Source organism: Larus michahellis, chromosome 12 (genome assembly GCF_964199755.1).
Source record: "Larus michahellis chromosome 12, bLarMic1.1, whole genome shotgun sequence".
In the NCBI taxonomy this organism is placed as follows: Eukaryota; Metazoa; Chordata; class Aves; order Charadriiformes; family Laridae; genus Larus; species Larus michahellis.
In genome coordinates this window covers 16,771,581-16,896,619 of record NC_133907.1, presented here as the reverse complement: position 1 = coordinate 16,896,619, position 125,039 = coordinate 16,771,581, and the positions used below count along the sequence as shown (strand labels likewise).

General features: G+C 51.7%; 4 protein-coding genes across 16 annotated transcripts; 1 reads left to right on the top strand and 3 right to left on the bottom strand.

Annotated features, from left to right (window-relative positions):
* The first annotated feature begins 5,362 nt into the window (after positions 1–5,362).
* Positions 5,363–28,713, top strand: TP53INP2 (tumor protein p53 inducible nuclear protein 2). 2 transcript variants are annotated; one of them, XM_074604783.1, is made up of 4 exons: positions 5,363–5,509; positions 14,731–15,072; positions 18,706–18,835; positions 20,243–28,713. In XM_074604783.1, the coding sequence occupies exons 2-4, from the start codon at positions 14,949–14,951 to the stop codon at positions 20,493–20,495; spliced, it is 507 nt and encodes a 168-aa protein (XP_074460884.1). In that variant the 5' UTR covers positions 5,363–5,509; positions 14,731–14,948; the 3' UTR covers positions 20,496–28,713. The 2 variants fall into 2 exon arrangements, with proteins under 2 accessions (XP_074460884.1, XP_074460883.1); XM_074604782.1 differs by having other exon boundaries at positions 18,526–18,835.
* A 3,506-nt stretch (positions 28,714–32,219) lies between these two features.
* On the bottom strand, positions 32,220–83,135 carry NCOA6 (nuclear receptor coactivator 6). Of its 9 annotated transcripts, none has more exons than XM_074605784.1 (16): positions 83,008–83,135; positions 75,708–75,810; positions 69,433–69,584; positions 69,055–69,329; positions 65,896–66,051; positions 65,191–65,313; positions 63,568–63,699; positions 61,006–61,821; positions 58,054–58,200; positions 56,005–57,124; positions 46,594–46,715; positions 42,692–45,697; positions 40,873–40,941; positions 38,877–38,913; positions 36,079–36,251; positions 32,220–32,821 (listed from the first exon to the last, which is right to left on the bottom strand). In XM_074605784.1, exons 3-16 carry the CDS (start codon positions 69,510–69,512, stop codon positions 32,775–32,777), a joined length of 6,303 nt encoding a protein of 2,100 aa, XP_074461885.1. In that variant the 5' UTR covers positions 69,513–69,584; positions 75,708–75,810; positions 83,008–83,135; the 3' UTR covers positions 32,220–32,774. The 9 variants fall into 9 exon arrangements, with proteins under 9 accessions (XP_074461885.1, XP_074461877.1, XP_074461879.1 ...); XM_074605776.1 differs by having other exon boundaries at positions 32,220–35,016; positions 36,079–36,227; XM_074605778.1 differs by having other exon boundaries at positions 32,220–35,469; positions 36,079–36,227; positions 83,008–83,134.
* A 2,272-nt stretch (positions 83,136–85,407) lies between these two features.
* GGT7 (gamma-glutamyltransferase 7) lies at positions 85,408–112,388 on the bottom strand. Of its 3 annotated transcripts, none has more exons than XM_074605127.1 (15): positions 112,109–112,388; positions 109,111–109,337; positions 107,551–107,702; positions 106,452–106,566; positions 105,833–105,900; positions 105,087–105,160; positions 104,443–104,636; positions 102,033–102,120; positions 101,158–101,285; positions 98,961–99,049; positions 96,736–96,888; positions 96,108–96,225; positions 95,246–95,383; positions 94,209–94,308; positions 85,408–86,580 (listed from the first exon to the last, which is right to left on the bottom strand). In XM_074605127.1, the coding sequence occupies exons 1-15, from the start codon at positions 112,293–112,295 to the stop codon at positions 86,384–86,386; spliced, it is 2,028 nt and encodes a 675-aa protein (XP_074461228.1). In that variant the 5' UTR covers positions 112,296–112,388; the 3' UTR covers positions 85,408–86,383. The 3 variants fall into 3 exon arrangements, with proteins under 3 accessions (XP_074461228.1, XP_074461229.1, XP_074461230.1); XM_074605128.1 differs by lacking the exon at positions 85,408–86,580 and adding an exon at positions 89,803–92,269 and having other exon boundaries at positions 112,109–112,386; XM_074605129.1 differs by lacking the exon at positions 85,408–86,580 and adding an exon at positions 93,084–93,253 and having other exon boundaries at positions 112,109–112,387.
* A 4,425-nt stretch (positions 112,389–116,813) lies between these two features.
* RAB5IF (RAB5 interacting factor) lies at positions 116,814–124,568 on the bottom strand. 2 transcript variants are annotated; one of them, XM_074605131.1, is made up of 4 exons: positions 124,324–124,568; positions 121,321–121,424; positions 119,238–119,367; positions 116,814–118,585 (listed from the first exon to the last, which is right to left on the bottom strand). In XM_074605131.1, the coding sequence occupies exons 1-4, from the start codon at positions 124,450–124,452 to the stop codon at positions 118,544–118,546; spliced, it is 405 nt and encodes a 134-aa protein (XP_074461232.1). In that variant the 5' UTR covers positions 124,453–124,568; the 3' UTR covers positions 116,814–118,543. The 2 variants fall into 2 exon arrangements, with proteins under 2 accessions (XP_074461232.1, XP_074461231.1); XM_074605130.1 differs by lacking the exon at positions 116,814–118,585 and having other exon boundaries at positions 119,044–119,367; positions 124,324–124,559.
* Positions 124,569–125,039: the final 471 nt, after the last annotated feature.

Sequence of the window (125,039 nt, the reverse complement as noted above, 5' to 3'; positions counted from 1 at the left end):
TCCACCGGGCTCTGGCCAGAGGTGCTGAGGCTGCCGGGGAGGTGGCAGTGGCAGGGGCTGCCGGGGAGCTGCTGTGCCCGGTCCCTCGCCAGCCCCTCACTCCGCTGCCCAGTGGCCCTGGCTGCCCGCACCCAGGCTGGCAAGGTTACTCCACGCTGAGACACACACCCCTAAAATCGCCCTGGGTCAAATTACTGGGCTCATCTCACCAGCTGCTTATTTCCTTCTGTCCCAAAGCCAAGCGAGGAGGTTGTAGAAAACAAGGAGGTGTCAGTCAGAGGGCACACTGAGTCAGAGAGCTCCTGGGCTCGGGTCACGCGGGGCTGCTCGCGGCAATGGGCTCTCTGCGGCGTCCCCAGCTGGGAGGGACACCCCACCCCGGCCGGGTGCTGCCGCGGAAGGTGGCCAGCTTCTCCCCTGGTGACTCCCCCAAAGTTATCTGCGTCCCTGGGCAGCCTTCCCAACGGGACACCGCTGCCCCTGGCCAAAAGCCAGTTTGCAACCCTGGTTTCAAAAGATGTTTTGGTGTCTCCTGGCAGAAAGCTGCTGATGACCCAAATTCTAAACATAGAAACAAGTCCATTTTTTTTGGTAACAAATGCAAAACATCCGTACCGTGTTCATTGTGGGGAAACAGGTCTTTTTGTCAGAGAAGTGTAAATATAACACCCAGATGTCTTTCAAGTGAGGTCACCTCCTGGCTGTGGTCATTCTCAGAGTGCTCTCATGGTTATTTGCTCTAGGTAAACTCCTCCATGCTCCCTTGCTGCTGGAAAGCCGTGCTCAGAGCCTCCGGCAAATCCCAGGCCTGGGGCTGCAGCTCTTCATGTGATGGACCATCCCCACCTCAGGTGACGGGCAGTTCCTCCAGGACGAAAGGCCGGCGTGAAGCCTGCCTGCTGCCCGCTCCTTGGCCAGAGCAGCTGGGGAAAGCTGGCGAGCCACGGCACCCTGTCTCCCCTGCACCCTTGGGTGCCACGCGGGCTGTGGCACCTCTATTGGTGGCGCAAAGAGGTTTCTTGGGGCTGGAGGGCTGTGGTTGTCCTGTAGGTGTGATCGGCACGCGTCCCCTCCACGCTGCGCTCAGGCTGGCATTTCTTGTCCAGCCCCAGCAGCTCCTGCCCACTGCAGAGCACATCACCACCCTCATCCCACGGGTGTACGAGGTGTCCCCAGGGGACGATCTGTCCCCAGCCTTAAAACAATCTCGGGTTCCCTAGTGCCCAGCCCCTCACAGAGCCTGAGGAGCCCCACAGCTCTTCTCCAGCGTGGGCTGTGTGGTGGAAGGAGGTGTCCGTGCCCACCGGGGGCTGGGAGCTGATGCTGGCAGTGGAGCAAGGGCAGGACGAAGCTGCAAAGCCCCGTGTTGGGAGCAGTGGGGTCCCGGCCATCAGGCAGCAAGTGACCAACAGTTGTAACAACTCCACTTTAACCAGCACCTGAGCCACACCACATCCACACAGTCCTGGCTCCTGCAGGGACTGAGCTGAACCCGTCACCTGTGGTGTGTCTGGCCAAGCGCGGTTGGGTTTCCCTGCCAGCGTCCCTTCAATGGCAGCGGAAAGGAGAAGGGAAGAGGGAGGGGACACTGATGGGGAGCCCCGTGGACCTGGGCCGGAGCCCACCTGGGCTGCGGGTCTTGGGAATCTCAGGGGGAGCGGGGCCATGGGAGAGACCATGTTGGGCCCATTACTGATGGATCTTCCTCTGGCCACTAAACCCCATCAAGATTCCACTGAGATTTCTTAGGGACTGTTAGTTTTGCCCGGTTTAGAGAATTTTGAGAAGAGCCGACACCCACGGGCACACCTCCTGTCCCCAGTGCCACCACTTCAGGAGCCAGAGCTGCTCACAAGGAGAGCAATGAGGACTTTTTTAATGATGTAAAACAGCGTGTGCTGCCTTTTCTTGATCTAGGGCACAGAAAACCAGCTTCAGGCAGGAGCTCCCAGGCAAACAGGCAGCGTGGAGGTAGCAGCCTGAGGAGCTGAAGCATGACAGACACCCGGACACTGGAGACATGCGTTATTTGTGGCACCTCCCAGTCCGCTTTGCTGGGACTGGGTGGGCGTCAGGGTTTCTGGGCACATCCCAGGCCCCTGGAGTTGGCACCCTGAGGGCTCGCGGTGGAATGGGGGTGTGTGGGACAGGGTGTCCTTCTGGGGAAGGAGAAAGAGTAGCTTCTGCTCCTTCCATTTTCCAGTTCTCTATTGTTTTGCGCAGAGCGTGTGTTTAGGGACTGTCTCTGTACATCGCACAGGTACTTCTTCATTAACTGCTCTTCCCAGCCCCAGCTGACGAGCACACAACTCACGAAATGGCAGCAAGCCACACGGCTCAAATGGATTGTGGCCTGCAGGCACCTGGGAGCTTCGAGGACTCCAGCCTGCTGTTGACCCATACCCCCAGGACATACAGGGCCACGGTTGTGAAATGCTTCTCCCTGGTGCTCAGCAGTTGCCCGTGTGACCCTGGCATCACCGGGCATAATGACTGGGCCAGTGCTCCCCAGGCTTGGGGAAAAACTCATGCCAGGGATGGCGGGACCAACATCTGCTCAGGATGCAGCAAGGTGGCCCCAGGGACCCGCAGGGAAACCAGAGCAGACAGCTGGGGCCGGAGGGACGCCTCCAGACGCCCTTGCTCAGTCCATCCCAAACGCTGGCGACGTGTTCTTGGAGGGCTTTGCAAAGGCCCAGTCATACTATTGTTTCCCGGTCTCTAATTTTTTTAGAAGTTTTGGGTAGCTGGACCCAGTATCTTTTTTTTTTTTTTTTTTTTTTTTAATAAGGGGCTGGTAAATAATGAACGCCCTGGCTGATTTGCGTGCCATTTGTTGGGTGAAATGAAGCACGTGGGTTGCATGCCGGCCCTGCACCTTGCCAGGAGCTATCAGCGCTGCTTCCCAAGGCCTCTTGTGTGAAGCAGAAGCCGATGTGATCACCACCCTCTTCCCAACAGTCATCCAAACACACGGAGTGCTGCCGGTTACGCCTCTGAGCAGCAGAGCCCAAGGCACCTGCCGGTGTCGACTGGCGCTGCGACATACCGAGGCTCCAGCTGACTCTCCGTTTCCTGCGGGCAGGTGATGTGCAGTCAGCTGCCTGCTCTCCCTCTCCGGGCGCAGCCATCCCGGGCCTTGCAGGTCAGGTCACTGCAGCGTGACTTTCCTCAGTCACCTGGCGGCCAGCACCCTGCGGGAGCCAAAGCCAGGTCACCCCCTTTGCTAGGGTGGGCGTCCCTGCATCCCACCCTGGGATGCCACAGAGAAGTCGCTCTGGTTTTTTTCCCCCTTATTCAGCGTCAACAGACACTGCTGTCACTGGGGACCCGAGGAGAGGGCACTCCAACACCCTGCTAGCCCTGCAGCACAGCCAGAAGGCAGAATGACATGGACCCCGGCTCAGGGTGGCAGCGTGGTCACCACAGGCTCATCGGCACACGAGGGCTAGGTGACCGCAGCTTCCTGACCGCTGTTCCCTGCACCAGTGAGATTAAAGTCTCCATTTCCCTCTGCCGCGCAGGCACGGCTGTCAACCAGCGCCTGAGCCCAGCCACCAGGGCACCCAGGGCCAGGCCCGGCAGGTACCGGCAACCTCCGGTGACTGCTCCAGGCTGCTGCGCAGCTCGCTCCTCTGCTCTACCGCGTTTGCAGCAGCGATAAACCCCCCCCCAGCAACAAACCACTGTGGCTAAGAACCGCCCGGGAGGGGGGCTGCCTCCCTTGTTTCGCAGCAAAAGAGCAGGGTCAGGGTGCAGCAGAGACGGAAGCATTGTCATCCCGTTAAAGCAACCCTTCCCGGGACGTGCCAGTGGGATTTGGGACAGTTTACTCTGGGATAATTTTAACCCTCGCAAGATTTGTTCTGGTGCATTTGTTTAAATCCACTCGTGTACAGCGGCGGGATTAAAGGTTAATTTCTGCAGTCCTGCTGCAGCCAACAGCAGCCACGGTGTAATCAGTCCGTGCAAAACGAGCGCTAATGAAAGCAGCAAACTGACACCCACTGGCAGCATCTCTGGTCTTCAAGCAGGGACCAGACTGGGGGGGTCAAGCTTGAGTTACGCCATAATTTCCAGGTGTCTCCTGCAGGTGCTTCCACCGCTACGCCCAGCGGCACTGAGCACCTCCAGCTCTTTGTGGCATTAATGGAAACTGCCGTTGCCAGCTGGAAACGCCCTCCGCAGGGCATCCCAAATAAGTGGATTTTCTGCTTTGAAGTGTTTCAAGCTTCACGGACTTCTGCTCCCCTCCCGGCAGAGTGGGGCGAGAGCTCTGCCAGGTGGCAGCTCTCCTCCTGAGATGGTTTACACCCTTCTGTAAAGGTCCTTCAATTACAGAAGACTAAATGTTATTTAATTTGTGACTGCGAGTTGAATAAGGCTCAATTAAATTCTGCCTCTTGTGAATTTTGGGAATTCTCACCTGTGGTGCCAGATGAGTCCTAACTGTACCATGCATGACTCAGCCCCCGAAACTGCTCTATTAATGACTGTTTTAATAAATGTTCTATCTTTATACGGACAATTTCCTGCCGTGTGATGAGCTTGGCAGGTTGTCAAACCAAACCTTGGTCCCGTGGTCAGCCCGTGCTGAGGGCGAAGGCGAGCGCGGTGCTGCCGAGCATCGCGGGGGCTTGCAGCCCCCGCGGGACGTTCCGGGTTTCGGCCCCCCAGCTACCTGCCGTCCCCCGAGCCCCCCCCCCTCGGTGTGGGGGCTGGCTGGCTGGGGGCAAGCGGCTTTCACTTGCCCCCAACGCCCTCCTTTGCGTCCCACCAAAGTTGCTCTTGTCAGGAGGCCTCGGCAGCGCGGCAGGGCGAAGGAAACGGGTGTCGGGCGAAGGAAACGGGTGTCGGGCGAGGGGGGGGGCGGGGGCCGCCCCAAGCCCCGGCCCTCCCTCCCCGCCGCGGCCGGTCCGGCGCATCGCCTGGTCCCGCACCGCGGCCGCGCCGGGCCGTCGGCGGCTCCGGTTCAATCGCTTTTTCACGCATTTCCTCCCCCCCCCCGGCTGCTTTCGCCGCGGTCCGGCCCCGCAGCTCTCCTGTTCCCCCGGGGGCTTTCCCAGCCCCTCGATCCCATGTGCCCGGTCCCGCGGGGACCCTGCGGAAACCCCCGGGGACACGGGAGGGGCCCGGCCTGACCCCGCGGGACCGGCCCCCGGTTCACACCCCAGCGGGACCCCCCCGGTCCGGAGCCCCCCCACACACACCGGTGCCCAGCTCCCCCCGGGGAACCGCGCTCCCCATCCCGGACCCCCCGCCCTGACCCCGCCCCCCTCCCACCGACCCCGCCCTCCCGCCGCCGCCTCCCATTGGCCGCTTGCCCCGCCGGCGGGCGGGCCGCTTTGTGACGTCACGATCAGCTGTCGGAAGGTCCCGATTTGTGCGGGGGAGCGGCGGGCGCTCGCCACAACCGCGCCAGCCCCGCCGGTACCGGGCACTACCTCAGCGCCTCCCCGCCGCTCCCTCCCGCCGCTCCCCGCCGCCGTGCCGCGCCGCTACGGGCGAGGTGAGTCTCCCCCCGGTCAGGGTCTGGGGGGGGGGTGGCTGCGGGGGGGGAGGGCTGGGCGGGCTCTCACCGACCCGGTGTCCCACGGCGGGGGGGGGGGTGAGGGGGGGCCGGGCGGCGCGGGGGCCCAGAAGGCCCCCCCCGCGCTTGTTGTTTGTTTCTTCATCACCGGATTAAGATTTGAGGTTGGTCTCCGCTGCTATTGGCTCCGATGTAATGACGTATGCTTCATTTGCGTATGACATTGAGACGTCATAAAGCTGTCGTCGTCGTCCCCCCCCCGTCGCCACCGGTCTCCCCCCGCCCTTCCTCCCTGCGGTGTCCTGCCGTGACCCCGCCGAGCGCAGCCTCTCCTCCCGCCTGCCGTACCCCGTCCCGAGGTGGGGGGGGACACACACAGGGTCCGTGAGGGGGGGGAACGATCGTGGGCGTCCCGCCCGTGTCCCCCGGCGGCTCGTCGGGCGGTCTCGCCCCGCCGCTCTCCGCCGCGGCCGTTCCCCAGGCAAGTCGCGAAGGCGGGCGCGTCTCCCAGGGTTTGCCAGGGGCCGTTTCGGGTGAAAAAAACCGTGGCTTTTTGAAAGGGCAACGCAAAACGTGTAATGCAGAAATATTTCCTATTTGACTGACTGCTTTCCAGTCGGTGCTTTTGAATCCCTCCGTCTTTAGCTCTCCGTTTACTTTGTGAATTCCGGCAGTTTTAATGAGATTTGGGCGTGTGCTTGGATATTTTCGTTGAGTTTAACTGTGATGCCCGCAAGGAGCCCCGGGCCCGTGCATAGCAGGTGAAGGATGCTGGCAGTGGCAGCCTGAGGTCCAAGCTGTGGCATCCCGCTGGGCCACCGGTGCGACACCACTTGTGTCCTGGGATGCTGAGCTCACGAGTCTGTCAGCATCCCGGGATGCTGAGCTCACGAGTCTGTCAGCATCCCGGGATGCTGAGCCCATGAGTATGTCGGGTACCACATGTAGCGGCTACTTTTGTTATTACTGCTCTAAGTGCACCTGCTTTGGGACAGCTCAAAAATGTCCCAAGTCCTAGAAGGTCGGCTTCCGTATGGGTTACATGCCTCTGCCTCGGGACCTCAGCAGCTTGGCTGAGCCTGGGAGGCGCCGGGCACTAAACCTGCTCCCATCTGAGGGAGGGGGTCATCAGCTGGAAAACTTGGACTCTGTGGAGTGTAACTAGAAACGTGTTAAGAAGGCGTTATTGCTTTTGTAATTTTTTTTATACACGTATCTATACGTTTATGTCTCTTGTGTGCCGGGGAGCAACGGCCCTGCTGAGAGAGCCTGGGCAAAGGCACTGGCACCCTGGGGTCCCAAACTGCTGGCTTAAAGTGCCTCCCTTGGGACCAGCAACACCCACTGCTGACGGCGGCACCAGCGAGGGCTGAGCTGGGCAGGTGCCGAGGGCTGTCACCAATTTGGCCAAGGCTTTGCTGGGGTAGGAAACCATCCCTAAAACAGGTGTTGGGCTCCGGCACAGGACTGTGCTGTACCTTCTTTCCCACTGGGCTTAGTCTACAAAGTGCCAAGAACAATTTTTTTTTTTTCTTTGCTCTAAAATAAATCTTTCCTCTCCTTTTATATCCCCTCTTCCCCCCCCCCCCCAAAAAAAAAAAAAAAAAGGAAAGCCAAAAGCTTTCTGCGGTAGCTCACTGTCACAATTAGGGACCCGTTGCATCAAACTGGTGCTTAACTGGCTCAACACAAAAGGAAAAACATAATGGAAGTTTTTCCCCTGGAGAATAAACTGATATCACCTACTCATAGCAAGACTGGAAAAACCTGAGATGTGAACTCTTATCTAAGAGCTTTTAAGCGCTAATTGCACGGCGAGCTGTGCGCAGGCAAGTCTCGCCCCGGCACACACGTGGCCCCGGGCGGGCTCGGGAGGAGCTGGTGGGGAGCTCGGGGCTCCTGTGATATTAAAGTCCAACCTGCCGGTTAGCGTTCAGCCTCCTGCGATTTACGGAGGGTGGAACGTTGGGGCCGCTCCCCCTCAATGCGAGGTGAAACATCCCCCCTAGGGATGTTTCACCTCGTGCATCCCAGAGACGAAACTTCTAAAATTTCATAGGACAGCTCATGGCAAACCTAAAAATTTCCTGGTTGCTCAGATCCTGCCGGCCACTGAGAGATTTTTCCAGGGCTCTGTGCGACGACAGCAAATAGCAGAAGGTCGGGTTTGTCCTTGGGGCAAGGACCTTCCTGCAGCAGTTACACAAGGGAGCTGGCGCGGATGGGGACACCAGCTCCAGGAAAACCACCCCCGTTTCTGCAACCCCAAGTCCCCCTCCTTCAGGTGGGATCTGGAGGAGCGTGCGGGGACTCCAGTCCACGCTGAGCTCCTGGGCTGGCAGAGGAGAGCCCTTCCAGGGCGCTGGCGCGGTCTGCCATTAATAATGAGGGTCTCGTGATAAAGAGGTTTTGGGGGGATTTTTCTAACTATTCTCTGCCTTCTCCCCGCTTCGCTTCCCTGCCCTGCAGGGGAAGAGGCTCTGGCTGTGAATCAGCCTCACGTTTGCCAGAGTCCGTCTGTCCGTGCCGGCAGCAGCCTCGGGGGCCAGCCCTGCCAGCGCTCCCCCCGGGGAACTCCGTGAACGAGGCTGCTGGCGACGCAAAAGGAGCAGCAGGAGCTGTAGCGCGGTTGTTGAGGGACCAAATGCGTTAATCCAGCCCTGCCAAACTGTCCCGGGCAAGCCCCTGCCAGCTCTGGTCCCTTCCTCGATGGGGACAGATAGAGGACAGTGCAGGGATGCTTCACTTGCCATTCTGGGGTGATGAGCAGCCCCCCTTCCCTCTCCCCCCTCCACCCCCAGCTGCCGGACCCCCTTCTCCTTCACTTTGTGTTTCTGTGCCCGGTTTAGGATTTTGGTACATACAGCACGGCGACAGAAGCCTGTGAAACGCTTGTCTAATTTAGGTAAAATGAGTTGAAAATAACATTTCCCAAGTGGGTTGGAGGAAGGCACCTGATTTATACCTCCAACGCCTGCCGTGATGACTGCGCGGGGTATTCTTAGCCCTGCCGAGGAAGGACCGCTTCTGCTGCTTGTCAGTAGCATCCCTCCCGCCGCCAAGTATTTATGGAAAGTTTCAGGGAGCCTGTTGCCATTTCCAAGCGGAGTTGCTGTTGTTCTTGCAGCCTGTGACTTTTGGGAGCTGCCAGCCCCGCGAAGCTGCGGCTCCTGCCCGGGCGAGCTCCTGGCACATCCTGGGCCTTTGCTGCCGATCCCTTTGCCTATTCTTAGCTCCTGGGGTTATTTGCAGTGATGGTGACTCAGAAAACTAATTATTGTGCCGAGGTTTCTGAAGGGGGGAAAAAAAAACCCAACTTGATGCATTACAGTTTCCTTACTCCTACTTTAACTTTTAATGTTTAATACCCTCTGGCTAGTTTTAAAAGGCTGTTGGAATTTCTGTAAGGATTCTGATAAACCTTATTCATTAAGAAATTCAGCTGTCCCCAAGTGAGTGTCACCTGCGTGCTGTCCCCTCGTGCTGGCAGCGGCCTGGGATGGGGTTGACATGCCAAGTAAGGGGGCTTGTGGGAGCCTGGCAAGGTGACGGCTGTCCTGCGGTGGTGAGCCCGGCTCTGGCAGGGGACAGGGGATGGGTGTGTGGTTCCTGGGGCCGCTCAGCCTCAAGGACGTGGTGCATGGGCAGTCCTCTCGTGCCCCAGCGCTGGCCATACCTCCTCCATAGATGTTGGACGTCTGTCACACACGAGTGCGCTGGCGGAAGAAAGCACCGGAGCTCTGACCAGCTCTGGTCGCTGGAGGGGCAAAGAAGCCACCTCCTGGTCCAAACTGCTTCTGTGGGCACTGTCTCTGCCTGGTGACAAGGCACTACTTGGGCAGCAATGACTTAAATCCCCTGACAGGGACACATTCAGGTCCCTCCTGTGCCACAGTTCCCACGAGGCTGACGACCCCAATTCCCCCGGTGTAAATGGGGCAAACGTTTGCCGCAGGGAAAGCGGAGGCTTTCCAAAAACCTTTGGAGCTTGATCTGCCGATAGCTGTGGGCCATCCCAGCTAGAGAAGGGCTTGGTGGAAACTGCAGGGACTGAGGTGACATGTGGCCATCTTGCCATCTGGGTGCTGTTGGTAGCAGCCAGCCAAGGAGCCTTTTGCCTCGCAAAAGGGCTGAGAAAGTCACCCCCAACCTTCCATGAAGGTAATACTGGGAAGCTGATGTTCTCAGTGGCTTGCAGGGAGGGTCTGGAGTGACTCAGAGATGATGCACTGACCACATTGACCAGGAGCTGCTCCCTTCTAGGGTGGAACAGGCTCACAGAATGCTTTGGGTTAGAAGGGACCTTCAAAGATCACCCTGTCCAACCCCCCTGCTGTGGGCAGGGACATCTTCCACTAGACCAGGTTGCTCCAAGCCCCGTCCAACCTGGCCTTGAACCCCTCCAGGGATGGTGCAGCCACAGCTTCTCTGGGCAACCTGGGCCAGGGGCTCACCACCCTCATCGTAAAACTTTCCGTATGTCCAATCTAACCCTACCTTCTTTCAGTTTAAAACCATTGCCCCTTGTCCTGTCACTACAGGTCTTGGTAAAAAGTCTCTCTCTGTCTTTCTTATGAGCCTCCTTTATATAGTGAAATGATGCTACAAGGTCTCCCCGGAGCCTTCTCTTCTCCAGGCTGAACCCCCCCAACTCTCTCAGCCTGTCCTCACAGCAGAGGGGCTCCAGCCCTCAGAGCATCTCCGTGGCCTCCTCTGGCCCCGCTCCAACAGCTCCGTCTCCTTCTGCAGGCAGCACTGCAGGGGGGTCTCCCCAGAGCGGAGCCGAGGGGCAGAATCCCCTCCCTCGCCCTGCTGCCCATGCTGCTGGGGATGCAGCCCAGGGTGTGGGGGGGGCTTTCTGGGCCATGAGCGCACATTGCCAGCTCGCATCCAATTTGCCACCCACCAGTATCCCCGAGTCCTTCTCCGCAGGGCTGCTCTCCACCACCCATCCCCCCGTCTGTGCTGGTACCGGGGGTTGCCCTGACCCCAGGTGCAGGACCCTGCGCTTGGCCTGGTTGAACTTTGAGGTTCACACGGTCCCGCTTCTCCAGCCTGACAAGGTCCCTCTGGATGGCGTCCCGTCCCTCTGGCCTGTCACCGCACCACTCAGCTCGGTGTCACCCGCAAACTTGCTGAAGGTGCATCTTGGAGATAAGGAGCCTGATCCCACCTCTTTAGCCCAGCGTTGCTGGGGATTTCAGAGCAGACAGGATAAAGTGAGGGTGAGGGTTAAAGCTCGTTTTGGTCCTTGCTTGCCAGGGTCTAGCTCCTGCCTCCGCCCCGTGGGGTTGATCCTGAAGGCTCTGCCAGCTGTGCTCCCCTGCAGCTCCCCGAGTGCTACCGCGGACGGCCCTGGCAGGGCTGCTCCGACTCTCAGGAAGCCTTCGCTCTCTTCCCTGGAGGCTTGTCTGATCACCCTGTCTGTCCCTCTGCCCAGCTCCTGCTCCGGCCGGCACAGGCAGCCAAGGCAGAGTCTGGCCAAGCACCCCCCGGCAGCCGTCCTGCGAGGATCCCGGCCCAGCACCTGGGCTTTGCTGTCTCCGTCCACGCTGCCACCACCCCACGGTGATAGCCGGTGGCTTATTTAAATGCTCTGGGGAAGGATCCTTTAAAATTATCCATCTCAACTTTTGCTTTTGGGGGAGCTTTGAACTCTTTCCTGCTGCGCCCGGAGTTATCACAGCTGCCTGCGAGCCCCCGTCCACCTTGCCCGAGCCCTCCCGGTGCGCCGTGGGTTTGCTGTAGGAGCAGGATGGCCCCTGACAACCTGTTATCCCAGGATAACGGCAGGGAGGGTGGTAATCCCAGGGCCTTTAATGATAGAGATAAGGAAAATGAAGTTAAATTTGAGGGAGGGGGCAACTGAAACGAATAGTATCTGCTGTGTCTTGTGTCTTCAGGAAAGAAAAGTTATCTTTGGGTTAGGGCGGGCACCTGTGGAGTCCGGACGCTTCAGCGCCTGACTTTCCCATCAGCACCCGCTGATTTTTTTGGGGACTAGTCTCTAAGTGGGTGCCGGGGGAATGAGCGCTGCTCCCAGGGGAACGGAGGGGGTGATCGGCTTTGCTGCTGTCCCCTGATAGCTGCTGTGAAGTTTTAACATAATAAAAACACGAGGTTTTCTGCTCTGTTTTGACTGCCTAATTTATTATTTGGCTTTGACCTCGCTCGAGGATGAACTCCTTGCAGGGGGCTCGCGGGGCCGAGCCTGCAGAGCGGAGGGGAGCAGTGCGGCGCCATCCAGGCGAGAAGCTTCAGCAGGGCTGTGTGTGCCGAGCCAGCCCGCGGGCCAGCAGCAAGCTCGTTCTGGGCTGCCTTTGCTGAGGCAACAGGGAAATTCTCTGCCTGCGTCAGACCTTGGCCTGCGGTAGCTGCTTGGGTGCATCTCTGGGTGACCTCCCCCTTGCAGCCGTACCGGCGCCACCGGCCTCCTCCTGTCCCCAGCTCTCTGCTGTTGTGTGGCATGTACGTCCGTGGGCTCGGGGCACAGCACAGGGGACCCTACTGTCCCAATCCCCCTTCAGCCCTGGTGTGTCACTCTGGGGAGCTGCACGGTCACGCTGGAGTCAGCTTTGGCTCAACACTTCTGCTGGCCTGGGAATGCCGCAGCTTGAAAAGCTCGGGAACCCGCTCCTGGCCTTGCACTGGGCCGGGGCACGGTGGCCTCAGGGGACCGGAGCCGCCCGTGTCTGCCACGGGCTGCTGGGTGCGACCTGCCCCTCTCCTCCTGCCTGGGGAAGAGCAAACAGCGGGATGCCCTGAGGCATCACCCCAGGTAGCTGGGAGCAACAGGGTTTCTGCTACAATTAGACATTTAATAAATTTATTTTAAAAAGATATAATGTTAGAAGGTATTTACTGAAGAGGCAAGTGCTCCAGGCAGATGCCAGACTTCAGGTGGCAGGCAGGGAGAACCGGTGTGTAATGGAGCCGTGGCTCTGCACCGCGGCCTTCAGGGCTGTCCTGGGTGCCCTGTGCCAGCCTGGCCCCAAGGATGGGCGCTCACGTCGGTCCCGTGGGAAGGAAATCCCCGCTGCACTCGGCACAGAGCACGCGGGAGAGCCCAATGGGCCAGTTTCTATTCATTGCCCAGCTGGATATCAGCCCCTCTTCATGTTGTTTCCCCAACGTATTCTTACGCGTTAATACTCCCAGGGAAGAGGGGTGTCTGGATCGTTTAATCATGAGCATGCTGGAGGATAACGTGGCTTTGCTATGGCCGTGGTGGTGATGGGGGGGCTGGGGGGTGAGAGCTGCTTTAGCTGAGCCTGCCGCTCTCGCTGCATTTGGAGGAAACGACTCTGTCATGTCACTGTGCCCCAAAACCCTCCGCTCGGTGCTTCCAGGGGAAGCCAGGAAGCCTCTTAGGGCGCGGAAGGGGGAATCCTCGCCGACCTCGGATTCACCGTGGCGAGAGGCTCTGTGAGTCTCAGCCAAGTCTGTTTTGAACGTGTTGTCCCAGCCGGGACCCAGCTTGTTTAGCTGCAGCCTCTCCCCGCCCCGGATGGATCTGGTGCAGGGTGCGAGTGGAAGGGACGAACCGCAGCGGTGGAGGGCTGCCACCCCACAGGCAGCGAGAAGCCCACGGTGCTGGGCTCCCAAAGACGCGGGTCTGCAGCTGGGCACGGTTGGAGCCGCGTGTGGGGGCACCTCTGGGGCAACTGAAGTCACCTGGGGCTTGAGACCTGCTCAAGGGGACAGATAGTGTCACGCTGCTGCCCGGCCGTGCCAGGGAGGGAGAGCTGGGAGTTGCAGGGCTGGTTCATGCTCTGGAACTCCCTTCTGCGTCCGGGGGTGGCAGAGATCAGGGTGAGCCCCCAAAGCTCAGGGGATCCCACCCATGGGGAAAGGCTCCCCTTGATTTTTCATTTTCTGCCTTGCGGAGCAGATGTCGTACCTCACAAGGCACTTAAAAGAAGGCAAAAGGCAGGGAGATCCCACAACGGATAAATACAAGCGTTCCTGAGCCCCAGAATCACAGCAAGCACCCCAGGCCAGGCGCCTTTCCCAGCAGTGCTGAGGCTGGAGAGGCTGTTTTGTTGGTGGGGGGCATTTGGACCAGAATTGGAGCTGTGGGAGAACTGCCACAGATGCATTGTGCCTCCCTGTATCCTTCCCATTCCACGTTGTCCGGAGTAGATGGGGCTTCACCAGGATCCAGGACCATTTGCAGGCTCTACGCCGCCTTGGTGGACAGAGCCATGAACCGGGGGTTTGCCCTCTAAATGCACCCACGGCAACATGCCAAGCAAGGCAGCACGCAGCTGTCCCCTCTCCCCGCGTCTGGCTCTTGATGGCATTTTAATGCCCTTTAATATCTCTGGAACAAAAAGCATTTTCTCGGCACAAATAACACTCTGCACCTTGTGGCTGCCGTCTGTCTGCGCCTCTCCAAGAGCTTTGCGGTCATTAATAAAATTAGTCAGTCCGAACCTCCCCCCCGAGCTGGGGGGAATCTGTTTCCCCGGGGGTGAAACAAGTGATGAGTGTAGATGAGACTCGCCCCGGGGCTGGGCTAACGCCGTCCTCGCCCTGCCCCGCTGCGAGGGGTCGGCGCGCTCACTGCCGCTCGCTCCCGCACGCTGACACCTGGGGGCTGAGACACGGCCCATAGCCAAGCGCTTTATCCCGGGGCTCCTGGGAGGGTCCTTGTGAAGGAGCAGTGATGACACGTGTGACAGTGGCATCTTTGGGCTTCCTGGAGGAGCTGGAGGAGGGGAGAGCAGCCACGCTGGCATGGCTGATAGCGGATGGGTGGTGGGTTTTAGGGTCGTGCCGTCGGTCCTCAGATGGTCCAGCAGCATCACACCCTTTGCCCTGCAAAAGCTCAGTGCCACCAGCCGTGCTCAGTGCCCGTTCAGTGCCGGGGGAGGCAGGTCCCAGCCTGACCGCGTTTGGCTCTGCCCCTGCCATCTCCGGCGGATGGGTCCCCTGGGACACACCGCCCGTCAGGAAGGGGACAGGCTTGGTGCTGGTTGGGGGCTGCAGGGCACAGACACCCAGCCCTTCTCCGTTGCTTTCAGAGGTGGTACATGATGCCCTTGGAGATGCCAGCAGCTGGGACAGCCCATGGCACAAATCAGTGCCGGAGCCACCTTTTCACTGTCCCCTTCAGCCCGTCTGAGCCCCCCGGGATGCAGGAGGGCCCCACTGCCCACCAGTCCAAATGCGTTATTCCTTTTCTTTCCCTTTTACAGGCCTTTGCACTGAAGCCAAGTGAAGAACCTCAGAATTGCACTACACCCCATTTAACGCAGCTACAATTTCACTAGCAGCAAAGCGTCTCTGCCACCACTGAGACCTTTGAGGGCTGTTTTTTTCCCCTCCCTGCCCGTCGTTCCCGTCTCCTTGCCTGGAAGCCGGTGCTCAGCAGTAGCTCTAACTCACTGCCCATCCCAGTGGACCGCTCCCCACCATGTTTCAGCGTCTCACCAGCCTCTTCTTCAGCGACAACAACCCGCTGGAAGGCCTGGAAGAGCCCAAACCCTTTGTCGAGGAGGAGGAGGAGGAGGATGGCTGGCTCGTAATTGATCTTGCAGGTGAGAAAAGCCAGGGGACTCTTTTCCCACAGCCTCTGCTACAACCTTGTCTCTCTGGAGCTGGGCAAAACCCCTTGAGATGACAGCAGATGAGGTTCCACCACGTGTGATCAGCTCTGCCCTTCATCCCTCCTTCCCTGGTCCCCCCCTGCCCTGCCCATGGTGCCCAGTGCTGTGGTCACTGCAGCAGCCCCTGACCTGCTCCCCCGTTTTCCCTTCCCCTTCCTCTCCCAATGGTTGTTCCCGACTTTCCACCAGCGTGGGAGCCACAGCAGCATCTTCCCCAGCTGGGGCTGCTCCCGCCTGGGAGCCTCCAGGTGCCTCTGTGCCTGGAGGGACCCTGGCACAGCCACCAGCCCGGGGAGGTCACCCGGGGTTTCAGTGTGATCCTGCCCGCCGGGGGCTCGGTGGGCTGGGGGATGCCAACCCCCACAGGCTCCGTGTGCCTGCGAGCGGGCAGTGCCGTGGCCTCGGCTAAGCTGTGCCCAGAGCAGTGCTTTGCCGGGAGGGACCGGGCTCAGCTGCTCCCCTGGTGAGAGCAAACCAGGAGCCTGTTCTCCTGGGGGAAACTCCAGTCCTCGGGTGCTGGTGGGGAGCCAGGGTTTTCTCCACGCCAGGCCTGTCCCAGCTGGGGTCGTGCCGCTGGCGATCTGGCCTCGTTTGGGTCGATCCGGCTGTGTTTGGGTCATTTGAGTCCATCAGGGGAGCAAATCTCAACTCCAAAGGGTTTACCTTCCCAAATCATTCCCAGTGCCCATGCCGACAGCACTCAGACAAGGGATGTTTGGCACAAGGTCCTTGTTCCCAGGGATGGCGACAACCATCCGGAGCCCCGTTGGACACCAACCAGGCGGCTCAAATTCCTTGTGTGCCGAGAGCTTCTCCAGCTCCATTAGGAGCTTGGCGTTTCTGTTGTAGGGTCGATGACTCAACCAATTGCAATGATAATTTTATGACCTTTTGCTTGCAAGTTGAGCAGCGAGCTTAGACAAACAAGCCTGCCTGCGCAAGGAGCTCCTCCAGGGCCACGCTCTGCTTTTGCAGCCTCTGGTTAATTGTGGTGCCCCAGCCCAGGGGACCACAAATGTATCCTGCAGGTGTAGGAGGAGGGTTTCGTTCTCCCTCTTGCAGGCATCTGTTCTCCGAGCAGGTGCTCTCTGCGCTGAGCAGAGCTCATTTTCATGGTGTGAGTTGTTTGTTAGGGCTTTTTTCCCCCCTTGCAGCGAGCTGGAGAGGGGACTGGAGCATGGACAAGCCTGGGATGGGGGACAGGGACAGCCCTGTGCCCGGAGGGAGCACTATGGAGGGCTGGTGGGGGCGGATTGGTGCTGTGGGCACGGGCAGCCGTGGAGGATTCCCTGGGCTCTCTGGTGACTGTCCCGCGGTGGGGGGGGTCACAGCAGTGACACGGGATGAGGCTGGTTGCAAGGAGGACCCTGGAGCAATGGCCATGCAGCTGCCACATGTCTGGGCCAGCTGGCAACAGCTGCAGCGTGCCCAAAGCATGCCAGAAGGGGCCAGGAGTTTCCCCAGACGGAGGAACGCTGTGCTGTGCCCTCATCCCCTGGGACCGAGACTGCAGCCGGCTCAGCGGGGACCCAGGGATGACTTTGGTACAAAAGGCTCCCATTTTTTTTTTTTTTTTTCCCCAATCAAGCTGCCAGGCTGTTGGCGCAGAGCCAGCTTTCGGCAGCGTGCCTGCCCGGGACCTGCCACCCCACTGCTAATTCCCACCGGCCCTGCCTCTGCCTTTTCCCGGAGCATTCCCCGGCTGGTGAGGGACTGATTTATTTCAGCCCTATTTCGGAGGCTGGAGTTATGCAAAGCACTTTAGAAACTAAACCCTCTGGCTCCAGCCCCCATCCTTCACCTTTGAGCCACGGCAGCCAGCAAGCGTCTCCCAGCCTGGCTCCCTCCCAGGAGCGGGGCAGCCTAACGAGCCTCCAAATTCGTTCCCTCTCAGCCAGGTCTTTGACCCACGTGTTGCAAAACGCACCCGAATCCACCAGATCTCCCGGAAGCGTTTCAGACGCCTCTCTCGCCCCATCACCTGGCCTGGTGCTTAGTGATATGGCTGCAAGTCACCCAGGGATTTGGGGATCCTGAAATATTCCTTGTGACATTAAACCCCACCTTGGCAAAGGATGGGGACAGGTAGCCATGGACAGCTAGGGCAGGGTTCAGCCACGCTGGGTCCTCTGCTCCGGGTGCCCACAGCCCCCCCTGTGCGGGAGCGCTGCGGGACTGGGAATGCTCCAGCCAGGCTCAATGGCTGTCTCCAGCCTGGAATGTCAACAACTATTAATAGCTTGATATCCACTGACCTGAAGAAAGACATTCTCATGTTCACAAGGCTAATTGTGGCCTGCCCTAAGCCTCGGGCTGGGGCATCATCATCCGTGGCAGGAGCTGGGGACATGCCGGGTGGCGAATGCCAGCCCCGTGCTTCCTGCGCTGTGTTTCTCCGCCGCGAGAACACGCTCACCTCCTGATTTCTCCTGCACCCTCACCCAGCCTCGGGGTCACACGTATCCATATGGATACTGCACTGCATCCCCACCCCATGAGACCAGTTCCCTTGAATCCCCCCGGGTGAGGCCGGGAACCGGTCTGGGGATCCCGATGAGCCCAACATCGGGTGCAGGCCCCCTTCCCATAACACAACCGGTGATTCCGAGCGCAGGCAGCCCAGAAAAGCAGCAGCCCAGAAAAGCAGCAGCCCAAGTGCTTTTGCCAGGCAGCGGTGAGGAAGGGAAGGCGAGGAAGGCTGGGGTGCCTGAGGCGGGTGGGGGGCAGCTCCTGGATCAACCACCCAAAATTTGGCCTCTAATGGACTGAAGCTGAAGGTGCGGTGAAAACCTTGGCTGAAGAATTTAGTCCCCTGATTTCTTCCAGAAAAAAGGTGTGAATTGTTATTTTCCTCTGTGTGTGTGTGTGTGTGTTTGTGCTTGGTCTCAATGTTTGCGAAGCGCTGTGTGGTGTTTGCGAGTGCGGGTGGGCTGATGTTCCTCCGGCATGGCACGGCTCAGGTACCGTAGGAACAGGCAAAAGCAGTATTTCTTGCCGGCTGGATTTCTTCCTTCATTTTGAGAAGGTGGGGGGAAAAAAAAAGAAAAAAAAATTGCTGTGGTAAAACCTTGCTGGTTTCCCCCACTTTTTTTGGTTAAACTGCCCAACCAGAACCATTTCCGTCACTTGCCGGCTTTGCAAAGCCGGACCCGGCAGCCGCCCCGGTGTGGAGGGTGCTGGTGTGGGGTGTTGGGGCACTGCTGGCGTCCCCCTCCCCACGAGGTCCCGTCGACGCCGGGCTCGTCTCTAGCGGTGGTGATGGCGGTGGGGTGTCTCTTGCACTAACGATGCCCCTTTCTCTCCCCCCTCCCCTCCCCACTGTACATGGTATGTGTGTGTGTCCCCGCTGCGCCCCGCATGGCTCTGCACCCCCGCCACCCCCAGGCAGCCGTGCCCGCCCCGGCGCAGCCCGGCGAGTGGGTGCTGGCGGTACCGGGCGCTCGGTGCGATCTCGCCCGACACCCCCCGGTCCGCCACCGCCGCCGGCCGCTTCCCCGGCTCCGGCCGGTCCCTGCTTGATGGACGAGAGTTGGTTTGTCACCCCTCCCCCCTGTTTTACTGCAGAGGGGCCCGGCCCCGATGGCGTGGGGAGCAGCCCCATGGAGGACCTGCTCATCGAGCACCCCAGCATGTCCGTCTACGTCACCAGCACCCTCGAGGTGGATGGGGAGGGCCCCGAGGACGATGCTGCCGGGTGAGTGTGGCTTGAAGGTGCTCTCTGGAGGCTGCCAGCCCCAGCACCCGCTGCGGGACCAGGGTGGATGGTTAGTCCCAGTGTCCCTGATCACCTTATACTCCTGGGAGTGTTTTGCCCGCTCTGCCCGGAGATGGAGTGGGGCTGTGGGAGATCTCAGCGTCCCCACATCCCACCTCAGGGAGCACCCTGCACGCCTGGCAGGTTGCTTCGGCCGGTGCTGTGCAAGGTTGGCAGCCTCTGTGTCCCGAAATAGACTGCTAAGGGGATCTCAATGCCATGTTGAGATGGCCATGGGTGCGTCACTGCGAGCTTGCTGCTGGGCGGCGGTGGGAGACAGCTGCGTCCTTCTGCCCTGTCCCAAGCGGAGTCTCTTGGCGATACCGCCTGTCACTCCACTGCCCATCCAGGGGGGTTTGCCAGGCTGGGCTTAAACACAGGGTTTTCCAGAGGTATGGCACAAGCAAAGCAAATCCAACGGGACAAGGTGGCCTTTGGGCACAGTGGTCCCCACAGGACCCCTGGCTCCCCCAGGCAGGAGGGTGCTGTAGCCCCCCCGATCCCCCTCCTGGCCCAGCACTGGGGTGCCCGCAGCCACAGGGGAGCGGGACACCACCAGCCATGGATGCAGGCATTTCTCCCTGCCCCAAGGTCCAGCTTAGCAGGGGGGACTGAAGTTAAACAGAAATAACCCAAATCTCCCCACTGCCCTCTCCTCCCCCAAGGAGACGTGGGCTGGAACCCCCCTGCCATCATTCCCGGGGCCACAGCCTTGCTGCAACCCCTGGGGAGCTCTGCCCTCTCCCCATGGCTGTCCTTGCAGCCCGGCGGCAGCAGGAAAACCCTGATCATGCCCACGCTCAGCCCTCCTGCTGCTGGCCAACCCCCAGGTCCCATTGTGTCCCTGCTGTCCCCCAGTCCCAGCCCTCCAGCATCTCCACTGGGAGCTCCTGCCCCAGTCAGGGAAGGAGGAATAATTTGAGGTGAACCTCCAGCTGGGCTAGGGAACACCATTCCTCCAGGGCTTCTCTTTGTAAAGTCTCCCTGAGGGCCACGGCCTGATCTCAAGAGCTTCAGAGGAACCTCAACTCTGGAGGGTGCAGAAAGGGGGCCAAAGGGAGCTGGGAATGGGCCGGGACACCAAATGGGTCACAAGCGGGGATGGAAATGGGGCTGGGCTTGGCTTCCCTCTGCTGGGCTCAAGGGGCTTAGTCACTGTGGGGGACCGTGGGGACACCCCGTTCCGGGTGGTGCCTGGATTTCTCCCAGGTGTGCTACAGCCCGCCTGTGCTGGGTCCATCCTTGGGCGCCGTGTGACGGGGAGGGAGTTGGAGACCCCGGTCCCCTTCTCGCTGGGGTGGGGGAGGGCCGGGTGTCGGCAGCCGCTGACGGCCCCTTTCTCCGCAGGGATGTGCCGGAGCCCCGGCTGGAGCGGCACGTGCCGCACCACAGCAGGTCCCTCTCGGTGAAGGCCGCCATTTTGGAGAAGGTCGGGCAGGCGCGGCGGGTGCAGCGGGCCAAGCAGCTGGCGGAGAAGCACCAGCTCAGCCAGAAGGCGCTGCAGCGGCAGAACCGGGCCCGCCAGCGCCCGCTGCGCCGGGCCAAGCAGTACGCCGGGACCTTCGTCCACCAGCCCTGCCAGCGCCACTGCAACTACTGACCTCGCCGGGACGCCCGCGCCACCTCCCCCGGCGCAGGGAGACCTCACACCCCCCCCGCCCCGGTTTCATCCACACACCCCCACACACCTGCGCCCCTGGCCCCCCACTCCTCGTCTTCCTTCCCCCCACAACTTCACCCGTCCCTTTGTCCCCGACGCCGGCCAGGCCAGCAACCCCTGGAGCGACCGGCATGGAGGGCCATGCCGCCCCCCCCCCCCCCCAACCCTTGCAGCCATGCCAGCCTTCACGCGGGAAATCGGTATTCCCGGTGAAATCACTCGTTTCCAAAATCCACGGCGAAGCCTGTTTGTCCTGACGAGCCTGTGACGTCAGTGCCTTTCTTCATGACTCCACGTATAGCCAGGCTGGGATGTCACAAGCGGAGACACCGAGCGGAAGTGAAAAGAGCTACGACGTGACAAGATTTGGGATTTTTAGGAAAAATCTCATCGATGACACTAAATAATGCTTCCTCCCCCCAAAACCAGCAAATAACCTCCTTGATTTCTTAATGATGTTTTTACCGTGCTAAGACAAAAACCCCACTGCCCGTCCCATAAAGGGCTTGTCGTGGGGAAGAGCTGGTGGAAATCTTCGTGGCAGGGTCAGCCGGGCAGCTCGTGGTGCCTCATGGTGTTTTTTTTTTTAAGACAACCTTAAAAGCAATCTCAGGAAACAAAGCACCATCCCAGCACCTCACCGGAGCCCTCGACGGCTGCGCCGGGAGGGGGTGGCCAGTGAAGGTGGCCAGAAGATGGCCAGCGGGAGCAGCACCATGACTGGTGGTCCCACCGAGCTGCTGGCTGCCTCGTCCGAGCGAGACCCCCTCCTCCTGGAGCCACTCATCTGCCCAAGCCGCACCTATGTACGTACATCTATACGTATATGTGTGTATATATTTATGTATATATTCGGAAGAGGCACCGTTTAAGCCAAGGAGCATCGGCTGCCCCGGTGTTAATCCCTGGGAGGGGAGCGGAGACAGGGACTCTGAGCAGCTTCCCCGAGGTGGCAAAAGCACGTCGGAGCTGGTGGTGAAGGGATGCCGAAGAGGAGGCTGGAGGGAAGAGGCTGAAGTAAGGGACCTGGGAGCAGTTGCAAAGGGACAGGATGGGGCAGGCCCGGTCGGTGGGGCCGGGCAAGGGGATCGCTGCAGTGAAGCTGTAATGGAAACGCCTTTTTCCTCACGAAAAAATTGCATCCTTTCCCACGAAGGGCCAAATTCTGTCATGGGCAACGCTGATTTTTTTATTGCAAATCCCTCCCCTCCCCATGTCAGACTCATTCTGCCTTTCAAAGGACACGGTCCAGGCTTTTCGCCGGCTCCGGCACCAGCTGAGGTGGTGCCGAACCCAGCAGAAATTTGCTGTTCCCCCCCCTCCCCGCCCAGCTCCCTCCCGTTAGAGACTGATTCTGCACTCTGTGCCCTTGGGGAAGATGTGGCCATCGTGTCCTGCTCGCGGCCAGCTCATAGCCCGGATTCCCACCCTCCGAGACAAGAAATACCCCAGCCCCCCCCCCCAAATCGATGATTTCACAGGAGTTTCTTCCATTCACCGTGTTATATCCCTTAATATCACTTTGGGAGCTGATATTTATTAATTTTTTGAATGAGATTAGACACAAACCAAACCCTCTTACAAGCACTAGCCCCCAGCTCTGTGCCCTGGGAGCCTGGACCGTGGGGGAGGTGGCTGCTGATGCTCACCTGCTGCGTTTATCTTCCGCTCCGATGACACGGTGTTCCCAAAAGCACAGAAAGAATGAAAAAAAAACCCAAACCAATTTCTAATAGCTCTTTTCAGCCTTTCCCTTTCAATTCTTCCAGGCCAGTTTCTTGTTTCGAGTCCTCCTGAGACCCAGCACCCTCATCACACGAGTGACGTGGTGCCTCCTGCCCCCCGGCTGTGGCAGCCGGTGCCCGCTGGGGCGGCAGAGATGCTGGGCCGTATTCTGCGCCCGCCGCACCGGTTTGGTCCGCTGCTTTTTCAGCCTTTCTGGTGAGCGCGGTGGCACCGGAGCTGGTTTTTCACAGCCGGTGGTTTATCAGCAAAGAGTTACCCCCCCATCCCTCGGCATCGCCCGCCACTCCCTGGGCCTTGCCACAACCACCATCCCTCGCCGCCAAACCTAAGACCATGCTGGAGATCGCCCTGCTTCATCTTGGGTGTCTTCTCGGCGAAGAGACTGATGACTCCGTGACTTGAGGGGACTGTTTACATCCTTTGGCTTCCCGGACTTCACATTAAATGCCTTTTTTTGCCCCGCCCCCCCTAAAGTGATGCCTGGTATGAACCGGGAGCGTGGCGTTTGTAGGGATGGTGGCACTGGTGCTTGTGACGACAAGCAGGCGCTGAGCCTGAGCTCTCGGGTGTCCAATGGGTGTCCGAGGAGGTGCTGCTCTTTCCCGTGTGTCACTGGGTGATCTGCTCTGTGGCCACCGGGCGACGGCGTTAGAGGAAGCATTTTCTCTGGACCCTGAATATACATCGAGAAGTGGACAAGCCAAGCAACGTCCTGCCTCCCAGCCTGTTCTCCATTGCAAATTCTCCTCCTGCACATCCGAGATGCTGACAGTCCTTCCGGAGCACTCCCGAAAGCAGAGGCTGGCTGCGACACCGTCACCCCCTCTGCAGCTCCCAGGGGAAGATGGGCCGGGGTCAGCGAGTTTGGCTGGGAATGGCATCACCGGGGCCGATCCTGCCACGTCTCTCCTACCAGGCCTTCCCGTGCCCACCAGTCTGCTTGCAAACGGTACCCCAGTAGGAGAAACCCCTCATCGAAATCCTCCTCATCCGTCGTGACCCAGAAACCCTTGGCTGAGCTCCCGGGGGCTCGGCGCAGCCATGGCTGCCGACGGCCGGCGCCCAGCACCCAGTTCAAACGGCCAATGTTGTTATTCCGTCCTGGTTTTCGGAAGCGAACGCAAACTGTTTTCTTTTCCTTTCTTCTTTCTGTGCCAGTCTGATACATCTTTCGTCACGCTGTGCCCAGCCAGCACAGGACAGGATGCAGAACGGTTATCACACTTTATATCAAGAGTATGTTTATAAAGGATTAATAAATTATTAATAATGTTTTCATGAAGAGGTTAATCCAGAGTCCTAGCATCCCGCAGGTCAACGGAGCGCGCTTACCACAGCATATATGGGCTCCCGCGACCCCCCCACCCCGTTGTTTGCACACTCGCTCGTGTATTAATGTCTAGTAATCACCTATTAACCCCCCGCAAAGCGACGGTCGATCCACCAGTGTGACCAGCTCTTCTTACGCTGCGGCAAAGGTGTGTTCAAACTGCGCTTTGCAGAAGCCCTGCGATGCGCCTCTCCTGCCCAACGGCGAGCACAAGACCTGGCCCGATACCAAATCTCCTGCCCGGTGTTGCCAGAGCAAGAAAACCCCTTTACACCGAGGTTATGAATCTCCTCGAATCTTAAAACAAACGAAAGGTGCTTAAAAACTGAGAACTTTTCCTGTCTGTGCACATGTGTGCACGTGTAGATATTTCACAACACGGCATGGGTGTCCGGTAGGTTGTTTCGGGGTGCGGGTTTTAGTTTTTTAGGGGGTTGTTGATTTTTTTTTTATCCCCCCCCCCCCCCCCCCCAGTATTTTCAATCTGTGGCTAGCTGTGCGATGCTCCCGACGGGAAGGCGAAGCAAACACGGCGCTGGCTGGCAGGGAGGCCCTTGGGCTGGTGTCCTGCTTGGAAGGCTGGGAGGAGCCTTGCTTGCTTTTCTTTACTCGCGTAGGGGGAAACTACCGCATGGACTCAGGGACAAACACACACGCTGGGGTCTTTAAAAATGTGGGTTTGTTTTTTTTTTCCGGGCTTCTCTGTTGGGATGTGGGGTTTGTTTCTGTCTGTGAGGCTTTCGGTTGCGCCGTCCTGAAGGATGCTGTGGGGATGTGGCCGAAGCCTTTGGCAGCACATGTCCGTGAGAGGCCGCGGGGTTTGATGCTCCCACGTAGCGACCACACGGAAAAGGAGCTGGGGCCACTTGTGGTGAGACCGTCCCTGAGCGGTGGCCCGCTCTCTGTTTGCCCGTGTCCCGAAAATTCACCTTACAGCTGCTAGAACGTGGCTGGTCCCTCCTCGGGCTTGTTCGGGAACAAGCAGGTACGGATTTTAAGCAACGAGCCTCCCCAAGGATTTGGGAAGCGAAGCGGAGCTGGGCTTTCTGCGTCAGCCGCAACTGGCCTGGCTCCCACTGCGGCCCTGGGATGGGGGAAGCCATCGGAGCAATCACGTGGAGAAACGCTGCTGCGGGTGACAGGCAGGTTTGCGGGAGGAAATGTTTGCATTTCTTGCAATGAAAGCATTAAAAAAAAAAAAAAAAATGCCAGCTTCGCCTGGGCAGCGCGGCAGTGCTGCCGACGTGGCTGTGGGGGCTCGGATGGCCCAGCAGCAGCTCCCCAGCCCCACGCTGGCACCGCAGCAAGGACCGGGCATGGCCGGGCAGGCGTGGGGACGTGGGGACGCTGCAGCACTGCCGGGAGCTGGTGGAGGCAGCAGACCCCTGTGGTGGAAAAAAATCCTCTCCACCCCTCAAAGTCCCCATGGGGTAGGGCGTCTTCTCTGAGCAAGGCACGAGAGATCTGCATCTCAGTCACCTTCTTTCGGTACAGGGCAGGGCAGCCCGGCTCCGCAGCAGTGCCATGGATGAACCCCCCACCCCGAAGCGAGTGGCGAGGCTTCCCCCCAGCCATCGGGACAAGACCAGGAGAGGCCGCCCTCCTGGAGAAGTGCCCCCTCTCGAGATGGAAACCAGATCACGCCAGGACACGGCTAAACCCGCGTATCCCCGTGCGAGCCATCTCCTGGGGCAGCTCCCCACGTGGCTCCGCTTGCCGCGAAGGCAGGCCAGCAGCCACGGCATGGGCAGGACACCTCGCCGGCAGCCACGTCGACCGCAACAAAGTCCTTTCACCGAATTTTGGCTCTCACCTGCACTGCAAAGCTGGGGGGAGCTGCCAGGGAAGGTGGGGCAACAGGCCTTGTCACCCGATGCTCTGAAACATGCGCTCACAAATGCGCTTTCCAAAAAAACTCTGCTGTAAAAGCTCGATCTGGAAGGGAAGAGATTCTTCCCACGGGAGTCAGCGTTTCTTTTTCATCACGGATAACACAAACACATGGCTCATCCCGAAGATTGCCGCTGTGGGAATCTTCGCTCTTTGTTTAGGTGTTTTTCTAATCAATAGGTAATTTTACATTTACATCTTACATTCAGCCCTGCTGGGGAGGAAAAAAAAAAAACCCATTGGATGTCTTGTCGTACCAGCCAGAACAAAAAAAAAGAAAAAGATAAAAAAAATGCTCCAGTGAAGTTCTAGACTTGAATCCCAGCTTTGCAAGTGCTTCTGTGGGGCAAAAAATACCAGTTCCAGTGCGCCGCATAAAGCGGAAATTAAATTTCAGGTGAATTTATTGAAAAACAAGCGCGTCCCCAAAGATGCAACCAGAGAATAATTAGAAACCAGCCAGTACAAAGCGGTAGGACACCTCCAGTCAAGAAAAAGGGTTCTCAGCATCTGCCTGTTGCTGCCTGGCTGAAGGCAGTGCCGAGCCTCCCCCGAGGCTTCCCCGAGTTGTCTGGGTTTAAAACAAGAGGCCACCCGCGTCCAGCTGGTGCCGCGGTGACTCTCTGGTCACCGGAGAGTGTCAACAGCCGCCATTTCCCCCGGTGGCACGGATGTACCTCCAGTCTGCCGTGCCTCCTTTGCTCTCTGCGCTCAGAAATAGCTGCTGGCGGCGAGGGGGATGCGCCAGTACCCCGGCACCCCCCCAGTCCTCAGGGTTTCCCCCCCCACCAAGTCCTTCTCCACCACAGGACTGTGTCTGGTGACCTCCTCAGCACAGCGGCTTGCAGGGGGCAGAGCCCGAGGACAGCCACCCACCACGCTCGCAGCCTCTCCAGCCCACCGCCGTAGAATCAATCATAGAATCATAGAATCTTCATGGTTGGAAAGGACCTTTGAGATCATCGAGTCACACCAGCCGGGGACACTGAAGTGGGGGTATCAAGTGGGGGCCTCGGGGTTTCTCTTCTTCAAGGCGGAGCTTTCCATCTCTGCCCTTTTCTCCCAGCTCTGCTCAGGACAATGGGAAAGTCATGGATAATTTCCCTGCACCTTCAAGGGCTCAGTCCTCGTCCCATTGACGCGACAAGAGCGGCTGTCACGCGTCACATGAATGTGGCCGCAGAAGCTGGATGAAGCGGTGGGAGAGGCTCTGCGTGGTTGGGCAAGTCCCTCTTTGGGCAAGGGGCGTCCTCAGAGCCATCAGAGATGCTGCCTTCTCCCCAGCTCGACTCCAGGACGCTGGTGGTGGTGGAAGCACACGTCAGCCGCGGGCCCTGGACCACCAGCCGCAGCTTGGGCAGGAGGTGTCCCCACGGCCACCCGCGTCGTGCCGTTCATCGATGCACTGTCAAACAGCCTTTCTTTTGGCTTCTCGTTAACCAGACCCACAACTCTTTCCTTCGAAGGGTGAAGACGACAAAGATGAGCGGCTCCGTTTAGCAACAAAGATGGCTCTTACGTGCAGTCCTTTTTTAAATTCTTTTTCACAGAGGGGTGACACCCAGGTGTGTGTGTGTGTGTCCCCTTACACTCACTCTGAGCTAACACCTCCTGGGCTGGGTGGGGGGCGGGGGGGGTTTGCTTTTCTAGCCCCATACCCAGAGCAGGAGAGATGCTACCACGTGAAAACACTGCCAGGAAGCTTCGGCTCTCTTACAGCTAACCACGAAAATCCCGCTGCCTTCCGCTCCTATTTTATCACCGGGGGGGTGGGGGAGATTTTATTCCTTGCAAATGGAGGGGGGAAACCACCACAGTAAATTGTAAGCGTAGCTTAAAAACGGGTTGCACCGGAGAGCCCAACGTCACCTCGCGTATCCCCGTCAGGGACGCCGGGGGCAGCTGTTGCCCAAGTCTCGCTGAAATCTGCTCCTCGGGGTGGTACCGACACAATTGGCTTCGGGAAATCTAGGGGTGAGGAACCAGCACAAGGCGTTAACAGTGAAATAGGAAGATTTTTCTCGTGTATCTGAAATATATCCGTACAGAGCCACTGAGCACTGCAATATTTTATTCGTATGTATCGACCTTAGGTATTCTGCTTGTAAAGCTCATCCACGCGCGTTATCCATCTCCACGTCGGACTGACTGTACTTGTGCCTTTCACCCTTTTTCATGGTTGGTCACCTTTTTTTTTAACACAACTGCAGAACTTGAATAAATCAGTGAACTACAGTTAAAAGTCCTATGCAAGAGGTGACTGGGGAGTCAGTTTTCGAGATTTCTGTGTTTCTATGGCGTTTTAAAAGTAGACACTGGGATTTTCAGAGAAGCCTAACAGAATTAATGCCCTAAAAAGCATTTAGGTTTGGGGTTTTTTTTGTTGTTTTTTTTTTAAAGCTAAAAAGCATTTAGCATTTCGGCTGCTAAATCTCTTAGGCAGCTTTGAAAAGCTCAGCCCAAACCCCAGTTCCTCACCGGTTTGTGCGTGGAGAGCGAGCAGGAGCGGCAAGAACGAGCACCAGCCCTTCGCCAGGACGGACGGCGCGTTCGAGAGCCGGTGTTTTCCTTTCAAGAGAAAGGAGAAGAAAGTGCTATTCGGTCGGGAAAAGGTTGCCTTAAGCCTTCCCTAAAACGTGTCGGAGAACGTTGACGGTCCCCGGCCGCCAGCCCTGCGCCCCCGGCCCGGGGCGTTGCGGAGGACCCACGCCGGGGAGCAGACGCCCAGGCAGCGGGTCTCGGCCAGCCGCGCGCTGCCGGATGCCTTACAACAGTGGGACGAACTTCCACACCGGGATGTTGAGAAGGAAAAAATAAAATAAAATAAAAAAAAAAAAAGCCCCACGTTTTTCTACATCACCTATGCTGTAGGACTGCAACCTCGTCCGAAACTCGAAGCTAACAAAATAACGTCCTTTTTGTGTGTTACGTGTTAAATCGGTGTAAGCAAGGTTAGTAGAGAAAGGGTGTCTACTTGTCGTAGGACATTGTTTAACCATTTGCCGTGTGTCAACAGACTGAAGGACACGACTGCCTGGAATACGTTACGTAGCGTGCCTGTGCGTCTGTAACCTGGGTTTGGTTTTTAGGTTGTAATGCTGTCTTTTGACTGAAAAAAAAAAAAAAAATCTAATATAAAGAAAACCCACAAGAAATAATAAAAAAAAAATAAATATATATATTTAAACTCTATTTTGTGTGTATTCCTCTAAGGCCTGAAAGCAAGCCTGTTTGCAAAAGGGTTGGGGTTTTAAAATAAGCTTTTAAAAGTCAACGCCGTGACTATGAGAGACAAGTCGATAGAAAAAAGTCCCCTCTGCAGCGAAGGACGCACAGGGCAGGGGATGGTACGGGCCGAGTCGCTGGAGGGAATTTTTTTTTCCCCTTCCCCATTAACAACCACGAAAGCTCAGTAGATGATTGCAAGGGCTAAAGCAGATGCTGAGTGCCCAGGGAAAGCCGTCCCGCGTCAGCCCCATCTCTACAGCATCAGCTGTTCCTCCGAGCACAGGCACAACAGCAGCCTGCTCCCTTCTGACCACCCACCTTACACCTGAGAGGCAAAGAGGCGCCTCCGAGGTGATTAAGAGCTTGGAGCATCCAACCGATGAGGAAAGGCCGAGAGCTGGGACCGCTCCGCCTGGAGGAGGGAAGGCTCCATGGGGTCCCACCCGTGTGAGCAGATACCTGATGGGGGAGGACAGAAGAAGGAACCGGACCCTTCTCAGCCCAGGGGCAGGATGAGAGGCACAAATTGAAGTCAAAAAGGAGAGAAATTCCACTTAAACGTAAGAAAATGCTTTTTTACTGTGAGGGTGGTCGATGACAGGCGCAGGTTGCCCAGTGAGGTTGAGGAGTCTCCGTCCTTGGAGACGGCCAAAATGAGAGGGGACGTGGCCGTGAGCAACCTGCTCTGGGCAGGGGTGGGACGGGGCTTTCCCAGGCCACCAGCCCCATGGCTGCGCTGGCGCCACCAGCAGAGCAAAGCCAAGGGGTGCTCCGGGTGTTACACCTGCCACCCCCCAGCTGCTGGGAGAAGCACTTCAAGGAGCCGTCAGGTTAGATATCGGGCGTGAAAAAATAGGTAAGAGCGAGCTCTGATAAAGCTTCTCATGGGAAAACCAAGTCGGCAGCGGGAGGTAAAGCACAGGGTCACTTGGGCCGGGATGGACCTCAGTTCTTCAGCCCAACCTTCTGCTCGCAACAGAGTAAATACCGAATTCAGACCACGTTGTACAGGGCTTTGTCCAGCCAGCTCTTGAAAAATCTCTAGAGAGAGATCCAGCCACTTCTCTGAGCCCTGCTCCAGGCCCTCCCAGCTGTCCCCGGTGAGAATTCTTTGTTCTGTCCAGCCAGAACCTCCCCTCTTTCCATTTATTCTAGAGGTGTCCCCTCCTCCCAGCACCCACCTCCTGGCTCCACCTTCTTCTCCAGCACCTGACAGGGTGATGAAGCCCATCACCCTCAATCTCTCCTTTTTGACCAGGTGTTCCCAGCCCCCGGCCATCTTGGTGGCCCTCTATTTTGTCCCCGTCTACGTTTATCAACAGCTTTGTCGTGTGAGTGGGTGGCACTGGGAACAAGGTGGTAACGCTCCAGGTATGGTCTAAGCAGGGTCAAGCAGAGGGGAAGGATCACTTCCCTCACCCACTGGCTCCGCCTGTGCCGTGCCCCAGCCCTCCTTGAGGGCTTGGAGCATCTCCCTGATGAGGAAAGGCTGAGAGAGCTGAGACTCTTTAGCCTGGAGAAGAGAAGGCCGAGGGGAGACCTTATTAATGTTGACAAGTATCTAAAGGGTGGGTTGAAGGAGGACGGAGCCAGACTCTTCAGTGGTTCCCAGTAACAGGACGAGGGGTAACGGGCACAAGCTGCAACATGGGAAGTTCCGAACAAATATGAGAAAAAACTTTACGGTGAGGGTGACAGAGCCCCGGAACAGGCTGCCCAGGGAGGTCGTGGAGTCCCTTCTCTGGAGACTTTCAAGCCCCGCCTGGATGCAGCTCTGAGTGATGTGCTCTGGGCAATCCTGCTTTGGCAGGGGAGTTGGACTGGGTGATCTCTAGAGGTCCCTTCCAACTCGGAAAAATTCCGTCATTCCTTGCTGCACTCAGCCGGGCTTTGCTTGCCGTCCCCAAGGGCTCCGAGAGCGCAGAGCTGCTCCCCAGCTGGTCAATGCCAAGTGCATCAGTGGGCACCAGTACAAGGTCCTTGGCTCCTTCCCAGGCTCCCTCCCAGGCGTGGGCTCTTGCATCTGTCCTTTCCCGAGGTCCATGTCCCTCTAAACAGTGACCCTGTCCACCAGCTCATCTGCTTCCCCCAAAGTGGTGTCTTCCGCAAACCCGAGTGCATCCCCTCTCTTCCCCTAGTTTTTTGGTACATGGTCATTACCTGTGGAGACGACCTTGCCGTTTTGTGGACTTTCCCAGCTCCTCGTTTCCCAAAACATCCCAACGGACCTGACCGGCAATAGCAGAGGTGAGGCCAAGCAGAGCGCACGCCAGGTCACCTGCACTCGCCCCTCGCGCTGCGGGCAGAGTCGGTGGACATCAAAGAGCAAGACCCCGACGGGGCCTTTCCACCCCACCAAAGGCTTCGGCCGGCGCAGGGCAACCCTGCCTTGTCCTCGGCACGACTGACGTGGGGAACAAAACCCCATTTTGTGAACTGGCCAACTAAAACCGAGGGTGAAGAACCGCGACGTGGAGGATGGAAGTAGTAAAAATGGGCCATTTCAGAAACGGCTTCCTCGGGACTGTGCGCAGGCGTGTGAGTGCATACAGAAATACATGCATATATAAATGTGTACGCGTGGACCTATAATCCTAAAAGAGGAGACACTTTTTGCGGAAATCAGCTTCACGCTACACCCCCCCCCAGCCCCGTAAAGTATGAGAAGTGCCAGCCCCTTGAGGGTGCGGGGGCTGCGGAGCAGAGGGGCTCCTGGGGCTTTTGGGGCTCCTGGGGGTTGGGAAGAGGCATCATTCCCCGACCAGCATCCCACTCCTCCCGTGCAAAAGACACAGAACGTCCAAACTCTGACGGTGAGGACCGGAGACGTCAGCCTTGCTCAGTGTCTATTACCGCGTGCACAAAGAGGTAACTCCTGCCATTAGAAGAGGTGACAGCTTATATCGAATCACAGCTTGTATTTAATCGGTCTTTTCATATACGTCAGTAGATTTTTCAAATTCCGTAAGAGAAGAAAAAAGGCAGAAGTATCTCTTTGTGCACCAAGCAACGAGCCATCAGAAAAGCCTGGCTTCTCCGCGTCTCACCGCGCGCGCTCCCCGCAACACTGACCCACTTTCCGCGGCAGCGCACCCAGAGCAGCCACCACCCCCGGCAGCATCCTTGTCCTGGGAAACCCGCCGCAGGCTACCGCGGTTCAGAAAGTCCTCAAACCGTTTAACACGGCATTTTTCTCAGCCGCCTTTTCCTGCTGAGAAGCTTTACGCGCGGGGAGTGCCGTCTTCTGGCTCTCCCCACTCCGTCTTCAGCCCGCGGATCCCCAGGGCGGCCTCGGCCGTTTGTTTCTTGCTTTGCAAGAACAGCTGCATCAGTTAATTCGTTTGTGGTTAAACAAATTCCTTTCTAAAGCTCCATATAAGGAGCTTGCGGGCCTAGAGCTCTAAATAATCCCTTCGATCTTCCTGTTTGGAACGATGCTGCCGTTGCTGCTAATAATTATACAACCCAAATTATAGGACAATAACATTTATTTAGAGCATGAGGGATTCCACATTATACAAACCCTTAAATTTATTTTTTCGTTTCACTGGTCCATTTCTACAACAAATACATCAGGTCTACTATATAATAAAATTATTTACATTTCCAAAGGAGATCGGGTTTGTTTATAAACCCTCTTACTGCTATTCACATACAGTACTTAAACAACAGCACAATACATTATTTCAATACCTAAAAATGACAACCCTGTATTCTAATTCGTTTATGAAAAGTGGAAACAAATAAATTTACAATTGTCTTCCCCTCCCCTTCCATTTCATACAAACACGTTAACCTAATGTGCTAACCCTGGACTTCACTTTGTAAACCCAGGGGGTTTTAGAAGAACCCAGTTTTTTATATCTATTTATCTGTTTTTTAGAAAAAAATCATTTGTTGGGAACAGTATAATATTAAAATGACTTACTGTACAGAATTTTATTTAAAAAAAGAAAAATCACAGCTCAAAATTCCTATCGGTAAATTCACACTCATTTACAAGTTTCATGTTTCCATGCAGTAATTTACTTGGATTTTCTTCTTTTTGACTGCATTGCACTGGCACTCGTCTCTGAAATCAAGAGAAGAAAAAAAGCATGGATACGAAGTCGGTAAGCCATTCCCCAGAGGTGCACAGATCGCCCTTTTATTTTTCTAAAATCACCGGGGGTGGAACCCTGTGCCGAGCAGGATCTCGGCGGAACGGGGCACGAGCCGTCACACCGAGGGACCCTCTGCCCCGACGGCCGCCGCCAGCAGCGACACGCACGGAGCTCCCCCGCGCTCCTGCACCGACACCACCTCCGAGCCTCGCCACTCTGACGTGTCCGAAGTCCTAATATCACCGCCTTAAAAAAGGAAGAGTCGTGTATTTTCGACTCGTTCTTTAACCTGAGTTCCCCACGTGCCACGACTCGCTCGGCCGCACCGCAGAAGGAATTCTCCACAAATCGGCAGCGCCGCGCCGGGCACGGGCTGCGAGAAAACCAGCCCCGAGCGGCGGGGAGATGGTTATAGAAAACCTTCAGAAGATATTTTGGAGCCCACCACGCAAGTTAAGAATCTAGTTGTTTGAGTCCTTGGGAAAGTCAGGGCATTAGAAACCAAGTCTCCTCCGCGGACGCTGTGATTCACCGAGCGACAGCTTACGCAGAAAGGTACAAAACGTTACCGAGCGCCGCAGCAGAACAAGCGGGAGCGCGCGCAGAAGCCCACAGGGAAAGGAGATGACGTTTTCAGTGCACTTACCAAGGCACTACGTTTCCATTTCACAACGACAACAACAACAAAAAAAAAAGAGTAAGGACCAAGGGCGTTTGCATCTTTAGATTTTTTTTAAAATATGGTTTTAAATGTTGGCAATGTATCTTTGGCTCTTTACAATATTTTCCAAAAGCTGCTAGAGCTGTGTGTATGTTCAGAGTCAAAAGGGAAAAAAACTCCAAGACGTCTAAAACTAGAAAAGCAAGGGTACAACCCCACGGCTCTTCAGTGTTGTATTCAAATAAAAAATGCAACGTTTCAAAATTTAACAAACTCGAAGCTACAGTAAACACTGAAACAGCCCTTGCTGGAAAGGCACTCCAAAAAGTGAAAATACCGATAAAGTACCAGTTTTTGGAAGTGACACATCTCAGCAGGCGCGACTGCCCGTCACGGCAGCTCCCTCCGAGCAGCCCCGGAGGCTTTTAAGGAGCTCGGTCAGCGGAAGCGTTCGCTGTGGCCGTCCCTGCTGCGGCTGCGGTCTCCGGGCTTGGGAGAACGAATGGGGCAGCCGTCAGCGCCCGTCCCCATCCCCGGTCCCTTGCGAGCATCACCAGCGTCACCAGCACCTCCCTCGCCTGCCCCTGCCCCAAACCTGCGCCCCGGAGCACGCCCTGGACGGGTGGGCGAGGGCTGGCGTTCAGCGTGTCTCTTCTCTCCCAGCTCTCCCTCTGCCGCCTCCTTCCCAATGCTTAGGAAGGGAATTCCTACACGACCTGGTCAAAGCCCTCTTCTCCTCTCCCTGCAGTATTTAAGTTTTTCCTGCGCGACGTTTTCACAGCGACCTTAACCAGCCTCCGTCTCCAAAGGTGCCGGCCTCCCAGCCCCGCACTCTCTTTAACGTGAATTAGCGAGTTTCGCAGGCCACGGATAATGTCACCGTCGGTGTCCCGGAGGAGGCCAGGAGCATAGCAAACAAATGAGCTTTCTTGAGCTAGGATTCACTAATAAAAATGTAGGACAGAGTAGGCACAAGTGGCAAACCTCGTTACCCTCCTTCAGCTACCTCACGAATCCTCCGGCCTGTCCCCTTCCACCACAGGGCCTTGGTTTGCCCTTTTTCTCTACGCCTTGGAAGCAGCCGCTCGCATGGCGGCAAGCAACCAAAGCCGGGGGATCCACGGCAAGCGGGACCTACGTTTTCAAGCAAAACCCTTAGACGCTGCAGCAGTTTCAGACACATGTTTTAAAAACAATTATTTTACTTACAGAGGTAAAGCAATAATACAGGCAGTACAAAACCCCTAAGCGAGCTCTGGCGTTATTTAAATTTGATGTACTTTCATGTTCCCACGTTTTCAGAATTTGACGTGCCACTGGTTGTCATCTTTAGGTTTATCCGTTACGGTATGTGGGGCAGGTCACGCCTTTCAGATCCCCTCAAACTCAGGGAAAGTATCACCAAATCGGTTTTACATTGGCTTCACATTTTTCAGACTTTTCTTCACAATCACGAAAGAAAACTTATCGTTACAACACAGACTGAGATTCTTCTGCACAATCCTGCCACAAGAAGTAAATTTAATTAAATTCAGCAGCCACAGAAGTGCAGAACGCATAGGTCCCTCCGTGTAATCTTTCAGAGTCATCGCACCATTACGTATAGCTGGAAGTCTTTGAAACTCTTAAAATGCAAATATTCTTACCATCAAATTTTAGTATCTTCAGTACGGAAAAACGGTTGCTGAATTCAGCTTGACTTCCTTTTGTAATAAATTTATATTAATACCTCTGTGTTCTGTCTGTTATCTTTAAAATACTGGTCGAATGTTGCCTCTTGACGGTCTCTCTCTACCCTCTCGCACAACTTTCATCCATCAGAATTGTTCTGACCCTGAACCGCAAGGAGCTGACAGAATTAGCTTCGGGAATGCAGAACGGCACCGTGGACCGTGCACTGCGGCAATGACCGCGCGCGTCACGCGAACGCTGCACGTTTTTGTTAGAGATTGTAACCTGCGCGGAAATAAGGCACGTCAGCAACCGCTACTGCCGTGGGTTAATATCTGTAATTTTAGGATTTCCCGTGTTGTTGGGAGAGCCGCCGAGGCCCCGTGCGCGAGCACACGGCACCCCCGGGTGCCGCAGGCGGCGTTCTGAGCCTGCCTCAACCACAGCACTCGGCTCCGCAAGAGCTGACCGTGCACTTGGGAAGACTTAAGTGTTTGTCTGGTGTCTTTCAGGCTTCAAGGGGAAAAAAAAAAAAAAAAAAAAAAAAAAAGTCACTTTTTGACTTGAGTACGGTCCTTTTAATGGCACCACGTTTCTGCCAAGAGAATTCAAGTTCAACTAGGCAAGCTGGCTGGACACTACGTTGGTGAGTGCTGCAGAAAACAAGTTCCACAAATTTAACAAAATGGAAATTCATACAAGATTTACTGCCGGTGCAGACGTTGGTAAATACTTCAACACCAACCTGTGACTAAATCACTGAAACTGGAGTTAACGGCACACAACGTTTACCAGCTGTAAAGCACTGTTACGAGCCGGTTACCGAAAGGGTTATTATTTGGGGAAGAAGTTACTCCCTGCCCTCTCCAGAGAAAGGACGGCCGTGCGTTTTACCTTTTGCAGTGCTGGATGCAGAGGCTGGTCTGGAGGACCTCTTGCGCTGGCCATTCTCTACAGTTTCCTGTGAAGCGGCAGAATCCTCTGTTCTTGAATTTCTTCTATTTGGAGTTTTAGACTTTTCACAATTCTCTTTTGTCTCATTACTAATAAAGTGGGACAAAATATTTCTGATGAAGTGTAAGAAGAATTACGTTTTTCTATGCAACTCAGACAAGCTGGAGGATGGACCGACACAGGTACCAGTTCCGGACTATTAGCACTGAAGATATGAAATGCTAGAGATACCAGAAGGTTTATCAGATGAAGAATGACCTGAGTAAGCCAGAGTATAGTCCGTTTCTATTAAAAATTATCAGAGGATACAGAATTGAGAAGTCCTCAAAGAGAATATTTTCAACATTAGAAGACCAAGAAATTAGATGCATTATAAATTGTCTGCTCTGTTTTCCACAGGCGCCACCATTACTGAAGTCTAGGAAAAGCAAACAAGTTACATTAGAGACTGCTACGATACGGGAATACAGAGTTGAAATTGCAGATGAACACAAGGAGGGATTACGAGCTCTTCAGGGAGCATGCCAGCTTCTGTTTCCACTAAAAAGGCTCGCTCCATCGATCCAAGTGATCTCTTTACATAGTAAAAAGCTTAAGGTTTATTTAAAACTTTCTTCAAGCTTTAAAGGTTAAAGTTAAAATGTTTTTTCTATAACAAAAAGCTTTTCCTGCTACAAAAAAATAATTTTAGGTAGCGTGGAAATCCGCATTTCTTGTCACTGAGACAATAAATGGAGTGCTACATTTTGTAATTAAAATCCTCTTTTATTTTATCACTCTGAACCCTGTAAACTCATCCCGAGGTTTGGGTGTTTTCTCCTTCTTAACGCCAGACAATTTCCAATGACTAAGTTTCTGAAGATTAAGCTAAACTCGTCTCCTGCAAATTCAAAGGTAAGTCACCGAACAAATTATTCTGCTGATAACGGAAAAGGAGAAAGAAAACTCATTTCATGCCCTTTGGGTGATACTTAGAAGATTTTAGGAAAGGCTGCCTTAATCAGAGAACTGACCGAAAACACACAGAGCAGACCTGTGCGTTACGGAGGTTCCGCTACAGTGTCAGTGTTTCAGAGAATCCTGCTTTGAGAGGAAAAACTACTACAAACACTGGTTGTGGTATGTAACAGCTACCTGAAATAAAACACAGTTTGTCAACGAAAGGAGAGACAAACACTCCCAAGCAAGGAAACACGCAGCAGAGGAGAGTATGGAAGCACACGGATTGTCTCAGATGCAAAATGACTGCTGAAATCTGTGTCCCCGTAAGTCAGTATTAGGGGCAACCTATAAACCCAATCCCCCAAACAGGTCACAAACTGGCCTCCCGCTAAGAAACCTGGGCGGCTGAAACGACAGCCACCTACTTCAGAGGGCACCTGGAGGCGAGCAAACAGGCAGCATCAGCCGAAGGGCAGTTATTACAGATGATTTTTACAGATTCTAGTGACTAATCCATAGTTTGGATTGTCTCATAGGAACCAACACATCACCCCCTCTCCTTTTCTAGGAGGAAATCAAGTTGGCCCAAGTGAAAACATTTCTAGTGCTTTGTAGGTTGCAAGGTTCCTCTAAGGTTTGTACCATACAGTGTTTAACTCCGGGAGCTCAAAGCTGACCGCTGTGAGTATCAGCCATCACTAGACTCACAGTTTGCCCGAAACCTTCCCTTCTTTTCCGGTCTTGCTCAGAAAAGCATCAGTCTGGAAAAATCCAACCAGAAATGCACTTGCGGTAATTTGATGTGCTGAATGAGTCCGGAGAACGGTCACGCAAGGACACTTCACGCAGAGAATCTGCTCATCTGCCAAGTGTCGCACCTTCAGCTTTTCGGAAAAATTCTACCCTAGAACCAACTTGTCGTGAAATGTCAGTTTGTCTTTGATACAACGAGAAAGATCCCAATCCAAGGGAAGGTAAATATAGTTAATTATTCAATTCAGAGTCATTCCTGCTCTGAGAAGGCGTATGGCGTTACCTCCCTTACAAAAGAAGACGCTGTCTTTTTTCCTGATGAACCAACCGAGCGAGTCGCGCCTCTTGCCCTGGCTTAGGGGATCGCTCCACTGACGAGGGAGCATCAAAAGCCTGGCCAGCCGTGCCACCACCGTCACTCAAAAACCTGACGAAGGTCTGTCATTACAGCTGCCTAGACTAAGCGTAAGAGCCTGGTGGGTTTAGACTCTAACAGAAATAGATCTTGGAAATCACGTTTGATCTTTTAATTACTGAATGTCTTAATGGGGACAAGATGGAGTATCTACTTGGCATTCCTACCAGGTTTCAGCAAGGTGTCAACAAGCAAACACAGAGGAAATCGGGATAAAACAGTCATGAAGGCAGAAGAAGAACAAACTTTAGAAAGACCTACTTTCAGAAAACAAAAACTCACGTGACAGCTAAGCTTGGCATGGCTTTGGGGGTTTTAGTTTTGATTTGTTTTCAGAAAATAACGAACAGTGGAACCATCAAGACCCTTCCAGGATGTGAAACACTCAGGCCTGAAGGGATAAGAGGAAACTTTCCCAAAGCATGAAGACAGACACAGGAAAAAGTTACCGTACATTCTGCATTTCATCAGTGTTTTGAAACATTCAACTATCCCAATTTCTTAGCAGGACAGAAAGGGTATGGTCAAGAAAATGAAAAGCAGTAGCAGAAGTTGTGCAATTGAAGCAAAGAGAAAGGGACTTCCTCCCATGAAAGCTTTATCTATTCTACACAAACTATCTCCTTACCTTTGACCAGCAACTACTGGAGCATTTGTTTCAAGTTCTACAAGAGAAAAAGATAATTTTTAAGTCTGCTGTAGAAGTACGTACCCGCTGACAAGGCATGACTATCTCACATTTTTCTCATTATGCATTAGGTCCGAGGAATAAATTTCTCTCATCTATTGTTACTCTCAAAGCAAAGCACGCTGACTGTCAAAGCACCGCATCAGCCAAGTGCTCCTCCTCGTTACAGCCTGCACCAGCTACAACAGAGAAAAGTTAAAAGGAACCCTGCAGAAGAAAACCATGGAGAAGCTTCCTGACTGTAGCCCTTGTCCTCTCCCTTTTAAAACTTCCATTTTGGACAGTTTATTCCTTCTAAAACATCTAGGGTTTGTTAGTTTTAAACCTTAAAAACATGAATCTGGGTATGCATGGAAAATTTTGCCTTAACCCAACCGCCTCTCACAGCAATACCTTCTAATGCAAAGGAAGACAATTTTCTGAAGCCCAAATATACTTCTACTGAATTGGGAAAATGTCTCTCGGGAGATGATGTGAAGGGAAGTCTGAGCTGCCGCCTTTGTCTCCCTCTCTCCTGGTGATTTTATACATAGAGATCGGCTTTCCTTTTGAGTCTTCACTGCAATGAACAGCTCTCCTTTTCACCATGGAAGATTTCTAACCTTTTTACTGTCCATCTTTTCATTCTCCCCATATCCGCCAGATCCTTTGTTGAGAGGGAGTCGCTACACCTAAACCCGGCACCTCTGGTGAAAAACTGCCACTGGGTTAGGGATTGCCATCGCCGTGCCACGTCTGAACTCCTCGTCACCTCGCCTCTCGCCCCCTCTCATAGCGTACCCCCTTGCGCCACTAAACACCCTACCAGCTTGGGGGCAGTGGTGCACAAAACCGTGGCTTTAAGATCAATTCAGTAACGCAAAGTTTGCCAGCGTGTGCACATGGAATAAAGGTCTAAAAAAAAGTATGAAAACAAGTAATATCTATCCCCCTTATGGTAAATACCCCTTACAGTTTGTGTTGTTGGAACACCAGACTCTTCAGCGTAAGCGTGCATAGCACCGTCTGGGAAAAAGGGACATCTTGGTAATAAAACAGCTTAAGCAACACAAGGAAAGAGTTGCTTTTCTTCCTACCCAAAATCTGAACAGGGGGAATATCGAGTAGTAAAAATCAATAACGTCGGTGCTTTTTCCTCCCAGCAGGAAGTCCCTAGTGCAGCCACATCAGCCCTGGGGCAATGACTCAGATGTAGAGCGACCGGGGGCACGAACATCTCTGCTTAAGTGGAAGTTTAAAGAAAGCAATTCCGTGCAATTTTCACGTTCTGAAAGCTCTACTTCTAATCATAATTAGAGATGGCAAATTGACGGAGAGCGACACTTCCCATGTGCAAGTCCACGACAATCCATTTGCCCTACTCATTTTGGGAATGACTTTTTGGGAACACCACAGAACCGGCGGTGAAACGCCATGATAATAGATGGCAACAACAAAAAGTCATCTGCCGGGGCTCCATCCCTGAAACACTGCCGAGGGTTCATTAAAAGCTGGACAGAAAAAAAAAGGATTACAACTCTCAAAATCACATTCCCAGCATGGCTTTTGAAAATATTTTCAGAAGTGTCCCTGTATAAAAGAAAAACTCCTGTTTGCCCTTAACGAAACTTCAAAACTCAAACACAACGTGTCATTACAAATCCCATCCTTCCAGCTTACGAGCGAGTATCTAAAAACTGCCTTAGTGATTTTTTAATTTGTTTTACTTGATGCCATACTCAATCGCCAATAAGTCTTTGGAGACTTCTAAAGCACAACGTATCTAACAAAGGAAAGCAATCCCAAAAGCACAAATAATAAAAAAGAGAAACAATCCCCAAGCTATCAATCAGGCATATTAGTGACCATTAAATATGCATTAAAATAAATGCCTTTTCAGTTACAAGCATAAAGAGTTTAGTTCACCTATATTCTGCTTTTCCAAAGTGAGATTTACCTGTTCTTTGAACAGTACTTTCTGATGTTGCAACTGAACTTTTTTTCTGTGTTAAATGTTGAGAGGAGGCTAGAATAAAAGTAGAGGGAAAAAGCATTATTTTCAAAGGGAGTCACAAGGATCTTCCGTCGTGCGATCGGGCTGCTTTTACAAAATGCTGTATCTTCCATTTCACCGTATTTTTTAATTTACAGATGCAATTTTTTTAACCCACCCTCTACCCTCCCCCCACCACACACACCTCCCCAGTTTAAAAAAAAAAAATTGGCAAAACTATCCCAAGCAAGTTTTCTCACACTAGAGTAAGTGGTGAAACCACCGTATCATAAAACACGTTTGCAAAGGTAAGTTTTTCTCCAGACTGAGAAATTGAAGAAAGTCCTAGAAATTAAAGAGTTTAGTCTCTCTCAGGTCAATGCTCATTTCAAGAGAAGTTCTGGGGAAAACCAGCATCTCTGTTAATAAATCAATGCTCTCACTCTTTCAATTAAATCGCAAGAGTGCAAAATATGCTCCACAGGCTCCCTTGAAGTCCTTCGGCAACATGCTCACGTGACTTCACATTTCTTAGGTTGCCAAGTTAAAAAATGAGATGGAAAAACAATTCTTGTTGGGCCAATGCTTTCTGGTCTTCTCTTACACGTGACAATGAACTTAGGAAAAACACGAAGGAAAAAAGTTAAACATCCCTGTTTAAATACAGAATATTCACTTCCATTGTCCTCCTAACAAACCAGCATTCCTTCTGTGAAGCTCAAAGGAAGCACTTGCATTCTCTAATGGCACGCAGCTCCGACATACACCCAACAGTCACAGGGAAAGTCACTTTCAAGCCGAAGTTCTCGGTTCCACTGACTTCTGTGGATTTTTTTCTTCCACGATTTCTTCTTCTGAGTCTAAATTCACGACGTAAAGCCCAACGGATACTCAGACAGCTTCCTTCAAGAGCGAGGGGTTTTTTCCCCATCGTTTTCAATAGATTAAAAATGGCATCAAGAAATAGCAGGAATGTCATAATAAAGTCTGTCAGATCACCAAATCACAGAACGGTTTGGGTTGGGAGGGCCCAAATGATCATCTTGTTCCCTGCCATGGGCAGGGACACCTCCCACTAGACCAGATGCTCAAATTAAAATAGTAAAGGGAGAAGACGGTTCACCTGTGAAGGTATTTTATGTTTTTCAATTGGGTGTAGTTCACTTATAAACACTTTTTCAGGTATTTCTCTGAAATGAGCATTTTAATTTTAGCATTTTAATTTTTCCCTAGACGTTAAGTGGGTTTGTGTTTTGATTATTTTTTTTTTTTCTTCTGGAGGTCATTCAGCTATTTCCCTACAGGGTTAAGCTTATTCCAAGAGGGAACTAGTACGATTAGGATTAACTCAAAAGATCATAAATTAAGTCAATAAATTGAAATAAGTTGTAAACATAAAAAGTCTCCGGCAAGACTGAGGCAGACTACCAGTATATTTACCAGTACAAAAGGCACTTTAATTATTACTTTTGTCATTACTGACACATCCACTTTTTCTCCCCGCTTCTAACAGTTACGCGAAGTCACTCCTCTATTATTGCATCAGACGCTTGTGACAAATGCCCCACTTACGCAGTAAATGTAAGCTGAAATAAAACGCCTGAAACGTGAATCTTAGTGAAATACAAGCCTGTGTGCCCACTTGGATATTAGAAACCAAAAAGCAGCTGTCAGCCTCGGCTACAGCGTCTAAATTTTATTATGCTCACGGAAAAAAGCCCCTTCGGAAGTTTACAAAAGCGATCTCATTCCTTGCCCTTAGGCCGGGTGGCACTGGACTTACCGGCACTTTGTAGCAGTTCCTGATGTGCTCCTGCCTTTTCCTCGGCCACGCCGACCCCGCTCGGCTCGGCGGGCAAACCCCCGAGGCTGCTGCCGTTAGTGCTGGGGGCGGCGGGAGCGGGCTCCGGGGCGGCGGGAGCGGGCGCCGCCGCCGGCACCGTGCTGGCAGGAGGAGTGCCCGCCGTCACACCTGGGGACACGGAGGCAGGAGCCACAGCCGCAGCGCTGACGCTCGAACTGCCAGGCCCAGAAGTGCTCTGTTTTGTAAGACTGGGTGCTGGGGGCGTCACAGTTTTATTCTCTAGTTCTGCTGGTGATTGCTCTGTTCCCAAGCTGTTTGGGACCGACGTTTCTACTCCCTGACCTTCCGCTTCTCCGTCCAAAGCATACTGCTCTTCCCCTTTCTCAAGGGAGCCAGTGACTTTCTTGCACGCTTTCGTCAGCAAGAGTTGGCCAATCTTGTCTACTTTTCCCTTTCCCTTACTCGATGAAACAGGACTGCGTCTGTTCCCAGATCCTGGACTACTCGTAAGAAGAGGCGAAACAACAGGTCCAGACTGCGTGGCTGTAACAGAGCCCTGGTCACTTGTCCCGGCGCTTTGAGAAGTCTCCTCCGGGCTGAAGTCTTTGACTTGCTGAGCAGGGACATGCGAAGGAACACTGGAAGAAGTTGTAGCGGGAGAAGGCAGTTGAACAGGAGGTGCCAAGGGATTAAGAACCAGTGGCCTGCTGGTGGGAATACTAGAAACAGGACTGCCGGATGATGTGCTGGGAGGAGCGGGCCCAGAGGAGAACTTTATATTCTGCGGTATATGCAAAGGACCAACGACCGCGACCGACTGAGGCATCAGACTAGAGTTAGAAGTCATCGGGGCTGCTGGAATCGTACTTGGTTGAGAGCCCTTCATAACCTGAATTATTGACGATGAGTTTATAAAAACGGGTGTAATAAACTGCGGCCGGGCACTAGACTGAGCTGCTGACTGTCCCTCGGAAACCATAACTTTGTTCCCTACGTTGGGCATTGTGACAACAGTCGACACTAATGCAGGTTGCAAGTGAGAAGGCAACGGTGCTGATGTATTAGCAGAGGATGTAATAGGATTTGAAGTTACAAAAACTGTTATCTGGTTGGGGGGTAAAGGACCTGAAATAGAAGAAGAGCTGACAGGCCTTTGCATTACTGGAGGAACACTCTGTGCAACGCTTGAGTTTATTTCTCCCGGTTCCTGGTGCCCTGGATTTGAACAAGGCTCATTATTTTGAGGCAAGCTAAGTGAATTAGATGGCTCTTTGCTCGAGGATGAATCCTGCAGTGGAGGAATGACAGCTATCTTCTTTAGCTCCTCACCAGTGGTGACTATTGGTGCCATTTCAAGACCAGTCAGCCCAGGGGGCTTAATGGTTACGTTAGGAGCTCCAGAATTATCAAGAAGTTGACTTAAAGAAGTTGGTGCCTCCCTCATAGCCGGAGATACCATGGTTTTACTTTCCTCCAAGACCGGGAGCTTACTGGTGTCTACGGGCGGCCCATCTTTTTTCGACTGTTCTTCTGGAACCAACATCTTCATTTCTGGAGCAGTAGGGATACCTTTTAGGTCAATGCTGGGCTGGTCTTTGTTAGCTTGGACACCTTGTGCACTTGGACACTCATTATCTTGAGGCAGACTAAGGCTCTCTTTATTGTCTTCAGGAATGCCAGTCACAGCAGGTACAGAAATTGCAGGATTCTGATTACTTAGCATGTTATTATTTTGAAAACTTGTAGTCACAGGTGTTGGCAAAGAAGAGGGACCAGCCATCATATTTCTTTGTAATTCCATGTTCTGCAAGAGAGACGGATTCTGCTGAGTTGTCAATGATAATTTAGCTGCTTTTGAATTCTGTCTGCCAGGGCTTGGTGTAGTTTTCCTACTGGATCCAGGACTGGACCTTCGACTATTGCTTGGACTTGCTCTCTTTGTTCCTCCAGTGTTGGTTTGCTTTCCTGAATTAATGACCATGCCTTCCAATTTGTGTGACTGGGGAGCAGCAAAACTAGACTGACTGTTAATTGTGAGATTTGATGGGGCCTGTCCGATGGCCTTCAAAGTAGTTGGATTAAGACCCTGCTGATCAAATCCTCTATTGAGATTAGGCCTGGGAGGTAAAGGAATATTAATCTGGGGAGGGAACAAACCAGCTATAGAAGCATTGAGTCTCTCTGGAGACAAGCTAATTTCTGATGGTTCTGTGCTAGGTGGACGGTTATTCGGCGTCTGAGGATAGTACGGCCTTGGGCTTGCTCTGTTTGGGGTTTTAGGCCTTGAAGTTTGTGACGGGGTGGCAACATTTGGAAAATGGTGTGTAAGAGTGCTAGGCAGAGAATTGGACTGCTGCTGGGGACTTGCACCTTGGGCAGTTGGAAGTGGGGATGGTCCAGGTTTGGGTCCCGTCATCATTAATTGGTTCTGTGAAACTACTAAATGAGACGTCAAATTATTCTGAGCTCCTGATGCTGGGGGGCCTTCAGCTCCACCTCCTTCTGGAAGGGAGGATACTGATGAAACGTCTCCAAGGGGTGAGCTGGAAGGATTCTGTACGTTATCTGGATAAACCATTTTTCTTGCATTATTTCCCAGAGGAGGATTGCCTGGCAAGGAAATTCTTTGTTTATCAGGAGACGGAGGCACTGATCCAGGACCTTGGAGGTTAACCATTACCGACATGTTACCGCTCTGCTGCATTGGCATTCGTTGAGCATCTGGATTCAGAGGCCCTCTAGGTGGGTGAACTCCCTGTGGAACAGGAAGCCTGACTGATTTGGGATCCTGCTGCATCATAAGCATCATCATCATCTGCTGCTGCTGCTGCTGCTGCGGTGTTTGTGGCGGTGCCTGGGCTTGCTGTGGTGGTGGCTGTGGCGGCTGCTGCTGCTGCTGCTGCGGCTGCGGCTGCTGCGCATGAGGCATGAGTTGAGGTGGCATCTGCTGAAGTGGTCTTTGTTCCACTGGCTGAGATGGATAGCCTGAGACGACAAAGATGATACGTTCATGACAACCAGAGATCAGAGAAAGCAGAACTTCTGTAACGAACAGGATCAGAGAGTAGAGCCAGGAGCCTGTTTATCTTATACAAGAGCCCCATTAATGAAACAGGCTTTACAAATAAGGACAGAGATTTTACTTAATGCTTAAAAATATTTTCACTTCATGTATGAATGACTTGCGTGACATTTAACTGGAGATCGCTTAGCGTATTGTATCAGCTACTAGCTATCGCTCCAGATTCATGCCACCCGAAAAGTCTCTGCAACTGTCCATGGGCTTGCTTTCACCTATAAATGCAGAGTTGGACTTTCACTAATTAATACTCCTTAAAAAAAACTTAAGAGTTTGACAGGCCCTGTGGTACACGGACTAGTGTATCTCCTACAGATCTGACATTTTTTAGTGTACAAAGTAGAATCTGGCCAAAACGGTGCTAAGAACCACCCGTGTGGCTTAGAACGCAAATTCCTTGGCAGACACTGGATTTAATCCTCCCTATGTGCAAAGGATAATTCCAACTGCAACCCCTATTTCTTAATTCTGAAAAATCAGCTATTGGTTAATGCTAAATTTTTAAAGCGTCAGTCTGTGCTGCAGCTAGAAATACAGAATTTTTTATCAATTACGTTACGGGTGAATAACTACGGTAATCAATATGATACCTGCAGGATGATACATGAGAACGGGGCCCCCTCTTCATTTCGAGCTACTTCAAAGAAAACACGTAAACAATGGTACCGATTAGCTACGAGGAGGGAAAAAAGCTTTGGGCTTGAATGCGTGAAAAGACAAATAAAACAGAACTGTCACAAAGATCAGTAATAGCTCTTCTATAGCTACTACATTCAGATAATGCACAGAAAAATCCTACTACCTGGCGGCCGACTTGCAAAATCTGACAGTTTAGGGCCTGAATTATCTAAATTCATTCCTTGTTCTCCAGACATCGACGACTGATCACTCTCCTCCAGGCCAGCTGGACGTGCTTCTGAAGAACTGCAAGAAAAATAAGTGCAATTAACATCCGGCCCTCACGTCAGTGGTTGGCTACTGCTTCCATAATGAAGTACTCTCAAGCAATTAATTCCTAGCACTTTTCATAGACCTGCAAGTAACTCACTAAAATGCGCCAACGTCTCTAGTATAACACGATAAACTTGAACGCAGAGCCCCGCTCCACTGCCAGTCGCTCCTGTGCCTTAAATACTACCAAAAAGGAAACAAGTTGCATCGTGCTCTATTGATCTTAAACATTTCTTTCCTTTGTTTCTACCTTGAATCTGAGTTTTATAACTACGAGTATGCCAACGGATATTCCAAATGAGATACTTATATATGTTTAAATTAAATAGGCTTCTCTCCAATACTGCTGTGACATCTGCAGAGATAAGTATCATGGGTAGATGCAGAGAAATGAATTTTAACAGTAGCACCGTTTCTTCCAGTATTGTACCCAGAAGTGACTAGCTCAGGGTATCAGAGGCCAAAAATGCATGGACGGTATCAGACATTCTAAGTCACCCACCAGAGCACTGACCGTTGTGGGATGCTGAGGCTCTGTAACTGCTCATAGAATCACAGAGTGGTTGGAGTTGGAAGGGAACTTAAAGGCCATCTTGTTCCACCCCCCCGCCCTGGGCAGGGACACCTCCCACCAGACCAGGTGGCTCCAAGCCCCGTCCAGCCTGGCCTTGAACCCCTCCAGGGATGGGGCAGCCACAGCTTCTCTGGGCAACCTGGGCCAGGGACTCACCGCCCTCACAGCAAAGAGTTTCTTCCTGATATCTCATCTAAATCTCCCTCTTTCGGTTTAAAACCGTTCCCCCTCGTCCTATGGCTCCGCTCCCTGATCCAGAGTCCCTCCCCATCTCTCCTGGAGCCCCTTTAGGGACTGGAAGGGGCTCTAAGGTATCCCTGGAGCCTTCTCTTCTCCAGGCTGAACCCCCCCAACTCTCTCAGCCTGTCCTCAGCAGAGGGGCTCCAGCCCTCTGATCACTTCCGTGGCCTCCTCTGGCCCTGCTCCAACAGGTCCATGTCCTTCTGATGTTGGTGGTCCCATCCCCCCCAGCCCTGCTGGCCATGCTGCTGGGGATGCAGCCCAGGCTCCGGGGGGACTTTCCAGGCTATGAGCAAACATTGCCAGGTCATGTTGAGCTTCTCATCAACCAACACCCTCAAGTCCTTCTCCAGGGGTACTTGATGCTCCTCGAGACTCACTGGGACAATTTAAAGTTGTTCACATTCAATGCCCAATACTTCCGCTGAATCAAAACAGCTTTTGCAGACTTAGAAAAAACCAAGTTTCTACAGGTATCGATACATATGGTCAGAGGAGGGAAGATAAAGAGGGATGAAGGGTAAAAGACCTTAACTGCTTATCGGCTTCATGAATATATGAGGGCTGTAGGGAGATCTATGTAATAAAAGCTCTGAGTTAAAATCAAAGACATCAAAATAAGCCCACTGCCAACAAAGAGAGGCAGAAGCATGCAGGAATGCCAAGGACAATAGAAATTTTCAGCAAAATAAGAATATGAAGTACATAAAGGCCGAGAGATCTATTTTAGTGCTACTTGAGAGTAACAGTTTCTGGCACCTGCACAGCTGACATGGAGAGACCCAGCCCTGTCCTAATGTCTTATTTCCTACCTAACCAATGTTCAAAAAGCAGCGTGTGACTGGAAAGTCCCCGAACTTTCACTGGTCAAAACTGGGGAGAACATAAACCAAGACAGAAGAAAGGTAAGGAACGGGGCACACAGAGAACCCTTTCAAGCACGGCCGCTGAGCGGGCAAGTATTGCCAAGGGAAATATCTGGAGTTAAACCTTTTGTCTAATCCAGCAGACCACCAATTTTTGTGACGCAGTTGTTACAGGCTTACACGCCTCCATCAATACATTTGATGAAAATTGTCAAAATGCACACACACGCCCCAGAGGCATTATATTAGCAGCCACAAATGAACAAAAATTCTGGCAACAAAATCACCCAGAGGAGCTGCAGCCTTTGATGCAGGTGCCAGCACCGCGAACTGCCGAAAATGGTGAATATAATCTTAAACTAGTAATTTTGCCACTTATGTTTCCTTTATAACGGTGGGAGATTAAAAACGCCACAGTCAAAGATTAGACGAAAAGCTGACGCGGAGCATCACTGCACAACCGTGTTTAACCCAGAAAACAATCGCGGTGCAAAATGGATTCTCAGAAAACATCTGCCAGGCGGGTCTCGTGGGGCAGGCTCTGCAAGCCCTGCAAAGCAGACACACGTGGCGTTTGCCAGCAAAGGAGAGCAGTTATTGCAGGAAGGACTGCCGCCGTAATTGCTGGCAAATTTAAATACAACTTGCGTTTTGAATGTAGCTGACACTGGGCATATTTAACAACCACCAGCCATCCAAAAAGCCCCAAGTTCTGAATGCAAATAACAAGCAAGATGAGAAGTTTGTGTGAGACGGACAAATATTCCGTATTTGTTCTTCTTTCCTATTGCTCTGGATGTAAAACAAAACCAACTGCACATCAGGTACAGGACTGCCACAAGCGAGCCTGCTATGAGGACTGTCACAAGGGAACCCTTTGCTCCGCCGGTTGCATCCTCAAGCACAACCTCCAGATACAAAATCCCTCGTCAGAGCGGAGAGAGAACTCCAGGAGTCATTAAAAAAAAAAAACAAACAAAACTTGGAAAAACAAACCCAGAAAGGGCTGCAGATGCTGAAATAAGGCGGGCAAAAATAAAATTACAGTACCCACGTCAGCAGAACCAGCCCTGCCAACACGGTACAATGCTCTGCGACAACTTTTGCTTTTACAGAAAGACGTTCACCCTCTGATGCTCGATGACTCTCATTCCCTGTGTGTCCGGGGGGAGCGTGTCACCTCCAGCCCGATGGTTACCAGCTCTCCGAGTCTGGGTGAGAAAAACCTCCCTGCCCCGCAGCGCTGATCACCGTCCGCGCACCACACCTCACACTGGCTCCTGCCCCTCTCAACGCCAGCGGTGACGGTACCCAGCGGGTTATTTCTGTTCTCCCAGTGCCCACGATGTTCATGGGCTGAGGGGAACGTTAAACAATTGTTTGTGTGTGTATTTAACAGAATTAACGAACACGCTTTCTCACATTTCATCTAGCATTTTTTCCTCAGTTTACATCCCATTACCTGTCTTCGGGTTCAGAAAACAGACACGATCACTTTTAAACAACCTACTTTTCCGAAACGTCTCGGTTGTCATTCCGATGCTGAGCTGCTCAATGAGGCAAACCCTTCAAACTCAGCTGAACAGACTCTTTCAATAGTTCACTTCTCCTATTTACATTCCAATATGGCTCAGTCTACAAACCGTACTACTAATGGTACTTTTGCTACTATATTATTATACCTCAGAAATGATTTCTAAGAAAAAAAAAAAAACCAGAATAATTTTTAGTGTGTTTATCAAATCAGCTGCATTTCCAAACAAGGTTTGTTGCTCCAAATGGTAAAATTTCTGAGGAAGAATACTGGAGAAAAAGCCGACATGAAAAGCATCTTATTTGCTTCTGATGCAAAAGCAAGTGGTCCAAAGCAGATTTAAAAGAATCAGCAATTCCAAGACAACGCTGAGCTTGCCTAACAATGCCAGGGAAGCCAAGAGGGAATGAGGCAGGAAGGTACCAGGGCCAGCTTTCATTGCAGTCGCCCTCCTTTTGCTGGAGAATAACCCCAAAAACATTTAGAAGAACAGCTCCCTTCTTAACGCTCCTGCAAGGATAAAGAGATCAATAAACAGCCCGTTAAGAAACAAAATGCTAATCCATATCGGGTGACAAAACGGCATTCTGCAGGTGGCAATGGCAAGAGAAGATTCACCGAAAACTTCAGTGACAGAGTAAGTGCAAAGTGGTATTTCCATTAAATACCCTGAAATCTTATCAGAAGCCCTATTTAAGAGCTAGGAATTGAGCTGTCATAGCTCGATAGAAAAGCCGTAAACCAGCTGTCTTTTACTGTGAAAACTTTTCAACAAGCACATTGTCTTGTGGGGCTTTGTAAGCTCAGAGGAGAGCTTTAGATGTCCATTTATCCATACTCCCAGGCCATGCTGAAGCTGGGTCATCATCAGTAAGACCACTGAAAACAAAATCCTAACAAGGCTTTTGTTTAACGATTAACGCATTTTCTTTTCAGAAGAGAGTGCCAACTCGTCTGCTCCCTCTGAATCCTTTGCCACGGCAAGACAGCTCACTGGAGCGGCGATTACCATATTTTATTGGAATATATTTAGAGTTAAAGCGTTTTATTTTTTACACGCTGCACCAGATCTTTCCTACCTAGAAACACAAGGCCGTTTCTGTCTTTGATACGGGCCAAAAAAAAAACCCCAAAAAACTTTCCACCAACTGACTAACAGTGACGCCAGGTTTGCGTATTCGACTCCGATGGAGATGAACCAGCAGTGCCCAGCGGCGCCACCCAGGCTGCTGTCGGGCAGTGGCTCTGCGGCAGGGATGCCCCATCCTTGGAGGGGTTCAAGGCCAGGTTGGACGGGGCTTGGAGCAACCTGGGCTGGTGGGAGGTGTCCCTGCCCAGGGCGGGGGGGTGGAACCGGATGGTCTTTAAGGTCCCTTCCAACCCAAACCGTTCCACGATTCTAGGAACATGAATGCTTTTGATACAAAGCAAAATAAGACATTGTTATCGTTTGAAAGACATCTGGATAGCTTTGAATGTCAAGTGAAAACCAAACAGGAAAATATCTGCTCGCTCTTTATCTGAGACTCTCTGCAGGATCTAATGTTTCAAAAGCAGGAAAACGCACATTCTACCGTTACACTACTGCTATTCTTTACAACTTTACAACAACACGACACTACCGCGTGCAATATGCTGTCACAAGCCACTGCTGCCAAATTACTTGCACTTAAAATTTCCGGAATTGCAAAATGAAGACACCAACGTGCCCTCATATCCCTCCTTTCCACGTAGCCAAAGACAATTAAAGCTAGAAAGCCCCACACGCCGTCACCTACGGCCCCTCCTGCAGCAGCACCGCAGCGGGATGGGATGGATGGTGGCTGCTGGGGACTGTCCACCTGAGCCCTCTTCTACACATCTCAGACCCTGACGAGGTGTAACAAGTTGGGCACTGCAAGAGGCGAGCTGGGACCTCAGTAGCGGTTTCCAAGCGTCACGGTTCCAGCTGGGATGGAGTTAACTTTCTTGCTAGCAGCTGGTGTAGTGCCATGTTTTGGATTTGGGATGGGCATAGGGCGATAACGCACCGATGTTTTTGGTTGTCGCTGAGCTCTCAAGGCCATTCTGCTCCTCACCCCACCCCGACAGCGATGGGCTGAGGGGGCACAAGACGTTGGGAGGGGACACGGCTGGGACAGCTGACCCCAACCGCCCAAAGGGATGTTCCACGCCATGTGGCGTCACACTCAGTATATAAAGCTGGGGGAAGAAGACGGAAGGGGGGGATGTTTGGAGTGATGGCGTTTGTCTTCCCAAGTCACCGTTACGTGCGATGGAGCCCTGCTGTCCTGGGGATGGCTGAACACCCGCCTGCCCGTGGGAAGCGGTGAATGGATTCCTTGGTTTGCTTTGCTTGCGTGAACGGCTTTTGCTCCACCTATTAAACTGCCTTCATCTCAACCTGTGAATTTTTCCTCACTTTTACTCTTCCGATTCTCTCCCCCATCAGAACTCGGGGGAGCGAGCAAGCAGCTGCGTGCTTCTAGTTGCTGCCTGCGGTCAAACCACAACAGTCTTTTTTGGCGCCCACCATGGGGCTCGATAGGTTGAGATAACGACAGATTTGATTGGAATGTGCTAGATGGAATTTATAGCTGTTATTGCTGTTTAGCTATTAATTGGCAGACCCCTGTACCTGCCACGGCGCTTGTTTGCCTTACTATATATTAGAGTATTGTGCTCATTAGTGGTTGCTTCTTGCTTTCGCTGCTTGCTGTACTGCCGACTGCTTATCGTCCTACTCCGCTGGGCTTGGGAACGTTCTGATAACAGCAATGGCGATGTGCCTGGGCCGGCGGATGGCCAGGGCCGCTGCTGTCTGTGCTGCCGACAGGCTAGAACAGGGTCGAAGTAACTCTGCAGACACTAAGGCCAGTGAAGGAGGAGGGCGAGAAGGTGCTTTAGGCGCCAGAGCAGAGATTCCCGTGGCGAAGACCATGGTGAGGCAGGCTGTCCCCCTGCAGCCCACAGAGGTTAATGCCGGAGCAGGCGATGCTTGAAGGAAGGGACCCACCCCGGAGCAGCTCCTGAAGAGCTGCGGCCCGTGGGAGGGAGCCCCCGCTGGAGCAGGGCAAGGGTGTGAGGAGTCCTTCCCTGGAAGAAGAAGGAGCAGCCAGAAATGTCTGAGGAACTGACTGCAGCTCCCACTCCCCATCCCCCTGCGCCACTCGGGGGGAGGGGGGTGGGCAGGGGGGAGCAGTAGAGAAATCGGGAGTCAAGATAAACCCAGAACTTGAGTTGCACGTTATGGGAATTACTCCAGCAGGAACCCCTTGTTGCCAGCCACGCTAGGAGCAAGGGGAGGACTTCACTGCAACATTTAATCCTTTAACCTGGTCCAAAGGGACCAGGGGTGGAGACTGTACTGGATATATCTTTATATTGTTGTAACCCATGATTTGAATTGCGTGTTATAGGAATTGCTACAGCAGGAACCACCTGAACCAAGGGAGGACAAGCCTTGCAAGAAGCAGTGCCAGTGCAGCAGTGACCCGACCTCAGCCGCCTTTGGTGCCCAGCGACTCCACGCAACACACCATCCCTCCTGGCCCGGGTGGCTGCGGGGCAGATGGAGCCCAAGGTCGTGGCCTGGATGAACTTAATGGACATTTCGTGGACATTTACGGACACTTGGCAGACATTGCACAGGGGTGGTCCATGGACTAAGGGAACAATATCTGTGTATTATATCAAAGAGTGGGAAGGAGGGTGGTGGTGAATGAGGTTGTAATAAATAGTGTGGGACCCGAGCATGACATAAATGGTATGGAGTAAGGGGTGGAGTAAGTCATGGTTCCAGCTGGGATGGAGTTAACTTTCTTGCTAGCAGCTGGTGTAGTGCCATGTTTTGGATTTGGGATGGGCATAGGGCGATAGCGCACCGATGTTTTTGGTTGCTGCTGAGCTCTCAAGGCCATTCTGCTCCTCACTCCACCCCGACAGCGATGGGCTGGGGTGGGGGGGCACAAGATGTTGGGAGGGGACACGGCTGGGACAGCTGACCCCAACCGCCCAAAGGGATGTTCCACGCCATGTGGCGTCACGCTCAGTATATAAAGCTGGGGGAAGAAGACGGAAGGGGGGGATGTTTGGAGTGATGGCGTTTGTCTTCCCAAGTCACCGTTACGTGCGATGGAGCCCTGCTGTCCTGGGGATGGCTGAACACCCGCCTGCCCGTGGGAAGCGGTGAATGGATTCCTTGGTTTGCTTTGCTTGCGTGAACGGCTTTTGCTCCACCTATTAAACTGCCTTCATCTCAACCTGTGAGTTTTTCCTCACTTTTACTCTTCTGATTCTCTCTCCCATCGCAACTCAGGGGAGCAAGCGAGTGGCTGCGTGCTTCTAGTTGCCACATGGGGTTAAACCACGACACCAAGTTGCCCCAAAGTTGGAGTCCACCCACACGTTGGCCACTGGGTTCTAGGTGAGTTACTTGAACCAGGTTTTCACAGCTGGCCACGGACTGTGTACTCCTTCAGACTTAATCTGAAATCACACGGCCTGTTTTGCAGCAGTGTTGAGCTGACAGGCCGTACCATGACCATATATAATTATATTGCAGGTATTTGAAAGACTTTTTTCAAGGCCCGTTAAGTTAGCATGCTTTGCTTTACCTTTGCTATGCAGCATTTCTGCACCTGTAAAAGGCAAGTAACAGCTTCAGCGTTTTATTTTAGTACTAGTTAAGCCAATTAAGGATTGTCACAAAAGATCACTTGCTATAGATGATGCGAGTCGTTTCAGTCCAGAACTAAAATGTCCATGACAAAATTAATTCCGTCTTCACGAAGGAATCTTGACATTGTGCAGAAAATGCAGGCTGGGGCTACACACTGAATAACCAAAGGGAAAAAAAATAAAATACTGAATAGCCACTTAGTACTCGAATGCCATCCACTCTTTGCACCGAATTGGACATCTGCTCTGGAAAAGGGAGCGTAAACTTCACGTTAAAGATTTATCATGATTATTTAAAGGAGTGGGACTGGTGGAACCAGAGCCACACCAATAACCTAATGTGCCATTTCTACCTTGTTGTTTGTTTAAGAATTTAACTTTGAAATTTGGATATTCCTGTGTTATAATTTTCTGCGCAAAGTTTTTCCCGTTTTTTTTTTTCTAAAGCAAACTGAAAACAATCCCCAGAAGTTCCATCAGGTGGATTCCTGTCAATGCCCCTGTGGCTCATCTGCAGCATCAGAATAATTACACACAGCATATCCGCCTTTACCATTTTAGCTGAATAACGGTATAGCAGCAGTGGTCTGCCACCCTGTGCTGGTATTAGTAGACTGTCAACAGCAAAAGGTTACAGCACAGCTGGCCAGTGAAGAATATGCTGGCCAAAGAGGAACGAAGAGATTCAGCAACCTCGTATTTCCACTGAACATGTACATTCATTATCTCTCAATATTATGCATTTGCCTCTTCCCTCTCAAAAGCTGGGTTGCTTTTTTTCCTTCCTAATCTCTCCCAGCCCAGGAAGGCCAGCACTTCTTGGGCTTCTTATCCTCATACCCAGAAGATACCAGATTCCTCCCTGGAATCTGCTGGAAAGAAGTCCAGCTCAATTCCAGGCAGAAACACATCAGGATATACCTACAATTCAGGAAACAACCCCCAAAAAAATCTCTACTGCACATGTTATACAGAGGCTTATAATTCTTCTGAAAGTAATTCCCAACCTTTGTGGCTGTCAGACTGCTTAAAAAAGGGAGCCTCCTCTTCCAAGGGCTGTGGCACCATGTGCCCACTGACATATTGAAACACCTACACTTCCTTTACCCAGTAAATGTAAGGAACGCTGGCGCTATAATTAGGTTTATAACAGAGCTGGGACGTTTGCATGTTTTTTCTTTTTAAATCTTGAACGAACGGTGCGGCGGCAGACTTACCAGTGGGTTATCGTTTAACTCTTGAGAGAAATTGCTAGAATATGAAACAATACGGGTCCTTTCTCACCCCATACTTGCTGAAAAAATATTGACAAGTCGCCTGCGGAGCTTCCCCACGCCCCTTATAAAAACAACGTAATATTAAACCTACGTTGTTTGTTCTAGCTGTTGATTATTTTTCTTCTTCCTTGGAGGCTTCTTCTTCTTCGGCTTGTTGGCATTCTGATTATTTTGTTTGTTGTTCACACCAAAGTGTCCTGCTGATATATCGCTTTGTAGAAGGTTAACCAAGAGCGGACTTGTGAGCGTAACATCTTTGTTGACAGGGAAAACAGGATTCTGCCCACAGGAAATCTGATTCCCATTTGGCGTTCCGCTAAACCCCGTATTGAAAGGCAGCCCATGGCCAGAGAAATGACTCCCTGAAGCATTGTTGTTTCCTTGCATTGCTTGCATATGAGAAGGCACCATGTTTGGCTGCTGCACAGGAACGTCGGGTAACATCTGTGTCAAGTTGACGTCATTATTTGCTGTAGTAGTAGTATCCCCAAGTTGCTGAGATATGTGAGGACCAGGTCCAGTGGGTCTTAAAACTTGCCCTTGCATTCCCATAACCTGAGAAGGGTTACCATTCACAGGGCCCTGCTGTGCCATCATCTGCCCAGTGAACTGCACCATGTTTCCTTGCATGTTTGGGGTTGGTCCTCTCATCAGCTGAGCTGGCCCCGTCATAACATTGGACTGGTTTTGAGTACTAAAAGGCTGTTTATTTCCTTGCATCTGAGTGGTCATCATCTGTTCCATCATTGAGTTTTGCTGTAACAAGACCTGGCCCTGAGGTCCCATCATCTGATTGTGTGTAGACATCATCTGTTGTCCCTGCTGGGGAATCATCTGTTTGGGTGGGGTCATCCTTTGGGGAGAAGGACCCAGATTTTGGTTTTGTGGTGTCACCATCATTTGGCCTTGCGGCATGAGCTGAGTTCGAGAAAGTATCATCTGGTTTTGAGGGTTCAGCGATCCCTGAGCCTGAATGTTTACCATCTGTCCTTGAGAGGATACAATTTGCTGATGCATTCCCATAAGCTGAGACTGTGGTCCTTGCTGAGGCTGTCCCTGCATGTTGCCCATGTTTACTTGCGGCACCCCACTAGCACCAGCCTGCTGGTTGTTCAGATTTCCATGAAGTCCCATTAGATTGGTCTGCATCATATTTGGTGGGCCGTGGGGCGCTTGCATCTGATTTTGGGGAGGTCCGGATCCTTGGCCACCTTAAAAAAAAATTAAAATTGCCAGTAAGAAACTGATTGGGGCGCTATAACAGTTTTCACAACTTTTGATGTTGAGTAAGTACTCCAAAATTGCTCTCCTCCCATTTCCAATGAACTGGAATATCTGACATACTTGCAGTCCTGTGATGCAACGTCTGATGCTACAGATACCGGTTCGTTGCCAAAACAGAACCTCATACTTCTCAAAATAAACACTTAGGCTGGTACTTCCCATGTATATCACTGCAGAAGGTGTAACAGAAATTTCATTTCAGTCGTTATCTGGAAGTAAGTTTGAAAATTTTCCATCACATGCCCTAACTCAACAAAATAACCACAAATAAGCTTCAAACCTTGAGGTTATTTTATAATGGATTATAAAATAAATACATGGGGAATGCTGATGAAATGGCGTTAGCAAGGTATCCATAATTCAGACAAAAGATTAATAATGGAATTGTTAAACGGAGACATTTGTGAACTAAAGATTTAATTTCTACAGGACTGACTGTAGGTAGACTTCCAAAGCTTTCAAAGGAACTAATAAATAAGTTTGCGTATTTTGTTCCACTTCTAAGATAATAATGCCTTTTTTTTTTATTCTGGGCAGAAAGTTCCTTTTGTGTTGCATCTTTATTGCCCCTAGCCTCCAAATTTCAATGCTACTGCCATTCAGTTTCTTAACAGATACTTCTGGATGCCATATCACAGTCCTAATCAATAACAGTGGCGGTGTTTGAAAAACATGAGCAGCCTCTTGCTTTTCTTTTCCTCATTTACCAATACACACAGAACACCCCCGCAGCCCGATTAATGACAGCAGTTTGATGTTTTGGTATCTGTGTTACCCAAGTAAAGGCATAATTTTCTACAAAAAAAAAGAAAAAAAACCCACAAAAAACCTGAGGAACACCGCATTCCAGACAGACCTGTGTGCTGCACGTTCTGGCTAGTTTGCAGCTGCGGCGCTCCGCTGTTCCCCGCTGTTCCCGGAGCGGTTGAAGGCACCTGCCCTTGCATGAAGTTCTGGTTAGTCTGGCCTGCAGGGAACCCCGGGGGCAGGCGCTTGGGCATCCCTGAACACAAGAATTTGATTAGTACTAAGTACGGCGAACAGGAAGAAAGAGAAGAGAAAAATCTCTAGTTAGAGTACGATAGGATAGTACCTTTGAGTCTGTACTGTCACATTACAGGTTTAGGCAGAAAGTGGTTTTTGCCAATAAACAAAACCCACTGAAGACATTTATAGTTCGTACCTGTGCAGTAATTCTGCCTAACAAGGTTCTGGATTCAGTTCAACTATAATTTAGCTACAAAACTTACCCCACAGAGAAGGCGGAAAGTCCACGTTTGACTTTTTAGAAACCAGAAATAAAAGTAACATAGTTTGCTGTTTCCTTATCTACTGCGTCTCAACTCTAACCAAACCCTTAACTTACTCCACGTGCACAAGCACAAATATCTTGCATTTTCGTTACAGTGATGTGCTCCTCTCATCAGCTGGCACCATAACACACCAGGTACCTGGTCCGTTGCACTGCTGCTGTGTGTACACACACTCAAAATTTTAACTTCTCGGCCCAGAGCGGGCTGAGCAACCTCCCGAGACAGCACGTCCGGAGCCCCCAGCAGCTGCTCATCGAGGTAACCCTGCTATTCCCGCTGCCCCTACCTGGCACAACGCCCACGCTGTGACACATCAAAACATCGCCCTGGGACAGAGAGCAAAACTCCCCTCTACCTACCAACATCATCAGCAGCATAAACGGATTTAACAGAACCCACTTCTTTTCAACTCACCACCAAACGGTGCCGCAGACCTAGAGGCGACCTGTCCTCCCTTATTTTTCTGACCCGCGATACACAGCCAGAATTTGACCTTAGCTCTTTCTACAGTTACAGCTTTCTTGCGCGCTTAATTGTACCGCTGGTGTCAATCGGGCCTTAGGTTTGCAGTGAGTATTTCAAGATCATCAAGTTTACAGGTCAAGACATTTCTGCAAATACGGAACATATACTTCTTGAAACATCACATCACCAGGCTATCGTTTAGTGCTGCTAAACTTTTAGGGAAATTTTGCACGTAGGAACGCTTGAACTGAGAGAAAAGAAGCGTTAACTTAACCTATCCCAAATTTAATAAAAATTCTGATTTGCTAAATTAACTAGATGAAATGGAAAGCATTTGAATGTATTCATCTACACCAAACCTTTAAATCCCAGACGGCTTAAAATTTGAAAAATCTGTAATTACAACTTAGGTAACATAATGCAAAATGGCTTAAGAATTGAAAGATCCATAATTACAACTTAATTAACATATAAACTGCAGCAAGGAACGATCACACAGAGAAGCCAGGCAAAAGTCTCAGCAAGTAGCAGCAACACAGCTTTGCTGAAACCACCGGAATCCTGTCTTTTTAAAATCAGCTGAGGACACAGCTCACAACAGGATTACTGACTTTAGCAATAAAGTCTACAGTGAGTACAAATAACGTATTTTGAGAGTTTCTTTGGGGTGTCATTTTTAACTCAAAAAGGTAGGGTTTTGCCTGTAGCAGGTTCACGCAGTAAGGAAGGAGAATACAGAGGCTAAACTGCCCAGAGGTCATGGCTCGGCTACCTAGAGGAAATGATTCCTGATGGCGACATATGGCTGGTGAGGCAAAACTGTAGGGAAACGTGACTATAATAAATAATAAATAACTGCTTCCAGATGGAGCCAAGATAAGATATACCGAGTATAGGGCACTGGCAGATCCTAAGAACACTCTGGAAAGAGAAGACCCTTGAAACCGAGACAATTCGTCTGAATCAAATTCATCTGAATTCACATGAGACCCAATGGTACAACCAGTGAAAACAAGAAGCTTGTCCACATCAGCAGACCAGGAAACAGGTATTCCTGTTCTAGAATATATATGTGTGTGCGTAGGTGGATAAAGAATATGGTTCATATTTTAGAAGTACAGAAAGAAAATACTTTAAAGGCTTAAGCAAGAGCTTGTGTATGGGTATCTGAGAGCAGCCATTCAAGAGAAAGACGAACAAATGAGCGAGCAGAGAGAAGTGCTACAAGTCTGGCACAGAACTACAAAGGGTTCAAGGGGAAAAAAAAAAAAAAACAACAGGGACACAACAGAGATCTTGGGACTGACAAATGAAATTCCTTCACTAGTAGGAGTAGTAAGTAAAAGATGCGAGGGCGGAGGTCCGAGGAGAAAACTAAAGACAACGCAGCCAAAGGGGAAGTTAAAACATCCCTTGACCTCTTAATTATAGAATAGGGAGTACAACAGCATGGCAATAATAGCTCTTTCCTCTTTTATATGGGAAGAAACTGGTGACAAGTAAAGACAGGGTCAAGAAGAGACATCCACAACTTAGAAAAAGACGTAAAATAATGCCTCAGTTCTGTAGCAGAAAATGTAAACAGTAACAGAGGAAGCTGAAGAGAAAAAGAGAACGTTCATTTGTTCTTATTACACTCTCTCCCTCCTTCTCAAAAAATAATCCCCCTCCCACCAAAAAAAAGAACACCACCAAAACAAAACAAAAACCCCACACCACCTCTGAATATCCCAAACTTGCTTAAAGGCAACAGAAGTGCCAAGACTGGCAGTCACAACCAGCAACAGCACACAGCGGTTTCTCCTTGCGGCGGCCCAGAGCCTACCCCTCGGTCATGGCTGTGACGCTGCAGGACAGAGACAGGTAGTAGAAATGAGGTGACGCTGCTGCTAATTCACCCGTACCCACTTTATATCCAATCTATGCCTTTGTTCTGTCTTTTAAAGGATCTTTTCAAAACTGACAGCAACATTAATTCTAGCTATTTTATGTTTCTTTTTAAAATAAAAGAAGGTCTCAGTTCTTCTTACCTCCTAAGCCAGGATGTAAACCTTGCGGACCTTGGTTTTGCTGCTGCATCACCATGAAGTTGGGGGGTACATTCCCCTGTTGCACCATAGGATTACGACTAGGAGAACTGACAGGCTGCTGAAATCCCTGGGGAAGCGTGCTACTCTGGGGAGGCCTTGGTCCCATCTGCTGCTGCGTCTGGTTAACTGTTGGAGATGATGCAGGAGAGCCCTGCTGGAAGGAGGAGGGAGAGGAAGCAGGAGACTTGTTGGTCAGGTGGGGTTGTTGTAGTGGCGTAGGAACCCGTGAGGGCCCTCCCTGAAGGCTTTTCATTTGAGGAGCAGTAAACTGGCCAGGATTGCTCATTTGGGGAAAGTTTGAGTGAGCCTGGGAAGCTTGCTGGCTTCCAAAAGGATATGGAGGTGGAGGATGAGTAGGAGTTTGTACTGTTGCTAGAGATGGTCTTGCTTGAAGTTGCTGCTGCATTTGTCCAGGCAGCGGGGCCTTTTTCCAACCCTGGTTAACTGTCAATGTACCCAATGCTCCCTGGGTTGGAGGAGGCTGAAGTGCTCCAGAAGGAAGCTGGTTCCAGCCAGGGGGAACTGGAACCTGTGCTGGTGAAGTAAATGAAGGTCGAATACCCTGCTGTGGCTGCTGATGTGGCTGGGGAGGACGCGTCTGCAACTGCGTCTGCTGCTGTAGCTGCTGGAAGTTGGCTGAGTTCATCTGCCTGTTTACTGGAACTGACTGCATTGAATGGAGCTGGGGAGCTAAAGATCCAGATGGATGATTTTGCTGCTGGATATTTAGCCCAGATAAGAGTGGGTCCATTGCATCTATTAAAATAGCAAAAAAAAAAAGTAAAAAAAAAAAAAAAAAATAACCTACTGTAGATAAAACCCACCCCAAAACACGAAAGGGTAAATTGCTTGTTTGCATTTGCTTACTCTGCACAAAAATTCACGCTCCAGTGTTCCAATTTCTCCAACAGACAGAACAGACAACGCTCTAAAAATTTTCAAAATGTTTGGGAATCCTGAGAAGCCAGATCTTACAAATTTATAACCTCTACAATAAAGCACAATCGCCCCACAGCACTTTTTACTACAGACTAATGCAAGCTTTCTACACACTCAGAATCACAGAACCACAGAATATCATGAGTTGGAAGGGACCCGAAAGGATCATCGAGCCCAGCTCCCTGCTCCTCACAGGACTACCTGAAACCAAACCCTACGACTGAGAGCATCGTCCAGACGCTCCCTGAGCTCTGACAGGATCGGTGCTGCGACCCCTTCCCTGGGGAGCCTGTTCCAGGGACTGACCACCCCCTCAGTGAAGAACCTTTTCCTCATGTCCAGCCTGGACTTCCCCTGACGCAGCTTCATTCCATTCCCTCGTGCCCCGTCGCTGGTCACCAGAGAGAGGAGATCGGCGCCTCCCCTCCGCTCTCCCCCTCGAGGAAGGCGCAGGCTGCCATGGGGACACCCCTCAGCCTGCTCTTCTCCAGGCCGAGCGTGCCAAGCGACCTCAGCGGCTCCTCCTAAGTCTTGCCCTCGAGACCTTTCACCGTCTCGGTCACCCTCCTCTGGACACACTCCAATAGTTCCATGTCCTTCTTCTATTGAGGTGCCCCAAACTGTGCTCCGAGCTGGCGGTGGGGCCGCTCCAGTGCGGTGCAGAGCGGGACAGTCGCCTCCCTCGCCCGGCTGGCGATGCCGTGCTTGGTGCCCCAGGGGCACAGCTGGGTCTTTGGGCTGCCCGGGCACACTGCTGACTCCTGCTCAGCTTCCATCAACCCAAACCCCCAGAGCTCTTTCCGCGGGGCTGCTCTCCAGCCTCTCCTCCTCCAGTTTGTAGGTAAAACCCACTTGTTGGGACTATTACCCCCATCAGTTAAAAAGAGTGACATAACAAGGAACTAAGGTAGTATCATAAACCAGTATTCCCAGAATATTTAAAACATTTATGAAAAATGCTTGTCTGTAAGAATAAATACTGCAGAGATCTAGTGAAGTTGGCAAGTACCGCCACCATTTTATGGAGGGACAAGTAATAATCCCCTCTCTTTTTCTGTAGTCCCAAAATCCAATTAACTTGTACCGGTACAAGAAGAATAAAGTGAAGAATAAAGCCAAAACATTCTCACCCCCTAGATCCCCAATCCTTAAACTTCCAGCCGGCCTACCCCTCCTGAAAAGCGCTTGTGCTCAGTCTGCTGCATTTGCTTCCTACCGGAGACATCTGCCTCGTTCAACCCGTCCTTTTCTCTCCCTTAGCTAAACGCGAAGCTCAGTCACAACAGCTCTACTGCAAAATTACCCGCTGCTGCTGCTGCTCAACGCATTACAAAATACCAAACAAGCTGGCGACTTATTAGGCACCCAAATTATTTTCGAAAGTTTTACCAGATTAATGGGGGCAGAGAGGCTTCCACAGACAGCGTAACTCCCAGAAAGAGCAAGGGAAGCACTCCAGGACAATCCCGGAGTACTCTTATTGAGTACAGGCTCAAGCCTGTGTGCTGAAGAATAAAAATTCAAGAACATTTTCAGGTCAGTACTGTGACTAAATTTTACCACCTGGCTGTGAGGAAGGCCGAGGTGTTCTTGGCTGCAGCTCAGCACTAGCAGCGCTTGCCACCATAGAGGAGGGGGGCACATTTCCACTCTGGGACATCATGACAGCTGCAGCATTGCTCATTCTTATTAAACCTTAAAAAATAAAAATAAAAATCATCAAGTCTCGCAGTTTTCACATAGAGAAGAATTTTAGATTTATTTATTTTTTACAAGAAAATTCTATTTGTTAATAAAACGTTTTGGTTTTTTTTTAGACTTTAAGAATTGTTTGTTTGAAATAACCTGAGGACACATGTCTCTGTCTGAAAGCTTAGATTCCCTGGTATAAAACAAACCAATCAGTTAAGGTCATGCTGAAGCGCCTCCTTTAGCACCAAACCTTTAGAAAGGCTACCGAAGGAAACACCACTATGCATCATCTGAGCCTGACTTGCCACCAAAGTCACTAAGTGACAAGACTGTTTCACAGTTATACAGGTACTAAGGTTTTCTGCAATATCGGATACTGGAAAGTAACTAAGGTGTTGCAAGAGAGAAAAATGTCAATGTTTCGCTTCTACAGGCTGCTATTTTTATAAAATGGCTTACACTGTTGACCTGTTGGTTATATTGTTGTCGTATTTATACCGTTTACCTTAATATTGTTGACCTGCAGGCAGAAAATGAAGCTGATGACGGTCACAGTGAAGATTAGAGCAGCTGAATTCCAATTAAACCTTTCTTTAAACGTTTTACGTTCCTTCTTAAGCACAACAATTTTACTACCGTTCCATCAGGTTTCTACAGGGGTGAAATGCTCTTCCCGTCCCTTATCAACGGCCACACACGCATCTCACTTTGACAAAAAATGCTCCCAGTTTTTTAATTGCTTTAAATCCTGAGATACTAATTAGTTTATTTTGCCTCATGATTCAGCTATTAAAATGATTTACATAGCAGCTTACTTTTAACTCTTCTTAAAAATGTGGCTTGTGTAGTTAAAAATTACTTATCGTGCCTATACAATGCTCTAAAGCCTAGAGCTTAATAAAATTACACCTCTCCACAAAAATTAATTCTCTATGATTAGATCTCAACAGTTTATCGGAAAATAAAGAGAGAGACTAACAATGTCAGTGTCCTGTCCTTCCCTTAATTATAATGGATTTAATCGAAAATAATTTATTATTATACACTGAATAAAGGCTTATGCTCCCTTTTCATAAAGGTAGCCAAACAGAAAACTGTGATAATTTGTGCACGTTTCAAAGTGAATTCACTAGACGCATCTGCTTTAACAGTCTTTATGCAAAAAAAAAAAAAAACAAAACCAAACCCAAACAACCAACCCTAAACCACCAAAACAAAAACCCAAACCACCAAACCCTCAAAAAAACCCCAAACAAACCAATCCGCCGCGCCCAAATTACTCCGATGTTTGTGGGACAAAATGCAGCCAATTATTTAGTTTACATAATGCGGAACAGGGTTTGACAGTACAGAAACAAAAAACACACATTAATTAAAACGGCAAGTATAATTCTACAAACAATAGTTGCTATGATCGGTGAAGTTTTAGGATTAGCTTAGTAGCAAGATTTCAAAGCGTATAAAGCTAAACAAATAAAAACCAAAGGAATTTACCTTGTCCCCCTTGCATGGGAAACCCCGTTTCCATCCGCACTGCGCTGCTGGCTCCCAGGGGCCCGTTGATTCGGACATCCTGGCTTCTGTTTTGAGCTAACGCCAAATTGATAGCACCTTCCCCTAAAAGTAACGCACAATTTGGGGTGAACTGAATGATATACGGCAAAGCAGAATAGAGACATTTTCCAAAAGACATTTAAAAGACGTCAAGGAAGGAAGAAGAAAATTTACCTATAACGAGCACTTCAGAAGGAGAGTTATGCATCGTATTACCCTTATCTTCTGGGTTTCAATTTTAAGAGGAAGAAACACCACAACAAGCATTAAATGCCCTTGGTTTCACCCTGAGTGAGCTCTTGGACAATTGTCCAGAACGGATATTTTAATTGTGAAATCCACTGAAAACTTGTTTTTAAGAAAGCCCCATACGAAACACTTGGGGAAAAGAAAATCAGTGCTAACTAACACTCAAAAAACACTTTTCAGGAAGTTTCCTGACGCTCGAGAGGCTTTTCCGCTATCATTTTTATTATTAAACCTATTCTTGGAAGAATAAAAATCTTGAGCTACCTTTTCCCTGGTGTCGTTCTCCAAGTTACTAAATAGGAAGTTTTGCAACGTTAACGAAGTACACAAAATCGCTTGTTGAGCGTCCTTCAGTTTTAGCTTGATACCTTTGGAAGCAGATTAGGTGTGAAATACCTTCGATTTGAACTGAGAGAATTCCCAGGTCACGAAGCTGTTGGTTATTATTCTGAGCCAGAATTCGCAGCCGCTCCGCAGCTTCCCGAGGTATATTGAAGGTAACGCGGACACTGTTCCAAGGCTCTATCTTCTGCAGTTTCAACTTGTTGGATTCTTAAAAAGAAAAAATGGTCAGAGTCAGTGCAAAGGCGGTTTTCAGACCCCTACGATGAAATAACTTGGTAAAAAAGCACAGCTGAAAAAACTTAAACAATTATTTGTCTTTGAAAATTATCAGTGGTCAGTCTCAGGTCCAGGAGATTTCTCCAGCGCAGGCGTACGGTGACCGACACTGTCAAACCACTTCAGGTACTTTCCAAAAACTAGTAATACGGACACAACCCAACTGACAACCACCACAATAGCCAGCACAATCACTTGATAGAATCACTCAAAAATTGATATATCCTGTGGATAAACTACTTTGGAAAGATAAAAAAATATCTAATAAAGCAGATTTAGTAAATCTGTTAGCGAACGCGATGGATGTGTGAAAAAACTGACAAGAATGAAACCCTCATTATTGAAATATTTGCTCTACAAACGCTTGTGAAACCATCTTTTTTTTTTTCTTTTTTTGTTTTTTTTTTTTTTTTTTTTCTTAGAAGGCCAGTGCCAACAGAGCCCTAGCAGTATTTCATTAATTTCTACCATATTATTTAGTTTTTCTGAATAGGTATGTTCAATCTACTGCAAAAAAACGTTACTTGAAGTCATGCAAAACATTTAGTTGCATGTTTTCTGAAAACCTCTTCTACATATGAGTGTGTCTACACAGATCAGCTGTTTTAAAAGTAACAGGTGGGAATTAGCAAAAACGTAGGTCAGTCAGGTTGGACATATTTATCTGAAGTGATACCCAACTAAATCATCGCTACAAAATGTATTTAAGGATAATTAAAAATACATTCCTAATACAGGTTTATGAGCTTCCAGTTTCCAGCTTTCCGTGAAGGAAGTCCCTTCAAAAACAGTAAACTTCGGTCCAAATTTTAATCAGTCCGTTCTTCCACTGTTAACATCAGATTTACTAAAAGTTTGCTAACTTTTTGACTCTGAAGAAGGCGTCATTTAAGAATTCCAATAGCTAATTTCTATTTAGGAATCTCTTGTCCTTAACTAATTCACCAAGTCCCTTCTGCTGCTACAGTAATGGTGTTATTAAATTCATCCTCTTTCTACCTATAAACACGTTTTTGGCTGGAAACATGACGGGAGTAGTTTTAAAACCTCCTTTTCTGGAGGTTTGAGCAGTCTCGTATGTACTGATATTATTGTTCCAAAATTTTACATATAAAAATTGCATTATCAGTTTCAATATTTCTAGAGATGAGTATCTGAGTTTCTTGTTTTTCAAACACTGCATCTGCTAAGCCTAAACCAATGTTATTCAATGTTATTCTGAATATCCTATTTTGCTCTGAATCAGCTGAAATCACTTGTCACGTTTTCAAATTAATTTGACATTGATTTTAAAAACTTGCTTTCTGCTTTCTCAGCTGAGATCTGAAGCACGTTCATTAATCCTGCCATTAATATTTATAACAAACCCAGCGTGCGGATGCCTCCGTGTAACAAAGGCAACTCCGTTCAGCTACAGATTGAATTTGCTTCCATTCCAAAATTACGCAGTTCACCTCCAGTATCAACACACATCCTTTTACACCAGGAACTATCTGTTAGTTTTACGTTCAACCATTTACAAGATACAGCTCAAAACTGCGGTATTTCTTCATAGTATTTTCATCTTATCCCAGCATTTTATCCCCCTGAGGGATAACAGCAAGGACCCCGACAACTGACACCAGACCCAACTGATGACAACTGGGCAAAATGGAAAGAACAGAACAAAGCGACACGGAAATTCAGTTTGGTTATTCAGAAGTCACGGGTTATTCTCCTGAAAAGGTATTTTACATAGCAACGCAATGAACGTTTTAAAACCTAATCTAGAAAATTAGTTTCCTTTAAACACGAAGACAGGAGAAGAAAGGTGGATTCTTCGTTGTAGAGCGTGACTTCAGAGGACCACGCAACAGAAAAGCAGCATGCCGGCATGGCGACCTACAGTTACCAGCGAAAGCTTGCTTCACAAACCGCAGACAGGAGGAGGGAGAAAGACGTGGCTTTTAGACTGCAGTTATATGACGCCATCCCAAGTGCTGTGGCCCAGTCTCCAAGGCTCTTCTGGTTACGTGTTCCTGCCACCGCAGTTAAGGCAACCCTCCTGGCTTTAATCTGTTTCTATAGCAAGCTCCACTAAGAAGAAATTAACGGCAAGAAATTAAGCCGTTAAATCTGACTGTTCAAGTAATACCAGATGAGGGGCATTGCTGGGGAAACTGGCGGTGGGGAGGGAGCACATCACTGATCCACACAGGCTGACCCGCGCCACCACACCGCTGCACCCCTACCAAGGGAGGGCTGGCTATCGAGATTGTACTTGTACAAGCAAGACGACGTAACCCAGCAGCTCTAAGTAATCATCGTAAGACCCTTTGCAAAGATGCTCAGACAACGGTCTTTTTCCAGACCTAGATGTGCTGGTAGAAGATATTATTGTCCCAAAAGCCTATTGTCACACGCTAGCTACACAGCTGTCCCCAGAGCTCGGCAGGCATACAGGGGTACGTGAGAGCACTCCAGGTCCCCCAGCAGAAAATAAACCAAAAATCAGGTAGGGTAGGTCAACGCAGCAGCAAAGGGGCAGTAACATCTTGAACTCGCAGTTACTTGAGAGTGAACCTATTCTCAGATGAACTGCAGTGGTTTAAATTGGATGGGTTTGGTGGCAAAAAGCGTCTCCTGGTTTCATTTTCATTTAACAGAGCAATGTGTAACGGAGGGAAATGAAAGAGGAAAAAAAAACCAGCAAGTAAAACAAGGGAACTGAATACGAACGAACGAACTCACTAATGACATCAGTTTTAACCAATGAAACAACTGCAGAAATTCATATTCTGTGTTTCCAAGAAGAAAAACTCCCAAATTCACTAAGAATAACCCCCCAAAATCTTATTACAAACTAAGTAACTCGAAAACAATATAATATAAGCACCTTGATTATGTAAACAAATATTTTAAGGACAGTTGAAAAATGACAAGAAGGTACATTACCCATGTGTAAAAGGCCAGGCACATTCTCCAGTATGATATCAAGTTTCTGCTCAAAGTCTCTGTCACCTATATTTCCTTTAAAAGCTACAAAGATCGTGGAATCCTCAGGAGCAGCCTCCTGTTTCAGTTCATCTTCCTCCAGTCCTGAATCAAAATCCACCTCTGAGTCTTCCATAGCTGAGGAGTACGCGGAGGCATATGTATCTTTTAAGTTAGATAGGTCATCCAAAACCATTGTTTCCAACAATGGGAGCCTGTCAGACGTTAAGATGATGCTTGGAAGGGAAAACAAGAATTATACTAAGTATAATAATAAGTGTGTAAAGACATCAGCAACTGCTTTCAATGGCACGTAAGATCATTGACAGAAAAACTTACCGGGTGACACAATGCCAGGGTCTGTGAGACAAACTGTGCGACTTTGAAAACTGTGGCCATCGCAGTACCAAGCTGTTCATCCACTAGAACAAACAGAAGCGGTTTCCGGACAGAATGCTGCTGCATGTGGCTTGAGAAGTATTCCAGTTGACCTAAACAACAGTCAGGGAGAAAGGAAGGTAGAGGGGGGAAAAAATAAGAAAATCAGTTACACTCATCTCCCTATCATGCAGAGGATAAGCAAGCACCCAGTACCAGTTCTGTAGGGAAGTTATACGGCTCACAGCAATACTTCAATTAGAGAAAGACAGGAACAAACACCAAATTTAGTTTTAGGGGCTGCAGATGCAATAGGCACTCCGTTGTCCAGCAAAGCAGTAGGAAAGCCATAGCATTTTTTCCAGGAGAAATTTAGCGTTTGACAAATATTTTACTCACGTGCAGGGAAATCTCAGGCATACTATGTCGTCTTTCTAAAAGTTTGTAAAGATTTAGGTGTTTTCAGCTGCTTATGCACATTACAACCTGAAATTTGTTCCCCTGTGCTAGCCTGCAATGCCCCCCGTGCCCCTGTTGAGCTTGGATAAGAATGAATTCAAGTAAATCAAGTCACACACCTGATGTTTTTCACTTTACAAAACGTCTAGACTTTGCACTAAATTTTATTCGACATCATGATAGTAATCTAAGCTGTTACCTGTACAGGTGTACAACCTGCGATGGAAGTTAACCCGACAACTATGGGAAACAATACCAATGTTGAGTTAAGACAGACATTTTTCCACTCCATCACCAGCCGTTCCAAGGGCTCTGGCACTGACTCCTCCAGGCAAGAGACCTCTAGTCTCACACTCAACACTTTGCAAGTATTGCCAAAAGATTAAAACCGTCTACACCAGCAGCCCAAGCTGATGCCAAAACCGAAAAAGGGACCTGTTCCTGACCACCGCTGTCAAAACCAGACCAATTCAACAGCCAGGACCGTCACGACCTCCTAACTCCAAAGCTGGCGATACTCAGCGGAGCCCACCAGAAAGCGTTAGGACATACCCTCGAAGAGCATCCAGACGGGGGGGGTTGGCAGAGGTTCAAGTTCCCAACACAAATTAAAACACTGAGATTAAAGGTGAGCCACAGAGATGGGCCAGAAAACAGCCTTTTTTTAATAAAAAAGATAACTACGTTAGACAAGCTTAGATTCAGCTCTACGTTGTTTGCACGCTCACATACATGAAGGAAGAACGCCAAACACCAGTATATGTTAGGGGCGGACGTGCTGGGAAGCAGCTCTGAGGAGAAGGACCTGGGGGTCCTGGTAGACAGCAAATTATCCATGAGCCAGCAGTGTGCCCTTGTCGCCAAGAAGGCCAATGGCATCCTGGGCTGCATAGGAAAGACTGTGGCCAGTAGGTCGAGGGAGGTCATTCTCCCCCTCTACTCTGCACTGGTGAGGCCACTACTGGAGTACTGTGTCCAGTTTTGGGCTCCCCAGTTCAAGAGGGACAGGGAACTACTGGAGCGAGTCCAGCAAGGGCAACCAAGATGATTATGGGACTGGAGCACCTCCCTTACGAGGAAAGGCTGAGAGAGCTGGGACTCTTTAGCCTGGAGAAGAGAAGGTTGAGGGGGGACCTGATTAATGTTTACAAGTATCTAAAGGGTGGGTTTAAGGCGGACGGAGCCAGGCTCTTTTCAATGGTTCCCAGCGACAGGACAAGGGGCAATGGGCACAAGCTAGAACATAGGAAGTTCCGTTCAAATACACGGAAAAACTTCTTTACAGTGAGGGTGACAGAGCACTGGAACAGGCTGCCCAGGGAGGTTGTGGAGTCCCCTTCTCTGGAGATTTTCAAGACCCGCCTGGATGCAGCCCTGAGGGATGTGCTTTAGGCAATCCTGCTCTAGCAGGGGAGTTGGACTGGATGATCTCTAGAGGTCCCTTCCAACTCTGAAGATTCCGTGATACCACTCCTGAAGGGACACTATTACAAATGAAAAAAACCAAGAACCCAAAATACCCACAGTTTTGGTCAGGTCTCTACACACGCGCTTACTGTGATTTTACAACACAGGATTTCTTTTCTCCCTTGCAACCCCACACCACACTAGGCAGGGCAAATGGCATTAACGAATAATCACCTATTTTACACATAGTTACTCTCTTCACACTGCAGAACCAGGCCTTCATTCTCAAACACGACTCAAATCTCGGATTCAAACAAACCTAATTTTGTCTCACAAGCTCTTCTGCAGTCCTGCAACAGGAAGTAAGCAAAAATGTTTCCCGGTCACCGATCTATTTCCATAGCGCTTTCATAAGTCACTTATTATTACCACAGAAATTTTAAAGATGGGGAATAAAGGCAAAAATTTAATAAACTCATTACCAGATGAACGTGGAGACAATTAAATCTTTCTTTTCCCCCAGAGCCGCTCAGCTCTGTATCCAAATTGGGGGTTTGAGCACCTGACTAAGTCAAACTATTCAGTTGCAAGTCAGAACATGAAAATGATAACTAATAACCATTGTGAAAAGCTGTTTTAATTTGATTTTCACACACAAGTTCTTGGAGAGGGAAGTTCCTTACCAGAGCTGGCTTTACACCAGCCAGGAGAGAATTCCTGCTGCTGCTGCATTCCTACATCAGTCATTACACATACACTGACTTCAGGGAGAAAGGAGCTGGGAGTCCTACACAAATTATCTTTTTAACGACCAAGTAGAGTCATTCTAGGCACCGAATGAGGCAAGCAGCCTGCGAAATATCAGCACTATATTTCGAAGAAAACGACATAGAAAATTATTTATCTGAAAATCTTCAGTAAGTTTTTCGGGGAGAGAGATCTCAGCTCAATATGTCGGCTCTTCTGTGTTGAAAAAGCACAATTGCTCGGAGGGGATGTGGTGTTCCACCTGCAGCAGGAAACACGAGTACTTCTGACAAACCCTGGCACCAAAGAAACAGAAGTTTCTCTGTAAGAACACAAACATTTCAAATCTTTTTTTGAATGGAAGTGTCTGAAGCATCCATCTTCTCTGTGAATGAGCAGAAAACCCCCAGACTGCTTACACCAGGGTTTTAAAGGCTTCATAAAAATGCTGCGGCTTAGACCAGACTCCACCAACCTCACCTCAAAGTGTCAAAATCTGACAGGATTTGTTGAAATTATGACTATTCATGAACATTATTAAAATACAGTTTGCTAAATCATGAAGGACCACAGGCTTTGTTTCATTTGAAAATCACAGGACTGCGGGGAAAGCTTGAATTAAGGAAAAAAAACCAAAACCAAAAACAAACCAGGATTGAGCTTTAAATTTTTCTCTCTGGCTAAGAACATGTAGCTACGGCTCCCTTTGCAATTTTATTTTTTTTTTTCCACATTATGCTCCTCAGGGATCTCTGCTACATCCATCTTCCCCCTCTCCCCCTCAAACACACGCAGCTTAGTCTGCTCCTGTATTCAAGTATCATTTATCTCAAGTATGACAGGAGGAAGTAATGATCTGCGAAATCTTCCTCTTCAGGCAGAGCACAGCACGCCGCCCATCTCCAACCAAATGAATCCCAGCTGCATCCCTCGTCCTAACAAATTCTGTAATCTCCTGGTTATAGGGTTGACTTCCATAAATCACGGGCCAGCAAGTCACCATAATTAGCGTGTACCTTCGCTCAACACTCTTCCACGTAAACACAAAAAGCCTTCAGCATAAGCACAGACAGGTAAAACTCTGCTCATTCAACAATTCCTGTAAAGTAGATGAGCTCCCAGCGGGCTATAGAGTAACTCTGATGAGCAAGAACCACCCCTGAATTGATCTGCATAACCACAGCACGTTTCAGGAACTTCAGCATTCGTGCTCTCATGGCAACACAAAAAGGTCTCCGAATATCATCCCCCCTTCCTGCCCTTGCACCCCTGTTGTTTTAAGAGTTTCCAATTCAGTATTTCCCGTTACACAATTGTTTCTAGAAACTCGGAGCAAGTCCAGTGGCTACCACGTGGCAACCATCTACCCATGAACCTGGGCTGGGAGAGGCTACAGCAGCGTGAAAAGTATGATGCCTGTCTGCTAGAAAGTTATTCAGTATAGTTTAATTATTAAAAATATGTAACTGAAGTAAGAGAGATGGGGATAAATAGCCAGATAACAGACTAATAACGAAAATGCACCTGCAGTATCTCATGGGGGTAGTGGGTGGCAAGGGACAGCCCATGGAGACCAGAGTGTCCAAACTGACAGACACAGGGCACACCCCGGGCTGCTGGAGGCTGCAGCTCCTCGGTACGCTCAGCATACGGATAAAACAATTAACCGACTAAAACGTGCAAGACGGAGACTATCCAGAGGAGGAACTCACGTAGGATACAGCAATGCCGCTAGATCTGGGCTGAAGGACAGCTGGGTCCCACCGCGTGCCACTGGGGACCCAGAAGGCGGTTTGTCACGCCATGCGTTGTACCCCACCGCCAGCCCCGACCGCGAAAGGCAGCCCGCACGCCAAACCCAGCGCTGTGGGACTGGGCAATGCTGAGAGAATCCCGTCCAGTCCCTGGGAGAGATGGGATTAGAGCAAAATCTGCAACAGCTGGTTGTCGCTAACTGGGGAGCAGCTGAACTCTGGAAAGCCGCCAGGCTCTGGAGGGCCAGCACCGCCAGATGGAAGTGCTGGTCTCTGGGGTTAAAAAAAAAAAAAAAAAAAACAAAGAAAGGGAAAAAAAAAAAGCGCTGGTATCTTGGTATCCTCATCCCAAGATCCCCTCAACTGATCCAAACTTAAGGTTATGTCAATTTGTTTCTTAAACAGAAGTTGAAACTTCTTGCGTTGCTGTCTTCTAACCATCGCAGTACACAAAGGGAGGAAACCAAAACAAGGCTTTGTCTAATAACTTGTCCCAGGTTTTCTGCGACACAGGCTATTGATTTACAAGCTGTTTCTACATTTCGGGCAACTCAGAATAAACACTTTCACAACTGATGTCGCACCAGAACATGCAGCCTCTCAAAACAAATATGCAAAGAGCCCAATTAAATAAAAAGTACCAAAACCCTGCTCTATGCCTGAAAAAGTACTCTTCCAAATTACACCAGAGACTGGAAAGGGCAAGAGCAGAAGGAAGGATGGACTGACATCCTTCACTAGCAGATGGCAGAAGTTAGCACCGCGCAGGGTCCTCATCCTCACCCGGACCATTATTGAAAGCTGCACCAGGGAAGAGGAAGAAAAATCAGCCCAGAAATGAGACTACAGTCACGTCCCTTGGGGAATCCAGACCTGAGAGTGAGGAGAAAATGTCTTTAAAAGCAGTAGCAACATAATTTCTGAAGGACACAGAACGCTTCTTGCTTCTGCCTTCATTGAAAAATGCTTTTCAAGCAACTTAATAAGAAAAAAAAAAAAAAAAGAAAATCAGAAAAAAAGCATGTCTTGAAAAATACATTTGAAAGTTTTCTTTTTTCCTTTGTTTTAGGTGCCAGTGAGAAAATACGTAAAGATATTTATTAAGTTTTTCAGGATGGGGACAGAGGAGCTTCAGCATTGTCAGAACACTGTTGAGAAGATGGCTGTCCATCAATACGTAACATGTACACACATCCAACCACACAGGCATGCTTTAAAGTGTACCACCTATAAAAGCCAGAAACTCGCTGATAATAACACTGGTTTTATTGCAAATTCGTTAACAGTGTGTTATCATCCTACAAGTGTTTCAACCGTTTTGTTGCCTAGCATTGTGATCTTGGAGCTTGTTAAATCTGACTAACGAACAAACCTATACACACACAACCATTCTATGATACGAAGATTAAAATGACGTAATTGTTTTTGGCAAAATTACACAAAAAAAAGACTTTTAAACAGATTCTGGACAAGTGTCATATCGTTACACAAGAAGATTAAATAAGGCTAAGAATAGCTGTTATAATACGAAAAAATGCAAAAAAATAAACTTAAACGTGCAGTAAAATTTCCGCTGAAACCACTTAGGTAGGGGTAGTTCCAGTAATTTGGAACTTCAAACTTTAGCATTAAAGAGGGATAACACCACAAAAGCGTCCCAGCTGTCCTCTTTGGGAGGAAGGTCTGAGAACAGCTACAAACCCGATGGCAAATGCCCGTAACCCTCTACGGCAGCCTGAAAAGTCACCTCTGGAGACAGTCCTTCAAACACGTGAACAGGAGAGGCGCGGACCTATTAGTTGGAGAGTTAGGAGGAGAATATAGAGGAACAAGAGCTATTCAAATGCATCATATGCTTATTTTACCTACCAAAACGAATTCCACAACTTCAGTATTTTGTGGCGTGCAACAGGTCTTCAGGTAATTCCAGACTGGCAAACATGGTTAAACAGCAACTCCCAAAAATGTAATCCTGAAAGAAAACCATCACGTTTCATCAGATAGCAAGTCAAAATAACAAAAATACTGCATATAACACAGTGACTACCTTGATTTTTAATATGCAGCTTTGGACCAAATCCGACTCTCTCCTTAGTAATGTAAAAAGCACTTTTTACTATATTCAAATACTAACAGCAAAAACTGAGGATCTAGGAAAATCAACCTTTCGTTAGAAGCAAAAAACTGCATACTCCCTTTGGCTGGAAATAACATTATATTCTTCTAACCAGGGCAAGTTTCATCTAGAATAACGGATTTATTTAAGTCTTAAGATAAACTCTTCCAGTTTAAATTCACCTTCAGAAAAGAGAAACCGGCACAAGGAGGATGCACTTCGGCTCATCCTAAGGAGGCACCTAAACCGGCTCAGGTTAAGCTCGTTCCAGAAACACGTTACGAGCCCACAGGACCACCTCACGTGGACGTGTTTACTGCAGGTGGCCAACAAAGCGAGGGGAATCTATCCTCAGAACCTGTTCCCGTTCACGGCCTCATCAAGCCGCACTCAAACTTCTCAGGGTAATGAAAACGCAGCAGTAAAGCTAATGGCTTCAGAGACAACAGAACACCTCCCCTCGAATCAAGATGATTTATATTAACATCTCCTTGCTGTTTTTCAAGCAGATTTTCTGCTTACATCCCAGCCTGTGCACCAGCGGAGAAGAGGACTACCCAAAACCAAACTGGGGAAGCAGAAGAGGGAAGACGACTCAGAAAGACAAAGCAGAAATCCGCTATCTTCTACCCAGGTGACAAAGTAAAATCTCTTTAAAAGCCTTAGTATTGTGCCACAGCCTTTGCACTTCTGCCAGCCCACCAACTCACAGGGACGGAGAGTACTCACGTTAAATCAGATCATATATGCTCTGCAGCACTTTTAATAGTCATCTAACACTTTTCAATCACTGGCATCTTCTTGCATTTCTAAATAAGGGTTGTAATTCAAGCAGCAGCACAGTGCCAAGCAGGAGACCTGAGTGGCTACAAGGTAAGCAGTAACTCCGCTGTTTCCAGCTATACGCAAACCTGCCTCAGTCCCAGGACCCGACACCAAGCTGACAAGCAAAACCAAAATCCAGAGTAAGAAATTTTAACATTGTTTATCAAGCGTAAGCCAAAACTAAAAAAGCTTTCCATGTTCTATAGCAGATACTGCATTAGTTCTAGTTTTTCCCTCTTTTCATGAAAGGATGCTCCCCTGAGTATTTGAGACAGCCTAAAATTAAGTCATGTAAACAAACTGGCTGGTTATCTAAACAGCCGTGCCAAGAGTTCACGTGAAAGGACAGTCCTCACTCGCCCAGTAAAAGCTGTTTTTAAGAAGGCCTCAAAACCAATGGAGTCAGCACCCATTCAAACCCGCCGGGCCTCGGCAGGGCAGGGCTCTTGGCTAACGGTGGTGAACCGAAGGGGAAATCATCTGAACTCCTTGGTGCAAGGAACTGAGAGGCTTTTTGTTCCTCCAACTCTCCCTCACCACAGGTCTGCGGACACCCAGCTCCTCCAGAGACGAGAGGACCGGGAAAGACGGGCTCCAGAGTAAGAAACTGAGCATGGTCAGCCTGAGCTACGGGAAGAGGAGCAATCAATTGCTGCTGCCTCCATTCCCGTTGTACGCGTGAGACGATACCAAATTTGGTTAAGGAAAATAACTAATCAACCTTGGCTCATTAACTCCAACTTTCATTACAATAAGTTATCCAATAGAGAGCCTGGAAATGCCTAGAGACTGAACGTGTAGCTTAGCAAGGAATCCATAGAAACAGCCCCGTGAAAAGCGTTCCATCTAGAGAAAGAGTTTTGTTTAGAGCTTACGGTTTCCCAAATGTCAAGAAAACAAAACACATCAGTCTACAGGAAGGCAGGCTTCATTCACTCATTCTGATATGGAACTACTCACCGCTGTTCATACCGCTCTGCTGCACTCCCATAGCCCTCAAGCGTGAAACTCCTAAACCCAAGTGTTTCTGACAAGGAGAAAATTACAGCTTGTTATACGGCATATGGCCTTCTGCAGGGATATCTTGATGTATTTCAATAGCAGCTGTGTTATCAGTGTGTTAAAGTTTCATAAAGTTTGTTGAAACCCCACAACTAATGCCAAGCTGCAACGGACACGGCTCAACTGAGCCATTAATTTTTATTTCAACAGAATTTGAGGGATGAGATCATCAGGGCTGCTTTATGATAACTCCAGAATGAGTTTTAACTGCAGGTAAGTTAGCCACGGAGAAGTTCCCACTTTTGGTAGCTGAGATACCAACACAAGGCGCTGCCAATCTTCTCCCTAAGTCACAAGTTATCTCGGAATCAGCAATTTTCTCGGAAGCTGCCATCTACACAGTGTAATATTTGATCAGTCAATTACCATTAGCTGAACTATTAATTTCACACATTAAGGATATTTCCATTTGGAAGAAATACACCACAGCCCGTAACAGACGAATACTGTAACAGAGCTTTGCAGTATGTAACTTTTCACAAAGATCCATCGATGCAACCAGCAAACAAGTAAAATGAGATGCTATTTAAAATCAGATGCACCTTGACAAGAAACTATATTTTATCTTGCTTTCCAAAGGCTATGAAAAAACTCCTTTTCAAGTAGCAATCTATTAATTGCTTGTGTTGCGACAAGCTTTTTACTTAAAGTTGAATTTAACCGCTACCAGACCTTTCTGGGCTGACATGCCCCACAAGGACTCCTTTATCACCAAATTCTCACTGAGCTTCTTAAGTGTCGATATAACCAGTGCAGGTATTCTTGTGATTACCTGTCCTGAACTAAGGTCTCCCTGAAAACCGCACCTCTTGCTTACTGCAACATTCTTCCTTCTTGCATGTAATACAAGTCGAGGAAATTTCACTAAGTTTTTAAAATTCTGAAATGTTATAAAGCATGAAGAAAAGATTTAAGCTAAAACAATAATAAAGACACTATTCTACCTGACCAAAAAATATCTTCGTATAACAGAGGCAGGTACAGCTTCTGTTAAAATCAAGATTGTTCTGAGAGTTTCCTGTTCGTATAAAAGCTCACAGGATATTTTGTGCTACTCTGGGCTTTTGGAAAAACCAAATTTCAAAAGCGTTATTTATTGTCGCTATTAAGAACCACGTAATCACTGGTCAGCCTTGCACCTTCTGGTAAAACTAGGGCACAACACAACCAGACAGCAATGCCTTCTTGCAGGGATGGGAAAAGCCCCCCCCAAATCCCTTAGAAGGAACACTGTCCCCTGCTGCAACCAAAAGCTGAGACACTATTTCTTGTCCAGTATTATTCTTAACTGAGCCTCACTAAAAAATAAAACAGCATTTTTGCCTTGGGAGGTTCAGCTCCTCCAGCCGCAATCCCAGGGGCGCAACTGCTCCCTGCTCGCCTCTGCTGGGAGAGACCCATAAGAACTGCCACTATGAGCCTCCTGTCTCATCTCTCACCTGCTTCCCACTCACCGCCGGAAAAAACCAGGGCGTTAGAGATGCCAAAACTTCCAGCTTACCAGGAAGCAAGGCAGAAATAATTCTTCGCCTTTTCCTTGCCTCACGCAGGGAGGAGGGAGGCTGGCGAGAGCGTGCCTGCACACATGCACACAGAACACGGCGGCTCACATCTCGTTCAGTCAAAGTACTGCCCAGGAACCACGATGAGAAATGTAACCTCATACCAGCTGCGCAGTCTTGGTTAAGTCATTTGATTTTTTAAAGAGTAAAAATAAAAATGAAGGCATAGGGCATGGAGAATTTAATAGCATGCATCTGTTGGTAGGAATAACTAGATCATTCCCTTCCATACATCAAATCTAAGCAGGCTCCCACATATCCAACTCAGTATAAGCAACTTCCAGTCCCAAATTATCGCTTTACATGAAGACAAATGAATTAGACAAGGCATCATTCATCTCCTGTACTATTCAATTTTCATACAAATCCGATTCAGGCCCCGGCGCAGGGCTATGCTTCAAGACTACTCATTCCAGCGGGAGAAGCGGGCAATGTTCCTCCTGGTTCCAAAAAGATGACAGCTCTCAGGAGCGGAGGAGTCCCCTGCGCGCCCCCCCCTCCACCCCAGCTCCCAGACCAGCTACACTGCGACATGCACTGGTCACCTTTCTTTTTTCACAAAGACATAAAGAAGGGCTATTTTCTGTGACACAACCTCAAGGCCGCAATATATACATGATAGAATTCACTTCTGTTTCTATTTTTAATGACAATAGCAGTTTTTGATGTGCTACTCAGGGCGCAGGTGGGGTGCTGTTAATAGCATCAGCTAATGCCAGGGGACACACTGAATGGAAAGTGACCCCCAATGGACTGAGAAAAATCCCAGGCTCCTGGACCTCAGGAAAACTTCCACTGTATCCCTCTGTGTAATCCAAAGTGTAGATGAAATTTCAACTCCAGCAGCATCACTGAAAAGACTTTTTTTCTTCCTTCTAGTTAGTCAGGACACTAGAAAATCTTGAGTTTCATACACTGTCTAGAGACAAACCTTCAGCTATTGATGTGTCCAAACTAAGGAGCGCATGGACTATGTATCTGAGATGCTCAGTTATCTGCAATGGGCAGTTCGGGCTGAAGAACATCACTGATCCCCTCGGGAGGGGACAGCAGAGCATGTGGCGGTGTCAAGACAAAATACAAAATATCCATGGCTTCAGTAAAGCGAAGGTGAGTTGGTCATCCAGCCAGCAGATGGAAAATCGCTCACCTGGAGTTGGACAATGCATCTTCCCTGCCTCGTGTCCGTGTCACCTAGGATGATTTCTCCTTCCGCTTCTGCCCCTTAACTTTTCCCAACCCTTTGTGTTGTCTCCCATTACTTCTGCTCCAGCCCAGCCTAAGGAACAAGTCGACACTTGGACCCGGTTTTTGCAACACATGGGGTTAAGTCTCGCTGTTCAATGGTCTCCACGTTCTGCTCACTGTATTCACTCCATGCCACAGTGGTTGTGTTTCTCAATAGCGACCACATGATTTTGAAACGGACACCACCATCACGCCTTCTGCCCTTCAGAGGTACACTAGTGACCTACAAAATTTCAATATTCCCAACGCAATCAAACTGTTACAGCCACGTTAACTCTTCGATATCTTCAGTGGCAAGCTCTCTGCCACTGCAAAGCTATTGAATTCGGTATGTCTGTGTAACTCAGTTGTAACTCCAGGTTCCACCCAAAAGAATCAACATGGTATTAGAAAATAAAAATACACTGTAAATCTGCTTAATGGTTTAGTTATCAGTTTGAAATATTTAACATCTACTACAAAGGCATGCAATCTGTGACAGCATCATAAACTGAAACAGAAGAAAGAGTGGCACCCCGATTGTTCGGTCGAATTTACCTCTACATCCCTGTATTTTCAAGTATTTAAGCCACTAAAAAAAAGAAAGTACTAACACTTAGTTTAGAGAAGCATGGGGGGGGGTGTGCGGATTTCTCAGGTTTCCCCACACACAATTGTTTTTTATTTTAAGGAAACAGCTATTTTTTTACCAGAATAGTGTAAAATTACTGCATTGGTTGGAAACCTGTTGTAAACAACTCCTGCCTGCAAGTCCTATAGAAGAACAGGTTTTCCGGACAGAATGGCTGGAGAGCGCTGGGAGTTCTTCCAGCCCAAATCCAAAGCCTAATGGAATATCCTTCTGTAGGTTTAAAATATTAAGAAATGTCATTTCTCGATAGAAGATCAGGTCTGTGTGCAGCCTCCCCCTGTTTTGATTTTCTTTTTTCTCTCAGGAGAGTGAGGACAGTGTTACTGTGAAAAACGTCCCGGCAAAGCCGGCCACCTTCCAAAGGAAGCTGCAAGGCTCAGTGAACATTTGAAGAGCGTATGAATTTCTCGCAAACACCTGATGCCTTGCTGCAGGTAGTGCATTTAGTCTGGCAGACCTGGCCATTTTGGATACATGTCTTGAGACCTTTGTTTCCCTCTCTCTCTTCTGTGTACAGAAGCTGGGAATGCTTGCTGTAACTGGAAAAGAGCTGCTAAATCCAAGACTTGCGGTTATTACACATGGTGACCTTCTTTGAAAACGCCAGATTTGTTCTCTGTCGCTGTTTTCTCCTACATGAAAAACTGAAAGATGCTTTAGCTACATAAAGAACGAGCCAGAAAGACTACAGTGCACGGTAATTATAAAGACCAACAAGAGGCACTGTCTTTCCTCGAATAAAACTGGAATGAGAAAGGTTTTACTATATTTTTCAGTTTGGGGAATGAGCACAAGCGTGAGTGTCCGGAAGCTGAGGGGTCGTGAAGAGACAAAGCTCATAAAGCTCCAATTTGGGACCAGCCTTCAGAGCCGACAGAAGAGCTCTCTGCTTCCCATGCCCCAAAGAAGTCGGAGGGAATCGGAACCCGGAGTTTTCTGAGACCTTTTGAGAGTAGATGAAATTCGGAGAAAGGGAGAAATCCAGCCGAAGGGATAAGTTAAGAAGCCCTTCTCTATTCTAAAGAGTTACCGAGGAATTCAAACAAAAGCTCGGGTTCAACGAAACGTCAGCGCATCCTCGCTGACATCTCACAAAGACGTCAACGCCCGCGGGAGCTCGGGGCCGGGGAACCGGGATCAGAAGCGGCCTCCCGGGCGGCGGAGCGGCTCCGGGGCTGACAGCACCCGCCCGCCCGGGGCCCGCCTCACGGCCCCCTCCCCGGGGAGCACCGGCCCCCCCGGCGCGGCCCAGCGCTCGCTCTCCCGCCGGGGGCTCAGCCTCGGGCCGCCCCCCGGGGCTGAGCTCAGGCTTTGACCGGCTACGGCGAACGGCTGCGATCGGAGCGGCGGGAGGAACGGGGCCGGCTCCGTCCCGGCGGGGCAGGCAGAAGGCCGCACCCGAGCGGGCTCACCCGGCGCCGGCGCCCAGGCCGCGGCTCCCCGCAGAACGCCGAGAAGCCCTGCGGGGCCCGGTGCCCCGCCGCCTGCGCGGCCCGGCCCGGCGGGGCGTTCCGCCGCCGGCGGGCCGGGCCCATGCACCGCTTCGCGCCCCGCCAGGCCCCACCGCCCCTTCCCGCCGCGCCACGGGCCCGGCCTGCTCCGCTCCCGGCCCGGCCCCGGCCCCGACCCCGCTTCCGCCCCGCCACCCCTGTCACGCCCGCCGCTGCGTCCCCGCGCCCCCGCGGGCGGCGGAGAGGCCCTGCCGAGGGCCCGCCCCGCCCTCACCTGGCGCTGCCGCCGCTGGTGGCGGCCGCGGTGGCGCCGCCGCCGCCGCCGCCTCCTCCTCCTCCTCCGCCGCCGCCGCCGCCGCCGCCGCGCCCGCGCCGCGAGCGCGCGCAGGAGGGCGGGGGCCGCCGGGGCGGGCGGGGGCGCGCGCGGGTCCGGCGGGGGCGGGGTGGGCGGGGGGGGGTCGCGCGCGGCGCGGGGACGCCCAGGACAGGCAGCGCGGCCGCTCCACCTCCCGCCGCCGCCGCCCCACGTGACCCGGCCCGCCCCGCGCGCGCCTGCGCCCGAGCGCGCGGAGCCGGCGGGGAAGGGGGGGGAGGTGAGGGCGCGGAGCCGGTACGTGGGCGGGCGGAGCGCGGCGGGACCCCCCGGGCACCGGCACCAACACAACCCCCCCCGCCCCCGGGGGACCCCGCTCGGCTCCTCCGCCCTCCCTGGCTGCGGGGGAGCGGCCGCCTCCCCGGGGGTTCCCGCACACTCACCCCGCCCCCCCGCCCCCCTACCGCGGGCCGTGGGAGCCTCCGTGGCGGGGGGAGCGCGGCCGGGGGGGGGTCGGGGGCTGCCGGGGCATCGCCTCGCGTGGGGCCGGCGGCGAGCGTGCCTGCTGGACCGGAACAAAACGTGTTTCCTGACAAGGTTTAAGAAAAAAAAGATGATAATTAAGGCCTTTATAGAAAATTACGAGGAAACAAGGTTTTTCATTCAGAAATATTTTAATTCAGAGGAGCTTTTCACCTGAAGATTTTGGGCTTTATAAATATCGATGGATGTTATTTAGTCTCGCTGCTGGGGAGATGGGAAGGAAGCCGGGGAGTGGTGTGATAGGGACTGGGCAATGCTGAATTTTAATTAAAAGCCTGATGCTTTTTAATATTAAAAGCTAACGAGCAGGCCCGCGCTCCCCGGCGGGTCATGGTCGCTCCCCAGCACCTGGGGGCTTCGCAGCGGAGTCCCGCGGAGCGGCCGCAGGGACACCCAGCCCTCCGGTGTGCCCCTTCCCGCAGACCTTAACCATCAGAATAACTCTTATCCCGCAAACCTTATCTGTGAGAAATGAGAAATTGATATAAAAAGGCAGCGGCGCCGCAGAAACGTGATTTTGCTCCTGCCGGCTGTTGCTTGCAGCAGAAAGCTCCGACCCGGCGGCGGTAAAGGAAAGAAACACGTGGCAATTACTATTTCAGGCTAGTGAAATAATCAAAACTCCTTTGTGGGGAAAAATAAAGACTTTGCTCCGGCAAGAATGAGTCTGATTAACATTAGTGACTGGAGTAGAGGGGTGGGGGTGCCGGGGGGCTGCAGGGCCGAGCCCTCCCTGACCCCCCTGACGCTGGGTGCGCGCGGATGGCTGCGGGATAAACGACAGGAAAAGAGGAAAACGGCTTTTTATTTTGCAAAACCTCTTTAAAATGCGGTTAAATCCCACATCTCATCCGATGCTATAGCTTGCGACACAGACAAATCTCCTTTTTTAAATGGAGATATAAATGCATTCCATTAAAAAAAGACCAAAACAAAACAAAACAATGACCATCGTGGTTAGTATGTGCCTTATGTTAATAATTATTGGTGGTGCATGGAGTGCTGCGAGCAGAGCGCTCGTTTCCTTCGTGTTTGCAGCTCCACAGCTCCCTGCCGGCAGCTGGCCATTAATTCCTCGCTAAAGGATTCTTCTGCTCACGCCTTTTTCTCTTCTCTGGTTTCAGGGGTAGGGACCCCCCCTCCAGCCCCTGCCGGTGTGCCAATCCCCCCCCCCCAGTCCCCCGTGAGACCCCCCCGGGGTGTTGGGAGAGGAGCGGGGTGTCCCTCATGGGGTGGTGACCAGCAGCACTCACCGCGTCCGTCCGCGTGTCCCTCGGGGAGTTCCTGTTGGCGTCAGCATGGAGGTTCCCCAACTTGTCCTCACGCTTTCCTCTGCTTCAGGCAGCGCGTCTTAACCCGCCTGCATTTAATTTCTTCCTCCTCCAGCCCGACTGTCCCCCAAAGGCTCACGTGTGTCCCGCTCCGGCGCAGCTACGCCAGGGTGCTGCTCCCAAAACGTCCCCGTGTTTGCCACCGATGTCGCTGTGTTTGTCTTGCAAGGTTGTCCTTCAGGGTTTTTGGCTTGCTTGCGTTTGTACGTATGTTGCGTGAAAAGGGACAAAGCGGTTTTGGTGGAAGATAACCCCCCTTGCGTTCTGACACTCCTCACCCAGGTGGGAGGCCAGGTGCGGCTGGGTTTAAATTCCGAGTGATGCCCAATTCGCCACCATCAGTCCAGTCGCGTTTAGTATGTATTAAACTGTTACGGTTTGGATACACGAACAGTGGACTGCACCTTCAGTCTAGTCGTGCTCCTGAACCAGCACGGCCACTCTCGAGTCTTTGGTCACGTTCAGCGAGAAACCGAAACGACCGGCTACTTAAACAGTGCAGTTTATTTAAACAACAGATATAGAGGTTCTCAGGATTGCCGGTGATAAATACGCTGTCTGCAAAGCACGTGCAAATAAAGGTGGTGTTAAGTACACAAAACACACGACAAAGTTATAAACAATACAGCCTGGCTATAAATGCAGGAGAGAGATTCTCTAGAGAGATTTCTAAGTTCCCCGAGGACACACTCGGTATGTTCTGAGTCTTACCCAAAGGCGTCCCTATGGGGGGGAAGAAAGGCCCAGCCCGTCGACTGGTCCCGGACGTCACTGATGGAGTTCTCCTTGACTGGTTCGTGACGGTGTCTTCCCCAATATCCCCCCTCTCTCGGGCTACTTTTATACTATTTTGTTATCTTCAAAGTGGAGTTTGAGTGACTTTAGTCATTAATACTTTTACTAGGATTGGTGTACTCAAGGAGGAGTGGTCTCACCTTGGGGGCGGGTAGCCTCCGGGATGGAGGCGTGTCTTGGTACATTGTAATGACCAAAGTTCGCACAAAGGACACCATTTCATCCACATTTGACAAAATGTTGGCTCGGGTAGGGAGTAGGGCCACTTATCTGTTTCGTAGTAAGCAAGTAGGCAGCTTATCTGTTCCGTAGTAGCGTCTCGTTCCCATATCTGCTGTTCATCACAAGGGAAGGCCACAGAATGATCGCGTTCCATTCCGTCCCTCCTGTAGTTTCGCAAACAGCCTTGTACAGGGAATCGCAGATGTCGCATTCTTCGTGTGCCAGCTGCGGCTGTATTCTACTTCAGAAGCCTCTTGATTTTATGACTTTCCTTAATGCGTGAACGATGCTGTACTTTTGTATTCTTGGCCAATTTAGTAACCATTCCGCAATGTATTACCCACATTAACGCTGGGCGCATCTCGCAGACCGTAGTGATCAAGAACACGTGCACTGCTATTTTTCAAAACCCAAGTTTTCTGGAGGCACAACATGGAGGTATCTCCCTAAGATCCGCTCAAGCCGTCTGAGTGCTGTGAGTTTCTGATCCGGGTGGTAGGTCCCCCACGGATAACTTTCCTGGGCCTAGTCACACGTGGAGGATGGAAACAAGCCCTTCCTTCGGGAGCGGCTCGGTGCCCCGTACATCCCCTCAGCACTTGGTAGCATGCTGTGTCTGCTGGCTTTTCCTCGCCCATCTGCTCTGTTGGGAAAAAGCGGAACTGGCACAAACTCTGCGTGGTTAAAATGAATCCCCATTCTCTCCAAATAGCTTTTTCATTAAAAAAAAAAAAGGGAAGGTAGAGCTGAAGGGACACCAGGGTGACAGGACACGACCGAGGACCCTCCTGGGGCATCTCTGCTGAAGACGGGCGGCTGGAGGGACCTGAAGTGGGTTTGCCACCCTGCGTATTGTGGCTAGCGCAGGGCATGTGGCTCGCTGGCCACCAACGCATGCAGCAGGGGACCGACAGGAGCTGGCAGTGGTGAGAAGGGACTAAGGTGACGCGGAGACTGCGAGGAGAGGGAACCTGGGACGGATCCCGGGCTCCCGCCCCGGCGTCTGCGCCCCCCGCGTGTCGCCGCAGCGAGGTACACCAAAGGCAGGTCTCCAGAGCCCGGGTTCTCACAGCCTGCATCCACCATGTGCAGCCTGAGCCTTTCTACACCTCACCTGGCCTCTGTACACACCGTAACCAAGACGGGAGATATTTTTGGGGGGCTAGATCTGTCCCGTCATTCTGTGTTTGTGGAGCCCCTCCATGAGCAGACCCACATTTTGGTTTTGATTTAAACTGGAAGAGGGGAGATTTAGACAAGATATCAGGAAGAAATCCTTTGCTGTGAGGGTGGTGAGCCCCTGGCCCAGGTTGCCCAGAGAAGCTGTGGCTGCCCCATCCCTGGAGGGGTTCAAGGCCAGGTTGGACGGGGCTTGGAGCAGCCTGGGCTGGTGGGAGGTGTCCCTGCCCAGGGCAGGGGGTGGAACGAGATGGCCTTTAAGTTCCCTTCCAACCCAACCGTTCTGTGATTCTACGATTCCGAAGCTTTGCTGCAAACCAAATGACACATACTAATATAACGTCGCCTGCAGAGCGACACGGTGAAGGAGGAGGGCAACGTACAGCACACGGAGACGGCTGAGTTTGAGCCTCCTCGGCGTCCGCAAGCAGAACAGAGAAACGCGTCTGAGATTAGGACACTCAAAATGGTGGTTATATTTACACACATTTTCATACAACAGTATTTTCAAAGGAAAGATATTATACAGAAAAAGTAGTAGACTCGTGAGCAGCTTTACATTTTTCTGAACATAAATATTATACAATGACTTGAACAAAATAATTTCTCCTCTAATGCCAGTATGATGCTCACTTAGAGAGAAAGAAGGGAGAAGACCCGTTGGCATTGCAGTCACAACCACTTCTGGTCTGGGATGCTGTTAAACTGGGAGCGTGGGGAGGAGGAGAGAGGTGGGCAACTGGCTACAGAGGTGACTGATGGGGGTACACGGGCACCTTCCTCTCCTCGGCCCCATGGAGGTGGAGGGGTGGGGGCCGCTGGGGGGGGAGCCCCGGCCGTGCTGGGGACAGTGCCGGTGTGTGGAGGCTCACGGCGGCCAAGTAGCTGCTGTCGAACGGGATAGTCCCCGCGGGCAGCAGGGTCAGCTCTGCCGGGACAATCTGCTTCTAACGATGCTGGGCCACTGGGTTTTGTTGCTCGAGGGCTCCTGCTCCACAGGCTCTGCTGCCCTCCGCACGGATGTGTCTCGTTCTAGGACAGTGTCCTGCCTCTCCGAAACCAGCTCTGCCGGTCGGGGGTCTCCTTTCCCTGGCCAGCGTGCAGATGTCCATCAGTGGAGTATGGAAGATCTTTCCAAAACCGCTGTGATGAAAACACCTGGGTGCTATGGGAGCTCTTCCCGCTCCACCTCATTCTTTGCAAATCCTTCTAAAATCTGCAGTGTTTGCGATGTGTTCGTGGAAGAGACGCAGGCTTCGCCTCGCGGTGTTTACAGAGGCCTGGCTCCCCTTTCTCGCCAACCCGTCGGTGTTTGGGACCGGCCCGTGGAAGGCCGTGGAGTGTGTGCAGCGGGTGGAGGGAAGCTCTGAGATGGTCCCACCAGGAGGGACCCAGCTGCCACCGGGAGGGTCCAGCTTTTGGACTGTCCGCCCAGCTGAGGGACACCCCCGGAGAGATGCTGGCAGAGCTGTAGGACACCGGTCATCATCCCTGGAGCTGGGAACCTGAACCTGCTGCTCCGGCTCTGGCAGCAATGGCTGCTCTCTGCCCTCACCCGCCCCGGCAGCCCCGGTCTCCGGAGGCACGGAGAGGGGCACAGACCGGAGCTGCCGGCTGGAGCACAGGAACACCCACAGCCGCTGGTCTGACACCGTGCTGGGGGCAGCAGGGGACCCCGGCCCCTCCTGCGCTGCACTGGCAGCGTGGCACCGACCACCCCAACAGCCCCACCAGCGCTGGTCCCCATCCAGACCAGCGGGGCCACGGCAGGCTCCGGCCCCTCTCGGCAGCTGGGCACTGAACGGAACAGTGATGGGGACAAAATGGCACAGCCGAGGTGCTGGAGCACCCTTGTCCCCACGGCTGAGGATGGCGGTGCTGACTTCTGCCGCGTCCCCCCCATCAGGCCTCTATCCGCAGCCACCAGTGCTCAGTGCCGGCGGAGAGCGGTACCGAACGCGAGCGCGAAGCTGCTTGTTGACCGCGCTCAGGAACGGCATCGAGCCTTTGTGGGAAACACTGACAAATGGAGCCAACACTTAACGGCAGAGCCTGTCTCCAGCTTATCCCGCGTGAAAACCCGTGTATGGCGCTGGGAGCAATGCAAACATGGCCAGAGACAAGCTGATCATAATAGTCACATTTGGCAAAGGCAGCGCTTTTTTTATTATTATTTATTTTGTTTTGTTCCTTTAAAAATTTTATTTATTGTTTTTCTCGGCCGCTTTATATTTTGTGTGTTGTGTTCCGAGCTCCTCGCTGACACTTCCATGTAAAAGTTTCAGGACAACTTCAGCTTCGGAGCTGTTAGACGTGGGCAATGGCCGGGCTGAAATCAATGCAGTTACTCTGCACGCGCGTCTCCAGAACGTGGCCCTTTATTTCACAACGTCTGTCTCACCCGCACAGAACGGAACGTCGGGTATTTCTTGGTACCACACACTAAACTCATCGGATCTCATCACAACAGATGGACTCAAAGCATCAGAGACGCTGGGCCAATTAGCAGATTAAAGGTTTCCATATCGAACACATCTGTGCTATACTGATGCCATTTTTAAAGAGAGAAAATGGGAATTAATTCCAAATATCTTTACTTCTCTTAGCCATGACCTAGGGGTCTAAGTCCCGTCTCCGAATTATTTTAGATTTTCTCTTTTTCCCAACACAGGCCATGATCCAGCAGAGCACTTAGGAACATGCTTTATTTTGAGGTTCTGAATAACTGCTGTGAAATCGTACCTTGGGGCGTGCAAATGTCCTTTTGAATCCAGACCGGAGTCTTTAAGTCCCAAACGAATACACAGGTTCTGGCATCAGAAGCGAGTTGGTGAATTCAGTTAATAAGGAGGAATTTTGCCTTTCGAAGTGTTTTGTGATACTCCATGCAAAATACTGAAGCCGCAATGACGCTTATTTGGCAGCTGTGCTCAGTAAACCTTTGTGCCCGAGGGACAGATCGCTGCTGTGCTGTACCAGAAACCCCCAGATTTCCACCAGTGACATTCAACCACAAAACTGCATCTTTCCCTTCCTGGGAAACCTGAAGAGCTCTGCTCCAAGACACGTAAAGTTTTATGAACGCTCTGACTGCGGGCAGCGACCAACTCGAGTGCTGACGACAGAAAAAGAAGCAAATAAGATTTGACGTCCCTATGGTGAAGAGGGTCCCTTCTTGCCCGACGGGCAGTGTGGTGGCACAGAAGACAACTTCCCGCCGCCGACGTGGTACTTCCCCCCCGTCTCTCAGCTGAGGCCGCTGACGCATTTGTAGCAGAAACTGCCGACCATGCTCCCCTCCGCGAGGGACCTGCCCTGCTCTTCTCACGGGTGGCCGCGCTTCAGCGGAGCGCGAAAGCATTCCCTGCCCTTCCTGGGCGCAAACGTGCGAGGCTTGGCGTAAGGTGCTTTGAGATCCTCCGCTGGCAGGCGGCCAGAACGACTCAGCCCGACGATCCGCCGCGGCGCCCCGACCGCCCCCAAAACCGCCCGCGCGCTCCCCGTGTCGAATGGCAAGGAGCGTTAGAAGGTGCGTTACACCAGACAGGTGTCACGGGGCCCCTCGGGAGGAAGGCTGGGGGGTGACCGGTGTAATCATCAAGGGACAGACCAAGACAACCATAAGCAGACACACATATATAATATGTACAGTGGCCATAGATGCATTTGCACCATGAAGGAAATCACCAAACTTTAGACCACGGAAAATTATCAATATCCAGGATTTTTTACTGGCAGGTGTCTGTCTAACTCGCTAGTAAAAAGAGAAGGAAATGTTTAAATACGGGTTGAACGATGTAGCGTAGCTGTCAGATGCGGTATTATCTCTTCGCTCTATTTCGGACAAGAAAGGCAGAAGTATTCTTATATTTTGCACTACGTTCTGCGAACAGAGAATTATCTCCATAGCGTTGGGGTTGTTTTGTACCTTTTCTCTCACTCTCTTCAGCTTTTCCAGTAGAGCCACCAGCATCAAAATACGAAGGTGAAGTGCAGGTGTGAATTTAGTAAGCCCCAAATCCCAAACCTCTCCATAGGGATTATGCGATTCAGGCTTTTGGAGCAGACTGAGATAAGGCAGTGTAAGGAAAGCCCTGAACCTCCCTAAACACTCTCCGTGTGGTTTTCCGGCCGCGGTCTGTGAATTTTTACAAGTCTGTAGATTTTTATAAGTCTGTGGAGTGCTGCGAAGGTATCTTCGAAAAGTATCTAAGAAAATTAAGCCAGTTACCACTAAGCTGAAATTCACCACGGAGGAGGCTGAACCTCTGTAAGAAAACTGTTGCGGGGGGTGTGTGTGTTTGTGTGTGTGTGTGTGTGTGTGTGTGTTGTCAGAAGCTGAAAACCGTTGCTCCGGATACAAAAATCAGCGACTCGATTCAAAATATGTACTCCCGAAATTCAAGGTCCGTAGCGATGTGAGAAAAGGAACCAGCTCGGGGGGCTGTGCGCCAGTAAAAACCAGCTGGCCTGTACCGGGTAGGAAAGGACTCCCCGCTATTCCAGCTACAGGCATCTGCAAACACTACATTAGGCTGCATTAATTTTTGGCTTCTACAAGAGTTGAAGCATGAACGTGCGGTAGACGGGGCGATGAAGATGACATCATCAGCTGTTTGGTTTTTTTTTTTTCCTTTGCTAACGTTCCTGCTCGCTAAAATTGAAGATGCCGGCTAGCATGGGGCTTTTGAAAAGACTGAAATTATTAGCAAGACTCTGCCAAAAGGGAAGTGTGCTCTCTGCATTCCTGGAACAGGGACCGGGCGATTCAACTAATTCAAAAATAAAAGAGAAACAAAAAATAAATAAGCGAGAGCGCTGCACGTTGGTGCTGCTAACCCCCTGCGGGGTGGGCCTGGCTGGGGGACGCAGAAAGGCTTCTCAGCAGTGTGTGCGGGGGGCTCCTGCCCTGGGATGGGGGGAGAAAGGGCCGTTTCAGAACATGCACGTCACTGGGGGTGATTTGTCTAAGCCTTGTTCTGGGAGGTGCTACAATATCGTGGCTCCGGCAGCATCCACGCTCCTGGGGTCCTTCAGGCCGATGATGAAACTGTTGGTCCTCCTGGCCCCGTGAACTAGGGAGACCACTTTGACTTTATCCACTTGATGGCCCCTGGCTACAAGAAATTCAATATCTTCTTCAGGAAACTCACCTGTAGGGATTTTAAAAGTGGAGTTTGTAAGTGAAACCACTGTTGCCCTTGATGCAAAGCTCGGTCCTAACCCTGCTGGGATCTCCAGTGTGAAGGAACCTGCCTGCAGCCCCTCCAGAAGCCGTCCCAGCCAGGGCGAGCCAAGCGGCCAAGGAGCAAAGGTTGTGCTCTGTGCGGTGGGGGAAAGGAGAGGATCCCGAAGACCGTTTAAAGACGGGGAAGATCCTCCTCTATGGAAAAAGGGGAAAATATGTTGTTGGCTCCTCCTGTAGCTACTCTGCTTACAGAACAGTCCCCGCTCTTAAGAGCTTAGTTACAAATAATAGTAGTAACAGTTATTAGTCAAAATAAGATGCAAAAAACTAACGACAGCAAACCAAGTTGCCAAATGACAAACTCTGCAATAAGCCTTTCCACTTCCCCTTCGCGTATTTCTCAACATTCCAGCCATCTACCTCAGGTTGCTTGCTCTTCTGCGTTCGTTTTGTTTATTTGGTGTCTTTCATTTCTGTATGAATGGAAGTGCCCGAGGATCGGAAGCTGGGGAGGCAGCCGGACAAACTGAGCAGGCACACAAAACCCCCAGAGTGATTGAAGCTATACGCACTGCAGATATATCGCATGGATCTTGTTGACGGCAAATGTCCAAACCCGCAAATTAGGAACTTTTGAAGCTTTGGATTTGTTTTAATTACATTCTAGTTTCCAAGCCTGCAGGTCACACTCGACCTCTAAAATGGGAAGGCCTAGAAACTTTGGCTATTTTGTGTGAAACGAGAACTAAATGTCACTTGTGGTTCACTCTGGTAAGGTATGGCTTTGTGAAAAATACCAAATAGACTAAGACTTGCAATAACAAGGAGAAGAGCTGGCAGTACGGGCTCCAGAGGGTCAGTATTGATGCTGCATTTCCAGCACTGTCGAGCTAAAAGCCTTGCCGTAAGCCTTGTCTTCTCCCCGGCTGGTGGAGTTGAGGGACAGGGACTGGAAAGTGAAAGACTATCATTTATGGCAGTGGCACGAGGGTGTAGAAGATCTGCTAGGTCTCGGGACCTGTCTGGGTGAAGCTGTGACTGCACACACATTTATTTATCCTCAATGGCACAAGAAGGACATGGATCTGTTGGAGGGGGGCCAGAGGAGGGACACGAAGATGCTCCGAGGGCTGGAGCCCCTCTGCTGTGAGGACAGGCTGAGAGAGTTGGGGGGGTTCAGCCTGGAGGAGAGAAGGCTCCGGGGAGACCTTATAGCGGCCTTCCAGTACCTGAAGGGGGCTACAAGAAAGCTGGGGAGGGGCTGTTTGCAAGGGCATGCAGCGACAGGATGAGGGACAATGGTTTAAACTCGAGCAGGGCAGGGTTAGATCAGACATTAGGAAGAAGTTCTTTACACTGAGGGTGGTGAGACACTGGCCCAGGTTGCCCAGAGAGGGGGTGGAGGCCCCATCCCTGGAGACATCCAAGGCCAGGCTGGATGAGGCTCTGAGCAACCTGATCGAGTTGAAGATGTCCCTGCTGAGTGCAGGGGGGTTGGACTAGATGGCCTTTAAATGTCCCTTCCAACCCAACACATTCCGTGATTCTGTAACATCAGATCGCCAAAAGGTTTTAAGGACAGGACAAAGCTTCTACCAGGAGGTGAGCCGGGACAGAGGGAGGCTTGGGGAGAAGCACCTGAAAGAGTTTGGAGAGGTGGCCAGGAAGCATTCCCAAGACAAGAGGGAGAGGGCATGGCTCAGCAAGGGCTCCAAGCTTTGAAGAAGCGAGGTTGCCGCTTTTTTTGTCTTCCCCCAAACCCTCTGCACCCACTGGCGATCCTAGAACCCAGTGAGCTGCGCGCTGGGCTGTCGCGCTTCCAGAGCAGCGTGCTAAGAAAATCCCGCTCCTTTTCTAAAAGCGCCGGGTTTGTGGGCTGCACGACACCCAGTGGCCATACTCACTGTCAACCTGCAAGGTGTTGGACTGAAGCTGTGGGTGAAGTCGACCAAGTGACAAACTTTCACTCAGATTCTTGTTAAATGTTAAAACATTTACCAAAACCTGCAAGAGAATAAAAGACCCTCAATAATAATAATTAAAAATGAAGCCAACTTCCCGAGCATCCCCCTAATTGGTGGCTCCAACATCTGCAGATGCAGCAGGCAAAGGAGATTTTGAGCTGTTTACCGAACTGCATGAACTAACGCAGGGTTTCACACGTACCGAGGGACCCTTGAAATACGGCCTGGATATTGTTGGTGGAAAAGTGGTACCTTTTCAGGATTTTGTGGGCTTTTTGTCACACAGTTCCTGCTAAATCAGGAGAGTTGTGTGTCTGGGACATGATGTCATCTCTAAATATGCGTTTGTTACAGCCAAAAGCTCAGCACGCGGCTTCTCCAAACAAAGCATTAGGAGGCAATGGCTGGCTTTAGTTTTGCTCTGAAGAACGCCTTCCAAAAGGTAAGGAAAACGGGAGCCAGCTTCAGGTGCGCCTATCTTTTTAGCAACGCCTTGCTGTTGTGCACGCAATCAGGCTAGGCACAAGTACTTCACCTCATTACAAACCATAAATTCGGAAGAGCTGCCCAACTTATCACAAGCGCTGAGCAGGGAGGAGTTCAGTCGGGAACGCGCAAAAAGGAGCTTTTCATAGGGAAAAGGGCTAAAAGGCTGCCAGCCTCCCGCAATTCTCTGAATGCAAAATGCTCCTTTTTTTTTTTTTTTTTTTCCCTAACGATCCTTAAGACGAGCTTTTGAACAGGTATCAGAACGACACAAAACCATTACAGATTTTGCCAAAACGCTTTTCCTCTGGAATGATGAGTGGCGCCACCAGGAAAGGCGCAAGAGAAGTGAACCGGTAGCTCTTAGAGATTTCAACCCAGCGGCCACCAGTTTCAACACAGCCTGGGACGGGAGGGAAGGGAGGGGACCCTGCTGGGCGCTGAGCTCAGCTGCTGCTCTGAGGGGGCGGGTGCCCGGGCACAGCACTGACCTGAACGATGCTGCTCAGGGCTCTGTCCCCGTTGTTGGCTCCCAGACACAGGTACGTCCCGCACATCCCCTCGGACGGTCTCACAATGGTGGGCAACAGGAAAGACAGGGGCCGCTTCCGAGGCTGAATGAGATTTTGCTGCGGTTGAAGCAAAGACACACCAAAGAGTTTCAACAAGCCGACTAAACCTTTGCCGGTGCTCAAGTTGCGCGGGTTAACTTCTTACTCTTTATGCTCCAGCCAGCAATTGCGCTTGGGTGGCTTTACAAGGCTGACCCCCTCACTGCTACAACAGGGCTCTCTGACGCTGGCGGGCTCCGTCCCGTTTCGCGCCACGGCTCTCTTTCACAGAAGTTACACGGAGCCATTCGCCCCCGCTTCTAAAGTACCGACCCAGCAAAGCGGGATGGTTTCACAGCACACGGCAAGAAGAAAGAAGGCGGCAGCACTGCAAGCCACCAGTACTGGTCTGTAATTGTTTCTTTCTAGGACCTGAAGATTTTTTTTTTTTGCCGCTGTCTGTTGCTTCTAAACCTGCAGAGCAGCGATTTATAAAGAGGGGCCTTAACTCAGGAAAAGGCCAGTTGCTTTGAAGCGCGTCTGGACTGCAGGAAAAATAGGTGGCTGAGATGTGCAGTGTCGTTTGAGGAAACTGCATTGTAATGATAATGGGTGCACACGAAGCCGCCCGTTTACTCTGTTTCAGTGGCTCATAGAATGGAAAAATAGGGGCTTTCCACAGGCTGTTGTCTCTCAGTTATTAATAAGGCATTAAATAGCCTCCCCGTTGTGGAGATGAGAATAAAATTGAAAAAAATGGTACAGACAGCTCAAAAAAAGAATTTGTCATGTCATTCATTACCGGCCTGGGAATGGAGTAGTTCATTGTTTTGTTTTGCCAGGAGAAGTCCAACATCTGGCTGTTCAGGAGGATTCCAGAGGGTGTTATTATGCCACTGCCAAAGGGACGATTTAGAGAACTGAAAAGAAATATGAAGAAATCTCATAAAAATCCTCCTGGAGATTTTTTCGTACACCTTGAGGCTTTCAAGGCACCAATTTTCTGTCCCATCTTGGCTTGATAGAGACTCGTCGGTAATTCTCTAGGGCTGGTTAGATGTGAGGAGTGTAAGGCTCCGGGTACTTCGGAGTAGGTCCCTCCCTGTGTTTAAGGATTCCCCTCTAGGTGATGGATCTATCTCCATGCCTCCATCAGTCCTCAAATTTGGCCATCACCTCTCCTCCAGGGAGCAGATTCAGGCCAATCCAGACCCGTTTCACCGCGAGAGGGCTGTAGGATTGCGCAGCGCAGAGCAACACCAGCTCACCCATCTCCACCCCATCTCCCCCGTTCCTCCTGTTGTAGGACTAACCGGGGCCGAGCAGCCAACCTGCTTCAGGCCTGGTCCCGTCTGTCCTGCTGAACCTGCTTTCTTCTCCCTGCTCCCACCCTCTGAGCACATGATGGAGGGAAGAAGTAAATCCTTTACCTCACGACCGCAACAATGAAGTCATCAGGTCCCATGACAAGGACCTGGCTTGCAGCGGGTCCGCTCTCCGTGGAGAAGTGAGGCATGCGGAGGTCGGACGAGAAGGACTGGGAGTCATTAATCAGCTGGCGCAGGGAATTAGCTTCTGATTTACTTCAGTGATGAGGGAGGGAAAGAGGAAAGAAAGCCATAAGCCTAGGAAGCCGAACACTGCTTGGCCTCTGGGTGGGGGTACATCTACACAGCTACCGGCGGTGTCTCCCCGAGGGGGCTGGCACCGAGGACAAGGATCTCCTCCGGTTCACCCCATGGAAGGAGAGAAGATGGCTTAGTCCACACAGGGAGACAACACTGTGGACCTCCCAGGCTCTGTCTACAGCTACTCAGCCCCAATGGACAAGGGGTGGCACCACCCGGCTGAATGCCAGTCCTCTGGGTGGAGGGCAAGTCAGCTCCAGCTCTGGCCACCAACCGCGACTGAACCTGGCTCTGAGGTGGGAGGCTGGCTTGAAACCCCAGGCCTCACCTCTCCTGCATGTCTGGGTGTACTGCAAAGGCACCGAGGCCCCATGGTGGGGAAGGGAGAGCCGGAAACTTGCATGTGTGGTCATGACCACATGTATGGCCATTTTCTGACCTGCTGAGAGGGAATGTGATTGGATTAAGGAGGTGATTGGTGACAGCCAACATGGCTTCACCAAAGGCAAATAGTGCCTGACAAATCTGGTGGCCTTTTACGATGTTGCCACAGCATTGGTAGATAAGGGGAGAGCAACCGACATCATCCACCTGGACTTATGCAAAGTGTTTGACACCGTCCCGCATGACATCCTGGTCTCTAAATTGGAAAAGCATGGATTTGATGGATGGACCACTCGGTGGATAAGGAACTGGCTAAGTGGACGCACTCAAAGGGTTGCCGTCAACAGCTCAATGTCCAAGTGGAAACCAGTGACGAGTGGCGTTCCTCAGGGGTGAGTACTAGGACCGGTGCTGTTTAACATCTTTGTCGGTGATGTGGGCAGTGGGATTGAGTGCACCCCCAGCAAGTTTGTCAACGACACAAAGCTGTGTGGCGCAGTCAACACACTGGAGGGAAGGGATGCCATCCAGAAGGACCTGGATGAGCTAGAGAGGTGGGCCTGTGTGAACCTCATGAAATTCAACCAGGCCAAGTGCAAGGTCCTGCACCTGGGTCATGGCAATCCCAGGCACAAATACAGGTTGGGCGGAGAATGGCTTGAGAGCAGCCCTGAGGAGAAGGACTTGGGGGTGCTGGTGGACAAGAAGCTCAACGTGAGCCGGCAATGTGCGCTGACAGCCCAGAAAGCCAACCACATCCTGGGCTGCATCAAAAGAAGCGTGGCCAGCAGGGCGAGGGAGGGGATTCTGCCCCTCTGCTCCGCTCTGGGGAGACCCCACCTGCAGTGCTGCCTCCAGCTCTGGAGCCCTCAGCACAAGAGGGACATGGACCTGTTGGAATGGGTCCAGCAGAGGGCCACGAAGATGGTCCGAGGGCTGGAGCCCCTCTGCCGTGAGGACAGGCTGAGAGAGTTGGGGGGGTTCAGCCTGGAGAAGAGAAGGCTCCGGGGAGACCTTATAGCGGCCTTCCAGTACCTGAAGGGGGCTACAGGAGAGATGGGGAGGGACTCTGGGTCAGGGGGTGTGATGATAGGACAAGAGGTAATGGTTTTAAACTGGAAGAAGGGAGATTTAGATTAGATATCAGGAAGAAATTCTTCACTGTGAGGGTGGTGAGCCCCTGGCCCAGGTTGCCCAGGGAGGTTGTGGCTGCCCCATCCCTGGAGGGGTTCAAGGCCAGGCTGGATGAGGCTTTGAGCAGCTTGGTCTAGTGGGAGGTGTCCCTGCCCAGGGCAGGGGGTGGCACTGGATGATCTTTAAGGTCCCTTCCAATCCGAACCATTCTGTGATTCTATGAATATTTAGAGGGGTGAGAAAGTGGGAGGAACCCTCAACATCAAGCTCGTTCCAGGAAACGTCTGTGTGAGGACATCCCACAACCCATCCCCAGAGCCCCATGGTGTCAGTTGTGATCCTTGTGGAAGAGTGAGCCCTAGGAGGACACTCAAGGATTGATCTTTCCTCAGTAAAATAGAGGTAGAAAAATCTCAGGTTTCCCTGTGCACTGAAAAAAGCAAATCCAGGAACGATATCCAAACCACACATCTTGCAACTGTCACCATGCCTGTCAGCTTCAGACCTACCTCACCATGCCTTCTGCAGTGTGAGTGACGGACACATCATCAGATGGGTCTCCCAGGTTGCTAGCCAGACTCAGGGCTATTTTTAACGTCTAAATTGAACACACAAAGAAAGAAAGAGAAAAGAAAAAAAATAAAAGAAAAACATTTAGGTGGCCAAACAAGAAGATGTATCTGATCTCCTGGCTTGTTGGCTAAAGGCCTTGAAGAAAAGTGTCTAAAAGCCTGGTTCTGGTAATACCTCAGTGCCAAGGGCTGCCACACATGGGTATGGGGACAGAAGGGCACCAGTCTGGCATGGCAAACTGTGTGCTGGGGGACCCAAGCGTGCCCAGCAGTGTTTGTAGGAGGTGGAACATGCCTGGCAGGAGCTGATCAGCCGGCTCAGCCCAGCTCAGCGGTCCAGCTGCATTGCCAGCTGGCTCGCAGGGTCACCAGGACGCCACTTGCTTTCTGTTTCCATTCCTGAGTGGTCACCACAACAGCAGAGACGACACGGAATCCCAGTGGGACAGTGGGTCCTGGCTCGCTGTTGCCTCTGGACGGCAGCTCCACTGGCACGGCACCACTGCCGAGCAGAAACGAGCTATTCTGCTCACCAGCTGCTACCCATGTTCCTACTCGTAAGTCATCGAAAGCGTTTGAACAGAAAGCATTAGTCCCGGCACACCTAAGGCAACGATGGTTTAAAAAGGGGAAGGGATCTGGTTTCTCATACATGCAGAATCCTGCCTAAGCCAGCCCGTTAAAAATGGGAAAAGAAGATGCCCATTTCAAGAGACACAGTTTATCCAGCGCTGGGGTTAGAGAGCGTAGCCAGAGGGCAGCCACAAGGAGAAATGTGCTCTTCAATCAAGCCAGCTTGTGCCTAGCAGAAACGCACTGGACTTTCAGCTCGCAGGTCATGCCATTTTCATTCAAGATTCAAGACAGTACGTTACCCTGCAGGTAGACAGCCAGACGTGACTTCTGTTTCGATATGTGCCACGCATCGACAACTTCTCCTGAAGTGTCATCATTTATCTTCTGATGTACACTGTAGAACACGATTTAACTTCTGGAGAAGGTGGCATTTCCATGACGCAGTCTCCTGACCACCATACCATACGGAGGATGTACAAGAGGCTCGGTGGCCAGGGAAGAGCTCCGCTGAAACAAGCAGACCACGTCCGCCCCACAGGCACAGGTCAAGGCTATCTTGGTCATGGCTGTCCCACGGCTGGACTATCTGGTGCTGACCTGCCACTGAATCTCAACCATGTGTTCAGCTGTGTGATCCCACGTAATCAGGGTTACGCACCTTCTGAAGTGACTGCCCTTTATTTGGAGGTTGCTGTTCCTCAGCAATGGGTGAAACTCTTGGCCTGGCGCAAACGCAGAGCAAACGGATTCATCCAAAGCTTCCTGAAGAGAGCTCAGAAATAACTCAGGTGAGTCAATCTTCTCTGCCTCTGCACAGGCCTAGCAGCGTGTTGTGGCATTTTTGATGAGAGGCAATGGCTTCCAGGCACCCACTGCCCTGTCTGCTACAAGGACGTGGTTACATCCTTGCTTAAAATTCCCAACTCGTAACACCCAGCCGTGGATCCGCTAAGCACCTAAGAACAGAACTCTGCTCACAGAGCAGGAAGCTGAGCACATGCTTCACTTCCTGGGAAGCTGCAAAGATTTGGTAGGGCTGACAGCCCTGAATACTGGAAAAATCAAGATCTGCACCACTGAGATCATGAGGTTGGCTAAAGTGGAATGATTTAAAAATATATATATGAAGTGTTGGGTCAGTTTTCCTCGTCATTGACACATACAGGTTTTTGCTTGCAGCATCACAGTGCTGACTCTCCTTGCAGTGCCCTGGTACGGCCAGGGCCACTGGAGCGTCAGACATGGAGGAAACAGATGGGCCCACCCTCAGCCGCTGTGGGGTCGTCCTGAAGAGATGCTCGCATACAGGAAATGGGCAAAAGCCACAGTTTGTTCTTCTGACAAAAGCTCTGCCTAAGCAAGAAAGAGCTCAGCTGAGCAGGAGGCTCCGGCATCTGCACCTACCTGAGGCACAGCACAGCCCAGGTTTACACCTCAGCAGTCTATTTGCGCATTCTCCTCTGGGAATTACCTACAAACGTCTTCGTACAACCAAGGAACATACAAATTCTTCTCTAGCAGCACAAGAAATTCAGCCAAACGTCGACCCTCCTCTTACCTCTGCCATCCAGTGCAAGACATTCCCCCTGGATACTTGACTTGTGATGTTAAAGCCCTCAAGGATGTTCAGCGCCGTCATCAGAGCAGGACCTGCATGTGGAGGTGGGGGACTGAAAACAAGGTGACCTGTGAAAGGAAGAAGAGAGGAATGAAGCTGCTTTTGTCAGATGCTGCCCAGTTAAAATACCTTCCCATTAGCTGCTGTCCTTGAGGACAGGGAAACCTTTCCAGATTTCAGGGGAAATAACGGAAAGCAACATGATTTGAAAAGGATTTCCCAAAACATTCTTGTGTCTTTCTGGGTTGTTTTTTTTTTATGATGGATGAAGGAAGCCCTAATAGGGATGAATTTTTTTACATCGTCTGAAATTCAGTTCTTCTTGGTTGGCCGGTTGGTTCCTGGACCGCAGTACGGAAGAATGGAGATAAAATGGGTTTGCAACATTACAGCTATAAGGAGGGTAAATCTAGGGATTTCTAGAAAAGAATGACATTTTGGAAACTTTTTGCATAAAGTAATTTTGTATCCCTTGTAGATCACTCTTGGGAACTGTCTTCAGACGAAGGCGCTAGCCTATGGTCCAGCTCCCATCTAGACATTGCATCCGTATGCGAACCTGTTGCACCTTTACCCTCTAACGCTACCAAAATACCATCGGTCGCTACCAAGGGAAAACCAGGCCCATTCCAAAGTGCTGAAAACCACCTCCTGAACTGCCTGCGATGCCTCAGTGTCAGCAGGCAATAGCTGGGAACTCCCTGCAGGCACCTCAGTGCAGCTTTGACTTCAACTCTTGCTAAATACCATTGCCGCCTCTTGCCCGGCGAAGCAAAGTTTTAACTGGAGCTGCGTGGCATGGGTCAGGCGCTTACCTCGATAGACCGTGTGGACAGGATTCTCCACCGTGACACTGTAATTGCTGAAGTCTTCCTCCACCAAGACTCCTCCGTAGTTGTGGACCTGCGTAGGAGAGCAAAGCAGCACAGACTGAGATAGCTGGGTCAAGGTCTTCTGCGTTCCTCGTGGTGGCCCAGGCGAAGATGCACCACACTGTCAAACAAAAACCATTGAGACTCCCACGCCAAGTGCCAGGTTCCTCAGGACGCCCTGAAAAATCTGTGCTTTGATGGCCCTGGTGGCCTGGCTCACCAAACGCCACCACCGCTGAAGGCTCTGCACCTCACCTCCGAAAGCTCATCCACCCCCATGGGTGCTCTGAAGATGTTCTGCCTACCCGTGGGGATGGGGACTGGCACCGCCTCGCAGCCTGCTCTCCCCTGGGTGGCAAGGGTGACTGCGTTAAAGGTTATGAAGCATTTGAATACTGCCAGGATAAAAGATATAAATGGATCCAGAATAGAAGGAACCTGGTTGTAGCAGGTCGCTATCACTAGAAATCTTCAGCATACAATTCCCACCCTACTTTGAATTATTTCAGGTGAGAGTGGGTCTGCTGTACCCGTGGTCTTTCTGTAAGACTCTCCTAGAGGTGCAATTTATTGGGCTTGGTAATTTTCCTGAACACATTGAAGATGGCTAATTCCCTCCGCGGAGGTCTTTTATGGCTGAGTCACGATGGAGATGAGGTGGGACCATCATAACTGTACTCTGCTGACCTTAAAATCTCAGTCAGTGTACAGGTGCTGCTGGGCCAACTCTTTCCTTCCACCCGGGAGAAGCCACACGCCCTAGTGAGAGGTTCTGCTGGGGTGAGCTCCTGCTGAGTCCTCTGGATTTCCATCCAAACGATAACCTGTGCGTGCTCTGGTTTCTAAACCAGCCGGCTAACTTGGCAAGAAGGTCCTTCTCAAAGGTCCTTTCCAATCGTGAAGATTCTATGATTCTGTGATAAGAAAACTCCTTCTCTGCCAGAAACGGATGAATCACCAGAGCAGGAAAGCTAATGCAGGGCACATTGTGGGGGGCAGCGCGTCAAACCACCCCAAAGCTGCAAAAGAAGATGTAGCCCCTGCTCGAATGCCTGCCCCCTTCCCAAAGCGGTGGCAGAGAACAGGCCAGGCTGAACCCAACAGCAGAGGTGAGCAGGGAGGTGCCCGTGCCAGGAGCTGGCTTCCTGGAGCGTGGCCACGGAAAGCCCGGGAGAAGCAGCGGGGAGCGGGGCAGGAGGAGCCTGACAGCACAGAAAGGGGAGAAGCCCTGCTCAGCCACACACTGCCCCCACCATCTCAAATTCCCCAGGGAGCGCTTTTTTTGCACCCGTGCCTTCCCGTCGCAGGATGGAAACAAAGGGTAGGCTGTTTTGGAGCTTTACTGGATTTCACCACATCGATGCCCTCCCTTTGCTGGAACGATAGGCACTGCGGGAAGCCATCGCTTTGCTCCGCAACCACAGCACGCTTGATCCCAGAGCTTGCCGGGGTCTTCGGTGTTGCAACCCCGGGCCTTGCTCCTCCGTAGAGAGTTTGTGCTTCCCTGCGGCAGCCCTCAGGTCAGGGGAACGGGGTGACAAAGCTGGGTTTAGCTGTGGAGATGCACCACAAGCTCGGGACTTTTCCCGTTTCTCGTTCTCCACCTCTGCCGTGGTCCAGGTGAACGGCAGGAGAAGATTTCCAAGCACAGACCTCGCAAATGTTTAGGGCTTGAGCTGAATGAGCCCATTCCAGATTACTGTCGAGATGATGAAGGTGCATCACTTGCACCATGGTGGTAGGGAAGAATGGTGCCACCAACCACCTTGGCTGCAGCTACACAGGTATCAAAGTTCTGGGGTTTTTTTACCAGCATAATTACTTTGTTGTTGCTATTTTTTTCCAGAGGACCTCTAACAACAGGAGTTAAACTAGGGCAACCCGAAGTGGGACCAAGCCTGTCTGATCCTCTGCTCTCAAGCTCACAGTTTTATTTTTAAACCGTCTTCCTGCAGTCTATATCTTACGGCCCCATTGACAACAAAAATTCGCTTCTCAACAGTGGGGCACCTCCCGTTATGGGGGGAAAAAGGGGTTGTCACTAATACTAACACAGCCCAGAGAGGGTCTCGAAACTGAGATAATTTTTTTGCCTTCGAAAAACCAGTCTGTCCCGGTTATAGAGTGAAAATTCTCTAGGCTGTGGAAGTGACCTCTGCGTCACCTACTCCACTGCAGTGACAGGGTCAGGAAAGAAAAAGGAGGCTCCATGGATTTGTCCCCATCATTGCGCTGACACTTGGCTATGGCTTATCTCCAGGTTGTCACCTTAAGCAGGTGACGTGGGCGGGCGGCACCCCCAGCCGACTGTGCCGTGCCGTCTTGGGTAGAGATAGGGACAGGCATGGCTCACCTCGGAGACTATCTCCTGGGTCACGTTCCCGCTGTAGAAAGCTGACGCCCCTTCTGCACCCACCAGCTCCAGGATGGCCGCGAGGTCCAGGCGCCTGACCAACATGCCAGGCAGCAGGGGCTGGCCGTCCGGCAGGAAGATCTCCCGAAATTTGTCGGAGTAGTTCAGGTCCTTCACTTCACTTACGGCTTCAGCTGCGGGCAAGAAGAGGAAGGACATCCAGAAAAGGCAGGGTGCAGGAACACCCAGAGTCGCTGTGTACCTGGCGGGGATGCTGGGGACTTGCTGCTGCCTCCTGCCCTATTCCAAAACTAGAGGTGGGCTGGATTGTGCACCCATCGGAGCTGGGAAGGAAACCCAAAGAAGCCCCAGCGCCCTTCCCCGGCTGGCCCTGGACGGCTGCCCAGCGTGGGCTGCTCTGACCTGTCCCCGACCAGCCCTGGGAAAGGGCTCCGGCGTCGCCGCCACCGCACCCTCCCCTTGCAGACTGTGGCTCACACCTTGCTCAGCTCCCAGCACCATCCATCTCCAGGTCCAAGGAGCCCTAATTTCCCATGAATAACCACCTCCATCCTGGCTGCCTCGCACCCGAGCGCAGTGGCCGGTGTGCTCCTCCATGCTGAGCAGCCACCCTTGGTACTCACCCAAATCGTGGGTGACATTAAACCCATCCTGGGCGACACCGGCCGCGAGGCCCAGCAGCTCGGACCATGGGAGTCTGCCAAAGGAGAAAGGACAAGGAGAAACGTGCCCTGGAGAGGGGCAGCAGGGCAGGGTGGTGGGGAGCAAGCACAGGGCTCAGCTTTGTGGTCAGGGGCCTCCTGAAAGACCAGGCTGTGGGGCCAGCGGTGGCCAGAAGGAGCACTGAGCTTTCACTGGGTTGTTTCTTTTCAGCAGGATCGCCTCAGTGCTCCACAACATGCACCAGAGAGGAAGGTCAGGGCAAGGAGAGGGGAAGGGGCGTCTGTGGAGCAAAATCTCAAGGCAGGCCCCAGCCCCGAGCAAGTCATTCAGATCCCCCCCCTCGCTGTCCCAACAGGGCATCAAGGACAGCCACACTCCTTAGGGTCCACTAAAGAGAGAATGAAATTGCACAGACATGCACGAAAATGTTCTGCACCTGTTTCTAAAAGAACATTTATTGTCCCCATTTTTAGCCAAAATTTCACTTTGCAGAAAGCCTGACCGAACCGAATTCTTTCATTTGTTGAATGAAGTACCAAAAAATGAGCATATTTTTCAACGCGAGCCTCCAAGCACCCCTCAGCTAACTGTTCCGACTGGTGGCCCGAGAGCATGGTCTGATAGCGGGGGGTCGTGTGCTCCCAGCTCCCGTGTGGGGACCCCAGGGCACAGCACGAGGACAGCCCATGCCAGCCTCCTGTCTTACCTCCCGTGTAACTGGTGCGCCTGGTGCATTCCTTTTATCATGCCTGGCACCCCCACAAGCAGACCTGGCTGTAGAATAAGAAGGACAAAAAGGAAGAGTAGTCTCCTTCCCGTGCGGACATGGGACACGGTCCCCAATTGCAAATCAAGGAGATGCGAGTCATGGTCACGTGGAAAGCGTCTGCATGGTCTTTAAGAAAGGGGAAGACATCTGTAGCAACACACCAAATCAGGGGACGAAAGTTTTTGGAAGGAAAGAGGCAAATTCAATCCGGGTCTTAACCCGGTTTGGTCAGGAGAAGTAACTCAGCAGAACAACACGGGATTGCGCCCTTTCCTGGGACTCTCGTTCTCCTGGCTCCCCACTCCCAGAGGGACGTGCCTCTTTACTCCCCGAGCCCTGCAGGCTCCAGGCATTTTGGGTCTGATAAAGAAGTATTTTGCCTGGATTCCCCATGTTTGGGGAGATCATGGGGCCCAGGATCTCCCACGGTGGGAGAGGCCTCCTGTCACTTCCCCGGGCATCTCCTCCTTGGCCCGAGAGTTGCGGGGAGAGGACAGCTGGAGATATCCGTCAGCTACAGCCCGGGACGGGTTGGCCAAGGGACACTGGTCCTCACCTTGGTGTCCTTCTGCAGGTCCCCCTCCAGCGGGATGCCCAGGGGAGCCACCTCGCGGAAGTCGATCACCCAGCTCCTGTTCTTCCGGATGTCGTGGACCAGCATCACCCCACCCCTGCAAGCGAGACGGGGGTCACAGCACGGCACCGGCTGTCCCTGCAACAGCTGCTGCCGTAAAGCCAAAACTAAGAGTTCAGGTGCCACCGGGACCGGGGCCAGCCCGGCCATGACGAGGCCATCGTAGCAGGTCACCAGCCCCAGCAGTGACCCAGGGCTGGCCAGCGGCGCCGGGGGACGCTGCTGCCCTTCCCCAGGGAGCAGCTCAGGATGATGGAGCTCAGGCCAGCGCAGGACGTAGGCAGTCCCTTTGCTGAGCCTGCAGCGAGGCCAGATCAATCCCTGCCAGCCTGGCTAGAGGGCTGCTGGCTCTGTTCCGCTTCTGGGCTGGGACTATCTGGGATTTTCTTTCTAATCCAAGCAGTTTTGCAAGAAAACCGGGGTTTTGCTTACAGCAGCAAGCCAAGGTGCAGCCTGGAGAAGCTATCAGGTGGCAGCGTTTTATGCAACACTGCCGAGACCTCCTGCAGAGCTGAGAGCACCAGGCTCAGGTGGATGCCACCCTGGGCAGGAGGGCTGGGGGGGGAGGCCACCCCTTCATGGCCGTGTGTCCCCTGGCCGCTGCCCAGAGCCGGGCTCGGACCTCAGCCTCCTGTTGCAGCAGGAGCAGAGCTTATGGAGGTCCATCTCTGAAAGCACTGGGATGGAGCCCAGGGTGTTGCAAGCTCCTGGCACACTCGCAGAAGGGCCCGTCAGCCTGTGGTCACTTTTTGAACCCTCTCAAACCTGAGACTTGGGCTTTCCTGGCAGCCATGCAGCTTTTCCCTCCCTGGGGGTCTCTGCCCCTCACTATCGGCTCAGCGCACAAGAAGGGTCCCCGTCCCTGTGAGGACGTGGACACATCCACTGCCTGATGTCAGAGACCCGGTACCACACGCTGGGACGCAGGCTGCCATGAGGGCACGTCTCAGCTGGTTGGGAAACAACCGAGGCTGGAGGACAATTGCAGACGACAGCATGGGGGTGAGCGACTGACACTTACCCGCCAATCCCCGACGTGTGGGGGTTGACAATTCCCGCGCAGAGGGCCGAGGCGATGGCCGCGTCTACTGAGGAGCCCTGCTTGTTGAGCACCTCTATGCCCAGGGCCGTGCAGCGGGCAGCATCTGTGACCACGGCGCCGCGGTGGAAGATCTGCCAGAAGAGGAGAGCGGTTGTACCCAGGGAGGGGTGGTGGGGCCACCCAGGTCCTCACTCAGCTCGCTGGGACCCAAAGCGTGAGGCCAGCGCCGAGGCTGTGGCTGATTTGCATTTGCAGGCGCCTCCAAACGCGGGTGGGAGTAATACGTCCCTTGGCATGTCCCTGCACCAGGGCAGCTGTGGCCACTCTGCATGTAGCCGTGGCCATCAGCTCAGCCAGCTGTCACCAGTAGATGTGCTGAGCTGGTGGGCCGTGTCTCACCCTGTCCTCCACAACCCCCGAGCGGGGCTGGACTAATCCTGCAGAGCAGCGGGTGACACCGTGCTGTCACTGTGCTGCAGCCACGCGACCACTGGAAATAGGAATATAGCCGCAAAGGATGCAGCATCCCCCCAAGCGCCACGGCTCGTTCTCATCCTTCCCTGGGGCCAGCACCAGCGTTCACGCAGCGACAGGGAGTTTTAAAAGGTTAATTTTAACCCTGTGGTATAAAACGCTGCATCTCAGCATGAGCCAGAGCGGCCCTGGGAGCTGCGAGGACAGCAGGGCCGCGGCAGGCTGGCGGGCAGGACTGGCCCTTCCAGCGGTGCCTCGGAAGGGGCTGCGTTGCGCACCCTCCCTCCGGCACTGCACCCCAGCCAGCCGCGGGGCCAAGCCGCTCCGCTCCCAACGGCCACATTTTGCATGCCACTGAGAGCAATAAATGAAAAAAAAAAAAACCCAAATCTGTTTCACGTGGACTTGCAGGCAGCTCTGCCCTTCTGGGCGGCACGTGGAGAAGACGATGGTGACTACAGGCTGCCCCTTGGCCCTTCTCAGCCTGCCCTGCTTGGCAGGAGATGTTCTGCAGGAAGGTATGACCCCCCGGCCACGCTGCCTTTGCTTTGCGATTCAGCACCGTCTGTGGAAGGGAGTAGCAGGAGGTTCAGCTCTGTTTTCAGCTATTCCCCTGTTTGGTCCCGGATGGATCCTTCCAGACATCAGCCTGCGCATACAGATCCATAAAACCATCTCCAAGTGGAGATGTAGGAAAGATGCCTACTGCTTTAACTAAGGATTGCTTTCTGACAGCATTCTCGTCTGGCTCAAGTCACAGCGGGACACGTGGCAGTGGGGCTGCCCGTTTTCCCCTCGGCAGCACCCCCAAACCTGCCAGGCACAGCAAGGCAGGCGCTGAGAGCCCAGCTCGCCTCTCTGAGCACAACCCCCAGCTGCAGGAAAAAGCTTCCAGGACAATTTGGGGTGGAATTGCAGGAAGAGACTCAGCACCCAGGGTCCCGCTGGCACCGGCCGGGGCTCACTAGCACTTATCCCGCTAAACCGCTGGCAAAGAGGAAAGTTAGGGAGCTGCTCCTATTTTTAGACCCAAAGCCCGACTGCAAAGCCACTGTTTTGTCTTACCTGAGGGTCCCCAAAATAGATCTGCATGATGAGGGCCACCGTGACCCCCGTGGCAAAGGTCAGGCAGGCGGTGATGATGACAGTCAGCCCATCCTGCCGGCAGCTGCAGTCTCCAGAGAAAGGGTCCTTGCTGGTCTCCCGGAGAGGGGACACGTCCTGGCTGCCCATCTCTGATGAGGACGAGGGCAGGCGCTGGAGACGCGCGGACTTCAGGAAGGAGTCCGGGTCTTTGTGGGCAGCAGGGAGAAAACAAGCGTTAATTATGGAGCAACTCGGGGCTCTTATTGCAGTGTTTACCCAGCGCTAACATTACACCGTGCCCCTTCCAGCAAAGCTATTACCTTCCCTATTGATTCCAGCTCGCAAGAGACTCTCTGGCTCAGATGCTGCCCTGGGTCATTTTACTGATCCCTTCCCCTAGCTCTAGTTATTCCAACTTGACTTTCCTGGAGATTAAGAGGGGCAAACCCCCCTGAATTTTGCTCCATTTCAATCCATTCATCAGTCTCCAGTTACTGCTCCCTTTGAATGGGTTCTTAACACAGCACTGACTTGCAAACAGGCCTCTGAAGTGCAGCAGGAGAGGAGAAGAGGAAGTTAAGATATGAAGAAGAAAAATCCAGCAGCCTTATTTGGAGCTACGCTTGAGCTAAAGCACCTGAGCAAGAGAGAGGAGAAGCAAAACGTGTGGCCAGGGCACAGGAAATACTTCTACAGAAGCACGGCAAAGCTGGGGCAGAGAGGAGCAAACCTGCAAACTAGAGGGGCCTCGGGGCGTCCGCCCGCTCTGATGGCAGGAAAGGCTCTGCTTTGACTTCTCGCTTCCTCCGGCTGACGAGGCCCACTGTGAAATCGAGCCGCTCGCCGAACACCCAGCTCTGAGACGGCCAACGCAATAGGGCAGGGTTTTGCTGGCCATCCGCCGGATGGCAAACGGTGCTCAGCAGGATGAAAAAGTCTCTTTTGCTCTGAAAAGATGCCTTCAATCTCCACTCGCGTCGGCTGCTGCCTTTGCGGCGGGGAGGACGCTGGCTGAGGGTGCCCTCACGGGCACACGGACCTGCTCGTACAGGGGGACCGGGGACCAAATGGGACCCAGAGGCTCAGCGCAACATCCAGGGCTCCTGGATGAATTTTTTCGGAGGCTGCCGAAAGCCCGCAGGGCTGCGGTGCCCTGCGTATCTGCGGCGCGAAGAGGAGCACTGAGTGGAAAAGACAAGCTGAGAAGCTTGTCCCTCCGCTCAGGGGACGTTTCCTGGGTTTGGGGTAAGTGAGCAGGAAACCCTGCATCCCCCGTCACCCTGCCATGCCTCTCCTCCGCTCTGGCAGGCAGCATCTCCCTGGGGACTGCCAGTCCTGTCCTTGCCATGATATTAAAAAGACCTCCTGGGTGCAGCTGTCCTGGGGCAAGGTGTGGAGTTAGTTTTAATTTCGGCAATGCTGCAACCAGGAGTAACCCCACCCCCACCCCCCCAAGCCAGGGAATCCCCTGAGGGTGAATTTAATCTCATTCCTGAGAGATTCCTCATTCCTCAGGCTCCTCCGCCTGACCCCCCCCGGCTGCTGTTCCTCTGCTCTGCTCCTGGAGTGCTGGTGACAGGCCAGCCCAGCACGAGAGGACACGAACATCCAGGGAGCAAGCATGGGAGAGGACAGAAGTCCCTTCATTCTCTGCCACAGACATTCCACATGGCCTTGGTCAAGTTGCTTATTCTCTGTGGCCACTGGTGCTGCACAGGGACAGCAGGGCCGTGGTTTGGGGACAGGAGCGGCTGGAAGGGGTCAGTTGGGAGCACAGAGGGAAAAGAGCAGCCTGCGAGGCCAACACACAGGTGCCCATCCCACCACCAACATCCACGCTTGAAAGAGAAGCCGCCAAAGCCTACTTGGCTTCTGTGGGGGCTGTGAAGGACATGTGGCTTCACGGGGTAACCAGCACTTTGGGGGACCAGGGCCACCTCAGCTCTGGAGCTGCTGCGGAGGGGACAGCAGAGACCGGAGCCGCTCACGGGCTCCGGCAGGCACTGCAGTGTGGGACCGTTCATCCTCTGGGGGCCTGTCCCCAGCATCGACAGCACAGCAGGGGCTTCCTCCTTTTAGTGAGATCGGGGTGGTAGAAACCAAAGGTTTGGGATCCCTCCCTGCCGATCCGGCAGATAACATGCCATGGAGAAGTACAGTTGTGCAACACACGCGCAGCATCCCCGTGGCAGGAGATAGCAGCTCCCCAGCCACCCCAGAGCGGGCACCCGGCGAGACCGAGACCCCGCGCCCGGCCAGGTGCTGGGGCCCAGCCGCAAGTGCATCGAGCTCTGCCCATGTTCCGCCCGCGAGACGAGGCCTCCTGCTCCGGGAAGAGCTGTTCCCGCACACCTTCCCCCCGACAGCGCGCGATGGCACCAGACGGGAACGGGTGCTCCACCCGGGGGTGACAGCAGGACGGGGCAGGGGACAAGGGGCGCATGGGGCCGGCTCAAACATGGGCGCGGGGTTTGGGGGCCGACGGGGCAGAGACCCACCCGCGGGGTGTGAAGCTGCCCCAGGGACGGCAGGACACGTCTCTTGGAGAAACACGACGTGGGGGAGGGAAAAAACAACCAACCAACCCGTTCCTCTGAGCTACTGGGAGGGAAGAAATCAATTAAAAACAGGCAAAGGGTTTTCTCAAGGATCACAGGACCCCCTGACTTTATTACAGCCGCGCACCGGGACCGCCAGCTCCGGGCCAACCCCCGGGATCTCTGGCTACCTGCCGTGCCCGCAAGGCACACGGGGGGCCGGGGGACAGGAGGACACGGGGCCCGGCGACCCCCGCTCCCTGCGTGGGGCCGGGGGAGGGAGCCCCTGGGCCGGGCCGAGGGCCCGCAGCGTCGGGGAGGGCGGTTCGGGGGGACCCCGGGCCCGGCCTGCCGGAGGCTGCGGGCGGAGCGGGGCCCGAGGGGCCGGCGGGGGCCGGGGGCATGCGGGGCCGCGGGCGGGCTCGGCCGCCGCCCCTCACCCGTGTCCTGCTCGCCCAGGAACGCGTCCTCCTCCTTCCGGGCGCGGAGGCCGCCCTCGGCCGCGCCGCCCGCCTCCTCCTCGGGCAGCCGGGGGAAGCTGGTGATGCTCATGTAGTCCACAGGCGAACCGGCGGCCAGGGCCCGCTGCCGGCCGCCCCCCGCCTCCGCAGGCACCGGCACCGCCATCGCCGCCGAGCCGCCGGAAGGGGCCGGGCCGACCGGGGCCGCCTCGCGGCTCCTCCCCGCGGCGGGGCCCTGAGGGGGCGGTGGCAGCTGAGGGCCGGGGCGGCCGTTGAGGGGCGGTGCCGAGGCCCCGCGGGCCCGCCCGAAGCCGGGAGCTTCGGCCCAGCCCCGGCCCGGCTGCGGGCGTTGGCCGGGGGTGGCAGGCGCGGGCCTCGGGACGGAGGAGACGGGCCGACCCGGGCTGGGCTCCAGCCGGTGGAGCCCTGCGGGGTGAGCTCCCCCTCGCCCCCGGCTCCACACGGCGGGTCAGAGCCGGTGGTGGGCACGGGGGGGATGAGCCCTGGCCCCTCTGTGAGCAGGGGCGTCTTCTTTATGGGCCGAGCCTCCAGGGTGATGGATCAGAGATTCCTTAGTCCTGTCTCCAGGAGGCTGGAAGGGGTTTCCAAGGGACATGCACATACTTTGTCTCATCCGTGCGAACCTCATGAAGTCCAACCAGGCCAAGTGCAAGGTCCTGCACCTGGGTCATGGCCATTCCAGGCAGCAATACAGGTTGGGCGGAGAATGGCTTGAGAGCAGCCCTGAGGAGAAGGACTTGGGGGTGCTGGTGGACAAGAAGCTCAACGTGAGCCGGCAATGTGCGCTGACAGCCCAGAAAGCCAACCACATCCTGGGCTGCATCAAAAGAAGCGTGGCCAGCAGGGCAAGGGAGTGGATTCTGCCCCTCTGCTCCGCTCTGGGGAGACCCCACCTGCAGTGCTGCCTCCAGCTCTGGAGCCCTCAGCACAAGAAGGACATGGACCTGTTGGAATGGGTCCAGCCGAGGGCCACAAAGATGATCTGAGGGCTGGAGCCCCTCTGCTGTGAGGACAGGCTGAGAGAGCTGGGGGGGTTCAGCCTGGAGAAGAGAAGGCTCCGGGGAGAGCTTAGAGCCCCTTCCAGTACCTGAAGGGGGCTACAGGAGAGATGGGGAGGGACTCTGCATCAGGGAGTGTAATGATAGGACAAGGGGAAACGGTTTCAAACTGAAGGAGGGTAGATTTAGATTGGATATTAGGAAGGAATTCTTGGCTGTGAGGGTGGTGAGCCCCTGGCCCAGGTTGCCCAGAGAAGCTGTGGCTGCCCCATCCCTGGAGGGGTTCAAGGCCAGGTTGGACGGGGCTTGGAGCAACCTGGTCTGGTGGGAGGTGTCCCTGCCCAGGGCAGGGGGGTGGAACTGGATGTTCTTTAAGGTCACTTCCAACTCCAACCATTCTATGATTCTATGATCACTTATTCAGGCCAACCTCTATCAGGGAAGCTCGCTCGCTGCCGTTTCACCCGTTACCACAGTGGTAAGGGAGTTCCAACACCTCGTGGGACACTGTCATCAAGAGACACCATGACATTGCCCCGGAGCAGCCTGGTGGGCTCTCTCTCACAGCCATCTTGGCCTTCCAACATGGACGTCTGGAGACAAGAGCTGGAGACCACAGCACAATGGGTTTTGGTTGGTGTTGGAGGTGAAGCTGGCGGGTCTCAGCCCTGGCACCGTCGGCTCTCACTGCTGCTGGCCCCCACAGCACCAACACGTGTGTTGGGGCGAGTTGAGGCTGGCTGGCAGCGCGGCCGGCACGAAGCCAGGGGTACAGGCACAGCCCAAACTGGGGCAAACCTGAGCTGTGGTTACCAACAGCTCCCATTTGGCGGAGTTTTGATTGAAATACCTACAGCAGGGGGGGCTTGGTTTGCATGGCCATTTCTGAAATCAAACAGGCTGAAACATTTCATTTTCCCCCTACACTTATTTCAGAAGTTGGCCTAAAAAACACCAATAAAATAACTGGAAGATGAAAGAAGTTGTTTCATTCTGGGCTGAGCAAAATGCTTCAGGTTTGTGTGAATTACTTCCCCCATGACAACACTGTCCCCTCCTCCTCAGCTTGGCACACACGCTTGGCTGTTCAGCTGCCAGATCTGAAAAATCCATCCTCTGCCCTGATCTGTCCTGGACATCTGTTGTTTTGGGAGATGGAGCATGTTGAGTGCTGGGCTGTTTGGCTCTGGGAAGTCACCTGAGAGGTACGTGTCCTACTTTAGCATCTTCCAAGGAGCCAAATAATGCCCCCTGCTCTTCCTTGCGTGAGCAGCTCCACTAGCCCCCTAACACGGGGAGATGTAAACCTTCCTTTGCTCTGGCAGTGGCAAGGTTTTGCTAATGCTCTCCAGCAGCCTGAGGGCATGATGGGCACTGCCAGTTATTAACTAAATAGCCACGATAATTTGGAAAGTTTGGCTTTTGCGCGCCAGTCTCAGCCTGCTCCGTTTTCAGCCATTTCTCCACCCTTCCCATCCCCAGCATTTGGAGGTCCCTTCCCCACCAAAGCAGCTCCTCCACGGCCAGGAGCTTTGTGCATACTGCATCTTCCTCCACCCATTTGCCTGGCAGAGTATTAGCAGATATCCTTGAAATGAAACGCCTTAGGAAGCGTGGGCAAGGGACACCGCTGTCCCAGAAGGTCTCGGCAAACACTGTCCCCAGTTGTCAGATATACGTGTCACTTAGCAGTGCTCAAAGGCAAAGCTTTACGTCCCGCTGCTTGGGATTTCAAGACCCGGCTTGCCCCAGACCAACCCAGCCTCTGCTACTCCTGTGTTTCTGGCAAACCAAGCCCAATCAGCTCCGCCACCTTCAGGCGACTGAATCCCAGCAGCTCTGAGCACGGCCTTTGCAAGCTTGGAAATCAAGCTGGGGTAATGCAGGGGCGATGACACCGCCACGGAGGGGACAGAGGCTCCTCAGTGGTGCGCTCCCAGCACCAACAGGCACCGTTGGCTTTACAGACACCCCAAGCACTGTTAAAGACAAGTGACATCACCAACGTTCCCTTGCTGGACCAAAACCACAGGTAACAACTTTACATCATTCTGCATGTTCAGCCGTCCCCGCTGCGGAGCCACCCCGCGGCGGGCAGCAGCTTTTCCAGCTGGGGTCTGACGACTGATGTTGCCAAGACACAAGATGCCCAGCCGCACAACCACCTCTCGACACCTCTTAGCACACCTTTGCACCCACGCCGTTTTTTCCCTTTAACGCCCAAAATACCTTGAATTAAAGTTTTAATGGATATTACGCTTGAAGCCCAAGAAAGACCACAAGAAACTTCTCTGCCGGTTCCATGCTTCCTCGTCTCCTCACAATGAGGTTAGGCCAGGAAATATCTCACTCTCCTTCCTGCAGGGGACTGGCTTCTTTTTGGTAAAAGCAAAGGGATGTTCCTCCAGGTCTGCAGCTGGCAGTGAGCTTCACAGAGCCTGCAGGCAGCACAGCCTCTCCTCTGCACTGTCACGTAGACCCCATAGGGATGCAGCCTCCTGGTGGAACCATCTCCCGACAGCTGTGGCTGCCGCAGCTCAGCTCTCCAGCACAGGAAAGATATTTTTCTCCCTTGTCACTGCTCCATGGTAGCACAGAACCCCCCACCAGCCATGGGTTTAGTCACCCGCCCTTCGAGGAGAGGAGAGTGCAGAGCAATCCTGCTCATTGTGCCAATACCAAAACTGCCGAGGACAGAGGTGCTGCCCAAGCCCCTGTTCCCCCCAGTGCAGTCCCTCCTCCTGTCAGCTGCTGCTCTTCTGTGCTCCTACCACTCAACTTTCATGCTCTTTGTTAGACCATTCCTGTGTCGATCTCTCACACCTCTGCAAAAACCCCTTGTTTTTACAGTGATCATCATTGTAAGATGCTCTGCTCCGTTCTACAGGCTGACACATCCCTTTGAGCTTCTTAAAATTAATCTCATTTCTTTGGAGGCAGACACCATAGCTGTAGTGACCAGCACTGGGGATACCTGCTTCTAGCCATTGAGGCACCCCTTAAAACAGAAACCTTAAGAGATTAAAAGCTTTCAGCTGAGCAACTGCAATCACTAATTTAGTTACCAGGAGCCTTGAGGAGATCCGGACACCAATGTCTCTTCCACACGGTCATGATCATCCTCAACAGCGGATCCTCCTCAACTCAAGGTTCTGCCTCAGATTCCAGCCACTAGAACGGTAGAGAACTGCAAAGATCGAGAAACTCAGCTGGTGGGACTGCAGGCAAGCGAGGAATAAAGCAAAGGGGCAGGTAAGCAACTCCCCGGCTCTTCAGTCTTTCACTCTGCACATTTTACAGCGGGGCTTGAAGCCCTGCTCTGGACCGGTCTTGGGCGCTCTGCAGCGCAGCAGTGGCTCTGCCACGATTGCGTGTCGCAGGGCAGGGACAGCTGCTGAAGGAGCAGAACAGATTCCGTGGAGGCAACGCTTGGCTTAACCTGCTTAATCACCCATTAAAGCATGGATCTAAGCATTAGCTGCTACTTCCACTACGAATGCTTCTGGCCCCTTCTAGAAGTGCAGGACTCAAGCCTGCAGCACAAGAGACCCGAGAATCCCAAAGAGCTACTTGCTTAGGAATTTACCAAAAACCAAACTCTTAAAGGAATCCCACACTCCCACCATTTTGCACAACTTCAAAGACCAAAGGATACAGAAGCTGCATAGTGGATTATCCAGGCGACATTTATTAGAGCATTTCAAGTATACAATGATTTTGCTGATGGCTGTGAGCAGCTAAGATGCAAAAAAATGCCAGTAGGAAAGGGTGACCTAGAACTAGCAGGCTATGCAATTCTTGTGGGAAATTAATGCTTTCAGCTGAAAGGAAAAGAAAACGTCAGACAAAGACTGAGCAAGTTTGGGGACGGGGAGGAGAAAATATAGGATTTTATTTGAGATCACTTACTTAAATTGGCAACTCACAAGTAGCAGAACTGTCTGCTATTGCACTCTTCCCTTGGCATCTCAAGGCCCTGGAACAGCCAGGTGTGTTTTTTTTCCACCGAGAACAGACAGCATTTTCCCTGGTTAAGAATGGAGGTGAAGCCCCAGCTCAGCACTTAAGAGATTTAGATCCCTGGCTTTGCGTACTCGCGTGTGCGAAGCAGGCTGTTGAACTTCCATCAGCGAGGAAGCAACGCAGACTCTCAGCAAGAGCACGGTAGAACTATCAACTCCTCACTATAAGGCAGCTTTAGGTCAGGACTCTCTTTGGGTGCCTGAGCCGTTGTTTAAAAAAGCAAGGACCACATGGCAACAAGACTATAAGGTCCTCTGACGAGAACAAGGACTGTGCGTGTTTCCCAAGAACTATTTCTGGAAGATATGTCCTCAAAAATATCTTAAAGCAGAGAGTCCCCCACTGATGCACAAGAAGGGAGGAACTGAGCTATGAAGTGATCAACTCATAAAAAGCACCTCCCAAACCAGAGGCTACGTACTTTGCTTGATCTGCAAGTTAGTAATTCTGCATTTAAGATAATAGCTGCCTCAATTGTGTCTTAGTCTCCTGCATTTATTAACAAGGAGCAGTTGAATTCAAGAGCTTTAAAAAAAACAAAAAAAAAAACAAACCAAAAAAAGAATTTAAATGCTTAACATTTAAAAAGGTATCTCCAGAATAACCGTCCTTCAAGACTACTAAGCTCTGAGGTATGCACTGGCACTTAGTAGTCAGGCTAGCAGAATGCAGCGGAGCTTCTATGCCTCCTGAATGCACCTCGAGTTAAACCTTTGTTAACCAAGCGAATCACAATTCTTTCTAGCAAAGTTGCTTAAAAATTTGTCTTCGGCAAGGACCACTTAAAAATTCTGGTCGTCAGCTGATTTGCAAGTAAAACAAAAAATATTAGAAATGGTAACAACACAGTCTGTTTAATCAAATCAGATCCGATTACTACAAAAACACGCTAAGGACAGCCACTCGACTCATATCCTGGATGCTGCAGTGCTTTTCTCCCACGTAGCCTACGACTGCTTTTTAAAAACTGTTTGTCTAAAGGACAGCAATGGAAGACGAGTCAGGATTTAATGACAGATTTCAAACAGAAGGGCATACATACATTAAATTAACAGATTCAACCTTCAGCACACAGGAATTTGACTGAGTTACTGGCTAGAGTCACAGCAAGTTCAAAATTTGAACAGTCTTGAACCACTTCCAAAAATTCCAATGGCTTTTTAATAGTTCCAACAATTAACGGATATATAAAACGGAGACGGACTTCTCCAGCAGAAGAGTTGGGGCTCTTCCAGGCTAATCAGACCACTGGTACAGAAGGGGGTTGCCTTGACTTCCCCCACCTTCCCACCAGTCCACTAAAGACTATGATTTATTAAAACCTTCTCCATTTACTGACAACTGATTTAACAGGCAAAAGCTGCAGACTGCGTCAATCATAGTGGATGGCAGTATAGAAGATTATCCAGACAACCTGCGGAGAGGAAAGGAAGCGAAGGTTATTTTGATGCCTCTGGAGAGGGTTCAGACACAGAAAACAAGCCTCACGCCTTGCTCTCCATAGAGGACTGGGGACTGAATTCCAGCTTTGAGATGGTCTCGGAGAGACGTCAGGATCACCACGTGCCACAAGCAGCGGCATTCTTATTGCTTGCCGTCTGAGGTGACTGGCCTCTCCACGTTAAAATCCCACCACAGTCCCCTCTAGTGATTTAGAAACACCACCGAATCAAGTGCTGTGCATGTTCAGACTTGGGGGAGGGGAGTAAGGGAAAAAACCAGACACCCAAAACACCGGTTTGGGTGTAACTAGCTCTAGAGGAACCCCAGCAAGATATCTGCAATGGAGGATGGGGAGACATAAGAGTTAAGTGGTAGATGCAAAAGTGCAAGTGCCTGTTCCTGCGTCCTTACCTACGGAGAAATCCCAGACATTAATACTGTATTTCATAGCCAGCAGCCATGAGATTCAGGGATTTTCTTTCCCGTTCAACTCCACTTATTAGATGACGTGAACACATCTCTTATCAGCGCACCTCCTCACCTGCTTTTCTTCCAGGTCTTTTCCTTCAGAAAGCGTACCAACACAATTCACTGATCAACGTAAAGAAAACAAGAGGCATTACCAGAAACAGTGCAAAAGATGTCATGAATCCTTCCTTTGTTAGCTCCCACGTCCCGCCATACTCCTCCTCATCTATCTGCTGGAAGCTACTGAAGTAGAGGTACAGAACACCAGCATTGATCAGGCAGAACCTGGAAGAAAGAGATTAGGAAGCATCATTTCAGTGACACAGGGGGCAGGTATCCAACATGCCCTACAGCAACATAGCAGTGGAACATCCTTCATCCACAGCAGAGAGGAAGCAAAGAGGACCACTGTTCCTGTAATGCTTCCCAGGCATCTTAAAAGAGCACCTTGGGTCAGCCTGCCATAGCGTGCCAGGTTTGGAAGAAGTTCACCTACTCCTAGACAGCAGGCAAAAGCTGGAAGTATCGGCAGATCTGCAAACCCTGCAAGCGTTCCTACCCTGCAGATCAGCAGCAGTCCTGCTCCCACACAGAACCAAATTTCCTCGTGTGTGCTGCTCGACTGGGAGGCTGCTAAGAGGGAAGACTGTTAGATTCCATGCTCAGTCTTAGATCCCTGTTAGTGTCCCATGACCAAATACAGTGACTTAGAGAGAAGAACCAGAGAAGACTCGGTACCGCCCTCAGAGCCATGGCACTGGGGTTCAACTTGAGACAACTCAGCACTCTCTAGCCTGTGTCAACAGTTATGCTGCAACAGAGAGAATACAACGTGATTGTCCTTAGATGCATCGGGCTTTACACCACCCCAACTTAGGGTTGGGGCAACCTGGGAAGCGACAGGCGCATTTCCTGGAAAGGAGGCGGTGTAGGAAGGGCCGTACGGGAAGGCGTACGCACAAGTTCAGTGACTGGCAGCACGCTGTGAGCCGCCGTGCAACAACACACCACACAGAAACCACACACATGGTTCTAGAAGCTTTTAGATTTTCTGCTGTACGCCAAATCACTTTCATTTCTTATTAACAGCACAGGAATTGGCTTAGGTACCTGAAGGTGCCTTGTGAATTAATGGATGACTAAGTAAGAACAATGCTTCTCAGCTACTCCACATCTGTTGCCGGGAGCACTTTAGATTTAACTGTTTGCATGTAGCTATCGAGTTCCTGGTGGAGCAGTACTGTGTTACAGCTCCTTTTCCCTAAATTTCAAACTTTTTTTCCTTAAGAGACACTTGCTGCTACTCCCTCCACTTTCTTGCCATGGCCAGGACACTCAGGAGGAGGGACAAGATGACAAGTCGATTTTCCCTAGGAAAAGCTGTGAGATTGTGAGCTTGACTAGGTAGAGACACAAAATTCTGTGATTTGCAAACAGAGACTCCCCAGAGCAGACGCCACATCTTCCCATCTCTGGTGTCCCTCCAGAGGCTTTCAGACACGTGCCAGAGCCAAACAAATTTTCATTTCATAACTCAAGAGTGCTCACTGCGGCCTTTGGACACCTGCTGGGAGGTGACCTGAATCCCGAGTCTTGGTGGGGAGCTGCTGCGTACGTACCCTTCTAGGCACTGCCTTCCCCCCCCCCACCGTGGCTGAAAGAACAGCTTTGGCAAGCTGGGAGCGCTGCAGGAGCACTGCCAGCGGTGCCGCTCTGCCTGCCTGTCACCTACGGTCTTTGGTGTTCTGAAGAAACCTTTTCTTTTTCAAAAAGAAGCTGCCCCTCTCGCCTGCTGACAGAACCTCCTCTCCGAGGAGGGCTCCTGACTCAAAGGCAAGGACTATCACACCTTCAGCTCTATGGGTTTTGTTCCTCAGGTGGCCACACTAGGCACCAGACTCATAGCCCCCATTCACAGGAACAGGCCACTTCACGAGTCAACTGAACCTCTTGTTCCCTTCTTCTACCCCTGCCCCTTTTAAGAATAACAAAATAAAATAAAAAAAAAAATATTTCTTTTACAAAGCATTAATCAGGCTGAGGAGCGAGAAAGAGGCTGATGAAGACGTGTTATGATTTGTATGAAATTCATGACAAACAACAGTCCGGAATGCAACGCTGGCTTTAAGAGGCATGGCAGGCAGAGACTGCCTTTGGCCAGCCCGTTGTTTAAAACAGACATCAAGTAAAGTCCAAATGTGGGACAGTACATGAGACAGAAAAGGAAATAAACCTTACACTGCTATTCCCACGAATCCCTTCAGTGGAACTACTCCCCAGATGATTCCCAAAATAACCGCAATGATCTGCCGGAACCAGTAGATCACATCTAAAAACTCGTCCTGAGGAAATAAAGCACAAGAAAGATTTTGGCATTTACTATGTTTCCTTTTTTTAAAGCATCACATAATTGAAAAGTGAAAGTTTAACACACTTAGTTTTCCATTCACAGTATAAGATGTTGTACTCGGAGCAGATGAAAGCAGCTTATGGTGTCGTGCACCCTGGCCTTCTCTGCTTCCAAATTAAATACATAGCTTTGTCCTCTGACGGGCGAACCAAGAAGTGAACAAGTACCTAGTCCCCTTGTTTACTAAAGATTCAAGTCTATAAAAATTCTCTGGAATAAAAGTTTAAAGAACTGTTAATGCTTTAAGACCGTTATAGCCACTCTCAGCACCCCGGGCCCGGCCCTACCCAGAAAGAAGTGCTACCGGCAGCCAGTACTCAACGCCAACTCCAAAGCCCAAACCGTATCTCACACATACTACGAGTGCATCTGTGCTCTTTCAGAGCGGCACCGAACTGGTCATTCCTGTTCACCCACAGTGCCCACACAACCGTAAGTATTTCAGCTGGACCACGCTGACTCACGCTTCGAATAAAATTCACTTCTGCTACAGCCTCCCCAAGGATGGGATTGCCCCAGCATACCCCCAGACACCGACGCCCTTCGCGACTTCACTGTAGGATGTGCAAAGTTGTTTGGCTCCAAGTGGAAGACTAGAATCCATGTCAGATGTGGTCGTTTCTCTCAGTCACTACGTTTCTCAGTCATTTCAGCTCATATCCTATCACACCAAAACATTGGCGCAGCCTGTCATTGCTCCCCTCGCTCACTCTGAAATGCCTGCCCAGTTTGTCAGAGGGGGATGAGGTCAAGTACAGCAGAGCCCCACAAGTTCTGCGAGCAACAGCGACCGTTAAGAAAAAAGCGACACAGTTTCACGTCTGTCCCCCAAGGAAACACAGGGCAGAGGCCGTGCCTTCCCCACGCTGAAAGGCAAAGGCGGCAAACCAGGGAGCAGACATCCCGCTCCTCCCGCTCCACCCACCTGTGCCCAGGCCGTGCTCGGCACACAGCAGCAGCTGGGATGCTGCCGGAGCTCACAGCACCTTGTGGGTGCGCTGCTGGGTGGCAGCAGCAGGACGAAGCAGTGACCAGGAGCACTGCAGCACGCGGGAGATATGCCCAGGAAAAAGGGCTTCACTAGAGCTAAAAACACTGGGAAGTCGGTGGCTGACACCTTCTCGCTCCGACAAACATGGGCAAAACATGCAAGTTGAGCACAGCCGTGAAGTTTCGTAGAAACCAAATCTCTTTTTGCTCACCATACAGCGAGGCAAGGAACAGCAAAGCAGCCCGCAAACAGCTAAACAACCGCCGTGACGTTACTCTTCTGTGAGAGCGTACCTGCACTGTGACACAGTGACGGAGAAACGCTCACACGCCTTTTCTTGCTGCTGCCCTTTCCCTTCACAACGGACAGGTCAGCTGGATTTGCAAATACATTTCCCCCACCAACTTCTTAAAGCTGATTACATTTCTAGTTTTCTTTTAATTACACAAAGGAAATATTTATTTAATCCTAGAAGAGTTTAACATAAAAGCCAAATTTAACTGAGGTAACGTCCTGCTTTAAGGTAAAACAGAACCGATTTTCTTTTTGGTAATTTTACTTTTCAGCTAAGCCTCTTCCAACTAACTGAACTTTCTGAAATTAACGGTGTGTTTTTCAGACAGTATCTGCTTCCAGAGTGATGAGACCCGATGTTTATAATTCCTGCCAAGGAATGGTAGGCAGAGAGGCTCTTGCTTATACTTATTGCTGTAACACCCAAGGTCAGCTCGCTTCGTTATTTGCCTCGTTGGAGGGTCGGAAGCTGAAGAGTGTAGAGGGGTCCCAGCTGCAGGGAGGAGTGGACAGGAGAGGTGACCCAAACCTGACCAACAGGGTATTCCATCCCGTCTGCCCCGTGCTCAGTACAAAAGCTGAGGGATCAAAGGGTCAGCCCTCTTCCTTCAATGGTCGGTGTCTGAGGAGGACTCTGTTTGTCTGCCTTTGATCCCCATCCGTGCATTCCTGAACCCAGATCCGGAATCCAGTTCCTGTCTGATGCCGAGTCCAGTCTGGGACTTTCCCAGTGATCCTCATCCTGGGAGCTTGACATTGGTTTTGTACATGTTGTATATATTTCATTTTCTTCTGTTTTGATATTATTATCTTTTCTTTTTATTATTTTACTATTAACGTCTCATTAAAGTAGTTTAGTTTCTTTTAAACTCTTAAGTCACTTTCTCTCTGATCCTTCTCTCCCTGGAGGGAGAGGTTGAGGAGACCTCAGCTTCAGTGGCCTGTCCACCCCAAACCAGGGCAGACATCTTCACATAAAGGCAGCTTGGGTGTGCTTTGGCTCCGCGTCCAAACAGCCGAGAAGAACTGCGTCTGGCGCAGGCCGCAGCGCAACAGATGTGCCCCATCTGCCTTCAGGAAGCACCTGGAGGGCGAGTTCTCCGGGTAAGGAAGGACACAAAGCCACCGTGCGCCGGTTGTCCCGTGTGGAAGTCCCGGCTGAACGAGAGAGCCGTGTTTACCGACGAGGCCCCTGCCTCACCCACCGAGCCGCAGGCACAGCCCGGCCGCCCTGGCGCGGGGCCCGGAGCTCCGGCGGGTGACACACGCCACAGGCTGCCGCGTGGCGGGCACCGCGTCCCTGCTGACGGGATTTAAACGAGCTCCAGCGACGCCTCCCCCGGCTCCTTCCCGCAGGCCCTCCGGGGCCGCCGCCGCCGCTCCACACGCACCTGAGAGGGCCGGGACCGCCGGGCCGGGCCCCGCCGCGGCCTGCGCCTGCCCTCAAACGCGCCTCCGGGGCCCCCGGCCAGGCACCAGCCCCCGGCCCCGGTACCGCCAGGCGAGAGCAGCCCCCCCCCAGCTTCCGCCGCGCCCCCGGCCCCACCTTGTCGTGCCAGGCGGAGTCGCTGCGCAGCGCCTTGCCCCACACCGACCCGCGACCGGCCGCTCCGCCGTTGGCCACCGCGTGCTGCTGCGCGTGCGGCGGCTCCTCCCTGCGCCGCGCGCCGCTCATCCTCCCGCCTTCCTGCCCCGGCACCGATACCGGTACCGGACCCGGCCCCGCCGCCGGCCCGGAAGCGGCCGCCGCGTAACGTCACACGCCCGCGCCCCCGCTCCGCCAATCGCGGCGGCGTCCCGCGCCACACGTGACAAAGGCGAGCGCCGCTCCCGCTACGGCGGGGGAGAGGGGTCAAGTGGGAGTGTGGTGTTCGGTGGGGTCCCGCCGACCCCACGTCGGGGGAGGCCCGGGAGCGACCCTCGGCAGTGCTGGGCCCGGGCGGAGGCGGTGTGTGGCTCCGCTGGGCCCGGTCCCCGTCCCGGCGCGGGGGCAGCGGCCGGGAGGTGAAGCGAGCCCTTGTGGGGAAAGGGGAGGCCCGGCAGAGCCGCTCCTCGGCGGAAGCGGCGGCAGCCCCCGTTGCGGGGAGCGGGAACGGCCCTTCGGCCCGTCCCGGCCGCAGGGCAGGCAGCCGGCCGCGGAGCCCCGGCACCCCGGGCCCGCTCCCCCTCCCACAGCTGGGTCCCTCCTGTGGCCGTGCCGGGGCCTTCGGAGCCCTGGAAGTGAAGATTTGACGACTATTTTATATTCTTGCCTTACAAGAG

Excerpts from the sequence above, each read along its gene's own strand:
- NCOA6 (XM_074605784.1), bottom strand. The coding sequence starts at position 69,512 with ATGAACAGCTTGGTACTGCGATGGCCACAGTTTTCAAAGTCGCACAGT. Across the intron at positions 45,698-46,593 it reads TTTTGCAAGTCGGCCGCCAG|GCTATCCATCTCAGCCAGTG; the intron begins GTAGTAGGATTT and ends TTGTCGTCTCAG. Across the intron at positions 32,822-36,078 it reads TGCATCCAGCACTGCAAAAG|AGACGAGTGCCAGTGCAATG; the intron begins GTAAAACGCACG and ends TCTTGATTTCAG.
- RAB5IF (XM_074605130.1), bottom strand. The coding sequence starts at position 124,452 with ATGAGCGGCGCGCGGCGCAGGGAGGAGCCGCCGCACGCGCAGCAGCAC. Across the intron at positions 121,425-124,323 it reads ACTCCGCCTGGCACGACAAG|GACGAGTTTTTAGATGTGAT; the intron begins GTGGGGCCGGGG and ends TTATTTCCTCAG. Across the intron at positions 119,368-121,320 it reads GGATTCGTGGGAATAGCAGT|GTTCTGCCTGATCAATGCTG; the intron begins GTAAGGTTTATT and ends TCTTTCTTCCAG.
- GGT7 (XM_074605127.1), bottom strand. The coding sequence starts at position 112,295 with ATGGCGGTGCCGGTGCCTGCGGAGGCGGGGGGCGGCCGGCAGCGGGCC. Across the intron at positions 99,050-101,157 it reads TCTTGCACTGGATGGCAGAG|ACGTTAAAAATAGCCCTGAG; the intron begins GTAAGAGGAGGG and ends TGTTCAATTTAG. Across the intron at positions 86,581-94,208 it reads CAACACCTTGCAGGTTGACA|AGCAGATGGGCGAGGAAAAG; the intron begins GTGAGTATGGCC and ends TTTTCCCAACAG.
- TP53INP2 (XM_074604782.1), top strand. The coding sequence starts at position 14,949 with ATGTTTCAGCGTCTCACCAGCCTCTTCTTCAGCGACAACAACCCGCTG. Across the intron at positions 15,073-18,525 it reads GCTCGTAATTGATCTTGCAG|GCAGCCGTGCCCGCCCCGGC; the intron begins GTGAGAAAAGCC and ends CGCCACCCCCAG. Across the intron at positions 18,836-20,242 it reads CCCGAGGACGATGCTGCCGG|GGATGTGCCGGAGCCCCGGC; the intron begins GTGAGTGTGGCT and ends CTTTCTCCGCAG.